Source organism: Panulirus ornatus, chromosome 51 (genome assembly GCF_036320965.1).
Source record: "Panulirus ornatus isolate Po-2019 chromosome 51, ASM3632096v1, whole genome shotgun sequence".
NCBI lineage: Eukaryota > Metazoa > Arthropoda > Malacostraca > Decapoda > Palinuridae > Panulirus > Panulirus ornatus.
In genome coordinates this window covers 5,577,819-5,721,997 of record NC_092274.1, presented here as the reverse complement: position 1 = coordinate 5,721,997, position 144,179 = coordinate 5,577,819, and the positions used below count along the sequence as shown (strand labels likewise).

At 39.0% G+C, this 144,179-nt stretch overlaps 8 protein-coding genes and 1 pseudogene across 25 annotated transcripts; 7 read left to right on the top strand and 2 right to left on the bottom strand.

Moving 5' to 3' along the window:
* Window positions 1-1,366: 1,366 nt before the first annotated feature.
* Window positions 1,367-23,634, top strand: Gale (UDP-galactose 4'-epimerase). 8 transcript variants are annotated; one of them, XM_071691931.1, is made up of 8 exons: window positions 1,367-2,050; window positions 14,446-14,733; window positions 15,000-15,113; window positions 15,342-15,521; window positions 17,215-17,395; window positions 17,770-17,923; window positions 22,382-22,512; window positions 23,481-23,634. In XM_071691931.1, exons 1-8 carry the CDS (start codon window positions 2,030-2,032, stop codon window positions 23,528-23,530), a joined length of 1,119 nt encoding a protein of 372 aa, XP_071548032.1. In that variant the 5' UTR covers window positions 1,367-2,029; the 3' UTR covers window positions 23,531-23,634. The 8 variants fall into 8 exon arrangements, 7 of the variants coding, with proteins under 7 accessions (XP_071548032.1, XP_071548031.1, XP_071548036.1 ...); XM_071691930.1 differs by lacking the exon at window positions 1,367-2,050 and adding an exon at window positions 6,937-7,092; XM_071691935.1 differs by lacking the exon at window positions 1,367-2,050 and adding an exon at window positions 6,959-7,036.
* A 1,127-nt stretch (window positions 23,635-24,761) lies between these two features.
* Window positions 24,762-34,943, bottom strand: LOC139764888 (NAD-dependent protein deacylase Sirt4-like). 4 transcript variants are annotated; one of them, XM_071691943.1, is made up of 7 exons: window positions 34,788-34,930; window positions 33,399-33,639; window positions 32,533-32,932; window positions 31,880-32,084; window positions 29,002-29,144; window positions 27,411-27,592; window positions 24,762-24,980 (listed from the first exon to the last, which is right to left on the bottom strand). In XM_071691943.1, exons 3-7 carry the CDS (start codon window positions 32,791-32,793, stop codon window positions 24,848-24,850), a joined length of 924 nt encoding a protein of 307 aa, XP_071548044.1. In that variant the 5' UTR covers window positions 32,794-32,932; window positions 33,399-33,639; window positions 34,788-34,930; the 3' UTR covers window positions 24,762-24,847. The 4 variants fall into 4 exon arrangements, with proteins under 4 accessions (XP_071548044.1, XP_071548043.1, XP_071548042.1 ...); XM_071691942.1 differs by having other exon boundaries at window positions 33,484-33,639; XM_071691941.1 differs by lacking the exon at window positions 33,399-33,639 and having other exon boundaries at window positions 34,788-34,943.
* A 1,702-nt stretch (window positions 34,944-36,645) lies between these two features.
* LOC139764878 (uncharacterized) lies at window positions 36,646-61,169 on the top strand. The gene is made up of 3 exons (XM_071691923.1): window positions 36,646-37,141; window positions 41,259-42,072; window positions 56,711-61,169. Exons 1-3 carry the CDS (start codon window positions 36,652-36,654, stop codon window positions 57,168-57,170), a joined length of 1,764 nt encoding a protein of 587 aa, XP_071548024.1. The 5' UTR covers window positions 36,646-36,651; the 3' UTR covers window positions 57,171-61,169.
* LOC139764877 (uncharacterized) lies at window positions 60,034-67,509 on the bottom strand. 2 transcript variants are annotated; one of them, XM_071691922.1, is made up of 2 exons: window positions 67,439-67,509; window positions 60,034-64,956 (listed from the first exon to the last, which is right to left on the bottom strand). In XM_071691922.1, exon 2 carries the CDS (start codon window positions 64,264-64,266, stop codon window positions 62,323-62,325), a length of 1,944 nt encoding a protein of 647 aa, XP_071548023.1. In that variant the 5' UTR covers window positions 64,267-64,956; window positions 67,439-67,509; the 3' UTR covers window positions 60,034-62,322. The 2 variants fall into 2 exon arrangements, with proteins under 2 accessions (XP_071548023.1, XP_071548022.1); XM_071691921.1 differs by lacking the exon at window positions 67,439-67,509 and adding an exon at window positions 67,074-67,420.
* Window positions 67,510-68,409: 900 nt separating this feature from the next.
* Window positions 68,410-91,166, top strand: LOC139764893 (uncharacterized). 6 transcript variants are annotated; one of them, XM_071691950.1, is made up of 3 exons: window positions 68,410-68,638; window positions 69,686-69,899; window positions 79,356-81,673. In XM_071691950.1, exon 3 carries the CDS (start codon window positions 80,019-80,021, stop codon window positions 80,826-80,828), a length of 810 nt encoding a protein of 269 aa, XP_071548051.1. In that variant the 5' UTR covers window positions 68,410-68,638; window positions 69,686-69,899; window positions 79,356-80,018; the 3' UTR covers window positions 80,829-81,673. The 6 variants fall into 6 exon arrangements, with proteins under 6 accessions (XP_071548051.1, XP_071548052.1, XP_071548050.1 ...); XM_071691949.1 differs by having other exon boundaries at window positions 68,439-68,525; XM_071691952.1 differs by lacking the exon at window positions 79,356-81,673 and adding an exon at window positions 87,908-91,166 and having other exon boundaries at window positions 68,463-68,525.
* Window positions 69,934-106,627, top strand: LOC139764885 (uncharacterized). The gene is made up of 2 exons (XM_071691937.1): window positions 69,934-72,099; window positions 103,938-106,627. The coding sequence occupies exon 2, from the start codon at window positions 104,778-104,780 to the stop codon at window positions 105,981-105,983; it is 1,206 nt and encodes a 401-aa protein (XP_071548038.1). The 5' UTR covers window positions 69,934-72,099; window positions 103,938-104,777; the 3' UTR covers window positions 105,984-106,627.
* On the top strand, window positions 72,109-75,182 carry LOC139764894 (uncharacterized; annotated as a pseudogene).
* Window positions 106,628-106,781: 154 nt separating the features above from the next.
* Window positions 106,782-141,480, top strand: LOC139764887 (uncharacterized). 2 transcript variants are annotated; one of them, XM_071691939.1, is made up of 5 exons: window positions 106,782-110,841; window positions 112,456-112,636; window positions 115,131-115,186; window positions 122,846-123,026; window positions 135,203-138,753. In XM_071691939.1, the coding sequence occupies exon 5, from the start codon at window positions 136,343-136,345 to the stop codon at window positions 137,462-137,464; it is 1,122 nt and encodes a 373-aa protein (XP_071548040.1). In that variant the 5' UTR covers window positions 106,782-110,841; window positions 112,456-112,636; window positions 115,131-115,186; window positions 122,846-123,026; window positions 135,203-136,342; the 3' UTR covers window positions 137,465-138,753. The 2 variants fall into 2 exon arrangements, with proteins under 2 accessions (XP_071548040.1, XP_071548041.1); XM_071691940.1 differs by lacking the exons at window positions 106,782-110,841; window positions 112,456-112,636; window positions 115,131-115,186; window positions 122,846-123,026 and adding an exon at window positions 128,335-129,254 and having other exon boundaries at window positions 135,203-141,480.
* Window positions 112,643-125,250, top strand: LOC139764895 (uncharacterized). The gene is given in 2 exon segments (XM_071691956.1): window positions 112,643-114,761; window positions 123,668-125,250. Coding segments are annotated over 2 exon segments (2,043 nt in total). The 5' UTR covers window positions 112,643-113,650; the 3' UTR covers window positions 124,600-125,250.
* Window positions 141,481-144,179: the final 2,699 nt, after the last annotated feature.

Sequence of the window (144,179 nt, the reverse complement as noted above, 5' to 3'; positions counted from 1 at the left end):
ACATCACAGTTGTGACTAGCAATCACCAGGTCAAATGGTATAACTGTGACCAGCAATCAACAGGTCGGACAATATAGCTGTGACCTGTTATCATCAAATCAGATGGTATTAAAGTTACCTGTTAACATCAGGTCAGATGGTACACCTGTGACCTATCACCAAGTCATGTGGTATGGCTGTGGTATACTATCAGTAGGCCAAATGGTATACTTGTAATATACTATTACAAAGTCAGATTGTGCATCTGTGATATATCACCAGGTCAGATGGTACACATGTGTATCCACTATCACTAGGTGAGGTGGTACCATGTCACACCCAGCTTAGCATATACAGTGTCCTTATAAAGAGATATACAATGTCTTTGTAAAGAGACATACAATATCGTTATAAGGGAAATGCTAGTGAGAAATTGCTATATTACCATCATTTAATCATGGCTATGCGATCCCTGAGTATGATGGCTATGTTCTTTGACCTGACCCAGAGAGGTCCTGCCACAGATTGTACTGCTGTGCTTGAGGGGTGTACCATCATTGCAAGGTATATATATATATTAGGGAATGGACGAAGGCAAACAAGTATGAATATGTACTTGTGTATATATGTATGTATATGTATGAATATGTGCGTGTGTGAGCGTTAATATGAATATACGAGTGGATGGGCCATTCTTCGTCTTTCCTGGCGCTCCCTCGCTGACGTGGGAAACAGCGATTAAGTGAAATGAATAAATATATTAGGGGAACATTTACACTCAATAATTGTATCCCTTAGTGAAATAAGTATTGGATGTATTGAAGCTTATGCGAATAAATTTGATTTGCTTAGTATAGGAAATATGACATTCATCACTAGCCGAACATGTGTGTAAAGACGAAGAAAAATTTCGGACGAGTTGGAGCTAAATAGTTTAACGGCTGTGTCCCAAACCTCACATGTGACCCCCATCATGAGAGTTGTGTGACCTGATATAGTATCTGAAACAAATCATAACTGATTTAGAATATCAAGCATAATATAGTGTGGTCAGTTCTGAATGATTACGAGTGAGTGATGGTCGCCGGGGAAGGTACAAGCCAGAGACAATTGGAGGATTTGGACACAGGTATCTGAGGTGGGGAAATGTAAACAGTCCCTCCACCGCCGAGTTCGGACTGAAGTGGATGATCTGAGTCGATTATATCTATCATGAGCGGCACCTGGTGATACCATCACAACTCTTACTGTAAACATGATCCATGCAAAGATAATGGAAGGGAAACAGTTCATCAGAACAAAGAAGAGTTGGGGTAAATTCCTTTCTTAAGTTGAAGCCGGAGCCGTAGGACAGTTCGGACGTGGATCAGATGTTTCTTTGACATGTCTTCCAAAATTCGTGTGTCTCCCACAACCCGAGCTTGAAACTTATTTTCTCGTGAAAGTCCAGTGTCAGTTGAAGCGGGCGTTCCAAGTACTGACTTATCTCTACGTTATCTTTCCTCAGACATAAGTGTAGGAGACGTCCAGAGTACATATGATTGGAAAATGCGCCAACTAGGGAGTCCAGTGGCTCCTCAAACAGTGCGAACCCTGACAGCCGAGTCATTTTGGGCAGACAATGGCCTCTGCTTCATCTGGAGAACACTTTCAGCTACTTCCAGCGAGGCTCAGAGCAGCCTAGTGTGTCCTGCAGAGATACAGTGACGTGTTGACGTGGCTGGGGATAATGCAGGGACGTAAATACGAATGTCCCACGGGGATGTGTGTGTGTCTCCCTGTGTAGCTGATGGTGGAAATGGTGCATAACATCGGTCCCACGAAGTTAGAGGAATCCATATTTATGGGACGGTGAGCCGGGGTGACGTGCGTGTGTGTGTACATGGCACATGTGACACCTGATCAGTGTGACCCCCAGCTGGGGGTCAACTACGTAAGATGAGCGTTGTGTGGACGACTAGGGGTCAGTGGAGGCAAGACAGACGACCTGGGGTGGCTGACGACCCTGTCTGCTACTGGTCGTGGCCACCATGACCTCACACTAGTCTTCATGGACGTGGCTACAGCTCAGGTAGGTCAGTGTACACATGACTGTACGTCTCTCATGTATGTAAATACCTGGCTGTTACTACCGGCTTGTACAGCCTAGCCCCAGCCAGCCAGCCAGGCTCTGACCTAGTCTTGTATTCTGGGATATATATATATATATATATATATATATATATATATATATATATATATATATATATATATATATATATATATATATTCTGTTTCCCATTTTAGAAAGTGAAAATACAAAGAGGGGAGGGTTTCTGGCCCCCCGCTCCCGTCCCCTTTAGTCGCCTTCTACGACACGTGAGGAATGCTTGGGAAGTACTCTTTCTCCCCTATCCCCAGCGGATGGAACCATGAAAGCGGAAGTGATCATAGGGTGGGGGAGGGGGCGAAAATTCTGGGAGCCTTGAAGAATGTTTGGAAGTCGAGAACATTATCTCGGAAAGCAAAAATGGGTATGCTTGAAGGAATAGTGGTTCCAACAATATTGTATGGTTGCGAGGCGTGGGCTATGGATAGAGTTGTGCGCAGGAGGATGGATGTGCTGGAAATGAGATGTTTGAGGACAATGTGTGGTGTGAGGTGGTTTGATCGAGTAAGTAATGTAAGGGTAAGAGAGATGTGTGGTAATAAAGAGTGTGGTTGAGAGAGCAGAAGAGGGTGTTTTGAAATGGTTTGGTGACATGGAGAGAATGAGTGAGGAAAGATTGACCAAGAGGATGTATGTGTCAGAGGTGGAGGGAACGAGGAGAAGTGGGAGACCAAATTGGAGGTGGAAAGATGGAGTGAAAAAGATTTTGAGTGATCGGGGCCTGAACATGCAGGAGGGTGAAAGGCGTGCAAGGAATAGAGTGAATTGGATCGATGTGGTATACCGGGGTCGACGTGCTGTCAGTGGATTGAACCAGGGCATGTGAAGCGTCTGGGGTAAACCATGGAAAGTTCTGTGGGGCCTGGATGTGGAAAGGGAGCTGTGGTTTTGGTGCATTATTACATGACAACTAGAGACTGAGTGAACGAATGGGGCCTTTGTTGTCTTTTCCTAGCGCTACCTCGCACACATTAGGGGGGGAGGAGGTTGTTATTCCATGTGTGGCGAGGTGGCGATGGGAATGAATAAAGGCAGACAGTATGAATTATGTACATGTGTATATATGTATATGTCTGTGTGTGTATATATATGTGTGTACATTGAGGTGTATAGGTATGTATATTTGCGTGTGTGGACGTGTATGTATATACATGTCTATGTGGGTGGGTTGGGCCATTCTTTCGTCTGTTTCCTTGCGCTACCTCGCTAACGCGGGAGACAGCGAGAAAGCAAATATATATATATATATATATATATATATATATATATATATATATATATATATATATAATATATATATTATTTTATTTTATTTTCAAACTTCGCCATTTCCCGCATTAGCAAGGTAGCGTTAAGAACAGAGGACTGGGCCTCTGAGGGAATATCCTCACCTGTCCCCCTTCTTTGTTCCTTCTTTTGGAAAGTTAAAAAAAAAAAAGAGGGGAGGATTTCCAGCCCCCGCTCCCTCCCCTTTTAGTCGCCTTCTACGACACGCAGGGAATACGTGGCAAGTATTCTTTCTCCCCTATCCCCAGGGATAATATATATATATATATATATATATATATATATATATATATATATATATATATATATATATATATATTATCCCTGGGTATAGGGGAGAAAGAATACTTGCCACGTATTCCCTGCGTGTCGTAGAAGGCGACTAAAAGGGAAGGGAGCGGGGGGCTGGAAATCCTCCCCTCTCGTTTTTTTTTTTAATTTTCCAAAAGAAGGAACAGAGAAGGGGGCCAGGTGAGGATATTTCCTCAAAGGCCCAGTCCTCTGTTCTTAACGCTACCTCGCTATCGCGGGTAATGGCGAATAGTATGAAAAAAAAAAAAAAAAAAAAATATATATATATATATATATATATATATATATATATATATATATATATATATATATATATATATATATATATATTACAATGAGTATTCGGGGGAAAATGAAACACGATAAGTTCCCAAGTGCACTTTCGTGTTATAATCACATCATCAGGGGAGACAAGAAATATGTCAGTTGATATACATCGAAGAGACGAAGCTAAGACGTCATATATATATATATATATATATATATATATATATATATATATATATATATATATATATATATTAATCATGGCCTTGGATTTGCCAGGAAGAAGCGAGTAATTATAGATATAAATTCCTGGCGTCAGTTGTGGAGCTGCAGCCGACGTGTTCATGTATAATGTTTCGCCACCTGGCAACGTCATGCTTACTAACTGCCACTTGAAGATGTGCCTTTGTAACGATGACACGGGTAGTACTCCCGGTAAACGAGGGTCATAGAACGAGCCACACTGCCTGGTGTATGTGCTGAGGACATATTTTCCCCCATCATCATCATAACAACGTTGTTCATGATGTACCATGACGCCTCTGCTGCTCACGATGTTACCGCTTGAAGCGATAGTTCAGTCTTGTGTACACCTGCAGCGACGGCTTAGTCTTGTGTACACCTGCAGCGATGGCTCAGTCTTGTGTACACCTGCAGCGTTGGCTCAGTCTTGTGTACACCTGCAGCGACGACTCAGTCTTGTGTACACCTGCAGCGTTGGCTCAGTCTTGTTTACACCTGCAGCGTTGGCTCAGTCTTGTGTACACCTGCAGCGATGGCTCAGTCTTGTGTACACCTGCAGCGACGGGTCAGTCTTGTGTAGACCTGCAGCGACGGCTCAGTCTTGTGTACACCTGCAGCGACGGCTCAGTCTTGTGTACACCTGTAGCGATGGCTCAGTCTTGTGTACACCTGCAGCGACGACTCAGTCTTGTGTACACCTGTAGCGATGGCTCAGTCTTGTGTACACCTGCAGCGATGGCTCAGTCTTGTGTACACCTGCAGCGTTGGCTCAGTCTTGTGTACACCTGCAGCGATGGCTCAGTCTTGTGTACACCTGCAGCGACGAGTCAGTCTTGTGTACACCTGCAGCGACGGCTCAGTCTTGTGTACACCTGTAGCGATGGCTCAGTCTTGTGTACACCTGCAGCGACGACTCAGTCTTGTGTACACCTGTAGCGATGGCTCAGTCTTGTGTACACCTGCAGCGACGGCTCAGTCTTGTGTACACCTGCAGCGTTGGCTCAGTCTTGTGTACACCTGCAGCGACGGCTCAGTCTTGTGTACACCTGCAGCGTTGGCTCAGTCTTGTGTACACCTGCAGCGACGGCTCAGTCTTGTGTACACCTGCAGCGACGGGTCAGTCTTGTGTACACCTGCAGCGACGGCTCAGTCTTGTGTACACCTGCAGCGACGAGTCAGTCTTGTGTACACCTGCAGCGACGGGTCAGTCTTGTGTACACCTGCAGTGATGGCTCAGTCTTGTGTACACCTGCAGCGACGAGTCAGTCTTGTGTACACCTGCAGCGACGGCTCTGTCTTGTGTACACCTGCAGTGATGGCTCAGTCTTGTGTACACCTGCAGCGACGGCTCAGTCTTGTGTACACCTGCAGTGATGGCTAAGTCTTGTGTACACGTGCTCACCCCAGATAGGTTGATAGCGGTAATGTGTACAGGGACGGCTCAAACCTGTGTACAGCTGCACGGAGGAGCACCGGTATAGTGAGCAGGTGTAACCTTCCATTTTACTGATAATATAGATAAGGAACAGAGATTACGAACGTCCCTCATCAGATGACCTCATTCAAATCAGGTCCTCTGTCATCTGTCTCTGTGTACATCTTTGTCAACACTGGCGATTTAAATGGCACATGTATCTGTTAAGTCCCTTGTAAAGTTCCCAGCTCTTGTTATGTTGAAATATAGAGAGAATTATGAAAGGGAGAAAGAAAAGACAAGGGAAATTATGTACGAATCTTGGAGGACTTTGGAAGTCCTGTCTTTTAAAAAATGTGGCAGGTCATAGTTGTTGGGAAGGACATGAGAAAGTGGAGTTCCAGAGTTTGGACGTGTAGGGAAAGAACCAGAGTTTGGACGTGTAGGGAAAGAACCAGAGTTTGGACGTGTAGGGAAAGAACCAGAGTTTGGACGTGTAGGGAAAGAACCAGAGTTTGGACGTGTAGGGAAAGAAGCAGGTATCAAAACGGTCCACCCTTGAATTACCGAGGGTAACACAGTAACCATGTGATGCAGCAGCAGCAGCTTGCCGAGTATTATGTGGTCTAGCTAGTGGTGGTGGGGGGCACACTAGCAGCCAGCACTCGGGAGCTGAGACCAAAGGAATACCTATAGAAGAGGGAAAGTGAACCAACATTGCGTCGTAGGGCAAGGGGGGGGGGGGGCAAGTTTGGAAGTTAGCCTGGGACACTTTATAAATCGGACCGCTTTCGACTCGAGCTGGAACCATCCCAAATGTGGGAGCAGGACTCCACACAAGGACGAATCAATCCCTTGTATAAACAGACGAATTGTTTAGAAGAGATGAAGTTTCCACATCTAAACAAGACACCCAGTTTCTTAGAGCCAGACTTGGTCAAACAGTATATTTTATATAACGTCAAAAAGAGAAATATATTGATCTCCCAATAATTACTGGTGTTCATAGTAATGATAGAGATGTGCATGTATGTTTGACAGATGTTTACCTCCGGATGGTGGCGTGTTATGCCCAGTGGAGACAAGTGCAGGTGTTTCCCTAGTGGATGTTAACTTAGGGTATCCCCAGTGGAGACAAGTGTAGGTGTTTCCCTAGTGGATGTTAACTTAGGGTATCCCCAGTGGAGACAAGTGTAGGTGTTTCCCTAGTGGATTGTAAGAAATAATCGCGGTAGAGAGAAAGAGAGAGAGAGAGAGACAGGTGTCTGGGCGACACACCTGTGAAGCGGGTGAGACACGTATGTACTTACACGTGCCAACGACAACCAGCAACCCACCCAGTACACCTGGACACTCTGCCCACTCTCACAACCCTCTCCCAGCAGGTGGGTCATGTGTTGCCTCTCCCAGCAGGTGGGTCGTGTGTTGCCTCTCCCAGCAGGTGGGTCATGTGTTGCCTCTCCCAGCAGGTGGGTCATGTGTTGCCTCTCCCAGCAGGTGGGTCGTGTGTTGCCTCTCCCAGCAGGTGGGTCATGTGTTGCCTCTCCCAGCAGGTGGGTCGTGTGTTGCCTCTCCCAGCAGGTGGGTCATGTGTTGCCTCTCCCAGCAGGTGGGTCATGTGTTGCCTCTCCCAGCAGGTGGGTCGTGTGTTGCCTCTCCCAGCAGGTGGGTCATGTGTTGCCTCTCCCAGCAGGTGGGTCGTGTGTTGCCTCTCCCAGCAGGTGGGTCGTGTGTTGCCTCCCAGCAGGTGGGTCATGTGTTGCCTCCCAGCAGGTGGGTCGTGTGTTGCCTCTCCCAGCAGGTGGGTCATGTGTTGCCTCTCCCAGCAGGTGGGTCATGTGTTGCCTCTCCCAGCAGGTGGGTCGTGTGTTGCCTCTCCCAGCAGGTGGGTCATGTGTTGCCTCTCCCAGCAGGTGGGTCGTGTGTTGCCTCTCCCAGCAGGTGGGTCATGTGTTGCCTCTCCCAGCAGGTGGGTCATGTGTTGCCTCTCCCAGCAGGTGGGTCGTGTGTTGCCTCTCCCCGCAGGTGGGTCATGTGTTGCCTTTCCCAGCAGGTGGGTCGTGTGTTGCCTCTCCCCGCAGGTGGGTCATGTGTTGCCTTTCCCAGCAGGTGGGTCGTGTGTTGCCTCTCCCAGCAGGTGGGTCGTGTGTTGCCTCTCCCAGCAGGTGGGTCATGTGTTGACTCTCCCAGCAGGTGGGTCGTGTGTTGCCTCTCCCAGCAGGTGGGTCATGTGTTGCCTTTCCCAGCAGGTGGGTCGTGTGTTGCCTCTCCCCGCAGGTGGGTCATGTGTTGCCTTTCCCAGCAGGTGGGTCGTGTGTTGCCTCTCCCAGCAGGTGGGTCGTGTGTTGCCTCTCCCAGCAGGTGGGTCATGTGTTGACTCTCCCAGCAGGTGGGTCGTGTGTTGCCTCTCCCAGCAGGTGGGTCATGTGTTGACTCTCCCAGCAGGTGGGTCGTGTGTTGCCTCTCCCAGCACACTCACCAGACCCTCCTTACGTACATTTCATGAAGTTTTGAGACATTACGGACGTACGAATGTCTATGAATAGATAGATGGATAGATGCATAGATAGATAACAGGTATAGTTGATGGGCCCTTGTTTCCGTCTAGCAGCCAACACCCCGAGAAAATAATTACAGTGGCTACGTTGGCTGTGAATCTGCCCAGGCATGTACAAAGGTCGTATCACTCATGTCAAAGCTGCTACGCAAGTGGTTGACTTTGAATATCCTTTTCATTCCTTTAATGCTTACTGCACACTCGGCTATAGGTGTGACCAGTGTCATGTATGGCCAGTGTCATGTAGTGCCCGTGTCATGTCGTGTGGTCTACATAGGAAACCATACGTCACGGAATACTGGAACAGGAAACCATTAGGTCTGTCAGCACCCAACTCATCACCCTAATTGTGTCATTTGCGACAACTTAACGTAAGTTACATGTTCCCGGGATATTCTGGGCACGGTACATTATGCGATACAGTGCTATATGGTGCACTGTGTTGTCTCTTCCACATATGTATGCCCGATGCCGGCTGTAGAAATACATTTTGACAGTTCGTCCTTATATTTAGGAATAGGTAGGTTACCCCTGTAAGTCTCCATAGTCTTCGTTTTCTGTGGTGCACTTGGCACATCCGTTTTCTGTGGTGTATCTGGCACAGGTGCCAGGGAGGGAGGGAGACTCCTGTATTGATTGTCCTCCAGTACGCAGGCTCGACTCCTTCACCATATAGTGCCACCGTCTCTCCCTCCCCTCTCTCTCTCTCTCTCCATCACTCCCACATTTACATGCGTCCTGGACACGTAGATAATGGACGTGAAATGCTTGTGAAGGGTGTCCAGGGCATGGCGTAGAGACTGGAGGTGGTTAACGGATGTGATCCAAGTACAGAGGAGAGGATGAGGTTATGGAGGTGTTGGTTGTGCCACGGTTATGGCGGCGGCCAGGGGAGCCATGTGTGAGGCGCTCGACCACACGGCAGGAGACGTGATCGCGTGCGAGGCGCCAGGTGCCACCGCTGGCGGCGTCTTCACCTGCAGGGGCGGCCGTGTCTCCCCACCCGAGGAAGGAGGTAGGCCAGAGCCCTTGTCTCCCCTCCATTGCAAAGTGTTACTATAACTCTTCCAATGACCACTTAAATGTCTTCAACGAGTACGACAATTTGAACTTTGACGTACGATAGCAATCACATCGGGGGGAAGGGTACGGCGGCAACCTGTTGCGTACGATAATTGTCGTAACGTACGATAACCCCCGCCCTCCCTCCCTCCGCCGCTCGAGTACAATGACCTGACACGAATTATCTAGAACATCCGAACAATTTGTATGTTTTCCTACAAAAATATGTGTGTGCGTGTGTGTAATTAGTAACGTCATCGTGTACACAGTTTCGTTAATTCTTTACGAAAAAAAAAAAAGCTTCAGTGAATACACTGACAAGTGTCGTGAAAATGTACGTAGGTCAGTAAGCACGACGATTCGACCTGACCTCAGAGGTCAAAGGCCAGATTATCGTACCCGTGGGTCGTACTTTCATGCTTAAAGGTGGTACCGTCGTGCTCAAGGGTCGTGCCGTTGTGCTCAAGGGTCGTGCCGTTGTGCTCAAGGGTCGTACCGTCGTGCTAAAGGGTCGTACCGTCGTGCTCAAGGGTCGTACCGTCATGCTCAAGGGTCGTACTGTCATGCTCAAAGGTCGTACTGTCATGCGCAAAGGTCAGGTGCCATCGTGCTCAAAGGTCGTACCGTCGTGCTCAAGGGTCGCACCGTCGTGCTCAAGGGTCGTACCGTCGTGCTCAAGGGTCGTACCGTCATGCTCAAGGGTCACATCGTCGTGCTCAAGGGTCGCACCGTCGTGCTCAAGGGTCGTATACCGTCGTACTCAAGGGTCGTACCGTCGTGCTCAAGGATCGTACCGTCGTGCTTAAGGGTCAGGTACCGTCGGGCTCAAGGGTCGTACCGTCGTGCTCAAGGGTCGTACCGTCGTGCTCAAGGGTCGTACCGTCGTGCTCAAGGGTCGTACCGTCGTGCTAAAGGGTCGTACCGTCGTGCTCAAGGGTCGTACCGTCGTACTCAAGGGTCGTACCGTCGTGCTTAAGGGTCGTACCGTCGTGCTCAAGGCTTGTACCGTCGTGCTCAAGGGTCGTACCGTCGTACTCAAGGGTCGTACCGTCGTGCTTAAGGGTCGCACCGTCGTGCTCAAGGGTCGTACTGTCGTGCTCAAGGGGCGTACCGTCGTGCTCAAGGGTCGTACCGTCGTGCTCAAGGGTCGTATACCGTCGTACTCAAGGGTCGTACCGTCGTGCTCAAGGATCGTACCGTCGTGCTTAAGGGTCAGGTACCGTCGGGCTCAAGGGTCGTACCGTCGTGTTCAAGGGTCGTACCGTCGTGCTCAAGGGTCGTACCGTCGTGCTCAAGGATCGTACCGTCGTGCTTAAGGGTCAGGTACCGTCGGGCTCAAGGGTCGTACCGTCGTGCTCAAGGATCGTACCGTCGTGCTTAAGGGTCAGGTACCGTCGGGCTCAAGGGTCGTACCGTCGTGCTCAAGGGTCGTACTGTCGTGCTCAACGGTCAGGTACCGTCGTGCTTAAGGGTCAGGTACCGTCGGGCTCAAGGGTCGTACCGTCGTGCTCAAGGGTCGTACCGTCGTGCACAAGGGTCAGGTACCGTCGTGCTCAAGGGTCGTACCGTCGTGCTCAAGGGTCGTACCGTGGGCCAAAAAATGTCCACTAGTCAATGGAGTGTTGTTAGTTCTGAAGGTCGAGAAATTTATGCAAACAGGTGTAATGTTTATTTGTGTAAGTTAAAAATAATAAAAATGGGGGTTAGTATGTAATTTCAACAGCAGGTGTCTGGGTGTTGGGCAGACCTTTATCTGGGAAGGCAGGTGTGTGTGTGTGGGGGGGGGGGGGGGAGTGATGACAGGTGTGGCGTTGACAGCGGTAGGACTGGGGGGGGGGGGGTAACGAGGGAGGGAGTCAGATAAGGAGCAAAGGCAGCGACAGATAGTGAAGATGCTATTGTCTCGCTATCATAGTGAAGATGTTTTTGTAACATTGATTCCCTTTGACCCAAAGGTTGTAGAACAGGTGTGGTGGTGGTTCTGTGGATGTACAGCAGGTGTGGTGGTGGTTCTGTGGATGTACAGCAGGTGTGGTGGTGGTTCTGTGGATGTACAGCAGGTGTGGTGGTGGTTCTGTGGATGTACAGCAGGTGTGGTGGTGGTTCTGTGGATGTACAGCAGGTGTGGTGGTGGTTCTGTGGATGTACAGCAGGTGTGGTGGTGGTTCTGTGGATGTACAGCAGGTGTGGTGGTGGTTCTGTGGATGTACAGCAGGTGTGGTGGTGGTCTTGTAGTTGTACAGCAGGTGTGGTGGTAGTCCTGTGGATGTACAGCAGGTGTGGAAGTGGTCTTGTAGTTGTACATCAGATGTGGTGGGGGTTCTGTAGTTGTACAGCAGGTGTGGTGGTGGTTCTGGGGATGTACAGCAGGTGTGGTGGTGGTTCTGTAGTTGTACAGCAGGTGTGGTGGTGGTTCTGGGGATGTACAGCAGATGTGGTGGTGGTTCTGTAGTTGTACAGCAGGTGCGGTGGTGGTTCTGTAGATGTACAGCAGGTGTGGTGGTGGTTCTGTGGATGTACAGCAGGTGTGGTGGTGGTTCTGTGGATGTACAGCAGGTGTGGTGGTGGTTCTGTGGATGTACAGCAGGTGTGGTGGTGGTTCTGTGGATGTACAGCAGGTGTGGTGGTGGTTCTGTGGATGTACAGCAGGTGTGGTGGTGGTTCTGTGGATGTACGGCAGGTGTGGTGGTGGTTCTGTGGATGTACAGCAGATGTGGTGGTGGTCTTGTAGTTGTACAGCAGGTGTGGTGGTAGTCCTGTGGATGTACAGCAGGTGTGGTGGTGGTTCTGTGGATGTACAGCAGGTGTGGTGGTGGTCTTGTAGTTGTACAGCAGGTGTGGTGGTAGTCCTGTGGATGTACAGCAGGTGTGGAAGTGGTCTTGTAGTTGTACAGCAGATGTGGTGGGGGTTCTGTAGTTGTACAGCAGGTGTGGTGGTGGTGGTTCTGGGGATGTACAGCAGGTGTGGTGGTGGTTCTGGGGATGTACAGCAGGTGTGGTGGTGGTTCTGTAGTTGTACAGCGGGTGTGGTGGTGGTTCTGGGGATGTACAGCAGGTGTGGTGGTAGTCCTGTGGATGTACAGCAGGTGTGGAAGTGGTCTTGTAGTTGTACATCAGATGTGGTGGGGGTTCTGTAGTTGTACAGCAGGTGTGGTGGTGGTTCTGGGGATGTACAGCAGGTGTGGTGGTGGTTCTGTAGTTGTACAGCAGGTGTGGTGGTGGTTCTGGGGATGTACAGCAGATGTGGTGATGGTTCTGTAGTTGTACAGCAGGTGCGGTGGTGGTTCTGGGGATGTACAGCAGGTGTGGTGGTGGTTCTGTGGATGTACAGCAGGTGTGGTGGTGGTATTGTATTTGTACAGGCAAGTTGGTGGTTCTGTTACATGCACAAGTGTCACTAACTACAGGAAATGAGAGCTACATGTTGGGTCATTATCAAATGTTACCATCAGGATAAATGATTAAGGTCATGGAAATGTAGAACAACACGGTACTGCAAGATCTTTCCCACCTGCAAGCATACAACTTACGAATAATTTAGGGCTGAACTTCACATAATCCTAACTCCTTAAGGCTTGAAGACTTAAATTGATAATTGAAGACAATGTAATCCTGGCTAAGGCTTAAAGACTTAAGTTAATAATTTAGGACTGAACTTACATAATCCTGACCCCTTAAGACTTGAAGACTTAATGATTTAGGACTGAACTTAATCCTGACTCCTTAAGGCTCGAAAACTGAAGCTAATAATTTAGGAGTGAACTCGACATCATCCTAGCTTCTTTTTAAAGCTTGAAGACTCAAATGGTCATGCTGCTTGTATTTGTGATATTATTATATGTTTAGGTATGTGATCAATGATAATGGTATCTATATGAATGTGATGTCTCTGGATGACTGATATATTTCTGTCTATGAATGTGATATCTCTAGATGAGTAATTTATTATTGATATATTGGAGACAGACTAATTGACTGTCATGTATCAGTTAATGGGACAGTGACTTGCTATAATAGATCAGGTGATGAGATAGTGATACAGTATCATAGATCTGGTGATGGTACAGTGACTCACTATCGTAGATCAGGCGATGCATCAGAGACTCACTATCATGTATCAGGTGATGAGATAGTGACTCACTTTCACTGATCAGGTGATGGGAAAGTGAAACCATATCAGCTCCTCAAACCAATTGTGCATTGCCTATCTTCCTCTCTTGATAAGTACTGGTAACTGTTCTGGTGTGCCAGACAGTCCATCGACTGACAGTGTGGTACATGGGTGTTCCCTCTCGTTTGGAGGGCTACAGATGTTTTCTAGATATCTAGAGTGATACAGAGATGTTCTCTGTTACTGTTTTGGAGCACAGTGTTCTCATGCTCTGTCAAGCAACAAGTATGTTCTCAGTTGCTTAGGTGAAGGACAGAGGTATTCTCTGTTGCTTTGGAGAAGCACAGGGATATTTTCTGTTGCCTTGGACAGGTGTGCAGTTGCTTCCTAATGGTTTAGAGAGATCCAAGAGTGTTCTCTATTGCTTAAAAGATATGAAGGTCTTCTTTATTGCTTTGGAGAGATGCAGAGGTGTTCTCTCTTGCTTTAGAGACAAACGGGGTGTCCTCTATTGCTTTAGAAATTATATTTATTGCTTTGAAGTGGACCAGAGGTGTTCTGTGCATATTTTTGAGGAGAGACAATGGTGGTACATACTGTTGTGGAAGTAAAGAGGATTTGTATATAAAGAGGTGGTAGAAAGTTATGCACTTTATCATCATGAGGTACTATCAGATTCTGTTCAGTTGTAAGGGGCCAAGAGGTGCACTGTGTGGTTGAAGGGCCATGAGGTTTCATGTTTGGGGGCAAGAAAATACCCTGTATGTTTGTTAGGAGGCAAGAGGTGCTCATGTATGGTTGTAAGGGGAAGAGGTCCCTGTATGGTTAAGGGGAAAGGTGTCCCTGTATGGTGTAAGGGGAAGAGATTTCCCTGTATGATTATAAGGGGGAAGATATATCCCTATATGATTGCAAGGGAGCAAAAGATGTCTCTGTGGTTGGGAGGGTGCAAGATATATCCCTGAACGGTTAAGGGGCTAGACATGTACCATAAGGTTGTGAGGTGGCATGAGGTGATGTTAATCACTAAGGCATTGTACTATATCTCCTCCATTATTTTACAGGTTAAGTGTTTGTGGTTTGTAGCAAGGCAGCATCCTGGTCCGATGGGTCGTGTGGTGCTGGTGACAGGTGGTGCAGGGTTTGTGGGCTCTCACACAGTGGTTGAACTGTTGGAGGCTGGCCACCATGTGGTTGTGGTGGACAACTGCATCAACAGTACCAAGGGTAGTGACCCCCAGGAGCTGCCTCCCGCCCTTGCCCGTGTCCAAACTATTACAGGCAAGACCCTCCGAGCCTTCTATATGGTCTCCCTCCTTGACCGTCCAGGACTCACCAAGGTCTTTGCAAAGGTGAGTATTGGTGGCTGTATGTGTCTCTTTCTACATAGTGGTAGATGCTTATGAATATAAAGTGCTCCGTGATGTTTGCAGTGACATTTGGTGTCTACTGTTGGTAGACACTGATGGTGATATTTTGTCTGCAGATGGTGACTTCTGGCTACTAAATACTGTTGGTTGATGGAAGTGACTGGTTGTAGCCATATGTGGCTGGAAGTGAATCTAGACTTCTTGTATTAACTGCTGGTGATTAATGTATCCCCCACTTCCTCTACCAGCATCAGGTGGATTTGGTGATACACTTTGCTGCTCTCAAGGCTGTTGGGGAGTCAGTGGAGAAACCTCTTGACTATTATATCAATAACGTGACAGGAACCCTCAACCTGCTGGAGGTGAGTCTGGCCGTTACCAGCATCTTATAATTCTTACCATTAGTTCCTGTGATTTTAAATGCCATTACCAGCATCTTATAATTACTTCCTTTAGTTCCTTTGATTTTAAACTGGTTCTTAGAAGTGCTTGAACACTCATCTAACACTGTTTAACCTGCTAATTACCTGTCTGTCAGACAGATAATGGAGTGCCACAGAACTTGTTTTGATCATGTCTTCCCTGGCCAGGTGATGGGTGAGGCTGGTGTCAAGCGGCTGGTTTATTCATCATCTGCCACAGTGTATGGTGTGCCCCAATACCTGCCCACAGATGAGCTCCACCCTACAGGTGTGGGCATCACAAACCCTTATGGTCAGACCAAGTATGTATGTGAGCAGATCATGAAAGACCTCGCTACAGCCGACAAGGTAGGTCATTGTTTATCGTTAAGATTTAGTATGTACATATGTGTGTTAACATATTGCTTCAAGTTCATGTGTGTAAGTTTTACTGATGAGTGTGCAATTACCTACCTGTACTGTACATGGAGGAGTTTTACACATGTGGGGTCCCATCTTTCAAACATTCTCTGCTATCATACAACTTCTTAAATCTATATATGCTGTCTGCATTAACCATGTCCTTGGTCATTCTATTCCAGTCATCCAATACTTTTATACTATAAAAGTCTTTCTTTACATCCTTTTTAACAAGTTTCTTAATTTCATCTTATGTCTTCTGCTTGCTCTATCCCTATATCCCTCGAAAAACTTCACTGACATCATCAGTGTTTATAAACTTAAAGGTAGAGACCAGATCACCCCTTACTCTTCTCTTTGAGTGTGGGTAAATTTGAAGCCTCCAGCCTTTCCCTGCAACTTAGCTTTTTTTATTCTGGTTCCATCTTTGCTGTCCTGTGCACTTTCTCTAATTTCTTTAGGTGTGCTGACTAAACCTAAGGTTCTTCTAGTTCGGGCTTTATGTAGGATATGAATAGCTTGTAAAATATTTCACCCTCCTGTATGTTCAGGCCCCGATTGATCAAAATCTTTTTCACTCCATCCTTCCACCTCCAATTTGGTCTCCCGCTTCTCCTCATTCCCTCTACCTCTGACACATATATCCTCTTGGTCAACCTTTCCTCACTCATTCTATATGTCAAAACCATTTCAACAGACCCTCTTCTGCTCTCTAAACCACACTCTTTTGATTTCCACACATATCTCTTACCCTTTCATTACTTACTCGATCAAACCACCTCACACCACATATTATCCTGAAACATTTCATTTCCATCACATCCACCCTCCTCTGTACAACTCTATCTATAGCCCATGCCTTGCAGCCATATAATATTGTTGGAACTACTATTCTTAAGTTAAACTAATGTTTTTTTTTTACCTGATAACCCAGTTGTGGGCCAGTCAGGCCTCCTGTTGTGTGTCATTCTCATGTAAACTCATGTAAAGCATATTTTGATTTTTTTAACAATTTTTTGTCAATGTATAAGTATTTCAACACTGATCAGTAAATGTAATGTCTCCTTATCACCCTTTGGATGTGTTCCCTATCCATTTACTAATTTTGACCATTCAAGTGAGTCTTCCTCTTATGCTTAAATCACCATAATTATACCTTCATTTTTCTAATAACACTTGCACATGAAACTGACTGAATATTTTTTTTTAAATACATCATTCCTTCCTCTGTTATTCCTAATCTTCAGATATCCTTCTCTGAAATATGCACGTCTACCAGTTTGGCTAGTCTCACTTCCGCATCACCCATTATGCCTGGTTTGGTTCCCTTCTGTCTGTAAACCCCAGTTCTTTTACATATGTTTACTTCTGGTCTTTTAGCATTAAAGATGGAGTACTTTCAGATTTTTATTTTACTCTTTCTACATCTTGCCTGTTGAATTAACTTTAGTCATATTTCATGTAATCTCTTTTAAACTAAATACAATTTAGAAGCCGATATGCCTGAGGTAGACAACGCTACTGAGCTAAGGAACAAGATTCTTATAGGAGTGGGGGGTCATAAACTTGATTGAGGAACGGGAACATTACAAGGGCTGTGGATGGAGCTACTGAATCTGACTAAGAAGCAGACACTTTACAGGAATGGCGTGTGGTACTACTCAGGTACTTCAACCCAGTAGGGGCCCATGAATCCGGCAAAATTGGGGAGAATCCCAGTGGCCCACCTAACAACCTGGTCCCCTACATCGCCCAGGTTGCTGTGGGCAAGCGGGAGGCCCTCAGTGTTTTTGGTGATGACTACGACACTCCAGATGGTACAGGTGTGTTTCCCCTTGCAGGAGAGGCAGGCGACAGGTTTATCACTGGGTTTATGGTGACAAGTGTGGCATTCAATAGTGTTGGTGACAGACATAGCACTAACTGGTGTTGGTGACAAGTGTGGCACTACAGTTACATTGTGTTGGTGAGGGAAGTGGTGTAGATCAGGTGTTTGGTGATAAATGTGGTATTAATCATATGCTGCTTAGAGAAATGGCCTTAAATCAATGTTGGGGAGTAGTGGCACTAACCAGGTGTTGGTATAAGTGACACTAATAATGTGTCAGAAAAGTGGCTATAACCAAGTGTTGGAAACAACTGTCACACTAACAATGTGTTGGTGATATTAGTGGAACTAACTGGGTGTTGGTGACAGGTGTGCGGGACTACATACACGTGATGGATCTGGCAAGTGGACATGTAGCGGCACTGGACAAGATCTTCAGTGAAGACTTCCGGAGTGCCATAGCCTACAACTTGGGCACAGGGCAGGGAGTGTCTGTCCTACAGATGATAGATGCCTTCAAAAGGTCTGTCTTACTGTCTGTGGCATATTTGTATAACAGCCTGGGCACTGAGGGGTTGAAGTTGTTTGTCCTGTAGATAACAGAGGCCTTCACCAGGTCCTTTCAGCTCTTCATCTGTCTGTCTCTTGATATGTGTCAGTGCTTGTCTTTGGACTACATAATTAATGTCCTGTATTGCTTATCAGTTGTGTCCCTTTGTGAATCACTTTTTCTTCATCCCATGCACAGGAGGAGGGATATTATTTTGTATGCATCTCTCCATGGACATGTGGATACAAAGTTTCAAATGTATGTGTGTGATAATACTGCCCAAATGCAAGTTCTTGTGTATGTATTTACACTTGTGAATATGTACAGTTGTATATAGTTTATCATGTTCACTGAAGACATGCAAGACCATTTCAACCACGATAAGAGAGTATCATACCCAGCAAGCGCATAATGTGAGGTTGTGGAAGACCATATCATCTAAGATGATAGGGAGAAGTAGTTAAAGTAAATGTATGCATGCATGAAAGTTGTGTGGGACATAACATTAGATGAGAGATGTGGAATAATGGTGCTGTGCTGAAGATGAGGTGGTTAGAATAGTGGGTGACTTTGATGATATGAGTTGGAGGAGAGTGCTGAAAGTACAAGATTCTAATTTTTGTATTACTTTGAACCATGAAATCTGGAATTTGTGGATGAGTTTAGGTATTTTGGAATGAGATTCAGTAAGGTAAAGTTTAAATTAAGAGTAGTCTTGCAAGGGAGAAATACTGGATGCACACTGAAAGCTTTGGTGAATCAAAAGAATGTACATGTGGTGCATGCAAGACATTTACAAGAAGGGGTACATGTTCCAGCTCTAACGGCTAGATGTAAGTAAATCTGAAGTGTTAGGAACCTGATCCAATTCATATAACTGGAAACAATTATGACAGTCCTCATCCAGCATGATGAATAATTTGTATCATCAGATTTCAAACATAACAATTTACTAGCAATAATATGAACCAAAAATGACTGTGAAGCTTTTTCTCATGTGGAAAACTTTTCAAAAATTGAAAAATAATACCCTGAAAACTCTCATTACCTTGACTATTTATCTTTTATGCTTTAAAATGGTAACCAAGGATGAAAATTTTAATAAATTAAAATGTTTGTTTGGTATTGCAGTGGAATTCATTAAAAAAGGGGGTGACTGTGTTGTTGACTAGTAGGTAAGGATAATTAATGTATGTATGACTCATGGTGAGGTACCTGAGGATTGGCAGAATGCATGCATAGTGCCATTGTACAAAGGCAAAGGCGATAAAGGTGAGTGTTCAAGTTACAGAGTTTGTTGAGTATTCCTGGTAAATTATATGGGAGGGTATTGATTGAGAGGGTGAAGGCATGTACAGAGCATCAGATTGGGGAAGAGCAGTGTGGTTTCAGAAGTGGTAGAGGATGTGTGGATCAGGTGTTTGCTTTGAAGAATGTATGTGAGAAATACTTAGAAAAACAAATGGATTTGTATGTAGCATTTATGGATCTGGAGAAGGTATATGAGAGAGTTGATAGAGATGCTCTGTGGAAGGTATTAAGAGTATATGGTGTGGGAGGCAAGTTGCTAGAAGCAGTGAAATGTTTTTATCGAGGATGTAAGGCATGTGTACAAGTAGGAAGAGAAGAAAGTGATTGGTTCTCAGTGAATGTTGGTTTGTGGCAGGGGTGTGTGATGTCTCCATGGTTGTTTAATTTGTTTATGGATGGGGTTGTTAGGGAGGTGAATGCAAGAGTTTTGGAGAGAGGGGCAAGTATGCAGTCTGTTGTGGATGAGAGGGCTTGGGAAGTGAGTAAGTTGTTGTTCACTGATGATACAGTACTGGTGGCTGATTTGGGTGAGAAACTGCAGAAGCTGGTGACTGAGTTTGGTAAAGTGTGTGAAAGAAGAAAGTTGAGAGTAAATGTGAATAAGAGCAAGGTTATTAGGTACAGTAGGGTTGAGGGACACGTCAACTGGGAGGTAAGTTTGAATGGAGAAAAACTGGAGGAAAAGAAGTTTTTTAGATATCTGGGAGTGAATTTAGCAGCGGATGGAATAATGGAAGTGGAAGTGAGTCACAGGGTGGGGGAGGAGGACGAAGGTTCTGGGAGCGTTGAAGAGTGTGTGGAAGGCAAGAACATTATCTCAGAAAGCAAAAATGGGTATATTTGAAGGCATAGTGGTTCCAACAATGTTATATGGTTGCTTGGCATGGGCTATAGATAGGATTGTGCAAAGGAGGGTGGATGTGTTGGAAATGAGATGTTTGAGGACAATATGTGGTGTGATGTGGTTTGATCAAGTAAGTAATGAAAGGGTAAGAGAGATTTGTGGTAATAAAAAGAGTGTGGTTGAGAAAGCAGAAGAGGGTGTACTGAAATGGTTTGGTCACTTGGAAGATTGACAAAGAGGATATATGTGTCAGAGAAGGAGGGAACGAGGAGAATTGGGAGACCAAATTGGAGGTGGAGGGATGGAGTGAAAAAGATTTTGAGCAATCGGGGCCTGAACATGCAGGAGGGTGAATGGCATGCAAGGAATAAAGTGAATTGGAATGATGTGGTATACCGGGGTCAACGTGCTGTCAGTGGATTGAACCAGGGCATGTGAAGCGTCTGGGGTAAACCATGGGAAGTTTTATGGGGCCTGGATGTGGAAAGGGAGCTGTGGTTTCAGAGCATTATATATGACAGCTAGAGACTGAGTGTGAATGAATGTGGCTTTTGTTGTGTTTTCCTAGCGCTACCTCGCACGCATGCGGGGAGAAGGGGTTGTCATTTCATGTGTGGCGGGGTGGCAACGGGAATGAATAAAGGCAGCAAGTATGAATTATGTACATGTGTATATATGTATATGTCTGTGTATGTATATATGTGTATACGTTGAAATGTATAGGTATGTATATGTGTGTGTATGGACATGTATGTATATACATGTGTATGTGGGTGGGTTGGGCTACTCTTTCATCTGTTTCCTTGCGCTACCTTGCTAACGTGGGAGACAGCGACAAAGTATAATAAATAAATAAATAAATAAGACTAAAGTTATGTGAAGAACAGCATCTAGGATAAGATTAGAAAGAAATTCTGATTTAGCAGAAACTCTGGTTAAAGACCAACATAAAGTTCAGGTTATATTAGGAGGGGATCCTTTTGTGTTAAAATTGGTAAAAAAAAAAAAATATGAAGTCAAAGCTGACATCATGTTCTAATCATTTCTACCTCTGTTTTGATAAAACTTATCATATCATTAGTAGCCTATAAAGGTTTTGTTCATCACTAAGAAAGCATGGGAAAAATTCTACCTTCACTAACCGTAAAACCACTTTTGATTAGAAGCACATGGCCCTCCAACTGAAGGTTGTGTGTACAAAGTAACCCCATGGAAAATATGTAGTTTGTAGGAAAACCTAAGTTATGACATGTATCAGCTGGTGAAGCTGTTAAACTCATACAAAATAATAGGTACTACCGATGAAGACCCTTAATGGTAATATCTGTTTGTAGCAATTATAGCAAAAACAAGAATCCCATAAATCTCAGTACGTATGCCCGAAGGTATGCATGGTATAAACAGTATCTTACCACCTTTTGTGGGAAACAACATGACACTATGGTAGCCTACTTTCATGATACTGTGATGTATCAATTGCTTCTACCATTTCCCAAAATAAATGTTGTATTGATTTCATATTTCAATGGAAGTTATTATAAATTGGTCATTTCAGAATTCACAGAACCCATCCAGGAAGATACATTTTTTACCATGTATACACAAGGTAAAAAAAAATCCATACAATGCTTCTTGGTATATCAACCTAATTCATATATAGCAATAGTAATAGTATATAGTAATATATATAGTATATAGTAATAGTAATTAATTATGGCCTCCCCTCTCGTTTTTTTTTTTTTTGATTTTCCAAAAGAGGGAACAGAGAACGAGGCCAGGTGAGGATATTCCCTCAGAGGCCCAGTCCTCTGTTCTTAACGCTACCTTGCTAACGCGGGAAATGGCGAATAGTATGAAAGAAAGAGAAGTAATTATTTTTATCCATTTCCTTTACCTTGCCTTGGTGAGGAAGTGTCAGAAGCATATAAAAAATGGTTTCATTAGCAAAAATCCACCCTCTGGCTGTCATGTATAATGTACTGAATCCAGTATATTATACTGAGGGAGCAAATGTTTTATGAAGTCCATACAACAATTGAGGTTCAGGCCACAACAATAGTAGGGAGTGAGCCACAACATTTACAGTTGTCTGCCATAACACTAACAGGTGTGGCCCAGAACACTATGTAGATATTGGCTGTAGCTGCAACAGGTGTGGTGTGGGATGTAAAAGAATGTGTGGGCAACAGCAGTAATAATTATGGGACAAAATATAATAGGTAATGACCAAAACAGAATCAGGTGTTAGCTACATCAGTAACAAATGTTTCTTGTAGGGCCAGCGGCAGGGACATACCATACAAAGTGGTAGGACGCCGAAATGGAGATGTAGCGACAATAGTGGCATCATGTACACTGGCTGAGCAGGAGCTAGGGTGGCGGGCCACCCGCAACCTCCAACAAATGTGTAAGTCAGCATTTATCCTCCTTGACTCTCATAACCTTGTTACCTTTAAACCCTACTGCCCTTCCTTCCTGTAGATAATTGTTCTTGTTCCCATCTAAACCTATCCTGAACATATTAAACCTTGTTTGCTTAATGTGCATTACAGTTTTACAAAAAAAAATTCATATCTGCATAAGTATGACATCTACACTATGGTGACATATACTAAAAGTAACACCTGCCTAGCAGTACACTTTCCTGAGTGATTTCATGTTGACTAGGAACACTTGCTAATCACTGTTATTCCCACCAGTAACATTCTGCACCAATAATAATTGCAAACCAGTACTTCTTGTACACTAGAAAGACTTTTCCACCAGTAACATTACTTCCTGTCAACCAGTTACACTAGCATCAGTCATACTTATTTGCCAGCAAAACATCTAGTTGGCATCACCTTTTCAGAAGTAACAGTTCTTCACCAGAAGCATCTGTTCCTTAGAAACACCTGCTCACCGGTATAACAACTGCTTCCCAGTGACAGGTACCAAGCAGAAACCTACCTACCAATAGAAATCCTACCTTGCAGTATTACTTTCCCAAAACTATCACATGCCTTACAGTAAAACCTATCCATCACAATCATCTGCAACTAATGGCACTTTCCCATCAGCAACACTCAAATACACTGGTACTATTTGTCCTGTTATAAACCTTACAGTAAAACCCACTTATTTTAACATCTAGTCACCAAGGATTTGCTTCCAGTCACACCAACCCGTAAGTGTGCTCAGCAGCCAGACGGTAACCATTATCACTTCTTTGTTTTTGTAACACTAGCCAGTCAGTAACACCTCCCAAATATCTCCTCCCAGTCACACTTTTCCTCTTGTAACATTTGCTTGCTTAAATTAGTCACTTAGGCATAACACTTGCCTTTTAATGAGACAAGCTAATCATTAACAACTGTACTAAATCATCATCTACAGGTATCGACACTTGGAGGTGGCAGAGTCAAAACCCAGATGGATTCATGTAGACGTGGATGATGATAATGCCGTGGCTGGTTTTTTACAGCTGTCCACAGTTGTTCCATCATGATTAATGGACTGTTGTTAACACTAAAGAGTCTATGGTTACGAATACTTCCTTTTATTCTCCCTTGTGTACCTACTAGTAATACTAGAACTACACGTGTGCCAATGGACTATCTATTCTACAATACAATTGAAGCCTGCAGGTTTGAAACGCTGATGCAATTGACCCCTGACTTGCATGATAGTGGATAATTAATTCCTTACTGTTCATACTGTATTACGAAGATTTGGGTTATGAAATCACTCAAGTTCTTCCTGTGTTCTTACAATGTGTGTTTTTAAATCCTTAAAGTTCTTGGTGTGTTAATGAAATGTGGGCCATTACATCCACAGAGTTCTTATGCTTAGTGAAATGTGGATCATTAAAACTATTGAGATATTACTGTGTTAATGACATGAGGGGTCATTTAACTCTTACAGCTCTTGCTGTGTTAGTGAAATGAAGGTTATAAAATCCATAATGTTCTTATGTCAGTGAAATACGGATCAATAAATGAACAAAATTTTAATAATGTTAGTGAAATGTCATAAATCCATAGATGTTAGTGAAACAAGGGTAGTTAAATCTATAGACTAATGTGTTAGTAAAATGTGGGTCATTAAATTAATACCACTTTTGCTTTCTTTGTAAAATGTAAGTCACATCCCTAGTTTTCTTTCTGTGTTAGTGACATGTAGGTCATTAAGTCCCTATCGGTCTTCCTGTGTTAATGAAAATTGGGTCATTAAATCTAGAGTTCTTGCTGTTAGTGAAATGTGGGTCATTAAATTCACAGCGTTCTTAGTCTGTCAGTAAAATAAGGGTCATTAAATCCATACATTCTTGCTTTTAGTGAAATGTTGGCAACTAAATTGGAGATAGAAAGAAGGAGTGAAAAAGATTTTGAGCAATCAGGACCTGAACATACAGGAGGGTGAGGGGCGTGTAGGGAATAGAATGAATTGGAACAATGTGGTATACTGGGGTCAACATGCTGTCAACGGACTGAAATATATGCAACAACTGACCAAAGCTATCTGTATGAAAGATGCGTGTTGTAAAGGGCACACACTCAAAGTCACTTCAAATTTATGATATTTATTAGACATTTTGTACTCGGATTTAAATAAAGGAAATAACATATAACAAAGTGTGAAGATAACAGACCAATTAATTGTATATATATATATATATATATATATATATATATATATATATATATATATATATATATATATATATATCCATCCTAAGAATATATTAAAGTACTTAACTTGTATCAAACGATAATCTGAGGTAGAACTTCTCCACAGCGAGCACCAACACGAAGAAAAAAATGTTTCTCAGCACGTGTCAGCCCAATATTTATTGCGCAGATCCTTATCCCAGACTCTGCTGCCTGAAGAATAAATCTGTCAAAAGAAAAACTCACTCTTGAATTCGTAAATGCTTTTCCAAATCTCTTCTTTCTCAGTTTTATTAAACCTCTATATTTCAAAGCCTGGCCATGATGAGGACTTTTGTCCATGACTGGAGCATTTAAAAAAAAAAAAATTCCTTGGATTCTCTGCTCTCTTAAATCTCTTCTTTCCACATACACCCAACAACATTTTAAAGGTAGTACATTTACTCGCATCCCAATGAACAAATGAGTCGTGCATTTTCATCTTTCTTACAGTAAATCTGGCATTATACACCCTCGATGCCATTTGTACTATAAAGGACATCTCAGAAATGCTCCTTTTCTTTCATACTTGTTCACCATTACCAACATTGGCAAGTTAGCACCAGAAATAGACAAAAAAAATAAAAGGACTTAATTGCTCACATCTATTCTCTACCTGTTTTGTGTAATGCACCAAACCTACAGCCTCCTATCCACAACCATGCCCCACACTTTCTGTGATTTTCCCCTGCTGCTTCACATGCCTTGGTTTAATCCACTGACTACTTTGCCTCCTGTATATCACATCACTTCACTTCATTGTATCCTACACATGAGCCTTGCACCCTCCTGCATTTTCAGGCCCCAAGCACTCAAAATGTTATTCACTCCATCTTTCCATTTCCAATTCAGTCTTTGAAATCCCCATGGTAGAGGATCTCGCTTGCGGGTGAGAGGATATCACACTCACAGAGTTTAGATAGTTGAAGAAGGATATGAAATTTGTAGAATCTGGAAAGCAATAGGCAAAACAGAAGAAAAGTGTGGAAGTAGGGAGACAGACTTTGAGCCAAATAACATTAAAGTTTGAAGACTCAGTGTATTTGAGGCATGCAACAGGTGTGCTGATGTTGGGGTAAACACAAACACCACCTCTGAACCAGAATCATGAGTGGAGGTTTCAGTTGGATGTGAAAATGGGACTAGTGAGAACATCATTAGACAACTGTGTCTCAGAAAGAAGTAAGATGTTAGGAGAAGTACTAGACAGATGGTGTTCAACTGAGGATAGGAAACTAGAGAGACCACAAATGTTGGTATAGTGAATAAAAAAAGAAAAGTCTAACACCATGGAAAAGGTTACGAGAGGGGCTGGTATTAATACTGCCAGAACCCTCCGTCTCACTGGCAAAAGAGTTGGGCAGAAACCCGGAGACTCTAAGCACCCCATTATGCCGGGGACTTGGGGCTATAGATCTCACAGACTCTGTCATGATGGTACAAGTGTTTAAGTGGACAGGAATTGGCAAAAGTACTTGTGAGGAAATAAAAGTATAAGTTGAACATCCCTAATTTGAAAATCTGAAATCCGAAAAGCTCCAAAATCCAAAACTTTTTGAGCAGCGACATGACGGAGAGCAAAAATGGGCATGTTTGAAGGTTTAGTAGTTCCAACAATGTTATATGGTTATGAGGCATGGGTTATAGATAAGGTTGTACAGAGGAGGGCGGATGTGTTGGAAATGAAATGTTTGAAGACAATATGTGATGAAGTGGTTTCATCAAGTATGTAATGGAATGGTAAGAGAGATGTGTGGAAATAAAGAGAGAGTGGCCGAGAAAGCAGAAGAGGGTTTGTTGAAATGGTTTGGACATATGGAGAGAATGAGTGAGGAAAGGTAGACAAAGAGGATATATGTGTCAGAGGCAAAAGGAACAAGAAGCAGGAGACCAAATTGGAGGTGGAAGGATGGAGTGAAAAAGATTTTGAGCAATCGGAGCCTGAACATTATATTATTTTATTTTATTTTGCTTTGTCGCTGTCTCCCGCGTTAGCGAGGTAGCGCAAGGAAACAGACGAATGAAATGGCCCAACCCACCCACATACACATGTATATACATACACGTGCACACACGCACATATACATACCTATATATCTCAACGTATACATATATATACACACACAGACATATACATATATACTAATGTACATAATTCATAGTCTGCCTTTATTCATTCCCATCGCCACCCCGCCACACATGAAATAACAACCCCCTCCCCCTCATGTGCGCGAGGTATATATATTGCAAGAGATCACACTAGTGCACGTGATTTAGTAAATGCTGATCAGTTCCCATGCGCACTTTCGTGTAATGATGACATCATTGGGGGATATACAAGAAAGAGATATAGAAGAATCAGTTGATACACAAGGAAGAGATATAGCTAGGACGCCATTGGTAAACAAGCCTTACCCGAAAGGTTACCATTTGGGTAACGCTTGTGTCAAATATTGCTGAAGATGGGAAAAAACTGCAATTTAAGATTGAAAAATCTATCATAAAGCTAGAAGAGACAGAGAAGAGTTTACTTATATAATTTAGAGTAAAAAAAAGCTTATAAGATGACATATAAGTATTCCTAAAAGTAATGGAAAGATATTCCATCAAAACATACCTGTAACCAGAATACACATACAACGAAGATCCAATCACTAACATGCCATCACAGGTGGCCAACTCCTCTCGAACACTTTCTACACGATGTCTTGGCACATTATCACCAAAGAACACTATATCAGGTTTCATGAAGCCTCCACACTTCTCACAAGATGGCACATGAAAATTATTTACTTCCTCCTGTAAAAAGTGTTGAAAAAATATAAAATATACATACATAGATCCTCATCAAAATATACACATCTAAATCCTCATCAAATTATTCATACCTTCATCATCAAAATATGCACACCTATATCCTCATCAAAATATACATACCTAAATCTTCAAAATATTCATACTTAGATCCTCATTAGAGCAGAAGAAAACGTAGTTTTTCTCAAACATTTTTGTCACCAAATACATCCTTTTCAATAGCCACGTACAAAATACATGCTTAAGAATTTTGGAAGCTGGTGTGGCTATGAAATTAGTTTGATGAATATTGGTTAAGATACATCTATGATAAAGATGTCAGTAACACAGACAATCAAGATGTTGATTAACAAGTATACAAAAAGTTTTGTAGAAGAGGACCCTGGACATTAAAAATAGTGATCAAAGTAAATGTTGGAATAACAAGATGGTATTGAGTTGTGAAGGAAATGGGATAGGATTCATGGAAAATTAGCTTCAAGTGAATTTTTTATTTTCTTTTTTTTTGATGTTGGAGACTCCAGGCTAAATGTAGAAAGGTTAATAAAAGGGAAAAAGAACAGACAAGGGAAAGTATTTGTGAATTATGCAGGAAGTGAAAACCTATCTTTTAAAATGTGCCTGGTCATATCTATAAGGAAAAACATGAGGGTGTAGAGTGTTTGAGGTGTAAGAATAGAAACAGTTATCAAACAGTTCATCTTTGAGTTGCCATCAGTCACACATTAATCATGCAATGCAGCAGCTTGTGAAGTATTACATAGTCTAGCTAGTGGTGGGGGCAAATAAGTAAGAAAGAAGTATACATACACACACACACACACATCTTTTTTCTCATAGATGTTCATCATTTCCCGCATAAGCAAGGTAGCACCAAAAACCCAAAAACATGACAGAGCCTTAGAGGGGAAAATCTTCACCTGGCTTTTTGCTCTATTCTTTCACATGGAAAGTAAAACTACAAAGCTGCCTCTTACAAACACTAGAACACTTTCCACTGGCACCAGATTTTCTGCTCATGGTCTTAAGATTACAAGGTATAACACATACAGTACACTGGAGCACAGAGCACCTGCAATGTATAAGCACCTCATTGCTCACAAAATGGGCAGGAGGAAGTCACTGGCAAAGATGCTTCATAAAATCATGGCATACTAAAGAGAGCACTCTCACCCAGCTGACATGGAGGTTTAGGTTACATAGATCCTCTCTATTTCTACTGGAAAGCAATGCTAATGCAAAACTATTTGATAGATAATAATTAATTTCCCAAATAAACTGATGAATTACGAGAAAAATGATGTGGAGTAGCAATTTACAGCAGGTACCCTCTGTAGACAAATAGACAGATAATCAGACTGGAATGTTAAACAACAGACAAACAAAGAAATTACCTGAGAGAGCTCAACATCTCCATCAGGTCGTATTTCCAATGAATGTGCCAACATGTGCTGATTGCTTTCTCTCAGTCTGGTCTGAAAGTTGTGACGGGCCACCATCTGGCCGCAACACATACACTTCACATTGAATGCTGTTCCTGTTGGCAAAATAGACGCTTTCAAGATATATCTATCTATCTATCATCATTAACTATGATGTCAATTCCACAGGGCAGAACATGGACATATAGCCTGTAATATCACTCATCCACATCCTGAACCGATACTCAGTGTCTTAAAGTAAAAAACGGACTTTCCACTTATAAAACTACTTGTTTCTTACATTTTCATGATGCATAACTTACAGGTAAAACTGCCATCATCCAAAGAACAGCAGTGTATTTATCAAACCAGCCCTCAGGCATTAAGTGTCATAAAGAGGCTTTCCTTAGCCAAATGATCTTCACGAAACACATTTTAGTACTACACTAAGATTTTTCCTTATTTGGATTATGTATGACCATGATGCATGCTGAAATTGATCATCAGATCAAACTAAACTGAGCAATGTATGAGTCATTCTTACATTCAACAAATGGATGAGACAAAAATTGCTGCCACTAGCCAGTCTGAATAAACTATACACCAGATTAACAGGCATCAGACTATTACAATCTTTCCACCTTATGCTAGATATGAGAGAAATTTTCACAACCTGTTTTATAAGGTGGTAACATACAGTTCCAACATTTAATATACTCATATAAATTATTGAATAAATGAAGGCTGTTCCTTGTTGTTTCCTATGGATCAAGCAGGGGACTCGAAACTTCATAATTCCCTAGTGCATAAATTACTGAATAAATGAAGGCTGGTCCTTGTTGTTTCCTATGGATCAAGCAGGGGACTCGAAACTTCATAATTCCCTAGTACATAACTCATGGGAAAGGTAAGAGCTAGAGACCTGAAGTCCCTCCTATGGGAAAAGCAGGAGACCAAAATTCTTTCAGTCCTTCCCATGGGACGGGCAGGGAACTAAATCTTATAGATACTCCCATGGGACAGGAATAATGTAAACCCAACAGTCCTTCCCATGGGAAAGAGAAGAGGGATAATGACCCTACATTCCCTCCCATGGGACAGTCACAAGACTACAAATCCTACACCACCTCCTATGGGAGAGGCATGGGGCCATCAAACTAATGATATCTTCCATGGGACAGGTATGAAACTAGGTACTGTATAGTTTCCTTTAAATCTGATTTAACCTCCCCTATTCCTGACCACTAATAAATATCTTCCATTCTTGCCTTGAATATTCTGATCTTTCAGATCCGAACCTCTTACTCAATGACACCAATAAACTTTTTTCATTACCTTGATACAGTATATCTTCTTAAGTCTCTTTAATATAAAGAAAAGACACATTTACAATGTATCATCATGGAAGAAATGTACAATGATATAGGTATGGATAGGATATATAGATAGGATTCTGTGCGACTCACCCTCCTGTATACTGGGGGACAGTAAATTGCACACATGCAAAAAAAAGAAAATAGGAGGGCGTGACACACAACAAAACTTGGTATAAGGAACTGGCAGAATACCTGCTAAAGTAAAGTCATGTGATATGTGCTATTATGAGTGTTTTTATGGAACATTCTAAATAACAATCATCCTCAGCAAGAAACATCCAACTAAATAAAAATGTTCTAACAATCACTTTGAGGGTTTGCACACACCCCTTTTCTATAATTCATGAAAAGGCATGAAGGATTATTCAATCAGCTGTTCACTGATAACACAGCACTGGTGGATGTTTCGAGTGAGAAACAGCAAAAGTTGGTGACAGTGTCTGGAAGTGTGTGAAAAGAGGTTATCAAATTAAGCAGGGTTAATGGACGGTTACCTTAGTTGGGGTGCAAGTCTTAATGGAGAAATATTGGAGAAAGTGAAGTGTTTTAGGTATCTGGAAGTGGCCATGGCAGAGAATGGAAGCAGAAGTGTGTCATACGGTGGGTGGAGGGGCAAAGGTTCTGGGAATACTTAAGAATGTGTGGAAGGGAAAAAATAAGTATGTTTGAAGGTATAGTAGTCCCAACAATATAATATGGATGTGAAGCATGGGGTACAGATGAAAATGTGTGGAGGAGGGTGGATGTGTTGGAAATACAATGTTTGAAGACAATATGTGGTGTGAGGTGGTTTGATATAGCAAGAAATAAAAGGATAAGAGAGAAGCATGGTAATGAAAAAGAGTGTGGCTGAGAGAGCTGAAGAAGGTGTACTGAAATAGCTTGGACATCTGGAGAGAATGAGTGAGGAAAGGTTAATAAAGAGGATTTAAGTGGCAGAAGTGGAGGGAATAAGAATGGTGAGACCAAATTGGAGATGGATGGAGTAAAACAATTTTGAGTGATTGGGGTCTGAACATACAGAAGGGTGAAAGTGAATTGGAATGATGTGGTATACTGGGGTCACTGTGCTGTCAGTTGACTGAACCAGGGCATGTGAAGTGGCCGAGTAAACCATGGAAAGGTCTGTGGAGCCTGGTTGTCAACAGGGAGCTGTGGTTTCAGTGCACTGCACATGACAGCTAGAGAATGAATGAGTGAATTTGGCCTTTCTTCAGCTGTTCCTGACACTACTTCACCAACGAGGAAAATGGAAATCAAGTATGAAAGATAGAAACATTTGAATTACTTTAAGACTCAAGCAAACTGAAAAGGTCTAATAGATGGACAAATATATAAGTAGACTACTTCTTTGAAAGGTCACAAAAGGTGAGTCATTTAGAATATTTCAAAAATCTTAACCTCCAGTAACGCAACCTTGATATCTGTGATATCCAAAATTCTCAATTCTTAACAATATGTTATCCATGACATACCATGAAGTTCATAAATATTGTGGTTTCCAGCCTTGTGATGCAGCCGGTCGACATTTTGTGTCACCACACACTGAACTTTTCCTTTTCTCTCCCATTCAGCTAAAGTCCTGTGAGCTATATTTGGTTTGAAGGATGAGAAACGTGGCCACCCTATGAAATTTCTTGCCCAGTAGCTCTGACGAACTTTTGGTGATTCCATGAAGCTCTAAAAAATAAAGAGACAAAAAATCAGAACCAAAAAATGCTATACTCTTATGGCAGGTTCATCCAACAAAGCACTACAGGAGTCCCAAAGAAGAGGATCCTGAGACAAGAAGATACGTTGAGACCACACAGCATGTATATCAATTATGAAAACTGATTTCTTTGCAGTTTTTCTTAGCTTAATAACTCAAGAACAATGCATGATACGCACTTCATACTTCCACCACAAGTATCCTGTAAAAATGACGTGCATCATCATGCTAATGGGTGAGAAAATTCATAAGTGTTGCTATACTTTTATTTCTAGTTTTACCCTAAGATAAAAAAGAAAAATGGAACTTAAATTGTTAAAGGATTTTTCCTGTGGGGTTTTGGTATATAAAATTTTTTAGATGCATATAATTTACTAATTTACAAGAATGACAGGCACTTTCAACAGTACAACTTACCTTAAATTGCACTGGCCTTTTGCTGCTGGTGGCATATAAACCTACTTTTTCTGACCGATAGTCTGGAATACCACTTTCCGTTGAGATGCCTGCTCCAGTTAGCACGAATAACTTCCTACTTTTATCTATAAAATCTTGCATTCGATTCAATGCCAAATCCTGACAAGGTCTATGCTCTGGCACAAACAAGTACTGGGCACACCATCTTTTCATAAATCCTTGTTGTTGGAGCACAACCAGAAGTTTTAGTCTCCTCAACATTTTATTTTGGCAAAATGAAGTTCAATTTTTTTGCAATACTAAATCTGTACGTCATTAGAGTCAACACCTAATAACAAGAGGTAATCACTGGTATTTTCATTTGGCCCACAACTAATTCAGTCAGCACCATCACACTTGCCTGGAAATGTACGATAGAATTTTAATTCCAAAAGGAAAAAATCTCGGGCAGAGAATTAGAACATTCAAATTAACGCCAATAATCTTAAAAAGATTTTCGAACACATATAACAGAAGAGGTAAAATGTGCAAAGAACACTAAGGGAGAGAACCCCTGAGGTACAACCTACTTATATGGCAACCTTGTATTCCTTCATATCACAACATATTCTAAATTAACCAAGGGATTACTAAGTTGGGACATCAATTGCACATCTCCTAAGTCTAAGCTAAATTAGCTTAGGCTACTGGTCTCACTACTTTAGGACTGGAATAACATTTGCCTCCATCCACTCACTTGGCATTATACCTTCCTCTAGCAACACAATTAACAATTCAACACACTCACACACACATAACTCAAATGTATGTCATCCAAAATATTTGCACTGGCATTTACTTGATGCACATAGGCATCAGAAGCTTACAAAATTCACTATAATCCGTTTCTTAGTCTGTGGTATCCATTGCTGGGTTTACAGCTGTGTATTATGGTCTGAAATACATGCCAACCTTTCCTAAAGATTAGCTTGGCACGAGTCTTGAGTTCAGTGGGACTGCTACTCCCTACACTTCACAATTCCCACATAGTATCTTGTCCTGGCATGTGTTTCAGGTTCAGTGGGCCTGCTTCTCCCGACACCTCACATCAGTAATAACTATTCTTAACTGCAAACGACAAACTTCGGTTCATAATAGGATAATTTGGTATATACAGTGATATTTTGAGAATATAGAATATTAAACAATCTTTACAAACAAATGGGTATAAATTTATTCTAAAACAAAAACAGCATCACAAGTCGATAACTACCACAATCATTTACACACACAACAACACCATGAATCGCAACAGACTAGATTCATAATAATGATGTCATAAGATTTATCATTTGGAGTATTAAATATTACAGGTCAATCCCTTATATGTAAATGCATTCAAAAAATAAATCATATGCCCAAAATCAGAATCACAAATTGACCATTGCCATAAGCGTATATGCACTAGTGTTAAAATAGTTCACATCTCTATGAAGTTTCTGAAATGGTGACGCTGTTATCAGATTTACTATTTGAAGTATACAGTACCATAAATGAATCATTTATGAACAAGTATAGCTCAAAAAATGCAAGAGCAAAAACAGCATTATAACTGAGAGGAAACAGCATCATAAATTGATAATAATCATAAAAATGTATCCACTAGCACTCATAAGCTTCTCATGTATCTACTAATCTACCAATCTATGTATCCACTAGCACTCATAAGCTTCTCATGTATCTACTAATCTACCAATGTATGTATACACTAGCACTCATAAACTTCTCATGTATCTACTAATCTACCAATGTATGTATACACTAGCACTCATAAGCTTCTCATGTATCTACTAATCTACCAATCTATCTATCTATATCTCTGACAACCGTTCCCTTTGGAAACTCCCTCAAGGCGCTGGCCACAGTTCTGCTTCTTAGCCTTTAAAGGCCAATGGCAAAAGGTAACTGCAGTGCAGTGTTTCCAGAGGATACAAGATCAAGTTCCTACCATCTACTCCATCTAACTACTCATACCTAATGATCCTGCTTAATGTTCCTACCTACTACTTCTACCAATGCGTCTACCTCATGATCGTACATACTACTTCATAAAGTGGATAATTACCTTAAGCTGTTGACCTACATATGTCTAGGACTCCGGTTAAGAGGTGAAAATATCATTACTCTTCCTATATACATTTGCTATATTGGTTAACATATTCCTTTCGCCTTCTTCTAACTTTCATGTGCACCTTACTTTAAGTTTATTTACTTACAATTACTTTACATCCGTACGTCCGTATTTCTAAAGGTTTGTAATCAGTTGTTGACAACAACTACATAACCAATCCCTAAGTTCAGTATGAGGTTAGGTTAGGTTAGGTAATTCATCTCATATGTATGACGATTTGACCTTACAATCTTGTTGAGGTCATATTGTGCTGAAAGATCGTGAACATTTCCTTAAATAAACATGGCGTCGTATAATCAAAGTATTGTTTGCTTTCTTTATTTGTAAAGTTTACATGAAATTTAGTACCAGATTCCCAGCCTTGGTAGGAACTACTGGCAATAGGATTTAGCTCTCTTTAAAAACTTTAGGGCAATGTAAACCCATTTTCCCTTGAATATTAACTTCAAATATACTTTTAATATTTTATTTTCTCTAGATTCGGATTAATTCTTTAGATAAGACTTTATTCCATGATCATATATAGAAAATGTTCTTCAGTGTAGGATCTGTAATGATTAAGGAGAACAAAGTGGAACAAATGTGTATGGAAGAACAAAAGTTATTACCCCAACATTCTTCTTGTACAAACATCTTATATTAGCGTCTTCAGCGAATAATATAAATACTGTATATCACTCACGAAAATCATCCTCGACAAGAGATGACTTATAGATGGATATAAAATTTGGTATAAACCTCCCTGAAATACTCACCAAAGGTTCCCTTATCATGTTCCTCATTAAACTTAAATGGACAATGGCATGTTCGCATGTTGTGTTGTAATGGACAGACCCAATTTAAGGTCAATCGGGCTTGGCCAAGTGAAAGTATCAGTCCCTGGCAGGGAACCTACGAATGCGGAACACATTATCCCACACATGACTTTTCCATCTCCAGTGGATGAAAGACGCCAACACATGTCACATTGGCCAATTATCTCCACTGTGCTGCATCACATGAACAGGGCAGTTAGGAGGAGGACGAGGGAACGACCATTTACCTGGAGTATATTTGCTCCCCTGATTAAAAAAAAAAAAGATGGAGGAAACATATACTGATACACACATGTCGAAATTAAACCAGTATGTCAATATCTGGGAGGAATGTAATCGTAGTAAGCACAGTTCATATGTAGGACAACTTCCATAAGTTTGTGTTCAAAGACTGGCAAAGATGAGATTACTTTGTGGTCACAAAACAAGGTCATTATATTTCATGGAAAGGATCCTACAAGAACCAGTATAAAATTATCTTGAAGTTGGAAGTGTTGCCAGCAAACTTGCCACATTATTAACAGGATCTTGTTCTGTATCACGAACTAATGTTCTCAGATATGAACTAGACATGAAACACAAGGTTGAAGAGAAATGAAAATATGGAAATGGAATAATCATATTCATAAATCGTCGGGAGAAAATGGAAGGTAAAATTCTAGGTTCCGTCAACATCTTAACTCAAGCATTGATGCTGGCTTCCATTATACCAATCTTGATAAGTAAAACTTATTCCCTTTGTCTCTATATGAACTCCATCTTAACAATTTGGTCTGGGGAATTATTATCCTAATATCAACATTTCTCATTCTATCAGGTACACTTTGTGAGAATCTATTTTTTGCCATTAAGTGCTAGGAAGAAAAGAATATTTGGCCTCTGCTGTGCATGACTGTCATGCTGGGGTAGGTTACTAAACCACCTTTTAACGAGCCAATTTGCATCTAAATCAGACATTAGAAATAAATAAACATTATCTATAAATGCGATGGAAAATTAACCCATATTTCTCATTTCTTCCCATACGTCTCATCTCTCATACCACTTTACTATCCTTCGTTAATCCATACTGTAAATAATGTTACATAGCAAATTGAAGACTTTGATATCATGGTGACTGTGCAGAGTGGCCATATGGACCCGGCGGCATTATCTTGCCATCATGGTGACATCCAGTTCTCCGGGGTGAGGAACAGTAGTGACATCCAGCTCTCCGGGGTGAGGGACAGTAGTGACATCCAGTACTCCGGGGTGAGGGACAGTAGTGACATCCAGTTCTCCGGGGTGAGGAACAGTAGTGCCATCCAGCTCTCCGGGGTGAGGGACAGTAGTGCCATCCAGCTCTCCGGGGTGAGGAACAGTAGTGCCATCCAGCTCTCCGGGGTGAGGGACAGTAGTGCCATCCAGTTCTCCGGGGTGAGGGACAGTAGTGACATCCAGCTCTCCGGGGTGAGGGACAGTAGTGACATCCAGTACTCCGGGGTGAGGAACAGTAGTGACATCCAGCTCTCCGGGGTGAGGGACAGTAGTGCCATCCAGCTCTCCGGGGTGAGGAACAGTAGTGCCATCCAGCTCTCCGGGGTGAGGGACAGTAGTGCCATCGTTGTGACGTCGTCTTTCAAGAGTAAGTTCATCATCACGTAGGACAGAAAATCCTCATAGATTACTTGGTCTGTTTGCTAAGCATTGTGTCAGACGCGAACACGGGATAAATTCGCCCATTTTTATTCGATTAGGAAACAAAATTGCGGCTATTTATGAATAACTTTCATGTATACTAGACAAAACTGCTGCTATTTATGAATAACTTTCATGTATACTAGACAAAACTGCTGCTATTTATGAATAACTTTCATGTATACTAGACAAAACTGCTGCTATTTATGAATAACTTTCATGTATACTAGACAAAACTGCTGCTATTTATGAATAACTTTCATGTATACTAGACAAAACTGCTGCTATTTATGAATAACTTTCATGTATACTAGACAAAACTGCTGCTATTTATGAATAACTTTCATGTATACTAGACAAAACTGCTGCTATTTATGAATAACTTTCATGTATACTAGACAAAACTGCTGCTATTTATGAATAACTTTCATGTATACTAGACAAAACTGCTGCTATTCATGTATAACTTTCATGTATACTAGACAAAACTGCGGCTATTTATGAATAACTTTCATGTATACTAGACAAAACTGCTGCTATTTATGATTAACTTTCATGTATACTAGACAAATCTGCGGCTATTTATGAATAACTTTCATGTATACTAGACAAAACTGCTGCTATTTATGAATAACTTTCATGTATACTAGATAAAACTGCGGCTATTTATGAATAACTCATGTATACTAGATAAAACTGCGGCGATTTATGAATAACTCATGTATACTAGATAAAACTGCGGCTATTTGTGAATAACTCATGTATACTACATAAAACTGCGGCGATTTATGAATAACTTTCATGTATACTAGATAAAACTGCGGCTATTTATGAATAACTCATGTATACTACACAAAACTGCGACTATTTATGAATAACTTTCATGTATACTAGACAAAACTGCTGCTATTTATGAATAACTTTCATGTATACTAGACAAAACTGCTGCTATTTATGAATAACTTTCATGTATACTAGACAAAACTGCTGCTATTTATGAATAACTTTCATGTATACTAGACAAAACTGCTGCTATTTATGAATAACTTTCATGTATACTAGACAAAACTGCTGCTATTTATGAATAACTTTCATGTATACTAGACAAAACTGCTGCTATTTATGAATAACTTTCATGTATACTAGACAAAACTGCTGCTATTTATGAATAACTTTCATGTATACTAGACAAAACTGCTGCTATTTATGAATAACTTTCATGTATACTAGACAAAACTGCTGCTATTTATGAATAACTTTCATGTATACTAGACAAAACTGCTGCTATTTATGAATAACTTTCATGTATACTAGACAAAACTGCTGCTATTCATGTATAACTTTCATGTATACTAGACAAAACTGCGGCTATTTATGAATAACTTTCATGTATACTAGACAAAACTGCTGCTATTTATGATTAACTTTCATGTATACTAGACAAATCTGCGGCTATTTATGAATAACTTTCATGTATACTAGACAAAACTGCTGCTATTTATGAATAACTTTCATGTATACTAGATAAAACTGCGGCTATTTATGAATAACTCATGTATACTAGATAAAACTGCGGCGATTTATGAATAACTCATGTATACTAGATAAAACTGCGGCTATTTGTGAATAACTCATGTATACTACATAAAACTGCGGCGATTTATGAATAACTTTCATGTATACTAGATAAAACTGCGGCTATTTATGAATAACTCATGTATACTACACAAAACTGCGACTATTTATGAATAACTTTCATGTATACTAGAGACAAAACTGCAGCTATTTATGAATAACTTTCATGTATACTAGAGACAAAACTGCAGCTATTTATGAATAACTCATGTATACTAGAGACAAAACTGCAGCTATTTATGAATAACTTTCATGTATACTAGAGACAAAACTGCAGCTATTTATGAATAACTTTCATGTATACTAGAGACAAAACTGCGGCTATTTATGAATAACTTTCATGTATACTAGAGACAAAACTGCAGCTATTCATGAATAACATGTAAACTAGAAAAAATGTGGCTATTTATGAATAACTCATTTATATATACCTCTGATAAGTCATGTGTTGAACTGATAAATGTACAAGTGAAAGAAATGCTAACTTTCTCCATTTTCAGAAACAGTTTGTAATGTGTAGTTTGTCGTTAATTTCAGTTGACAACGATCTTCATCAAGCCACAGATGGAATTAGGGAGTAAATGTGCAGATATGTTATCATTAATATACAGTAAAACACACAATACCATGATTTAAGAATTTTGCTCATGCGTGGTTGCTATTCAAATGCAGAGTAGATACACTTTGACGAAAATTGAGGACTTACACAATAGTAATTTTCAGACACAAAATAGAATTAAAAGAAATCTTGTCAGCAATGTAAATTTGGTCCGACATGTAATGAAGACTTGTTAGTATTAAGATAATCTCAACAGCAAATTAACACTCAATCTTTTATGTAGATTGGTCAACAGTAAGATAATAACATCATCACAATCGACGTATGTCATATCGATTTCGACCCCAAGCACACCCAACTCCACCATCAACATGCCCTCTGGGGTAGGTGACCCTTAACATGCTTTCTAGGGAGGTGACCTTCAGTGCTGTCTGGGGAGGTGACCTTTAATACTCTCTGGGGAGGTGACCTTTACTACTCTCTGGGGAAGTGACCTTTAATGCTCTCTGGGGAAGTGACCTTTAATGCTCTTTGGGGAGGTGACCTTTAATGCTCTCTGGGGAAGTGACCTTTAATGCTCTCTGGGGAGGTGACCTTTAATGCTCTCTGGGGAGGTGACCTTTAATGCTCTCTGGGGAAGTGACCTTTAATGCTCTCTGGGGAGGTGACCTTTAATGCTCTCTGGGGAGGTGACCTTTAATGCTCTCTGGGGAGGTGACCTTCAGTGCTCTCTGGGGAGGTGACCTTCATTGCTCTCTGGGGAGGTGACCTTTAATGCTTTCTAGGGAGATGACCTTCAATGCTCTCTGGGGAAGTGACCTTTAATGCTTTCTAGGGAGGTGACCTTCAATGCTCTCTGGGGAGGTGATCCACAAGTTCTCTGGGGAATGTGACCCACAACAAGCTCTCTGGGAAGGTGACCTTTAATGCTCTCTGGGGAGGTGACCCTCATCACGCTCTCTGGGTAGGTGACCCTCAACATGCTCTCTGGGGAATGTGACCCGCAACAAGCTCTCTGGGGAATGTGACCCACAACAAGCTCTCTGGGGAATGTGACCCACAACAAGCTCTCTGGGGAATGTGACCCACAACAAGCTCTCTGGGGAATGTGACCCACAACAAGCTCTCTGGGGAATGTGACCCACAACACACTCTCTGGGGAATGTGACCCTCAACACACTCTCTGGGGAAAGTGGGAGTACCTGGTGAAACAGCGAGGTACAAGAGCTTTGTTTGTTTTCTAGTATTCCGGTTTCAAGTCTTATTTTGAAAAAAAAAAATATTATCTAATACATAACTGTAATTTTCTCTGCATTAATTGCTCCATTTTCTCCTTAAAAAGTGAATGGTGAAGTTAAGAAATTTGTTTACCCCCATCATGTCATTGGCAAACTCAAATTTCAACATAAACTAAATTGTAAACCTGAAAATGTGTTGTATTTAACATCCTTATGAGTAATGGATTATGAAAAAGTAACTTATATGTTACCAACAGTGTCTCACTTTGAATGTGATGTGTGTAATCTTTGCTTTGAGCAACGGTGACATAATTGTGTAGATCTTTGTTTTGAACAAGTGATGTCAGTGTAGATCTTTTCTTTGAGAAATGGTGAAGCTATTGTGCAGATATTTGCTTCGAATGATGCTGATGTCAGAGTAGATCTTTGTTTTGAACGAGTGATGTCAGTATGTACATCTTTGCTTTGAATGATGGTGACATCAAGTGACATCAGTGTGTAGATCTTTGCTTTGAGTGACAGTGGTGTGTGTAGATGCATCTTAGTGGTTCTTAATATATCTCAGAGTTCATCAAATATGCATGATGTAGTTCTCAAGCAACTTTTAAAACATCAATTTTTTCCCCTTGCAGTGGCAAGCACTGAGATGGAAACACTGGATCCCAAATGCCTCATCACTGATGCTCATGTATGCGCGACCCTAGCCAGAGACAAGGGTAGCCAAGCTTGCCTAGCCTCCTGGACTGTAGAGGACTTCACCAAGAAAGGTGACAATTATGCCACAGTTGTCACCAGTGTCAGCGTCAAGTACTATATAGAAGGAGAAGAACACAAGGAGTCCTATGTGGTCAAGCTTAACCTTCAATGCACCTTCAACAGTTCGGCGTCCTTCGGTTCAATAATGTTTAAGAAAGAAGCTGAATTTTTGGAGAGGATTAAACCTCGACTATCATCCGAGTTGGAGGCTGTGGGCCAGAGTAAGTTGAGAATGGCAAAATGTTATCACACATGTTTAGAAACCATGAAGGAACTGATCTTCCTGGAAGACCTCCGCCAATGTGGGTTTCAAATGTGTGACCGCATGAAGGGACTGGATGTGGCCCACACTAATCTTGTCCTGCAGGAGTTAGCCAGACTACATGCCTCCTCACTCCTCCTGAAAGCCAAAGACCCAAACCAAAACCTGGCTGACAGATTTGACTACCTTAAGCAAGAGGTTTATTTTGAGTCAAGTCTTGCAAGGAATATGATGAACCAGATGACTAAGCATTCTATTCAACAGGCTACAGGCTTGCTCTGTAATAGGGAAGGTTTTGAAGTAGTTGAACAATGGCTCACTAAGCACAAAGACAATCCTATTACTATCTTCGAAAAACATCTTATCAGCAAACCTCAGTTTGAAGTCATTTGTCATGGTGACTGCTGGAACAACAACTTACTCTTTAGGTTAGCGAGAGTTAAGGTTATTAAAGTTGTCCCAGACATTTATCCTAGTTCTTCCACAGCTCATTACCATGGTTTCTTATCAGCTTTCATCTTCAAAAGCAAGAACCTGATGGCCATCTTTAATACTCTGCATTCCATTCAAACATCATTTGTCCATTCAATCCCGTGTCGTATTATTGAACTACAGATGCTAAACTTTTAATCTGTTGATGCTCCAAGCTTACAGATACTAAATACATTAATAAAATTGCATCCTATATCTTGAATCAACAATTTATTCACTTTAGGATCATGGGCACCCACAGAAATATTTTTAATGGAAGGGAAAACATGTCTGTATAATGTAGGATACCAAATTTTTATAGTGTAAATCAATGGGGTAAGGGAATATGTTGTTAAAAAAAAGACAAATTTTCTATGTTCATACATATTTGATAAAGCTCTTTGTGTGACTAGGATATACATCATGTGTAAAATATAAAGGGAAGGGAAGTACTCGCTCCTTCTTGCCTTTCCTGTTGGTGCTCATGTTTAGAAGTGTGAAGACAAAGATGACACATGTACTAAGAATATGTATCATATTTATTATCATACCCGATTGCCACCTCCCGTGTCAGCGAGGTAGTAACAGGAAACAGATGAAGAATGACACATCCACTCATATACACATACACAGTGTGTGTGTCCACATGTTCGTATATTTGAGTATGGTGTATCTCTGTGTATGGTGTGCCTTGGTGTAAGGTGTGGTTGCTACCGGCAACCGTGTTAATTGTCCTAGCAATTATGTTTTGAACCAGATTTTGACCAGTCCTCTAGCACCCAAACCCTTGTCAACGGCGTCAGGTCAAGGCGTGGGGGTCAGCTGTGGGGTATGTCATCCCGTACGTCCGCTGCTGTCATGGACAAAGGGAGCAAAGAAGTTTGAATATGTGGGCCGGACCTTAGGCCTCCTTCAGCCAATCACGTCAAGATAAGGGCGTGACAATCAGTCTTTTGACCTATCAAGGGCAATTGTGTCATTCTGACCTATCGTCGCTATAGGTGGCGGGTCGAGGCGTGGCTAGCTGTCCCTGCCTTGCTGGTCCTTCAGATAAAAGGCTCAGACGATCGTGTGAGAGTTGATTCCTTCAGCAGTCCCGAGCCCAGCAAGGTAATGTAGGCTTTCCCTGTCTCGAACCCCGTAGCCACCGCTGCCCTAGGTTGTAAGATGTTTACTGTGTCACGTCAGGTTTAGGTAAGTGTAACGATGATGGTTACTGTGTCACGTCAGGTTTAGGTAAGTGTAACAATGATGTTTACTGTGTCACGTCAGGTCTAACTAAAATGCTATCGAACAAAGCGTCAAAGGAAAGAGATCTGGTTTGAAATCTTATCTGGAATGTTAACTCATGTTCAATGTTAACTCGTGTTCAATGTTTAACTCATGTTCAGTGTTAACGTAAATGATTCGTGCCTGATTTATGTGTTCACCTTGTACATTTGAATTCTTTCATTATTAGTAATTCTAACCCCGGTGTTTGTTGTAATCCCATAACGTTAAGATAGCGTTATCCTGAGTTGTGCAATATAACAAATCTAACGTCCTTGCAAAGACAAGGATCAGTGTGGTATTTGTAACATATATATGTTACTGCCGACCTTGCCCCAATAAGTACTGAGTTCGTAACAATATATATATATATATATATATATATATATATATATATATATATATATATATATATAGAAGAAAGTTAAGAGTAAATGTGAATAAGAACAAGGTTATTAGGTACAGTAGGGTTGAGGGTCAAGTCAATTGGGAGGTAAGTTTGAATGGAGAAAAACTGGAGGAAGTAAAGTGTTTTAGATATCTGGGAGTGGATCTGGCAGCGGATGGAACCATGGAAGCAGAAGTGAATCATAGGGTGGGGGAGGGGGCGAAAATTCTGGGAGCCTTGAAGAATGTTTGGAAGTCGAGAACATTATCTCGGAAAGCAAAAATGGGTATGTTTGAAGGAATAGTGGATCCAACAATGTTGTATGGTTGCGAGGCGTGGGCTATGGATAGAGTTGTGCGCAGGAGGATGGATGTGCTGGAAATGAGATGTTTGAGGACAATATGTGGTGTGAGGTGGTTTGATCGAGTAAGTAATGTAAGGGTAAGAGAGATGTGTGGAAATAAAAAGAGTGTGGTTGAGAGAGCAGAAGAGGGTGTTTTGAAATGGTTTGGTGACATGGAGAGAATGAGTGAGGAAAGATTGACCAAGAGGATATATGTGTCAGAGGTGTAGGGAACGAGGAGAAGTGGGAGACCAAATTGGAGGTGGAAAGATGGAGTGAAAAAGATTTTGAGTGATCAGGGCCTGAACATGCAGGAGGGTGAAAGGCGTGCAAGGAATAGAGTGAATTGGAACGATGTGGTATACCGGGGTCGACGTGCTGTCAATGGATTGAACCAGGGCATGTGAAGCGTCTGGGGTAAACGATGGAAAGTTGTGTGGGGCCTGGATGTGGAAAGGGAGCTGTGGTTTCGGTGCATTATTACATGAGAGCTAGAGACTGAGTGTGAATGAATGGGGCCTTTGATGTCTTTTCCTAGCGTTACCTCGCACACATGAGGGGGGAGGGGGTTGTTATTCCATGTGTGGCGAGGTGGCGATGGGAACAAATAAAGGCAGACAGTATGAATTATGTACATGTGAATATATGTATATGTCTGTGTGTGTATATATATGTGTACATTGAGATGTATAGGTATGTATATTTGCGTGTGTGGACGTGTATGTATATACATGTGTATGTGGGCGGGTTGGGCCATTCTTTCGTCTGTTTCCTTGCGCTACCTCGCTAACGCGGGAGACAGCGACAAGGCAAAATGAATAAAATAAAAAATTTTTTTTTTTTCCATACTATTTGCCATTTCCCGCATTAGCGAGGTAGCGTTAAGAACAGAGGACTGGGCCTTTGTGGGAATATCCTCACATGGCCCTCTTCTCTGTTCCTTCTTTTGGAGAGAGAAAAAAAAAAGAAATATATATATATATATATATATATATATATATATATATATATATATATATATATATATATATATATTTTTATTATACCTTGTCGCCGTCTCCCGCGTCTGCGAGGTAGCGCAAGGAAACAGACGAAAGAAATGGCCCAACCCCCCCCCATACACATGTATATACATACGTCCACACACGCAAATATACACACCTACACAGCTTTCCATGGTTTACCCCAGACGCTTCACATGCCTTGATTCAATCCACTGACAGCACGTCAACCCCGGTATACCACATCGCTCCAATTCACTCTATTCCTTGCCCTCCTTTCACCCTCCTGCATGTTCAGGCCTCGATCACACAAAATCTTTTTCACTCCATCTTTCCACCTCCAATTTGGTCTCCCTCTTCTCCTCGTTCCCTCCACCTCCGACACATATATCCTCTTGGTCAATCTTTCCTCACTCATTCTCTCCATGTGCCCAAACCACTTCAAAACACCCTCTTCTGCTCTCTCAACCACGCTCTTTTTATTTCCACACATCTCTCTTACCCTTACGTTACTCACTCGATCAAACCACCTCACACCACACATTGTCCTCAAACATCTCATTTCCAGCACATCCATCCTCCTGCGCACTACTCTATCCATAGCCCACGCCTCGCAACCATACAACATTGTTGGAACCACTATTCCTTCAAACATACCCATTTTTGCTTTCCGAGATAATGTTCTCGACTTCCACACATTCTTCAAGGCCCCCAGAATTTTCGCCCCCTCCCCCACCCTATGATCCACTTCCGCTTCCATGGTTCCATCTGCTGCCAGATCCACTCCCAGATATCTAAAACACTTCACTTCCTCCAGTTTTTCTCCATTCAAACTCACCTCCCAATTGACTTGACCCTCAACCCTACTGTACCTAATAACCTTGCTCTTATTCACATTTACTCTTAACTTTCTTCTTCCACACACTTTACCAAACTCAGTCACCAGCTTCTGCAGTTTCTCACATGAATCAGCCACCAGCGCTGTATCATCAGCGAACAACAACTGACTCACTTCCCAAGCTCTCTCATCCCCAACAGACTTCATACTTGCCCCTCTCTCCAAAACTCTTGCATTCACCTCCCTAACAACCCCATCCATAAACAAATTAAGCAACCATGGAGACATCACACACCCCTGCCGCAAACCTACATTCACTGAGAACCAATCACTTTCCTCTCTTCCTACACGTACACATGCCTTACCTCCTCGATAAAAACTTTTCACTGCTTCTAACAACTTTCCTCCCACACCATATATTCTTAATACCTTCCACAGAGCATCTCTATCAACTCTATCATATGCCTTCTCCAGATCCATAAATGCTACATACAAATCCATTTGCTTTTCTAAGTATTTCTCACATACATTCTTCAAAGCAAACAACTGATCCACACATCCTCTACCACTTCTGAAACCACACTGCTCTTCCCCAATCTGATGCTCTGTACATGCCTTCACCCTCTCAATCAATACCCTCCCATATAATTTACCAGGAATACTAAACAAACTTATACCTCTGTAATTTGAGCACTCACTCTTTATCCCCTTTGCCTTTGTACAATGGCACTATGCACGCATTCCGCCAATCCTCAGGCACCTCACCATGAGTCATACATACATTAAATAACCTTACCAACCAGTCAACAATACAGTCACCCCCTTTTTTAATAAATTCCACTGCAATACCATCCAAACCTGCTGCCTTGCCGGCTTTCATCTTCCGCAAAGCTTTCACTACCTCTTCTCTGTTTACCAAATCATTTTCCCTAACCCTCTCACTTTGCACACCACCTCGACCAAAACACCCTATATCTGCCACTCTATCATCAAACACATTCAACAAACCTTCAAAATACTCACTCCATCTCCTCACATCACCACTACTTGTTATCACCTCCCCATTTGCACCCTTCACTGAAGTTCCCATTTGCTCCCTTGTCTTACGCACTTTATTTACCTCCTTCCAGAACATCTTTTTATTCTTCCTAAAATTTAATGATACTCTCTCACCCCAACTCTCATTTGCCCTTTTTTTCACCTCTTGCACCTTTCTCTTGACCTCCTGTCTCTTTCTTTTATACATCTCCCACTCAATTGCATTTTTTCCCTGCAAAAATCGTCCAAATGCCTCTCTCTTCTCTTTCACTAATACTCTTACTTCTTCATCCCACCACTCACTACCCTTTCTAATCAACCCACCTCCCACTCTTCTCATGCCACAAGCATCTTTTGCGCAATCCATCACTGATTCTCTAAATACATCCCATTCCTCCCCCACTCAAATTACAGAGGTATAAGTTTGTTGAGTATTCCTGGTAAATTATATGGGAGGGTATTGATTGAGAGGGTGAAGGCATGTACGGAGCATCAGATTGGGGAGCAGTGTGGTTGCAGAAGTGGTAGAGGATGTGTGGATCAGGTGTTTGCTTTGAAGAATGTATGTGAGAAATACTTAGAAAAGCAAATGGATTTGTATGTAGCATTTATGGATCTGGAGAAGGCATATGATAGAGTTGATAGAGATGCTCTGTGGAAGGTATTAAGAATATATGGTGTGGGAGGCAAGTTGTTAGAAGCAGTGAAAAGTTTTTATCGAGGATGTAAGGCATGTGTACGTGTAGGAAGAGAGGAAAGTGATTGGTTCTCAGTGAATGTAGGTTTGCGGCAGGGGTGTGTGATGTCTCCATGGTTGTTTAATTTGTTTATGGATGGGGTTGTTAGGGAGGTAAATGCAAGAGTTTTCGAAAGAGGGGCAAGTATGAAGTCTGTTGGGGATGAGAGAGCTTGGGAAGTGAGTAAGTTGTTCTTCGCTGATGATACAGCGCTGGTGGCTGATTCATGTGAGAAACTGCAGAAGCTGGTGACTGTGTTTGGTAAAGTGTGTGAACGAAGAAAGTTAAGAGTAAATGTGAATAAGAGCAAGGTTATTAGGTACAGTAGGGTTGAGGGTCAAGTCAATTGGGAGGTAAGTTTGAATGGAGAAAAACTGGAGGAAGTAAAGTGTTTTAGATATCTGGAAGTGGATCTGGCAGCGGATGGAACCATGGAAGCGGAAGTGGATCATAGGGTGGGGGAGGGGGCGAAAATCCTGGGAGCCTTGAAGAATGTGTGGAAGTCGAGAACATTATCTCGGAAAGCAAAAATGGGTATGTTTGAAGGAATAGTGGTTCCAACAATGTTGTATGGTTGCGAGGCGTGGGCTATGGATAGAGTTGTGCGCAGGAGGATGGATGTGCTGGAAATGAGATGTTTGAGGACAATGTGTGGTGTGAGGTGGTTTGATCGAGTAAGTAACGTATGGGTAAGAGAGATGTGTGGAAATAAAAAGAGCGTGGTTGAGAGAGCAGAAGAGGGTGTTTTGAAATGGTTTGGGCACATGGAGAGAATGAGTGAGGAAAGATTGACCAAGAGGATATATGTGTCGGAGGTGGAGGGAACGAGGAGAAGAGGGAGACCAAATTGGAGGTGGAAAGATGGAGTGAAAAAGATTTTGTGTGATCGGGGCCTGAACATGCAGGAGGATGAAAGGAGGGCAAGGAATAGAGTGAATTGGATCGATGTGGTATACCGGGGTTGACGTGCTGTCAGTGGATTGAATCAGGGCATGTGAAGCGTCTGGGGTAAACCATGGAAAGCTGTGTAGGTATGTATATTTGCGTGTGTGGACGTATGTATATACATGTGTATGGGGGTGGGTTGGGCCATTTCTTTCGTCTGTTTCCTTGCGCTACTTCGCAAACGCGGGAGACTGACAAAGCAAAAAAATATATATATATATATATATATATATATATATATATATATATATATATATATATATATATATATATATATATATTTTTTTTTTTTTTGCTTTGTCGCTGTCTCCCACGTTTGCGAGGTAGCGCAAGGAAACAGACGAAAGAAATGGCCCAACCCACCCCCATACACATGTATATATATACATCCACACACGCAAATATACATACCTACACAGCTTTCCATGGTTTACCCCAGACGCTTCACATGCCCCGATTCAATTCACTGACAGCACGTCAACCCCGGTATACCACATCGCTCCAATTCACTCTATTCCTTGCCCTCCTTTCACCCTCCTGCATGTTCAGGCCCCAATCACACAAAATCTTTTTCACTCCATCTTTCCACCTCCAATTTGGTCTCCCTCTTCTCCTCGTTCCCTCCACCTCCGACACATATATCCTCTTGGTCAATCTTTCCTCACTCATTCTCTCCATGTGCCCAAACCATTTCAAAACACCCTCTTCAGCTCTCTCAACCACGCTCTTTTTATTTCCACACATCTCTCTTACCCTTACGTTACTTACTCGATCAAACCACCTCACACCACACATTGTCCTCAAACATCTCATTTCCAGCACATCCATCCTCCTGCGCACAACTCTATCCATAGCCCACGCCTCGCAACCATACAACATTGTTGGAACCACTATTCCTTCAAACATACCCATTTTTGCTTTCCGAGATAATGTTCTCGACTTCCACACATTCTTCAAGGCTCCCAGAATTTTCGCCCCCTCCCCCACCCTATGATCCACTTCCGCTTCCATGGTTCCATCCGCTGCCAGATCCACTCCCAGATATCTAAAACACTTCACTTCCTCCAGTTTTTCTCCATTCAAACTCACCTCCCAATTGACTTGACCCTCAACCCTACTGTACCTAATAACCTTGCTCTTATTCACATTTACTCTTAACTTTCTTCTTTCACACACTTTACCAAACTCAGTGACCAGCTTCTGCAGTTTCTCACATGAATCAGCCACCAGCGCTGTATCATCAGCGAACAACAACTGACTCGCTTCCCAAGCTCTCTCATCCCCAACAGACTTCATACTTGCCCCTCTTTCCAAAACTCTTGCATTCACCTCCCTAACAACCCCATCCATAAACAAATTAAACAACCATGAAGACATCATACACCCCTGCCGCAAACCTACATTCACTGAGAACCAATCACTTTCCTCTCTTCCTACACGTACACATGCCTTACATCCTCGATAAAAACTTTTCACTGCTTCTAACAACTTGCCTCCCACACCATATATTCTTAATACCTTCCACAGAGCATCTCTATCAACTCTATCATATGCCTTCTCCAGATCCATAAATGCTACATACAAATCCATTTGCTTTTCTAAGTATTTCTCATATACATTCTTCAAAGCAAACATCTGATCCACACATCCTCTACCACTTCTGAAACCACACTGCTCTTCCCCAATCTGATGCTCTGTACATGCCTTCACCCTCTCAATCAATACCCTCCCATATAATTTACCAGGAATACTCAACAAACTTATACCTCTGTAATTTGAGCACTCACTCTTATCCCCTTTGCCTTTGTACAATGGCACTATGCACGCATTCCGCCAATCCTCAGGCACCTCGCCGTGAGTCATACATACATTAAATAACCTTACCAACCAGTCAACAATACAGTCACCCCCTTTTTTAATAAATTCCACTGCAATACCATCCAAACCTGCTGCCTTGCCGGCTTTCATCTTCCGCAAAGCTTTTACTACCTCTTCTCTGTTTACCAAATCATTTTCCCCAAACCCTCTCAATTTGCACACCACCTCGACCAAAACACCCTATATCTGCCACTCTATCATCAAACACATTCAACAAACCTTCAAAATACTCACTCCATCTCCTTCTCACATCACCAATACTTGTTATCACCTCCCCATATATATATATAAGCTATTTTTTTATTCTTTTTCAATCATACTTTGTCGCTGTCTCCCATGTTAGCGAGGTAGCACAAGGAAACAGACAAAAGAATGGCCCAACCCACTACATACACATGTATATATATAAACGCCAACACACCTATACATTTTTTCATATACATACATATATATATACATATACATATACATACATTTCCCTGGGGATAGGGGAGAAAGAATACTTCCCACGTATTCCCTGCGTGTCGTAGAAGGCGACTAAAAGGGGAGGGAGCGGGGGGCTGGAAATCCTCCCCTCTCAATTTTTTTTAATTTTCCAAAAGAAGGAACAGAGAAGGGGGCCACATGAGGATATTCCCTCAATGGCCCAGTCCTCAGTTCTTAACGCTACCTCGCTAACGCGGGAAATGGCGAATAGTTTGGAAAAAAAAACAAAAAAAAAACATATATATACACACATATACACTTGTACATATTCATACTTGCCACCTTCATCCACTCCCACCGCCACCCCACTACACATGAAATGGCATCCCCCTCCCCCCCATGCACGCACAAGGTAGCTCTAGGAAAAGAAAACAAAAGGCCACATTTGTTCACACTCATTCTCTAGCTGTCATGTGTAATACACAGAAACCACAGCTCCCTTTCCACATCCAGACCCAACAAAACTTTCCATGGTTTACCCCAGACACTTCACATGACCTGGTTTAATCCACTGATAGCACATCAACCTTGGTATACCACATCGTTCCAATTCACTCTATTCCTTGCACGCCTCTCACCCTCCTTGTATGTTCAGGCCCCGATTGCTCAAAATCTTTTTCAACCAATCTCTCTTACCCTTTCATTATTTACTCGATCAAACCACCTCACAGCACATACTGTCCTCAAACATTTCATTTCCAACACATCCACCCCCCTCCGTACAACCCTATCTATAGCCCATGCCTTTATACCATATAATATTGTTGAAATGAAGCTCAAGGGTAAAGGGGAAGAATGGTTTGGAAAAGTCTTGGGAGTAAAGTCAGGGGTTGGTGAGAGGACAAGAGCTAAGGAAGGAGTAGCACTACTGAATCAGGAGCTGTGGGAGGTGAGTAATGTGGCAGTTGAGGGTATAATTGGTGTACTTGGGGTATTCAGTGTTATGAATGGAAATAGTGAAGAGCTTGTGGATTCATGTGCTGAAAAAAGACTGGTGATTGGGAATACTTGGTTTAAATAGAGAGATACACATAAGTATTATGTATTTATTTCATTTTTTATACTTTGTCGCTGTCTCCCGCGTTTGCGAGGTAGCGCAAGGAAACAGACGAAAGAAATGGCCCAACCCCCCCCCATACACATGTATATACATACGTCCACACACGCAAATAAACATACCTACACAGCTTTCCATGGTTCACCCCAGACGCCTCACATGCCTTGATTCAATCCACTGACAGCACGTCAACCCCGGTATACCACATCGCTCCAATTCACTCTATTCCTTGCCCTCCTTTCACCCTCCTGCATGTTCAGGCCCCGATCACACAAAATCTTTTTCACTCCATCTTTCCACCTCCAATTTGGTCTCCCTCTTCTCCTCGTTCCCTCCACCTCCGACACATATATCCTCTTGGTCAATCTTTCCTCACTCATCCTCTCCATGTGCCCAAACCACTTCAAAACACCCTCTTCTGCTCTCTCAACCACGCTCTTTTTATTTCCACACATCTCTCTTACCCTCACGTTACTCACTCGATCAAACCACCTCACACCACACATTGTCCTCAAACATCTCATTTCCAGCACATCCATCCTCCTGCGCACAACTCTATCCATAGCCCACGCCTCGCAACCATACAACATTGTTGGAACCACTATTCCTTCAAACATACCCATTTTTGCTTTCTGAGATAATGTTCTCGACTTCCACACATTCTTCAAGGCCCCCAGAATTTTCGCCCCCTCCCCCACCCTATGATCCACTTCCGCTTCCATGGTTCCATCCGCTGCCAGATCCACTCCCAGATATCTAAAACACTTCACTTCCTCCAGTTTTTCTCCATTCAAACTCACCTCCCAATTGACTTGACCCTCAACCCTACTGTACCTAATAACCTTGCTCTTATTCACATTTACTCTTAACTTTCTTCTTCCACACACTTTACCAAACTCAGTCACCAGCTTCTGCAGTTTCTCACATGAATCAGCCACCAGCGCTGTATCATCAGCGAACAACAACTGACTCACTTCCCAAGCTCTCTCATCCCCAACAGACTTCATACTTGCCCCTCTTTCCAAAACTCTTGCATTTACCTCCCTAACAACCCCATCCATAAACAAATTAAACAACCATGGAGACATCACACACCCCTGCCGCAAACCTACATTCACTGAGAACCAATCACTTTCCTCTCTTCCTACACGTACACATGCCTTACATCCTCGATAAAAACTTTTCACTGCTTCTAACAACTTGCCTCCCACACCATATATTCTTAATACCTTCCACAGAGCATCTCTATCAACTCTATCATATGCCTTCTCCAGATCCATAAATGCTACATACAAATCCATTTGCTTTTCTAAGTATTTCTCACATACATTCTTCAAAGCAAACACCTGATCCACACATCCTCTACCACTTCTGAAACCACACTGCTCTTCCCCAATCTGATGCTCTGTACATGCCTTCACCCTCTCAATCAATACCCTCCCATATAATTTACCAGGAATACTCAACAAACTTATACCTCTGTAATTTGAGCACTCACTCTTATCCCCTTTGCCTTTGTACAATGGCACTATGCACGCATTCCGCCAATCCTCAGGCACCTCACCATGAGTCATACATACATTAAATAACCTTACCAACCAGTCAACAATACAGTCACCCCCTTTTTTAATAAATTCCACTGCAATACCATCCAAACCTGCTGCCTTGCCGGCTTTCATCTTCCGCAAAGCTTTCACTACCTCTTCTCTGTTTACCAAATCATTTTCCCCAACCCTCTCACTTTGCACACCATCTCGACCAAAACACCCTATATCTGCCACTCTATCATCAAACACATTCAACAAATCTTCAAAATACTCACTCCATCTCCTTCTCACATCACCACTACTTGTTATCACCTCCCCATTTGCGCCCTTCACTGAAGTTCCCATTTGCTCCCTTGTCTTACGCACTTTATTTACCTCCTTCCAGAACATCTTTTTATTCTCCCTAAAATTTAATGATACTCTCTCACCCCAACTCTCATCCGCCCTCTTTTTCACCTCTTGCACCTTTCTCTTGACCTCCTGTCTCTTTCTTTTATACATCTCCCACTCATTTGCATTTTTTCCCTGCAAAAATCGTCCAAATGCCTCTCTCTTCTCTTTCACTAACACTCTTACTTCTTCATCCCACCACTCACTACCCTTTCTAATCAACCCACCTCCCACTCTTCTCATGCCACAAGCATCCTTTGCGCAATCCATCACTGATTCCCTAAATACATCCCATTCCTCCCCCACTCCCCTTACTTCCATTGTTCTCACCTTTTTCCATTCTGTACTCAGTCTCTCCTGGTACTTCCTCACACAGGTCTCCTTCTCAAGCTCACTCACTCTCACCACCCTCTTCACCCCAACATTCACTCTTCTTTTCTGAAAACCCATACAAATCTTCACCTTAGCCTCCACAAGATAATGATCAGACATCCCTCCAGTTGCACCTCTCAGCACATTAACATCCAAAAGTCTCTCTTTCGCACGCCTGTCAATTAACACGTAATCCAATAACGCTCTCTGGCCATCTCTCCTACTTACATAAGTATACTTATGTATATCTCGCTTTTTAAACCAGGTATTCCCAATCATCAGTCCTTTTTCAGCACATAAATCTACAAGCTCTTCACCATTTCCATTTACAACACTGAACACCCCATGTATACCAATTATTCCCTCAACTGCCACATTACTCACCTTTGCATTCAAATCACCCATCACTATAACCCGGTCTCGTGCATCAAAACCACCAACACACTCATTCAGCTGCTCCCAAAACACTTGCCTCTCTTGATCTTTCTTCTCATGCCCAGGTGCATATGCACCAATAATCACCCACCTCTCTCCATCAACTTTCAGTTTTACCCATATTAATCGAGAATTTACTTTCTTACACTCTATCACATACTCCCACAACTCCTGTTTCAGGAGTATTGCTACTCCTTCCCTTGCTCTTGTCCTCTCACTAACCCCTGACTTTACTCCCCAGACATTCCCAAACCACTCTTCCCCTTTACCCTTGAGCTTCGTTTCACTCAGAGCCAAAACATCCAGGTTCCTTTCCTCAAACATACTACCTATCTCTCCTTTTTTCACATCTTGGTTACATCCACACACATTTAGGCACCCCACTCTGAGCCTTCAAGGAGGATGAGCACTCCCCGCGTGACTCCTTCTTCTGTTTCCCATTTTAGAAAGTTAATACAAGGAGGGGAGGATTTCTGGCCCCCCGCTCCCGTCCCCTCTAGTCGCTTTCTACGACACGCGAGGAATACGTGGGAAGTATTCTTTCACCCCTATCCCCAGGGATATTATACATATATATACATATACACATACACACACATACACATACATACGCACATATACACACCCACACACATACATATATACATATGAAAAATGTAAGAAACAATTTAGAAAACTGAAACTTCTAGCTTGAAATGAATGAAAAAAATGAATGTCACATAATGGTTCAACCTCTGGCTATGGAAAAAAGGAAATGTATAATTTATTTACACAAACGTCAATAGCAGTTCTCATCAATTCAACCACTGTACCAACAAGCTTCAATGTCTAAGCCACACTTTTCTCCAATTTCACTATTTTCCTTCACATTTTCAATTGTGTCTGAAGGTTCTACTTCAAGAGTGATTGTTTTTCCAGTAAGGGTCTTCACATCTTGGTTACATCCACACACATTTAGGCACCCCACTTATGTATAATGTATAATGTATATGTCTGTATATGTACATGTATATGTATGTGAATGTATATGTACGTGTATGGGCGTTTATGGATATATATGTGTATATGAGTGGATGGGCCATTCTTCCTCTGTTTCCTGGTGCCACCTCACTGATGCGGGAAACAGCGATCAAGTGTAATACATAAATAAATTAATGTATATGTACGTGTATATGCATGTATGTACATATGTGTGTATATGAGAGGATGGGTCTTTCTTCATCTCTTTCCTGGCACTACCTCATGTGGTAAACAGTGATCAAGTATAATAAATAAATGAATATATAATGACCTTGCATACCTTTTAAATATGAGTCTGCATGGTGACATCAGAAAAGCTAACATCTGCTAGAAGGTATGATGGATGGGAAGAACGACAAGTTTCCACATTCACATACAAATATACTTAACATATTACATGGATTGAAAGACAGCACTTTACAGAGATTAGTCAGGTGTACAGACATCTTCACCGAGGATCAGGTCTTTACTCTGATAGCATTTTCACGATAAGAATAATATTGTAATTAAAATGAAATGGCCTTCTATCAGAGTTTGCTACACAGGGAAACTAATCTCTAAAATCCTAAGCAAGGCTGAAAGCCACTCTAAGAAACTCACAATACTCCATCATGAAGACCAAAGCAACACACTGACTCATAAGAGCATGAATTACCAACACAAAGTTTCATCATGAGTACCACAGCAACACACTGGCTGACAAGATTATGAGTTAGCATCACTGACCCCAAAAAATACTTGGCTAATATAATTACATTACAATTTTGTACAAGGGTTACCAAAAACAGCATATTTACGTAGAAATGCTATCGAGTATCAGAGAAATATACTTCATTCATATATATTTCTAGGTACAATGCCGAGGGTGACCCCACTGAGGTGATGCTGGTGGATCTCCAGATGTGTCGTCTTTCCTCACTAGCCAATGATCTTGCACATCTTTTATATACGAGTCTGCATGGTGACATCAGAAAAGCTAACATAGGAAATTTCCTAGCCACCTACTACAATGCCTTCAGCAAAGTTATGGAGGCAGGCGAGGCAACATTACCATTCACCCTACAGGAGCTTCATCAAGAGTACAAGGACAAGCAAGACTATGGATTAATGTTGGGAGTCATGTCATTAAATATCATTCTGGCAGAGGATCATGAGATTCTTGATTTGAGTAATCTTAAAGAAGGAGATTTACCAGAGCGTATGGAGGAGTGTTATGCAAAAGGAAGGGACAAATTTAAGCTTAAACCAGATTTTAAATCTCGCTTTCTTGCCTTGTTTAATGATATGGTTGAACATGGCACTGTCAATTAATTGTGTAGATGTTGTTGAAGTTAATATAAGCAAACAATCTATTAGCATCAATGATTACTACTCAAATATGTTGCATACAATTTTCAGAAGTCACAAATTTTACAAATTCAATCCTTCCATACTGTGTATAAACTTTTCTTTAACTCTCACCCTCATATTCCTTCAGTCTATCCTTCCACCTCAGGGATGGACTTTTTTCTCTCATATTCCACATATCTCATATTGCTCTTCATCATTACAATATATTTTGAGTCACACCCTCAAAAAGCCCCAACATATCCTCTAAGAAGTACCAGTATACCCTTTACACCCCAACACACATTTTAACAGGTCTTACCACAAAATATAATTAGCTTCATTGCAATCTCTCATACATTCCATCATGTCTTTTGATAAACCTCAGAACATCCAGTAACAAGCCACACCACATCCTCTAACAAACTTCACCATGTCGTCTGATAAGCCTCACTACACATATCATGCCACACCACATCCGCATCCTCTAACAAACCTTACCACACAAAACATGCTACACCATATCCCTTGATGAGCCTCACCACATCTAACACGTCACACTGCATCCTCTAACAAGCCTCAACACACCAAACAACCCACACTATATCCTTTGGCAAGCTTCACCACACCTAACAGGCCACCCTACATCCTCTTACAACCCCCTAACATGCTTATGAATTTACACTCTTTACATTCGTAGCTTCCTTGAAAGTATCAGTAACACATTCATTAATAATCTTTTCTTCTTGGGTTAATTTCTCTGGACATGTGGTTGGTTACAGGTTGAGGAGAACATCATCTGGAACAGTAATATCGAAATTAGGAATAACTACCATGACAATGAGCAAAAGCTGCATCCCTCCATTCTCAGTACCATGGGATTAACGAGGTGGCACATCATGTCATCTGACTTTTAAGACTATCATCCTGCCGGACATAAAATATTCCCACCATAAGCAAGTACAGATGCTCCTCTACTTACACTGGTACAATTTTTTACTTTACAATGGTGTGATATTCAACACTTTATTACAAAATAGGCATTGTGTTAGATGATTTGTCCCACTGTAAGCTAATGTAAGTGTTCTGAGAACTTTTAAGGTAGGCTAGGCTTAGCTATGATGTTCAGTAGGTTAGGTGTACAGAATTAAATGTACATATCAAATGTATTTTCAACTTACAATGGGTTTATCGGAATGCAACCCCATCGTAAGTCACGAAGCATCTGTATAGAATTTGCTATTCAAATGAAACGTGATGCATACAAAACATTTTAAATGTTTTTTCTTTTTTTACTGTATGATGTGTAAGGTTCTGTATGTTGTATGGCAATGGAGCAACTAGAGTTATAGTGGGATACTCAGCTTGATCATGTTATGGATTAGTTTTTCCAAGTCTGAAAAATGAGAGACATGATGCAGAGCAGTAGGAGGGAGAGCTGAGTGGTTTAGAGGGTTTCATATTGGTACTACAGTGTCCACAAAAGACACTGTCTGCCATCCTTACCCAATAAATTTTCAAGGAATATCCAAGGTTTAGGTTTATTGTGGGTAAAAAGCATATAATACTCTCATGTGAAATCATCATACATCTGAATGCAGAGAGTTGTGTTTCTAACAGTGAGAGCACCAAAATCCTGCCTCTGTGTACTTCAGGCTATCTTGAGGGAAGGACATTTTTTCTGTACTCTTTCTGGCTGCCACTTCATTTTGGGAATTTTGACTCTAGGAACTGTAGTTCTTTCACCTGTGCTTTAAGATGACTGGCTCTTATATTTCTATAGAGGAGTAAACCTGAATTCTTGCCTGGAGGCAAGAAAATGTGGGTACACATTAGACTTCTAGATGCACTCAGAATGCACGATCAGGTGGCTAACTACAGCCACAACTCTATTCCCTCACCTCATTCACGAGATCAAGACCCACTGGACCTGAAACACTAAAGTACTTCATTAACCTTGTCAGTTTCATACTCAAATGTCTGCAGATGATAATCAAGGCCAAAGGAGAAGTGACAAAGTACTAAAATGTAAGTGTGGCATGGCCTTTGAAAATTTATGGGGACGCAGACAAGATGTTTGTGGATATCATATGTTGGCAAGCTTCCAGATGTTGGGGACTTTGTTCTGTAGCCAGGAGTGATTGAAGAAGGCTGTAAGTGCTTTGAGTGCATTTGGGCTAAAGAGTTTTATAAGGAATTTTCATATGCTGTCAGTACTTGTTCTATGAGAGCTTTTTTAAGGTTTTAATTATATTACATGTGTCATTGGGAGTGAAGGTTGGGTGGACTTTCTCATGGTTTTTCTGTTCAAGGGCATGGTTGATTTGTGGCTCATTTTTGAGTCATTTCATGACTATGTATGCTCTTTGGCAAGGGCAATGCTGGTGCTGGGTTGGTGCAAAAGTGGGAAGAGCAAAGTGGGGGCTGGGTTGGTGCAGAGGGTATTGGAAGAGCGATGTAGGGGCTAGATTAATGCACAATGCATGAATTTCCCTTATTATGCAACACCGTTGGGTTTTGCAGGTCATTGTGTTGAGGAAGGAGTAACCTAACCTAACCTAACCTAACCTAACCTAACCTAACCTAACCTAACCTTTCAGTGATTTGGTTAATGGTTTTGCCTATGCTAATTTCTTTGTTCCATGAGGTCTGCAACATGTAGAGAAATTTGGGTTATATTTCTTTCTAAGTCCTTGTGTGTTCATTTTTGCACACAGGCAGATTAGAGAGGTATGAGTGTATTAAGTGAATTCATGTAAAACAAGAAATACCCAAAATACCCGAGCTATAGCATGATGACCTAAAGAAGAGGCCCATGGTACAGAAGACTGTTATACAAAACTAAGAAGGAAGTAGATGCTTTAATCATGAAAATTTTAACTTTAAACTTCTATTACAACAAAACTCTCTTAGAATCTAGTTTATTTACAAACTTGTGGCTGTCCTTATCCGGAGAGTAAATGATCCCAAGCAGACAGGTGAAATGGTGAGTTACCATACATTTCCTAGTTCAACCTTAAAGTGAATTCAAGTAATTATTACACACAAGCACAGTAACATATAGTATTCATATGCAAACAGTTATTCATCTCAAATAACTACACATTCAAATCTAATTAAATAATTTTGTGAAAGGTCTCAGAAAAGGACAACTGTATTTTCCTGTGTTACATGTACTGCAAATTACACACCATTATGAATATGGAAAAAAATTACATGTCATATATTCCCATGTAATTATGATGTCACATGGCTGTATCTTTGGAAAACATGGTATTCAATGATGTTACAATTGTTATAGCAACAGTGATGAACCAATAATGTAAATAACAAAAAAGTAAATATCTAGTCAACATAATTATACACAAAAGATCACAGACATTATGTAAAAAAAGAGATGAAGGGAAGGAAAGTGCAAATTATATAAGGTTCAATTCAAGGAGGTATGGATGTGTAACTTCAACAAACAAATGTATGGATATACAAAGTTTAACTTAAAATGATATAGATACATAAGGTTCAAGATATGAAGCTACTGATTTATGGGGTTCAACTTAAGAACGTATGGATGCATAAGGTTCAACACATGAAGGTATGGATATATGAATTGTGCATGATGGTTAATTTCTCATTATAAGGAAAAAGGAATATTCATAGATCAATAACACAGTCAACCCTTCATTCCACTGATGTTTCTTTATCTGAATTCACCAAAATGTGGAAGACCAGCCATAAAGATACAACTCATTTGGACTTTGAATTATCTATAAATGGCAGTGCAAATTTACCTACACTGCTCCAAAATCCTTCACCTGGCTTAAAGATGTGTGAAACTCAGTTTCAAAAACTTAAAATTTTACAAAATTCATAGCAATATCAGACTTTTCACCTTTTGTAAAGAGAAATTTAGTTATAGCAATGTTACTCTGAGACTTCAAACTTTAAAATTTGTAACATCTATATCAAATGAAAATTATTCATATTTCTATGCTTTTTAATCAACTCCTGGCTTTCAACAGTCAGATCCAGCTTGTACCAGAACATGGTTTTCAATACTCAGATCCTGTCTCCCAGCAGCAAGACCCAAGAAAGCCAAAACTTTCGGCCTGGAGCCTCTTGTAGACTCGATAGTTATTGAACTGGATTAGATATCAAAAAATTCATTGGAATCTTTGGAGTGTCTCTAGCTTGAAAGAAAAATCTTGGATCACACAGCTACTGAGGGGTTTCATACAGGTCTCAATTTGTACTTGAAAGTATGGATTCTATCTTCTGAGCATGAAATTACAGAAAGATTACTGCTTGCCTCACATCTCAACTCTGTATACGTAATGCGCACCTTAGTCAACTTTTTTTCATATTACACAGTTTCCTACATCTCTGGCATAAAAATTTCTTGTATAGTTCAGTTTCATTTTAGGTAATATTCAAACTTTCAAGCTTCCAGTCTTAAGGTTAATGTTCTGCCATTTCCCAAGAGTCAGGCATCAAAAGATATTCTTATGATACATGCAAATCCTCATGCTCATGTGGATTCCTATTTCCTGAAACAGTCTTTACATTCCCAGGGTCTCCTCAATCACCAGTGTTTTTTCCTATTAAGACAGGGGGAACCTTGCATAGTTCAACTGCTTCCTTTTTAATATATCTTAATGCATGAATGTTCTATTTAGCTTGAGGTAAATGTATGCATTCTAGTCTGACAGTGCATTTAGTGCTCTTTTGCTATTACTGGCTTTGCCTTGCTTTCACCTCATATCTGTATATTTTTCTTGTCCAAGGGCCACATTAGGTAATGATACCTGGAGTAAACTGTACAAGTAGATAATGATGTCAGCAGAGAAGAGCTTCACCAGCCTGTTTAGTTATCTAAATAATATGCAACCAACACTGTGAGGCTGGAAATCTCCCTCAAGGATTCATTGTGGGGCAAGATAATGGTATAGCTGTTCTTTATGACAGTTATGGATGTTTCCAGAAGCACATAAACTGAAACCTTCGGCAGTATAAATTTGCTTTGGTTCAAAGAGAGCTGTCAAAAACTTTCTTTGAGTCTACTTACATTTTCGTACAACTTCATAGCTCCCCTCTGCATTTCTACAAAATGATCTTATTAAAGGACGGTCAACTCTTTTTTTCAAATACTCCCATATTCAAATTTTTCTTCTCCAGTATGAGTAAGTTTATGTTTGTTAAGGCTTGTAATATGTGTGAACAGTTTCCCACATTCCTCACAAAGAAACATTTTCTCACCAGCATGAATATTCATATGGGTTTTCAGGCCAATTCGCCTTAAGAATCTCTTCCCACACTCAACACACTCAAACTTTTTCTCACCAATGTGAATATTAATATGAGTTCTTAGATCATTCTTTCTAATGAATCTTTTTCCACAATCTTCACACTCATACTTCCTCCTACCTGTGTGAATGAGTTCATGAATATTAAGACTTCTCTTCATATTGAACAATTTCCCACACTCCTCACATTCAAAGCTTTTCATACCCATGTGAATCAGCTTATGTCTATTAAGGTAACTCTTCAAAGAAAATAATTTGCCACATTCTGCACATTCAAACTTTTTTTCACCTGTATGAATAAGCTTATGTGTGTTAAGGATGTCCTTTTGCATGAAATGTTTCCCACATTCTTCACATTCAAACCGTTTTTCACCTGTGTGAATGAGTGTATGCCTGCTAAGGTGACCCTTTTTAGTAAATAATTTCCCACATACTTCACATTCAAACTTTTTTTCACCAGTATGAATAAGCATATGGCTGGTAAGGTTTCCTTTTTGAGCCAATAGTTTCCCACATTCCTCACACTCAAATTTTTTCTCACCCGAGTGAATTAACTTATGCTTGTGAAGGTGGCTCTTCCTATAAAACATTCTTCCACATTCCTCACATTCAAACTTTTTCTCACCTGAATGAATAATTTTATGTCTGTAAAGGTTGGTCCTGTGACTGAATAGTTTTCCACATTCTTCACACTGAAACTTTCTTTCTCTTGAGTGTAAAATCTGATGTTCAAGGGGGTTCCCCCAAGGAAGCAGATTCCCAGATTCCTCATATTTAAACTTTTTGTTACCCAAGTGGAGAAGCTTATGCCTGTTGAGGTTACCTTTATGAAAGAACAGTTTTCCACATTCCTCGCATTCGAATTTCTCACCCAAGTGAATAAGCTTATGGCTCTTAAGGTTTCCTTTATGAGTGAAAAGTTTTCCACATTCTTCACATTCAAACTTTTCACCCGAGTGAACAAGTTTATGTCTGTTAAGTTGGCACTTCTCCAGGAAGAATTTCCCACATTCCTCACACTCAAACTTTTTCTCTCCTAAGTGAATAAGCTTATGCCTCTTGAGGTGGCTATTATGAGCAAACATTTTCATACATTCATCACATTCAAAATTTTTCTCACCAGAGTGAATGAGTTTATGCCTGTTCAGGTGGCTCTTTTCAGTAAACAGTTTCCCACATTCCTCACATTCAAACTTTTTCTCACCTGAATGGGTAAGCTTATGCCTATTAAGCTGGCACTTCCGAGTGAACAGTTTCCGACATTCTCCACATTCAAACTTTTTCTCATCCAAATGAATAAGTTTATGCCTATTGAAGCAGTACTTTTGAGTGAAGACTTTCCCACATTCCTCACATTCAAATTTTGTCTCACTTGAATGAATAAACTTGTGTCTGTTAAGATTGCTCCTATGATTGAAGAGTTTTCCACATTCTTCACATTTAAACCTCTTTAAATCAGAAAGAATGAGCTCATGACTGTTAAGATGGCTGTTCTGTGTAAACAGTTTTCCACATTCCTTAAGTTCAAACTTCTGTTCACCTGAGTTAATCAGATCATGATTGTCAAGTATGCCATTTCCAATGAACAATTTATCACATTCTTCATATTCAAACTTTTTCTCACCTAAGTGAACAAGCTTATGACTGTTAAGGTGGCTCTTTTCAAAGAACAGTTTTCCACATGCTTCACACTTGAACTCTTCACCTATATGAATATTAACATGACTTTTCAGGTCATCAATATTCCCTGCAAAACTTTCTGTATACTCACATTCATACATTCTTTCCCCCTTTGTGAATAAGCTTGTGTATTACAAAAGTGTCCCACTGAATTTATAGTTTCTCACTTTCAATTTCCTTTCTTTACCTGCATAAATAAACTTACATCTGAAATAATTCTTTTATGTGAATAGTCTTTCATACTCACACTCAGTCTTTTATAATCTATGAATTACTTGTGACTGTGCAATTCTGCCCATGAATGCATCAAATGCAACTCAATATTATCAGCTGTCACCTACAATACTCACAAGTCAATCAAGTACTGTACTCCAGGTAGAAGCACAATCAACTGTTTACAAATGGAAAAACACGTAGTTATTCAATTCTAATTCATGCACAATACTTCCATGTAAATATCTCTTCTTTACCCTCTAAATATACAAAGAAATGTGTCTAATGATACTATTATCATAAATAAATTATGAAAGATTTCAAGTTCTCTTCCTGGGAAAGCTAAACCACTGAGCAAGTACTCTAAGGAACAGCCTCTCCTGATCTACTAAGGAAAACTAATCTTAAATCTTGTAAGTTGTGCCCAGGAGAAAGGATGAAGCTTATTCTAGAGAAGATAGATGAGGAATGTCCTCAGTCTTGTCTGGAGGGTTAATATTTCATAACATATCCAGCTCTTGACAACTGGACATTAGCTGTTTGTGCTCCTGTTTCTGTCAAGTACATCACTTCTGTATCTGGAACAACATATGAAATTAAACTTGCATCTTTCTATACTTTTATGTATCATATAAGCATGAATATAAGCAACTATGAGTGTCAACTGCCTTTACTAATCTACTTGTGTTAAGATATAATCAAAAGTGTAATCTCACCCAATTTAATCAAAGTCAAGTTATTTCATGCATCTGACAACTGGAAACTGAAGTATTAGGCATATTTCAATGACCTATCCAATAAAAACTACAGATTACAAAGTCCTCAAGCATTATCACAATACATGCCCCTGATATATTTGCACATCAAACATCTATGATGCACTCCCATTACACAGCTCTAACATACTCACACACATACCCTAAATGGACACCCACAATACATAACCCTAATGTTCTTGATGCTCTCCCACATGACACAGGCCTACTTCATTTCAGTACAGAAGATAATTGTATTGCCTAATTTCCTGCCATGAGTTAAATTCAGTATAAAAAAATACAAACTTTTGATACTATAATATGTATACAATAAAAATTTGAACATCCCATCTTTCAGCACTCCTGATTTATACCATCTGAAATCATAAATTCTAACTACTATGCAAACTAACATTACTGCATGCCCTATATTCTAATCTGTCCATCACACCACAGAGGTTAGCAATGTTATTCTTGACTTATTATACCTACAAGAATGAGTCTACAAAGAGACTGATGGATGCCACTGTGACAACGTTACATCCTGCATACACTACGTGTACTTGTATGATATGAAACAGGATTGATACATTCCCACATCACACTCCTTAGGCTTTGTAAGCCACAGAGGTCTGATGCATTGACATTATTGCTTCTAGTAACTTACCTACAATGGATTCCATTTCTTTCACTTAAAAATCCCAACATAAACTTTTTAAGTATTCTAAGAAGTTTTATTTTCTATGTAATTTGAGAATTCATTCCATCTTGCTTGATAAAACAAATATATTAATGTTTTAGCCCACTCATCCTTTGGCTATACAATTTTCTGTGTAACCCTAAGTACTCTTGTACCAAATGATATGGTTTCACCTCTATAATTTCATCTCCCTAAAAACTTGCATCAACTAAATTTTCTCTGAAGTTTATTCTCATTTACATAGGATGAACGAAATACAAGGATGCATCTTTAGTGTGAAATAACTATACAAAATTAATATCCTCAACTTCATGTGTTGGAAAAAGGGTAGGGTTTTTGACATAATTTCTTTTTAAAGTTTTCCAAAAACAATCCCTCCATCTTCAACAAGCTTCATAATTTCTCACCAACATCCCACCATCCGAGTGTTAAACACACACCCTGTAATGACTTTGTCTTACTTTAGTCTTCACTGACTTTTCATGGATTTTTCTGCAGCCTTACTTTCTTCATACTCTACTTTTATAATTACTTTTTTTGGAGTTACTCTCATAGAAACACATCCTTTTACACCTTCGAAATAAATAAACCATGCACAAGCCAATGTGAATAATCATACAATGTCATGTAATGCACGTCAAAATTATACCAGTTAACAAAAGGAAAACGTTTTTAAATTGTCAAAATGTAGAAAATCAATATCCAAACATAGGCTACATCCTCTTTACTATAACCACAGAAGGGCTGCATCTTTATAAAAATATCTTTTCAGTTTTATATCTTTCATGAAAGATCTTCATGTACTCTATATCAGATCATATAAGCCTAGAACACCAACTTTCACATCCTGCACCTCTTCATACATTTCCTTTTATCACAGAGAGAAGAAAATCAATCAATTAATTATTTTACGACAGGCCTTCAATACTGTGGTAAGTCAGTACCACACAACCTTGCATTGACAGCAGCATAAACCAGCTGGAAATACATGTTTAGTAAAATCTAAAGAAACTATCAAATGCTCAGTAAAGTCTGAAGAAACAAATATCATTTCATAATAATTTTGTTATATTAGTTTTGACCCTTTGGACCATGATGGTTCAACCCTAGAGCAAAACGGTTTGACCCTACGGTTCATCTGTCGTACTCATGGGGAGACAATTACAGTGGGTAATGTCAGAGAGAACATCAAGTACAACATCATAAAATAACATGTTTTGATCACAAATATCATGCATACTTTTTTGTTCCAGTAAAGAGGTGGTGGGGGACTGGTTCCTGCTGAGGAGATGTGAACAAGATATCCCATTTGGTATATACCCAGCTGGTGTATCTTATCTTCTGGTCAGCCTATTTTGGTGTAAATCACAGTCAAGTGTCACTTTTCTCCCGTCTTGGTCCCTTCCCGATGACAGATATGAACCCCCAAATATTTCCAACTCCACCTCGACCGTCGAGATGATGGAGTGGTTGCCATGGACGCTTCTCATACATATTATTAGAGAAAGTTTCTCTCTCTCGCTTAATGTGGTTTAATTCTTGTTTAGGACAGGAGGCAGATTACCCTCGAACATTGTATGGGCTGCGGGGTTGCCTGTTAATTACCTGGTGGTGCCTACATCGAAACTGCTGCTTTTCATACATAATTAAAAGGAAAGTTGTGGCCCAGTGTTGCCATGGTCTGGAAACGTCCTTACCTCTCCCTCTCTGCTCTCCCTTCATTACCAGCACCAAACCCATAATCCTACACCTCCAACAATGTTATGTCAATTTTCATTCAAGAGTCCATACCCATTTCTTTCGGTTCCATTAACAGTACCCCTCTATTCCCTAAGATCACCCACTACAATAATTACATTAACTATGTCTTATTGTAATATTTTAGTAAGTTACCCATACATGGTTCACTGTACAAAGTATACTTTATGTTGTATTTATGAACATGTGGCATATATTATGAAATATGTGGTGTGAGGTGGTTTAAGTAATGTAAGGGTAAGAGAGATGTGTGGAAATAAAAAGAGTGTGGTTGAGAGAGCAGAAGAGGGTGTGTTGAAGTGGTTTGGGCACATGGAGAGAATGAGTGAGGAAAGATTGACCAAGAGGATATATGTGTCGGAGGTGGAGGGAAAGAGAAGTGGGAGACCAAATTGGAGGTGGAAAGATGGAGTGAAAAAGATTTTGAGTGATCGGGGCCTGAACATGCAAGGAATAGAGTGAATTGGAACGATGTGGTATACCGGGGTCGACGTGCTGTCACTGGATTTAACCAGGTCATGTGGAGAGTTTGGGTTAAACCATGGAAATGTTTGTGGGGCCTGGATGTGGATAGAGAGCTGTGTGCCATTCTTTGTCTGTTTCGTGGCGCTACTTCGCTGACGCGGGAACCAGCGATTTAGTATAATGAATATAAATAAAATGTATCTTAATTGGTAACTGTAAACTGAAACATTTGTCTCACTCTTTAACATATAACTGATACATGAAAATAATCTAACTATACACAAATCATTTAGAATATCTAAAACTCAACATTATCAATGTATTATTATTCCTGAACAAGGAAAATGTAGTACTTTCCTTCTGTGGGTTGGCAACATTGTCGTGTTTGTTTACCAAAACAGCTGACATAACATAAACAAACCAGCCGCTCGCCCCGGCACAACAAGATAATCACGACGGATTTATTTCGGTACGGTGACAGTTTAGGGCCACCACAGACACTACTTATGGATCTGAATAAAGACGTTTATAATGGCAGTGTGTGCTTAATATGAGAACCTGGTGGTGGAGCTCTGTGATGTGGTAATGTATCAGGGTCGTGAGATGTTATGGTACGATCAAAGTTCTTTAATGTGAGAATACATCATGTACCAGGATATATTAATAGGGCTGTGCGATGTAGGAATTATCAGGGCTGTGTAATGTAGGAAGGTATCAGGGTTGTGAATATATAGGAAAGTATCAGGGCTGTGTATTGTAGGAATGTATGAGGGCTGTACAATATAGGAAAGTATCAGGGCTGTGTATCGTAGAAATGTGTCAGGGCTGTCCAATATAGTAAAGTGTCAGGGCTGTGTATTGTAAGAATGTATCAGCGCTGTACAATATAGGAAAGTATCAGGGCTATGTATTGTAGGAATGTATGAGGGGATGTGCAAGGCAGGAATGTATCAGGGCTGTACAATATAGGAAAGTATCAGGGCTGTGTATCGTAGAAATGTGTCAGGGCTGTCCAATATAGTAAAGTGTCAGGGCTGTTTATTGTAAGAATGTATCAGGGCTGTACAATATAGGAAAGTATCAGGGCTGTGTATTGTAGGAATGTATGAGGGGATGTGCAATGCAGGAATGTGTCAGGGCTGTGCAATATAGGAAAGTTTCAGGGCTGTGTATTGCAGAAATGTATCAGGGCTGTGCAGTGTAACAAAGTATTAGGGCTGTGCAATGTACAAATGTATCAGGGTTGTGCAATGTAGGAAAGTATCAAGGCTGTTTGTACATATGATTTTATTAGGATTGTTTATATGTAGGACTGTATCAGGCCTGTGTAATGCAGGAATATGTCAGTGTTGTTTGATATAATGTATTAAGGCTGTGTAATGTGTGAAAATATTTATTAATTTTCTCTTAGACAAAGCATTATGAGATATATTTCAGACTGCATCATTCAGTTGCTAGGTTCATGAAATCATTCATAATTTCAAAGAGCTATGGTGACATTATACCTGTTGATCTGTGCCACTGATTCAGATATTAAGCCAAACCACACATATATAATTGATTCAATTTGTTGATGTATAATTTTATCTTTTTTAAAGAGAGCATGTTTAATGACCTCTGCTTTTCCAGATAAAGAAGTGTTCTCATCATGCCAATCCTTAAAAGAAGCAGGAACACCATGAATCCAGCTGGCAAGAGCTCGATATATTTTGAAATATCAGTTCTCTCGATGAGACTAAGCACATACCGTATGATAAACCTTAAAATCAGAAATCAACATTTCTCCTGAGCACGGCATAGAGGAATCAAAATCAGGGGCTTTGATTAATCAAAACAAACTAGTGTAAGATTACTTGCTCTTTGGTTCATAGTTGTTTACCTTCATTCATTCCTGGCACCATCCCACCCCACAGGAAACAGCATCACAACTCAGTGCATCAATGAGGTAGCGCCAGGAAAACAGACAAAAAAGGCCATATTCATTCACACTCAGTCTCTAGCTGTCATGTGTAATGCACCGAAACCACAGCTCCCTATCCACATCCAAGCCCTCCAGACCTCTCAATGGTTTACCACAGATGTTTCACATGCCCTGATTCAGTCCACTGAAAGCTTGTCGGCATTCTTTTTATTACCACATATCTCTCTTACTCTTTCATTACTTATTCGATCAAACCACCTCAAACATTTCATTTCCAACACATCCACCCTCCTCTATATCCTATATAGCCCATGCCCCTAAACCATATAATATTGTTGGAACTACTATTCCTTTAAACATACCCATTTTCACTCTCTCAGATAACGCTCTCTCTTTCCACACATTTTTCATCGCTACCAGAACTTTCGCCCCCCTCCCCCACCCTGTGGTCCATTTCCACTTCCATGGCTCCATTCACTGCTTAGTCCACTCCCAGATATCTCAAATACTTCACTTCTAATTTTTCTCTATTCATACTTACATCCCACCTAACTTTTCCTCAACCCTACTGTACCTAATAACCTTGCTCTTATTCTCATTTACTCTCAGCTTTTTCCTTTCACACACTTTTTCAAACTCGGTCACCAGCTTCTGCAGTTTCTCACGATTCAGCCACCAGCGCTGTATCACGAACAATTGACTCACTTCCACAACAGACTGCATACTTGACCCTCTCTCCAAAACTCTTGCATTTACCTTCTTAACAACCCCATCCATAAACAAATTAAACAACCATGGAGACGTCACACACCTCTGTCGCCAACCAACATTCACGAGAACCAATCACTTTCCTCTCTTCCTACACGTACACATGCCTTACATCCTCGATAAAAACTTTTTACTGCTTCTATCAACTTACCTCACACCATATACTCTTGAGAACTTCCACCAAGCATCTCTATCCACCTTATCATACGCCTTCTCCAGATCCATGTTTTTCTAAGTATTTCTCATATTCTCACATTTCTGTAAAGAATACACCTGATCCACACATCCTCTACCACTCCTGAAACCACACTGCTCTTCCCCAATCTGATGCTCTGTACATGTCTTCACCCTCTCAATCAATACCCTCCCATATAATTTACCAGGAATACTCAACAAACTTATACCTCTGTAATTTGAGCACTCACTCTTATCCCCTTTGCCTTTGTACAATGGCACTATGCACGCATTCCGCCAATCCTCAGGCACCTCACCATGCCAGTCGTATTGCCACATGTCTTCTCATTTGAGCACGTGTCATTGTTGCTATGGTGTTCAACACAGGTGGAACTTCAATTAAAATTATTTTCATGCGAGACAGACCGACATGAAATATGGACGGTGGAAAATAATTCTTACAAGTTATGATCTTTTTCTTGCCAAAGTTGGCATTCAGTACCTGTTTCTAATTTGAAATAGACTATTTTTTTTTTTACTTTGCACTTAAACAGCTGTTTATCTTAATAGAGATAGACTAAAGGTCCCTGGTAAACAATGGCTCTATATCTACATAACCATCACATATATAAACAAATACATTCACTGAAAAAAATACATGACATCCTCGAAAGATTTTCAATATTTAGAAATCAATTTTAGAGTCAAAACTGTCAAGTGGAAGTTACTTAATGGATTGAAATTGGAGTTTGTTTATGGATTAAAATTGGAGTTCCTTTATGGAAATACCTACTTGACTTTTCTTGACATTTACCACCGTCTCTTCCTCCCTGGTCACAAAACTAGGCAATAAATTTGATCAACCTAAAATAGAACTAGAATATGACATAGAATTAGAGAGGGAAAGTTTTAGCCCAGCGTTGTCTTGGAGGGCAACTGTCAACATAAACGGGCGGGCCGGCGCCAAATGTGTGACATGTTACCCTGGTTGCTTAGTGGATTTAGTTTATATTTGGCTTAATGTCGGAGGTCAAGAGCATTAGTGCAGCTGTCATATTGAGGGAAAATAAGAATGGAAAAGCAGGATGAAGCTCTTGTGTTGGTTGGACCATTTCTGAACGTCCCCGGTCGTGTAATATAATACCGGTAGTTCAGAGCAGTTAAAAGAAATTTGTCTCAGGTGATTAATTAGTGAATTAATTACTTTCATGTCTGCTTTTTATAAAGAAAATTCAGTTTATCCTTTATATTGAAAGTATTTTTGGATTTTAATTGATGTTGAGTGTTGGTGTCGTCTGTAGATGATTTAGTAACAGTCTCGTGCATGATTTTGAGTCATATTTTATGGAAATATATCAAATTAAGCTGATGTAGTTAGGATTATGATAATCAGGGAAATTTTAGGATTAATTGAATGTTAAATTTGGTAATACACTAAATGACATGGAACATTGTATGTGAAAATGTTTATCTGGTCTCCCGTCCTTGCCAGTATGTCTCGTAGGAATATGCTAATATTAAATTTGTCTGCTATTAGGGACCATATGGTATGGCTGCTACTAGCGAGGATGGATGCCGGTATGAAAATCATTGAAAGTTTATTCAATATGCTATATGTCTGTTGCCAGCTGTGCTGTGATCAGTTTCCGGTGTGACTGGTTTATTTCTGCTATGATACTAAATATGAAGATAAATCTCAACTGCTAAGGAGGTTTTCATAAGTTCTAAGAATTGTTTTGCATGTGTATTGCCCACTTTTTTCCTTGACCACCACTTTCACCCTGATATTGATAACCCCTTTGAATAAACACCTTTATTTGCATTGTGTATTAGAATGTAATGCTTAGAATTATGTTCTGTAATTTTTATTCTATTTTTTGAACATTTCCTAACAAAATTATGTATTATCTAAAGGTACTTATGATAAGAAGTATATTACTTTATTCAGAACAGCAATGTGAGGAGAGATGCTTTGCCTTTTTTCTCACTTCCTCTAAGATTATTATTTTGTAGGTCTGTCTCTTATCATAGCATTTCTCTTCACACATATACCATATCAGAGCTGTGTAACGGGGAATTTATTAGAACTGTGAAGTATTGGTTAGAATTAGGGCAGAATGATTGGGAATTTGTCAGGGCTATGTGATGAAGGTATCAGGTCTATGTGATATTTCGACATGATCATACATCATTCATTTTGAGATGTAACCCAGACTGGAGCTCATGAAGTTTGCAGTTTTAATCCAGTTTGTCTAGGTAATGAGATTGATTGATAATTAGCGTAAGTACAGAGGTGTAGCCAAATGATACATCTGTGCCTTCTAACATTATGATTTTATGATATCCATTGGCTGCAGAAGACCTTGTTCACATTCCCATAAATTTTCAAAGGCAATGTCATACCTACATTTTTGTACATTGTCATCTGTTCTTTGGCCTTGATTACCATCTACAGATGCCTGGGCATGGAATTGGCAAGGTTCTCGAAATATTCTAGATCCATGTTTTGTGTCCATAGGGTCTTGATCTCCTAAATGGGGCAAGGCACTGATGAAGTATTGCAGGAAGCAGCCATTCTGAGCTCCCGGTGCACCAAGCAAGTTCACATGTACCCACATTTTCATGCTTCCAGGCAAGAATTTGGGCTTTCTCGTTTGAAGGAAGGTAAAAGCAAACCATCTTGGTTGGCTACCAAAAGCAAAATTCCCAAAATGAAGGGCAACCAAGAAGAATAAAGAAAGAACTTCCTTCCATAGATATAGCCTGAGGCATATTGCTGGTGCTCACACCATTAGAAACATTAGTATCAGCAACTGGATGTACGGTGATTTCATCCTGAGAGTGTCATATGCTTGAACTCACGATAAACCTTAGCCTTTGGAAATATATGGGGGCAGATAGTGTTTTTTGTGGACACTGTAGATGACCATAGAAAGATCTTGTTTAATAGTATCTGTTGTTTTAGATTCAAAATGGAAGTTTCTTTATACATGTCCTAGACTGAAGTAGAAGCAGATGTTCCAAGTGTTCAGTTTCAAAAGCTGGATTTAGCTTGAGGTAATGATGCTTTCTTTGAAATTAGCTTCAGTATTTCATCTGAACACAGCACACAAGAGTTAAGATCACTGATTTTTGCTACTTCGAAAAAGCTGAAGCTAAGAACATTGGCTCTGCAGTTTAATCTTCCCAGGGATTGAACTTTGACCCATTCCTCATAACTTGAGTACATACTGCTAAAGCACGTATTTTTATATCTTAGAAAAGGTGAATGAACCTTGATACTTTACTGTAAAAAACACATAATGTGTTATCTTTGACACAATTGATCCATTAGGTATAGCTTTAAGATGAACATTATTGTATAGTACACTGTTACGAGAAAAACCTTGTATATAAAGAGTGTGGAAGAATTTATATTACATTGAACCACCTCTGAAGATGAGGTAATTTACACTGGTGAGAAAATATATTTGAGAACTTTTTCCTTTAGGCAAATTGAAAATGCACAAACACATTCACAGAGTTAATAAATTGTTTGAGTGTGAGGAATGTAAGAAAAGATTCACCGGGGAGGGTAACCTAACAAGACATGTTAATACACATACAGGTGAAAAGAAGTTTGAGTGTGAAGAATGTAGGAAACTTTTCAGTTCATCAGAGGAGCAACCTAGACACACATAAGCTTATTCACTCAGGTGACAGGAAGTTTGAATGTAAGGAATGTGGGAAGTTATTCTCTTATAAGAGCCATCTTTACACACATAGACTTATTCACACTGGTGAAAAAAGGTTTGAATGTGATGAATGTGAGAAACCGTTCACTCAGAAGGGCAGTCTGAACATGCATAAGCTTATTCATACACCTGAAAAAAGTATGAATGCGCAGAATGTGGAAAACTGTTTACTTTGAAGAGCAGCTTAAACTCACGTAAGATTACCCACACAAGTGAGAGAAAATTTGAATTTGAGGAGTGTGGAAAAAGATTCATGCTAAAGAGTACCCTTAATGTCCATCAACTAACTCACACAGGTAGGAAGAAGTATGAATGCGGAGAGTGCGGTAAACGATTTATCACAAAGAGTGACTTGAAAAGGCATATTAATATTCATACGGGGTAAAAAAATTTGAATTTGTGGAATGTGGAAAATTATTCATAGCGAAGAACAATCTTAACATGCATAAGCATACTCACACAGATAGTAAATTTGAGTGCAAGAAATGTTGGAAGCTATTCACACGAAAACACAATCTTAAAATGCTTAAATGTATTCACACTAGTTATACGAAGCCATAAAATATCAGGTACTAGTCAGTCAGAAGGGAGACTTTTATAGCCATAAACTTATCCACACATGTTAGAAAATGTTTCAGTATGAGAAGTGCAGGACATGTTATCTTCAAAAGAGTAGCCTGAATATGCATAAACATATTAATATAGGTGAGGTGGGAGTATGAATGTTGGTGTTGATGGAAATAGTGCACTTAAAAGACCAGTCATACGTATTTTCATTTCAAGTGAAAATAAAGATACAGTAATGTATATTTGATGATTGAAAGAATATATTTTTGTTCTTTTGTTGAGTATTTATCATCTTGGTGATACAAATTACTGTTCCATGAGTATTGGTGTAATCATTAGAACATTAAACTGTGCCTTTTGCAACAGTATCTGTATCTATATGACTTTTACATTTATCCAATGATTCTTGTGGTACACTTTCTATGTATGGTTCATCCTCTGTAAGGCAGAATTGGATTTTCTATGAAACTGATCACCATTTTGGGTGAATTTTTAAGTGTCGTTTGACTAACATTGTACATGTGAATGTTTTGATATAAATGTGTCATGTGATTATTAAATGAGTTCAGCTTATGCTGGAATTAGTGTCATATTTCACCACTTCCTATGTTTACTTAGGATCTTTTGCCATTAAGATAAAGACATAAGTTTGTAAGCATTTCTCTGTATTGAATACAGAATTTTGCTGCAGACATTTTTTAGTTTAAGCATTTCCATCATTTTTAGGCTTGTAAAAAGATTTGCAGTACACTTTTCAAGATTTTCAGATCATCATATACTGTTGTATATATACAGTAACTCCTCACTATAAGACCATTAGTGACACTGGTATGTGATATAGAAAGGCTTTTGATCATGGTATGTTTGTAATTTCTGCTGTATTGACATCAACCCAACCAATGGTATGATAGGGTCTAAAATTTCATTATCAGCCCAAAGTTTTCTGTTTTCTTTCTGTGTCATTGTTTTTTTTACACCTTTCTCATTCTTCTTGTTTTCTTACTTCAGTGAATTTTTTTTTTATCTGTAATTACCTATTTGGAATGTACCTGGAGGAAGCTATGCACTCATGAGGCCCCATCTCTTAAACATTCTCTACTATCTTACAGCTTCTTTGATTTATGTATGCTTTCTACATAAACAATGTCCTCAGTCATTTTATTCTAATCATACACCACTCTTTTATGAAGGTACTAATTTATGTCTTTTTAACAAGAGTTTCTGGTTTAATTTTATGCAGTCCTCTCGTTGCTCTATCCCTACATCTCTCGAAGAACTGTTCACTGTCTAAATCATTGCTCTTGTTTTAAAAACTTAAAGGTTGTGATCAGGTTACCTCTTCTCTCTTCCAAGCTGAGCAAATTTGAAGCCTTTGCCCTCTTCCTGTAACTCAGCTGTCTTACTTCTGAAACCATCTTTTATTGCCATCCTCTGGACCTTCTTTCTTAGCTCTGTGCTTCTTTAGGTGCAGTGACTAAACTTGAGAAGCATATTCTGGTTCTGGCCTTAAGTAGGATGTGAACAGGCTGTTAGATATTTCCTCATGCATATACTTTAAAGCTAATCTAATATTTGCCAGGAGACGTTTTGTCTCCTTAAATGTACTCCTAATGTGGGACTCTGGCAAGAGGTTGGGGGATGATGATGACTCTCAAGTCGTACTTATACACAGAATCCTTAATCTTATATCCTGCTTTATGATAATCATAATCAGGCTTTTCACTTTCACTTGAATGCTGGGGGCTTGAATATGCAAAATTATGAGACGCTACATAGGATAGAGTAAATCTGAATGATGGTGTATACAATGGCAACTTGCCATCAGTAGGCTAAACCAGGGTTATTGATAGGAGGCTCTGGTTTTGATGTATTATATATGATAGCTAAAGAGTAGATGTGAATAAATGAGACTTTTCTTTGTTCCTGGTGCAGCCTTTTTACATGATTATGGTGAACTAGCATGAAAAAATATTTATTCTTTATGTATGGGCAACTAGGGAAGGTTTGGTTAGGTTTTCATAGGTTCTGTTGATTTCTTATTGATATTTTACCTACTTTTACATTATCTACACGTTCTCTCTGATATACAAAACCTATATATCTGTAACTTTGGAGATTATGATGTAATGCTCCAAATTATGGCCTACAACCCTTATCATATTCTCTGAAAACTACATGAATGTTATAGAACAAAATCACTCGAGTATCCAAAACTGATTTTAGTGCATGAGTAAACTGGTTATTAACTGATAATCATCTAATTTTCTTTGTTCATCTTATTGGTAGAATTATCAGTGTTTCCTGTCAAAGAAAAGACTGCAATTAATGAGAAAAATTTTGATAGGACATAAAATTGAAGTTACAGTATTGATTCTTCAAATTAAAATGAGGTGTAATCCAGCTTAAGTCATATGGGTAAAGCTACTTTTAAATTTTATTGTTCATCTAGTGTTCTTGTGCTGTCACCCTTTCTACAACTGTAGTATTCTGCTGCACATACAAAAGGGATTTAGATATGTGTTTTGATTTCTGGTTATTTGGTTGTTTACTTCTTTTTTTTTATTCTTGCCTCTGGGACTTATGAAATTTAGTTTTATGGCAATTGTAGTGTACTGATATTAGTGAAAATCATGTAAATGGGTTCATTAGTTTGAGAAATGCTGTCCTAGTGACAGTGCTCACAGTAGGTAAATAGGTATTTTTTTTTTTTTTTTCAGGAGTGATACTTTCTTTTCATTTTTTAGGTAGTGTTTCAAAATGACAACTGTAGTCTAAGAAACTAAACCTGAATTTACCTTAGTTAAGGTGTTTGCTATGTAGAATAGAGCTCTACATGTAATCCATTCGTAGGGCTGTTGTTGATTTCAGTGCCTTATTATTACTACTTCAAAATGATTACCTTATCATGTGTTTGAGCCAAACAGTACTTAATACAGTTACAACAAAGTAATAGAGGTAGTTGTGTGCATTGAATTTGATGTGTGGGAAATATGTGGTATGTATAAGAAATGGCGGGGTAGTGATATTTTGGCCTAGGAGATAACTGCTGGAAATTATATGTTGGTATATATTTTTTTCATGGATGTCTCTGAAATAGGCTGTTTACATGGCTTTTGTTTACATTTACAAGGACAGACATCTGACACAGTTTCCTCTGGAGGTCAGGAAACCACTGGGTTGACTAATGTAAGAGTTGATGATACACTTCTAGATATCAACAAGACCTATGAAAACTTCATCTGTTTTTTGTAGCAACTAAGATTTATCTCATTTTTTTGTATTGAAAAATTTGTGGATGCTATGATTTTGTAATTACCAGTTTGTGCATTATGGGGAGGGAGTTTTACCCTTGTAGGACCCCATCTCTTGAAAATTCAAACCCATTTCTTGCATTCACATCCAATTGCTGGGAAATTTCTTCATGCATGTACACTTAGTAAGACATCCCATTGCCCAAACATTTTAGTGCACATGCTTCATCATGCCGCAGGATGAAGTAGATTATGATATCATTGTCTCTTTCAAGTATAACTTGAAAATGATGATATATCTCAGCTGCTAGGGGAAGGTAGGTGAGGTTTTTATGGGGTCTGTTCATTTCTAAAAGTGTATCAGTTATTTCATTAACTGATATCACTTTTTGCAAATTAAGACAATCAGTACTCCTGTTCCAGATATGGATGATAATGAATAAGTACAACTTTTATGTTATAGAAATAATCTGTGACCTCATGCATAATATAAATTGGCTTGAGGTAAGTGAATACAGTGGTTATCTTCATTGTTTTAGAGAATTTTAAATTTGTATACCCAAATAATTCTCAAGACAGGTCAATAAGGGAACAGGAATTGCTTTGCACCATATATGTATTGCCTCCTTTGAGGATTCTCCGTTTGGAAAATAGTTATGTCATGTGCTGTAAACAGTTCCCTTTCTTGTCCACATAATAAGTTTATGAGGTGATTTTCTTTGATTTTAATCAAAGATGTTGAGGTTCCAAATTTTATAAATCCTCAATGACACAAGGTTGACGAGGAATCCAGACCAAATATGTGTGAAGCTAACATTTCTGATTATATAGTGAAGATGACCATAGAAAGATCCTGTTTAATAGTACAGTATCTGTTGTTCTAGATGGATAATGGAAGTCTCACCATATATGTCCTTGACTGAAGCAGATGTAGACACCATATGTCCAGTGATCAAGAGTTAGAAAATTTTGAGGTGATAATTCTTCAGAAGGGACTGAGCTCACATGTGATGGTGTTCTCGTGTAATTTGCTACAACGTGTCTTCTGAACACAACAAACAAGATTCAAGATCACTGGTTTTTGCTAATTGGAAAAAGCTGTTGTTGAGACCAGTTGTTCTGCAATTCAATCTTCCCAGGGATGGGACTTTGACCCTCTCCTCATACACTCTTTTTATTGCTTTTGGAACCAATTTTAATTCTTAGTTCGTTGAGAAAAAAAACGATATGTTCAGATTGTTGTGCATGAACTTATAATCACTCAAGAACATATTTCTTTATCTTTGAAAAAGGTACTTGTGACTAAACACAGCAAACATGACTCTTAAGTACAGCTGGAAGTATTTAGTTGTTTGACATATAACTAATCCATCAGATACAGCTTTGATATGAACATTACTGTGCACAATTACATGAAGAACCTTGCAACTGAAGAGTATGGAAGAATACTAATGATAATGACCCACTCCAGAAGACAAGCTAATTTGCATATATGGGAAAAGAATATTCTGAATTAGAAATTATTCACCTAGAAGAACAAGTTTAATATGCTCAAACATATTCACATGGGTGATAAGTTCTTTGAATGTGAAGAATGTAAGAAATTATTTATTAGGAAGGGTGACCTGACTAGACATGTTAATATTCATACAGGTGAAAAGAAATTTGAATGTGAAGAATGTAGGAAACTCTTCAGTCAAAAGAGCAACCTAGATACACATAAGCTTATTCACTCGGGTAAGAGGAAGTTTGAATGTAAGGAATGTGGGAAACCATTTTCTCATAAGAGCCACCTTAACACACACAAACTTATTCACACTGGTGAAAAAAAGTTTGAATGTGATGAATGTGGAAAATTGTTCACTCAGAAGGGCAACCTTAACACACATAAGCTTATTCATATGTCAGAAAAAAAGTTTGAATGTGCAGAATGTGGAAAGCTATTCACTTGGAAAAGCAACCTAAATGAACATAAGGTTACACACACAAAGGAGAAAAAATATGAATGTGAGGAGTGTGGAAAACGATTTACTGTGAAAAGTAGCCTTAATGTTCATCAATTTATTCACAGTGGTAGGAAGAAGTATGAATGTGGAGAGTGTGGGAAAAGATTTATTACAAAGAGTGATATGAAAAGGCATATTAGTATTCACACAGGCAAAAAAACTTTTGAATGTGAGGAATGTGGAAAATTATTTATAGCAAAGAACAACCTTAACATGCATCAAGTTATTCACACAAATAAGAAATTAGAATGTGAAGAATGTGGCAAGCTATTCACTCGGAAAAGCAACCTTGCAAGGCATAAGTGTATTCATACAGGTTATAAAAGAGGCTTAGATATAAGACACTACTGAATCAGAAGGGTGACGTTTATGGACGTAAAATTTCAGTGCGAGAAATGCAGGATATGTTACCCTCAAAGGAGTATCCCCAACAGGCATAAATTTTTTCATACTGGTGAAAAAGGGATTTGAATGTGAGAGTTTATGGAAACAGTGAACAAAGATGACTAGTTACTCAAGAAGCCCATCCATACATATACTCATTTAATGAAAAACAGAAGTATTACAGCACATTCAGTGATGTATGGACAGATGGAGAAGGAGAAAAGGATCCTAGGTTAATTATGAATAAATTGAATGAATATACTGAATGCATACATAATGTAGTAACACATCAATGTCTTGTTGTCTTAGGAAACGTTATGTAATGTATGAAAATTTTGTATGTTATATTTTGTTGGCTGATTGTTTCCCGTCTTAGTGATACAAATTATTGTTCCGTGAGAGTTGATGAAATGAGTTGAGCATTAAACATGTGAGGTTACATCATATAATCTCATTCTACTTGACACTCATCTTGAGCCATTGATTTTCATGTATACTTCTTGTGTAGTTTTCCTAATGCAAGAAAAACTGTCTCATGAAATTGTTAATCATGTTCATTAAATTTGTATCAGTGGGTAATTAACAATATACTTGCGCTTACATTACCTTTTTTATGTAATTATTACATAAGTTCTACTTATGCAGTAGTGAAGAATCCTGTGTGACCACTTTTTGATTGCCTGGGTTTTTTTGCTAATGAGACAGACACTGTGAAGTTTATAAATAAAGTAGAATATTTGAATCATATTATTGTATTAAATGTTTAGCAGTGTCTTTATTAAAATATTATTACCTTTCTTAGTTTTGTAAAACGATTTTCAGTATCCTTCTTGTTTTTCAAGTCTTAGCGTACTGGAGCAGACGTTCTGTATTTGCTTGGTCCAGACGAACGTATAATACACTGTTTATAGTATTTTTGAACTTTAAACAAATGATGACACATCCATATGATTTTAAGAGAGTTTGCTGACTATAATGTTTTCTTTGGAGTTTCTTTTGTGCTGATGCTGCAGCTTCAGCATTGGTCTGACAGATTCTCAGAATTTGGGAACAAGCAATGCAAAATTTACTTTTTACAAAATGTCATTATTTTTCTTGTGACTTTCTCCCCCTGCTTTCCTGTTTTGGTTGGCACATACTTGTCAATACAACCTTCCTTATTTTCAAATATACTCCAGATGCTTCGTATGCCCTGGTTCAGTCCATTGACTGCATGTCTTTGTCATTCTTTCCTCACTCATTCTTTCCATATGTTCAGAACATTTCAACACACCCTCTTCTCTCTCAACCACACTCTTTTCATTTCCACACATCTGTCTTACCCTTTCATTACTTACTAGATCCAACCACCTCACCCCACATATTGTCCTCAAACATTTCATTTCCACCACATCCACCCTCCGTACATCCCTATCTATAGCCCATGCCTCACAACCATATAACATTGTTGGAATTATTATTCCTTCAAACATATCCATTTTTTGCTCTGAGATAATGTTCTCTCCTTCCACACATTCTTCATTGTTCCCATAGCATTAGGGCCTCTGTGATATAGCTTCTGAGTGCAATAGATGATTCTTTATGTGATGTTTTATCATTTTTATTTTATAATTCATATACTTTTTAACCTTGAATTGAGCTTCTAGCCATAATTTCAATTTGTATCATGTATACAATTTGACAATAAAGACAACTTATCTTATCATATCCAACTTAGAAAAAATATATATATATCCCTGGGATAGGGGAGAAAGAATACTGCCCACGTGATCCCTGCATGTCGTATAATGCAACAATAAGGGGTGGGAGCTGGGGGCTGGAAATCCTTCTCTCCTGTTTTTCTTTTCCAAATGAAGGAACAGAGACACAGGTCAAGTGAGGATTTTTCACTCTAAGGCTCAGTTATCTTTTTTAGATGCTACCTTTCTGTGGTAAATGCTGAATATTTATGAAAAAATATGTGTATGTGTGTGTGCAAATATGAGTTTTGTGAGGTCAGCTACTAGTGGGGAGAAGTTTGGATTATATTGCTGTATCTTATATTGCACGATTATTTTTTTAGACCATTCTGGTTTGTATTTGTAATCAAATCTTTACTTCTATTCTGTTTTGTTGGAAGTTCATATTGTTAAATCTATTGCCATCTTCAGTTAATACCTCAGGTATTTTCATCATTTTGTAGATTATGTGCTATGATTATTTTGTGATATTATTCTTGTTTTATTCATTTTTGTGTCTGAGAATCATACCACATCTTTTGAAAAGTTAAAGATTTAGTGCGTTATAACTTACAATTTATTGTTTACCTGAATTAGTTATTTGCTTTTCTTTGCTGATCTATTGTAATTTGATTTGCATTTTGATCTTTTCCTCGGGTCAAATCTTTAATGACATTCCTGTCTATTCTGTTTTAATGGAAATTCATATTTAATCTGTTGACATCTTAAGTTGCTGTCTCAGGTATTTTCATCATTTTTGAAATTATATGCTATGATTATTTTGTGATATTATAATCTAATATGCTTGTTTTATTAATTTTTGTGTCTGAGATGATACCATATCTTTTGAAGAGTTGAAAATTAGTGTGTTCTAACAAACAGATTATTGTTTATCTGAATAGGTTATTTACTTTTCTTTGTTAATCTATTGTGATTTGATTTGCATTTTGATCTCTTCCCAGGATAGGGGAGAAAGAATTCTACCTCTGTATTCCGTGTGTGCCATAGAAGGCGACTAAAGGTGATGGGAGTGGGGGAGCTAGAAACCTCCATCTTGTATTTCAGTTTCTAAAAGATAGGACAGGAGTCAAGCAGGGACTTGTCATCCTCCTTGAAGGATCAGGCTTGGGTGTCTGAGTGTGTGCGGATGTAACAAAGCTGAGAAAAAAGGAGAAATAGGTAGTAAGTTTGAGGAAAGAAACCTGGATACTCTGCTCTTGCTGAAACAAAGCTCCAAGGTAAAGGGAAAGAATGGTTAGAAAATGTCGTAGGAGTAAAGTTAGTGGTTGGTGAGAGGACAAGAACTAAGGAAGGAGTAGCAATACTGCTGAAGCAGTAGTTGTGGGAGTGCGTGATAGAATGTAAGGAAGTAAATTCTAGGCTGATGTGAGTAAAAGTGGAAGTGATGGTAAGATATAGGTGATTATACTGCTTATGCAGCTCGCCATAAAAAGAAAGATCATAAAAGGCAAGTGTTTTGGGAGCAGCTGGATGTGTCAACAGTTTTGAGAGTAGAGACTGGTTATTAAGAGGGTGATTTGAATCCGAAGGTGAGTAATTTGGCAGTTGAAGATATAATTGGAGGGCATGGGGTATTCAGTATTATGAATTAAAGTAGTGAATAGCTTGTGGAGTTGTGTGCAGCAAAAGGACTGGTGATTAGGAAAACATGGTTTAAAAAGAGGGGGATAAATAAGTACATATATTTGAACAGGACAGATGGTCAGCAGGCTTTATTGGATTAGATGATATTTGAAAGATGTGTAAAAGAGGAACTTTAGATGTAAATATGCTGAGATGGGCAGCTTGTGAGATGTCTGATTACTATCTTGTGGAAGTTAGGGGTTTTCAGAATAGAGAAACATTATCTCTGTGAAGAGAGTGGTGAGAGTAAGTGAACTTGCAAAACAGACGTGTGTGAAGAAATACCATGAGAGGTTAAGTGTAGAATGGCAAAAGGTGAGAGTAAAAGAAGCACGAGGAGTGGATGAGGAATGGGAGATATTGACTGGGGATGTATAAGAGGAAGGTACATGCATTGACAAAGAGGCCAAATGAGAACTGATGGTGAGTGAGTATCAGTAAACTCTAGAGATTAATAGTTGATCGCCGTTTCCCTCGTCTGCGAGGTAGCGCTAGGAAACAGACGATGGCCCATCCACTCACACACACACATATATATGTGTGTATGTGAGGGGGTATGTCACTCTTCGTCTGTTTCCTGACGCTATCTCGCTGACGCGGAAAACGGTGATCAATTATGACAGTAAAAAGATAGGTAATTACATACACCCTCTTGTGTAATTCAAGATCAGAGTATGACATCTGTGATAATCACATGGATCAAAGCGTCTTTGGTAAGCCACTAACAATATTTAGTCATGAATTCAAGAATTGTATTCCACTTTGCATCATTCCAGCACCATGTATCATTTGGTGTCTCCGTCGCTGTGGCGGGAATTCAAAATATCAGCCCATGTTACAGCTAAGCAAGGCCTAGCCTATATGGTCTTAAACAGTACTCCTTAATACTTGAAGATCGTAAGACTTTTCGATCGCTGATTTTAACTACACGTTGACCGCCATCATGATCATGTCAGTTCATATATGCAAAGTTTAAGTGACCAACGAACCACCACCTCTGTGGGATGATAATATTTCGAGCCATGTATGTGTCAGAACCATTAAAAGGTTAAAGATCACTTATTTTTTTCCCCCATGAGAAAGTTAAACGAATGCCTCAAAAGCCACTTTCTATGATATATGGCTGCAGATTGTCTTACTTGGTAGGAATTAAATACCAATGATACTTTTTGTAACTATATCAGCCAAGGCGCTCTTCTACGGGGCTCTTGGAACATGAAAATGGTGTGAACGCCATTGAGAATGAAATTTTCTTTAAAGATACGGTGTCGCATCTCGCTCATGGTCGATGATATAACCTGGCTCAAGGTGACTTTCCCCGAGGCGTAACCACGCGAGGTAGGCCAACTCCCTGACGCTTTCCACACACTATAACGTAAGGACCCTCCCGATATTTTGGAGTATATTTAGCTTTTTAAAAAGAATTAGCTCTCCTATTAATCCTCTGTGATGTAGGATTGTCAAGTAGAAGGAAGACGATACCCAGATTTGACGTATGTAGTGAGAAAGCGTTGGTCCCGTGTTGTGTTTACCTGAACAGCTGACATAATATAAACAAACCTGTTCGTCATCCAGCTGACGGACTTGACCTCAGGGGTATTTAATTGATCCTCTTGTAGTCTTGTACACATTGACCTCACCGTACATGTTTGGAACACTAGATTAAGTCGTGTTTGCCTCATGTATGGTATGTTGTATACCGCCATCTGGTGGATACTCTCGTTTTTATACACAAAGGAATATTATCTCTATTAAATCCCTTATGTACCCTGTAGCGTTCAGACAGGCAAGTTACCTTTCTTCTTATATATAAAAAAAAGGGTATTATACATAAGGTCATCAGTTAGTTTAGCGTTATTTAACACTTTCCCCAACTTCATAACCCTCCTTGACATTAAATGATACAGAAGTGGAAAATCTCCAACTTACATCCGTAATTTTATACGGAATAATAATAATGATAATAATAATAATAATAATAATAATAATAATAATAATGATAATAATAATAATGATGAAACAACCTAAGAGGAGTCAAAATGATTGTAGATATACACCTACACGTAATTTACGTTCCTTAAAGTTTTCACTGTAGACATAGTGAAACTGGGTGTAATGAAACCATTTCTATGAGTTCATGAATATCATTACTGTGTTTTCAGTGCTTAATCAAACTTGATTATTTATTTCACATTTATTTGAGCCAGATAATACCCAAATCAGTAATGAAGGAACAATGATAGTTTTATGCATTGATGAAAGTGGGAAATGTCAATGTTTGTTAGAAATGGCAGTGTAGTCACCTTTAGTCTCTATTGTTATTGTCTGTGGATATATTTACCGGGTAATGAGTAGCTTATGTAAGTTTTATTTTTTCACCTGTTTTTATAGTTGTTTATGAGGCTACTGTGTATTCCTACAGTGACATACTTGAAATACCGCCACTCTTAAAGATCAAGGAAACTTTGATGCTAACTGATGTAGAATTTGGTGAAACTCTTTTAGAGTGAAATATACCATACCTTATTTTCTCTTGGGGAGTGAGAGTGACCTTATTTTTTATTTCATCTAAAAGAGATGTAAGTTGTTGCTGGGAGGTTTGTGAGTTTCTGTGCATAGCAGCACATCCCATATATTGTAGGCATTTCAGTAATGTCAAAAATTAAGGTAAATTTCAACAAGTTGGGGAACATGGGAGAGTTTCTTGCAAGGTTTCTCGATTCGTAGAAATGTTTTATCTGTGTTTATGTTAATGTACTTTATGTTTTTCAAACAAATGGGAAACAACTTTTTTTTGTGTATGTGCATGTATGTATTTGTGTATATATAAGTGGATGGGTCTTTTTTCATCTGTTTCTAGGCGCTGCCTGGCTAATGTGGGAAACGGTGAACAGGTATTCTCTCCATATGTCCATACCATTTCAGTAGACCCTCTTCTGCTCTCTCAACCACTCTATTTTTATTACCACACATCTTTTTCATTACTTACATGATCAAACCACCTCACAGCACATATTGTCCTCAAACATTTTATTTCCAACACTTCCACCCTCCTCTGTACAACCCTATCTATACCCCATGACTTGCAATCATATGATATTGAATAAACTACTATTCCTTCAAGCATACTCATTATTGGTCACGATAAAACATTCTCTCTTTCCACATATTCTTCATTGCTCCCAGAACCTTTGCCCCCTCCCCAACCCTATGACTCACTTCCACTTCCATGGTTTCATTTGCTGCTAAGTCCACTCCCAGATATGTAAAGCACTTCACTTTCTCAGTTTTTCTCTCCAAACTCACATCCCAACTAGTCCCTCAACCCTGCTGAACCTAATAACCTTCCTCTCAGTCACATTTACTCTCAACTTTCTCCTTTCATACTCACACATAGTTTGGACATATGGAGAGAATGAATGAGGAAAGATTGAATATGCTGAAGTTTAAAATTTATTGATCCATAGCCCAGCTTTTAAAGTTGTAGGAAAGCCACATATCTGTGGATTCATACATTTCCAAATATGTGATATAGATAAGTGAAGAAAGATCTTGTTTAATAGTACAGTTTTTGTTGTTCTTGATTCAGTGGAACTTTCATTGTAAATGTCATTAACTGAAGCAGAAACACCAAATGTCCGGTAATTAAGAGGTGAATATATTTTATGGTACTGATTTTTTCAGAAGGGACTGAGCACAAATGTGATGGTGGTCTCTTGGAATTAGCTGCAACAGTTCTTTGAGCACAACATGCAAGAGTCAAGATCACTGCCCTTTGCTAATTAGAAAAAGGTGGTATTAAGAAGAGTTGCCCTGCAGTTTAACCTTCCCAGGGGTGGATTGTAAACTCTTTTTTCATATGCCTTTTTAAGTGTTAATGGAAACACGGCTTTTTGGTATTTAGATTTACATTAGAAGTACTGTGCATATTTTTTTCTTCAAAAAAGTTTATCCTTACTCTTTTACCATGATAATCATATATTGCACTAACAGCTAAAGATAGTCAGCTTTACCATAAGGTACTATCAATAGGAAGTGAGGTATTTTTTACACCTAACTAATCCATTATATACAGCCTTGGTATAAACATTATTGAACATTCTTACAATAAATGTATTTAATGTGAATAGTATGGAAGAAAGTTTATTGGAATGAACCATCTCAGTAGACAAGCTGATTTACACTGGTGAGAAAAACTATGGATGACAAAGTGTTCATTCAGACTGGGATACTTGAAATATATGAAGATATTCACAGAGGTGAAAATTTGTTTCAGTGTGAGGAATGGAAGAAAAGATTCATATGGAATGGTAACCTAATTCGTGTAGGTGAAAAGAAGTTTGAATGTGAAGAATGTAGGAAACTTTTCAAGCGTAAGAGTGATCTGAACAAGCATAAACTTATTCATTCTGGTGAAAGAAAGTTTGCATGTGAGGAATGTGGGAAACTGTTTTCTTTTAAAAGCAACCTTAATACGCATAAACTTATTCACACTGGTGAAAAAAAGTTTGAATGTGAGGTATGTGGGAAATTATTCACCCAGAAGGGCAACCTTAACAAGCATAAGCTTATGCATACTCTGGAAAAAAAGTTTGAATGTGAAGAATGTGGAAAACTGTTCACTTGGAAGAACAACCTTGATGACCATAAGGTTACTCACACAAATGAGAAAAAGTTTGAATGTCAGGAATGTGGAAAACGTTTCACACTGAAGAGGACCCGTAATGTCCATCAACTTATTCACACAGGTAGGAAGAAGTATGAATGTGGAGAGTGCGGGAAAAAATTTATTATGAAGAGTGACTTGAAAAGGCATATCAATATCCATACTGGAGAGAAAAAGAAATTGAATGTGAAGAATGTGGATCATTATTCATTGTTGAGAACAACTAAACCTCCATAGACTTTCTCACACAAAAGAAATTTGAGGGTAAATTATGTAGAAGCTGTCCGCTCAGAAGGCAATGTAAAAGGCACAGGTATAGTCATGTTATAAAAATTTTAAATGTATGATGCTACTGACTCAGAAGGATGACTTTCATAACCATAAGGGTTGTAGGAAAGTGTGCACTCAGAAGAGGAATGCCAGTATTTCTATTCATGTACGTATGAAATAAAGATTAGATGTTGCCATGTACATAATGATGTATAGGCTCGGGTATACATAATGGAGGAAAATGTTCATAATCTGTTGTCTTAGGAAATACTACATACTATATGAAAAACCTCTGTGTTTTGTTTTTTGGTTGAAAAAACATATATTGACTAAGTGGTACAAATAATTGGTGTAATCAGTGGAACATTAAATTGTATAATGCTGCTAGGTGGTATCACATCTAATTTTCTTTTATCTGTTTGATACATATATATCCACTTATTTTCTTAGAGTACATAGTATGTGTTGTTCTCTTAGTTATGCTGTTCTGCATAAGTAAAACTTGTTGGCTTTTACATGAAGCCATTTATAATGTTGATTAAAGGTGTTTAAGAAGTAGGTAACTAACATTATTTCTGTGAATACTTTTCACTAAACTTCTATTGTAATTATTACACAAGTTCATCTTAAGTTGGAAGTGGAAATCATATATTATCACTATTTTTACATGGGATCTTTTACTGATGAGACAGAGACACTGTAGTAAAGTTTCTAGATACAAAACGATCTGTGAAACATCTTTATATTAAATGTTTGGGAGTGAACTTTTTTTTTATTATATCATGTCTACCATTTTTAATCTTGCAAGATTATCAGTCCCCTCCTTGTTCTTCTGATCATTTTGTGCTGTAGCAGAAGTAATGCAGTTATTTGGCATATACTAGCATTTAATACACTTTATATTATTCTAGAACATAATACCATCATTGCTTTCATTTCAAAGCTTGGTCTGTTTTTATGTTCCATCAGCCCAATGTCTTTTCAAAGAAAAAAAGGAATTGACCCTTTGAATAAACTCAGCTTAATGTTGAAATACATTCATAGAAAAAATAAAACTTCATCATGATCATCATTCCTACATTATTTTACATTACTGTTTGCCATGATAATTGTCTTATTTCTTCCCATATTGCTGTATGCTTATGTTGCAGCTGCTAGTTACATAGATACAACTTGCAGCCACCAGATGTGAGCTCTGTCAAGAGTCCATTTGCTATGGTGTTTGTATGGTAACTGAAAGGTGTGAAATTTATATGGGTGAACTATTCCTGCTGGTGATATAAGGTACCTATAGTTTTGCCTTGGTGTTTGTAGGGTGGCTGACATCTGTGAAATTTCTGTGGGTAAATTTTTACTGTTTATGGTATATTGTTCCTATAGTAGATACAAAATAAGGTGGGAAATATTAGTATGTATCTCGTACAGGTGCAGGACCCTGGTCCCAAGTGTACCTTTTATGAGTGTAGGAGTTTTTGTATAATTCTATTGTATTTTAAGTCTCAGCTGTGTTGACATCACATCTGGGGCAACTGTCTAACTGATTTTCATATTTCAGCAATATCCCAAGGCTCCCATATTTTGCATATCATTGGTTTTCTTATGCCTTTATTTTTCATCCTCTTTGGATATGTATTTTCAGTTCAATATATCCTTCCTTACTTTCCCATGTTCATGTATCTGAGTTTATGCAAGTGGGAATTTCATGATGAGTTTGACAAGGGAGCTGATGTAAATCATTATCTCAGTGGCCCTTATTGTTACTATTCCCATTCATATGGGGAGGATCAAGTAAATACAATGTTGTGTCGTTTGTGATAATTTGGCAGTATTTTAGTTTTAAATCCATGAACTGGCAAAAGGAAGTGATGTCCACTTCTCTACAGTAACTCTTTACCTTACGACCCTTTGTGGTAAAGGGAGAAATTTTATTAAAGGTTGTGAGCCCTTAAAGAACTTAGGCATCCCATGTTAAATGTTGGAATGATTGAATAATTTTGCAGTCTTAAAGTTTGTTTTTGAATTATCCAATAACCACATATAATTACTTACCCAAAGGTAGAACACAGAAGGAGCCAAGCAAGGAATTTTTCCTATGAGGCTCAATTGTTTCTTCTAGGTTTATAGTACTAGAGTGGAAAATGACAAACTGGTTTGAATGAAGTATTATCATTCCATCGGATCTTCAGCAGACCAGTTATTATTGGCTTACTGAAACAATATAGTATACATGAGGCGTGCTGTCAGTGGACTATGCTGGGCATATGAAAGGGTGGGGGAAAATCATGGAAAGGTCTGTGAAGCCTGGTTGTGGATGTGGGGCTGCTGTTTTGGTGCATTGCACATGACAGGTTGAGAATGGATGTAAGTGAATGCGGCCTTACTTCATCTATTCTTGATATTACATTGCTAATGCAGGAAATGGCAGCCAAATATAAAAGAAAGAAAAAGAATATTTCTTTTTTACATCCTGGGTATTTGGGAATGTTAGGTGAGATTTTCACAGGTTCTGTTGATTTTGAGAAGGAGTTTTATCTACTTTTACATTAATTAATCATGTTTTCCTGATTTACATAACCTTACTATTATTACCTTATAGAACATCAAAGAATGAAATGTAATACCCCAAATCATTCTCTGTAACTCCTTTCCTTGCTGCACATTTTAAAAGAATCATGAAGTATTTCTGAAGAAAAGTTGTTGAGGTTATTGAGAAATATTTGGATAGGAGATAGAAAAGAGTTACAGTTTTGACTTTTCATATTTGAATGAGAAATAGTCCAGGGTAAGTAATGTGGAGGGAATTACTTAATGTGGTTTTTCATCAATATCTCCAACTGCAGCATTCCTCTGCACAAGATGCTTTCTTATTTTATTTTCAAGTTGTTCAATTGTTTACCTTTTCTATAAATCCATTAATGTTTATTATAGGTAGTCATGAAATTTAGTGACATCATGAACGAAAGGTATCAACCTCAATGAATATGGGATCATTACAGGTAATAGAGTGCTGTTTCGTCAACAGTCAATCACATTAAAGAATGTTTGGCTTTGTGTAATGTGGAAATGCATCAGGGCTTTGTAATGCTTCAAGGCTATGTAATGTGCATGATAATAAGAAGGCTTTGTAATATAGGAGGTTATGGCTGTGTGATGTGGTTATGTATCAGGCCTGTGTAATATCTGTAGATATTCTTTCTTCATTATTAATATTATTGTTATTAGTCATTTATTTTTTCTTACATATTCACCATTTCCCACATTAGCAAGGTAGTGTTAAGAAACAGAGGACAGCCTTAGAGGGAAATTTTTCACTTGGCTCCCTTCTCTGTTCCTTCTTTTGGAAATGTTAAAACTGGAGGGAAAGATTTTTAACCTCCTGCTCACATTATTAATCATTATTAAAATCATTATTATTATCATTATTATTATTATTATTATTATTATTATTATCCCTGGGGATAGGGGATTAAGAATACTTCCCACGTATTCCCTGCGTGTCGTAGAAGGCGACTAAAAGGGGAGGGAGTAAACCATGGAAAGCTGTGTAGGTATGTATATTTGCGTGTGTGGACGTGTGTATGTACATGTGTATGGGGGGGGGGGGTTGGGCCATTTCTTTCGTCTGTTTCCTTGCGCTACCTCGCAAACGCGGGAGACAGCGACAAAGTATTAAAAAAAAAAAAAAAAAATTATTATTATTATTATTATTATTATTATTATTATTATTATTATAGACAGAGCATTTTGAGGTATGTAACAGAATACAGACAAAGCGAATTTTTGTTTTAATCAAATCTGTTGAGGTTGCAAGTTTTTTTTATACCCTTGGCACAAACTATTTCTGTATTTCTCATTTTGATTTTATTTTTAATATTCTTAATTGCTTGATGTAGATAACCAAAGAAAGATCATGTTTTAGGTCAAATTGGAAGTTTCATCATACATATCCTTGACTAAAGCAGAATCGGAAACACCAAATGCCCAATGATCAAGTGTTAGATATATTTTGAGGTATTAATTCTTCAGAAGTGACTGAGCTCATATGTGATGGAGTTCCCATGAAAACTGCTTCAACATTTCCTCTGAGCACTGCTTTTTGCTGATTGGAAAAAGTTGATGTTCAGAACAGATGCTCCACAGTTGAATATTTTTGGGGATGGATCTTTGATCCTTTTTTTTTTTTGCTCTTTTTAGGATTTATGAAAACACAAAACTTTGATGTTTAGTTGATTGATTTTTTTTTTTGGAGTACCGTACATGAATGTAGAAATACTGAAGTACATATTTTTACTTTACTGAAAAGTTAATTATACTTAACCCTTTACTATGATTATAACATAATGCACTGGTGACTAAAGACTGAGCTTGACTTTGAGGTACAACTGATAGTGTTATATTTGACACATTAATTGATCCATCAGATACAGCCTTAAGATAAACATGATTGTCGTCAGTTACAAGAAAAACCTTTTCTACGAAGAGTATGGACAAATATTTGATAGAATAATCCAACCCAGAAGATAAGCTAATTTTGCATGGGTGAAAAAAATTAGGAAAGAGAAATTGTTCACTTAAGATTCACAGAAACATTCACAAAGGAAATAAATTGTTTAAATGTGAGGAATGAAAAGATTTATTATGAAGGGTGTCCTAATAAGACATTCTGATACATACACATTTGAAAAAAACTTGAATATGAAGAATGTAGGAAAATTTTTGATCATAAAAACAACTGGACAGGCATAAACTTATTCACTCAGGTGAGAGGAAGTTTGAATGTGATTAATGTGAGAAACTGTTTGATCATAAGAGCCACTTTGATACACACAGACTTATTTACACTGGTGAGAAAGATTTTGAATGTTAGGAATGTGGGGAAACTGATCATTCAGAAGAGCAACCTCAACAGCATAATTTTATTCATACGTTTGAAAAAAAGTTTGCATATGCAGATTGTGGAAAAGTATTTACTTGGAAGAGCAATCTAAACATGCATAAGGCTACTCACATGATTTAGACAAAGTTTGAATGGGAGGAATATGTAAAAAAAGATTTACAATGAAGAATAGCTTTAAAATCCATTAACTTATTCACAAAGGTAGAAAGCACCAGGAATGGATGAAGGCAAGCAAGTATGAATATGTACATGTGTATATGTGTATGTATATGTATGTATATGTGCATGTATGGGCATTTATGTATGTATGTATATATATATTTTCTTTTTCTTTCATACTATTCACCATTTCCCGTGTTAGTGAGGTAGCGTTAAGAACAGAGGACTGGGCCTTTAAGGGAATATCCTCACCTGGCTCCCTTCTCTGTTCCTTCTTTTGGAAAATTAAAAAAAAATGAGAGGGGAGGATTTCCAGCCCCTCCGCTTCCTTCCCTTATAGTCGCCTTCTATGACACACAGGGAGTACGTGGGAAGTATTCTTTCTCCCCTATCCCCAGGGAATATATATATATATATATATATATATATATATATATATATATATATATATATATATATATATATATATATATATATATATGAGTCAGTTGTTGTTCACTGATGATACAGCGCTGGTGGCTGATTCATGTGAGAAACTGCAGAAGCTGGTGACTGAGTTTGGTAAAGTGTGTGAAAGAAGAAAGTTAAGAGTAAATGTGAATAAGAGCAAGGTTATTAGGTACAGTAGGGTTGAGGGTCAAGTCAATTGGGAGGTGAGTTTGAATGGAGAAAAACTGGAGGAAGTGAAGTGTTTTAGATATCTGGGAGTGGATCTGGCAGCGGATGGAACCATGGAAGCGGAAGTGGATCATAGGGTGGGGGAGGGGGCGAAAATTCTGGGAGCCTTGAAGAATGTGTGGAAGTCGAGAACATTATCTCAGAAAGCAAAAATGGGTATGTTTGGTTCCAACAATGTTGTATGGTTGCGAGGCGTGGGCTATGGATAGAGTTGTGCGCAGGAGGATGGATGTGCTGGAAATGAGATGTTTGAGGACAATGTGTGGTGTGAGGTGGTTTGATCGAGTAAGTAATGTAAGGGTAAGAGAGATGTGTGGAAATAAAAAGAGCGTGGTTGAGAGAGCAGAAGAGGGTGTTTTGAAATGGTTCGGGCACATGGAGAGAATGAGTGAGGAAAGATTGACCAAGAGAATATATGTGTCAGAGGTGGAGGGAACGAGGAGAAGAGGGAGACCAAATTGGAGGTGGAAAGATGGAGTGAAAAAGATTTTGTGTGATCGGAGCCTGAACATGCAGGAGGGTGAAAGGAGGGCAAGGAATAGAGTGAATTGGAGCGATGTGGTATACCGGGGTTGACGTGCTGTCAGTGGATTGAATCAAGGCATGTGAAGCATCTGGGGTAAACCATGGAAAGTTGTGTAGGTATGTATATTTGCGTGTGTGGACGTATGTATATACATGTGTATGGGGGTGGGTTGGGCCATTTCTTTCGTCTGTTTCCTTGCGCTACCTCGCAAACGCGGGAGACAGCGACAAAGCAAAAAAAAAATATATATATATATATATATATATATATATATATATATATATATGGTTCTCAGTGAATGTAGGTTTGCGGCAGGGGTGTGTGATGTCTCCATGGTTGTTTAATTTGTTTATGGATGGGGTTGTTAGGGAGGTGAATGCAAGAGTTTTGGAAAGAGGGGCAAGTATGAAGTCTGTTGTGGATGAGAGAGCTTGGGAAGTGAGTCAGTTGTTGTTCGCTGATGATACAGCGCTGGTGGCTGATTCATGTGAGAAACTGCAGAAGCTGGTGACTGAGTTTGGTAAAGTGTGTGAAAGAAGAAAGTTAAGAGTAAATGTGAATAAGAGCAAGGTTATTAGGTACAGTAGGGTTGAGGGTCAAGTCAATTGGGAGGTAAGTTTGAATGGAGATAAACTGGAGGAAGTAAAGTGTTTTAGATATCTGGGAGTGGATCTGGCAGCAGATGGAACCATGGAAGCGGAAGTGAATCGTAGGGTGGGGGAGGGGGCGAAAATCCTGGGAGCCTTGAAGAATGTGTGGAAGTCGAGAACATTATCTCGGAAAGCAAAAATGGGTATGTTTGAAGGAATAGTGGTTCCAACAATGTTGTATGGTTGCAAGGCATGGGCTATGGATAGAGTTGTGCGCAGGAGGGTGGATGTGCTAGAAATGAGATGTTTGAGGACAATGTGTGGTGTGAGGTGGTTTGATCGAGTAAGTAATGTAAGGGTAAGAGAGATGTGTGGAAATAAAAAGAGCATGGTTGAGAGAGCAGAAGAGGGTGTTTTGAAATGGTTTGGGCACATGGAGAGAATGAGTGAGGAAAGATTAACCAAGAGGATATATGTGTCGGAGGTGGAGGGAACGAGGAGAAGTGGGAGACCAAATTGGAGGTGGAAAGATGGAGTGAAAAAGATTTTGTGTGATCGGGGCCTGAACATGCAGGAGGGTGAAAGGCGGGCAAGGAATAGAGTGAATTGGATCGATGTGGTATACTGGGGTTGACGTGCTGTCAGTGGATTGAATCAGGGCATGTGAAGCGTCTGGGGTAAACCATGGAAAGTTGTGTGGGGCCTGGATGTGGAAAGGGAGCTGTGGTTTCGGGCATTATTGCATGACAGCTAGAGACTGAGTGTGGACGAATGGGGCCTTTGTTGTCTTTTCCTAGCGCTACCTCACACACATGAGGGGGGGAGGGGGGTGGTATTCCATGTGTGGCGAGGTGGCGATGGGAATGGATAAAGGCTGACAGTGTGAATTGTGTGCGTGGGTATATATGTATTTGTCTGTGTGTGTATATATATGGGTACATTGAGATGTATAGGTATGTATATTTGCGTGTGTGGACGTGTGTGTATATACATGTGTATGGGGGTGGGTTGGGCCATTTCTTTTGTCTGTTTCCTTGTGCTACCTCACAAACGCGGGAGACAGCGACAAAGCAAATAAATAAAATATATATACTTATATACAACACTGCTTCCCCTTTTCAAAGAAAGAAATCATGGTTGCTACAAATTTTAAATAGAACTTAGTTTTACATTTGGCATGGAAGAGAACAGAACATATGAAGAAATTTAACCTCCTAACTGAACAGTTTTAAAATGCCTGTTTACAGTTCAGATAATCAGAGGTTAATTCTATTACATGCTTCTTAACTGTTTGATCTTCTAGGAATATTCCATCCATCAAGTTTTACAGGAGTTTTACTTGTACTCTGAGACATATCACCACTACAGTCAGTTGACACTGTGAGTGGATGCTGGGGAACATCCCTTTGACCTCATCATGTTAACAATTATCCACAACTGTATCACGTTTATCATCATGTGAATGAATGATGTGATCTACATGGACATATTTTACAGAGTTACCACATTTCACTAAATATGTCTTAGATCCACATACTTTATCGATGACGCCTGTTATCCATTCTCCATGTATGGTACATAAGAACATAACAAGTGAGGTCACTGCAAGAGGCCTACTGGCCCATGCTAGGCAGGTCCTGAATCTGTCTACCCTACAACCAACCACCTGAATCCATAAACACATCGAACCTTCATTTACAACTATCTAAAGACCTAGCATCCACTACTGTACTTGGCAACTTGTTTCATAAATCTACTACCCTATTCCTGAACCAATATTTACCCACATCTGACCTGAATCTATTTTTTTCTAATTTAAATCCATTATTCCTTGTCCTATCTGATGGTGACATTCTAAGAACTTTACTCATGTTACCTTTATTAATGCCCTTCACCCACTGAAAAACTTCAATCATATCCCCACTAGCCGTCTTACTCTTAAGTTAATATAAATTCAGTTTTTTTTTTTTAACCTTTCTTCATAAGTGAGGTTTCTAATTCCAGGGATAATTTTTGTCATTTGCCTTTGTACTCTCTCTAAACAATCTATATCATCTCCATAGTATGGAGCCCAAAACTGTACTGCATAATCCAAATGTGGTCTCACCAATGCAAGATAAAGTTGTGATAATAATCTAGGATTTTTATTGCTACAGTCCTATTAATGAACCTAACATCCTGTTTGCCTTATTATACTAATACATTTTTTCCATGGCTTAAGATCCTTGTTCACTAGTGCTCCTAAATCTCTTTCACATTCTGTTTTACCAATAGTAATATTGTCCAGTTTGTAATTAGTGTTCCTGTCTTTACCCACACCAAGTGTTTTACATTTATCTATGTTGAATTCCATTTTCCATGTACCCACCCATTCTGATAATCTATTTAAGTGCCTCTTCAAATTCAGTGAATTTTCATCCAAGTCAATTATGGCCCCTATTTTTGTACCATCAGCAAGTTTACTTAAGTTGCTGGTTATTTCCATATCCAAATCATTAATATATATAACAAACAAGAGCGGCCCATGACTGACCCCTGCAGAACACCACTGGCTACAGTGCCCCCATCAGATGTAACTCCATTGATGCATTCCATCTGTTTTCTGTTAGTGAGCCATGCCCTAATCCAAATAAATACACAACCCCCAATGCCGTGTGCCACTATTTTTCTAAACAGATGCTAATGAGGTGCTCTGACAAAAGCCTTACTTAAGTCTAAGTATATAATGTAATTCTTACCCCGGTCAACAGTTTCAAATACATTATTAAAGGAGAGAAGGTTACTGAGACATGTCTTCTCTTTGTAAACATATGTTGAGATCGCCTAATGAGATCATGATTCTCCAAGTGTTCCTGTATTTTGTCCACTATAATTGATTCAAGAGATTTCCCCACAATAAATGTCAAGTTGATAGGATGATAATTAGAGGCAAAGAATCAATACCTTTTCTTAAAAATGGGAACATCTGCTGTCTTCCATTGCTTAGTAACTGCACCTAACTCCAGAGACTGTTTAAACGATATAAAAGCTGAACACTTACTTCCTTCTTACATTCTTTTAAGACCTTTGCATGAATACCATCTGGCCCAGGATTCTTGTTTACCTTTAATTGTTCTATTTGTTTCAAAATATCAAAGTAATTTCATATTGCATAGCTTCCCACTTTCATCCCCCTGTAAATTTGCTCTGGGACTGGAATGTTTGTATTCTCTTCCTGTGTAAATATTGATATGAAGCGATTGTTTAAAACTTCACACACTTTAATCTTATCAACTAATCTATAAGAATGCGATTTGATACTCTGGCAATCGTAGCATCTTGAATTTCTGAACTCACAATTAAGCTTTCATGTTACCAAGGAATCTCTCATTTTAAATCTGCATGTGTTCCTTGTTTAGTGGCATAGTATTTCCTTCAAGCTACAGTGACTTTACAAAAGTGAAATCAGAGGTGTTCATTAACTTAATCTGTATTTTATTTTATAATTCAGATCTATCACAAACCTGTCTCTTTGAGTTTGGTTCATGAACTGTCCAAAATTACAGTGAATGAATAACTTATCAAAAGCAACTGATTCATCTTCCTCTCTATCTCTTGTGCCAAATTTGTAACTTTCAGCAATCTCAAGTGGAGCAGCAGGATCAAAATGTTGCTTCAGAGTCGTAATAATTTGAATCAGCGCAGAATCTTTGGGGTTTGGCCAGTGCGGGCAAATCTGATTAGGGTAGAATAAACATTAGCTCCAACATGTCAAAAAAAAAATTGCTTTCTTTTTCTATTCAATGGCCTCCTACTTCTTCTTTTTCATCTTCTTCTGAGCATCAGCATCATCATCCATTAATTCATTTGCCAGGGAGTAGATGACTCTTCTCTAGCAATATGATGTGAAGGTCTCCCTGTCTGGATCATCCCCCCCTCCCCACTTGTCCTATGTATCCACTGTCTCCAGCCAGTGTTGCCCTGTTCACTAACAGTTCTCCACATTTAGAATAAAGCTTTGGCGTTCAGTGGTCGATATTTGCCCTTCAAGGACGTCACCAATACCATGTATAGTTCATCCTGGTCGCCAGTGTAACGTCTTACGTAATTTAATGGGAGAAAGGGAAGCCATGCACAAACTCTAGCCCAGGTAGTTTATTTCTCACGTTCTCGTACTCTGAGCCTCATACATTATAATTATACAAGATTAAACATAACTTGGGTAAGAATAACAACTAATAATGTATACATATAAATCATTAGTATATACACATGTATATATAATTCGCTTCCTGAGGAATACAGTTGACTAACTTATTAATAACGAATAAATCTTTTGTAGTTTATTATCATTTTTTAAGTATTTTATTATTAGTTTTGGGTTATGGAGGAGGAGCAGCTGGCTCTTCCTACATCAACTTGTTTACATCAACAGCTGATCAAAACATAAACAATGTCGCAGCTTGGACAGTAGCAGGTTTATTTCGTGTTTAGTTTCGTAGAGGTGCTGATTAATGGCGATTATAAAGAAGGGTAATTAAAATTTGGACGGAGTAAGAGAAGACAACGGTCTTAGGGGGCAATTAAGACAAGAGATAAGCGACCAAAATGCTGTTGTATCACCCAATAGTTTCATCACGGAGGCAATTCACCTGTCACATCAGTGTATGTATACAGCATTATCCTCCTCCTGTTTTTGGAATAGTTTTCAGGAATAATAAGTTAATGACAAAGTATTTTTTTAACATCGTGTTTATATTTAAGCTTAGAGGAGCTAACTTGAATGAGTCGAGGTGTATCGGCTGTCATTACAGCATCAGTAGGGATCCCGCATGTTTAGGATGAGCTAGTGTTATTTCGGTGATAAAACGGCAAAGTTGAAGATTATGGTAAAGTTCAAGTAGAAATACAGAAATAATAAAGGAAAATATACTTATGAACTTCTCATATCACTAATGCTAAGTATAAGGAATTTATGGATAGGTGTTTCATCCTAATCTATGTTATTTCTATGGTGCCCCTAAACTACACAATAGGTGAGTATTGCAAACATATTAACTGTGATGTCTCCAGAAACTTTTTATGAATAGTTAGGTTTAATGTGAATAAAATCAAGGCTTTATTACCGGGAACTTAATCTCTTTTTGTATGATAAATAAAATGATCAGGGAATTGTGGGACTAAGTAGTTTTGAAGCATATGGAACCCTTGTATAGATGAACAAGATGTTTGAACATTTTGCTTAACTTTGCTTGGCAGACTAAATTTACAATATTGTCAGTGTTATTTGAAACTAAATGATTGTTATTGTCTTATATTAACATTTTAAATTTTCCATTGCACATTCTTTACCATATAGTGAACACATGGTCATATCCCAGTGAACTTTTATCACATGATAGTATAGTTGGAATGTTTCAACAATAACATTGAATATCAACATAAATCTTAGCAGTTGGGGGAAGTTAGTGAGGGTTTGATAGGTTCTGTTTGATTCCTATAAATGTTATGCCATGTTTTGTATGAATTAACTCAAATTTTTCCCTGATCATCATTGCCTTTCCCACTATCAAACCTATTTACTTTTGTAGGATGAAGACAACTCCTAGTCATGTTCCACAGTTTTAATTAATTTTTCACAATAAATCATACTAATCTTTAAGAAGTCTTATAAGATTTCACAGTTGATAAGGTAGCAATACTAAGCTGCAAGTTATTCTTATTGCTTAATGCCCATCATATGGGTGGGACATTTATGCATTCGTTATGATGAGGATTTTGACAGTTTGTTTTATGCGAAATAAGCAAGGTCAGATTGATTTCGCATCTGTTAACTTGAGTTAGATTATACTAAGAAGTTATTGAAAGACTCAAGAACCAGGCCTAGTCTTACTTTTTTAGCACAAAAGATTGTTTTAATTGTACAATCATTCTTGATAAAGCTTCATTAATGAATATGGGGTGATCCCTTTTAGAATGTAAACACCTGCTAAGCTAATATTTCTGCAGATAGAAAATACTATAAACACTAGGTTAACAACACTATCAAAGCAAACCCAGTTACTTTTTGTGTAATTTTAGGACTTTTCAGTCATATTTCCTCTTCAAATTTAAGTCATGGAAACCAGCTGAACATTTTTATTCCAGTGCAGGTTCTCGGACTATTTAAATCTTCTCTCATCTCGATGCTTGTAGTATCCTCATTTACCGTACAATCAGACTTAAGCATCTCATGATCAGTTTCTCCCAGTTGGTATATCCAATGTAATATTACAAATAACCATTCTAGTATGTGTGAAGATAAGATTTAGTTTTTTTTTTTTTTTTGCCGCTGTCTCCCGCGTTTGCGAGGTAGCGCAAGGAAACAGACGAAAGAAATGGCCCAACCCACCCCCATACACATGTATATACATATGTCCACACACGCAAGTATACATACCTACACAGCTTTCCATGGTTTACCCCAGACGCTTCACATGCCCTGATTCAATCCACTGACAGCACTTCAACCCCAGTATACCACATCGATCCAATTCACTCTATTCCTTGCCCTCCTTTCACCCTCCTGCATGTTCAGGCCCCGATCACACAAAATCAAAAATTTTTCACTCCATTTTTCCACCTCCAATTTGGTCTCCCACTTCTCCTCGTTCCCTCCACCTCCGACACATATATCCTCTTGGTCAATCTTTCCCCACTCATTCTCTCCATGTTCCCAAACCATTTCAAAACACCCTCTTCTGCTCTCTCAACCATGCTCTTTTTATTCCCACACATCTCTCTTACCTTACGTTACTTACTCGATCAAACCACCTCACACCACACATTGTCCTCAAACATCTCATTTCCAGCACATCAATCCTCCTGCGCACAACTCTATCCATAGCCCATGCCTCACAACCATACAACATTGTTGGAACCACTATTCCTTCAAACATACCCATTTTTGCTTTCCGAGATAATGTTCTCGACTTCCACACATTCTTCAAGGCTCCCAGGATTTTCGCCCCCTCCCCCACCCTATGATCCACTTCTGCTTCCATGGTTCCATCCGCTGCCAGATCCACTCCCAGATATCTAAAACACTTTACTTCCTCCAGTTTTTCTCCATTCAAACTTACCTCCCAATTGACTTGACCCTCAACCCTACTGTACCTAATAACCTTGCTCTTATTCACATTTACTCTTAACTTTCTTCTTTCACACACTTTACAAAACTCAGTCACCAGCTTCTGCAGTTTCTCACATGAATCAGCCACCAGCGCTGTATCATCAGCGAACAACAACTGACTCACTTCCCAAGCTCTCTCATCCCCAACAGACTTCATACTTGCCCCTCTTTCCAAAACTCTTGCATTTACCTCCCTAACAACCCCATCCATAAACAAATTAAACAACCATGGAGACATCACACACCCCTGCCGCAAACCTACATTCACTGAGAACCAATCACTTTCCTCTCTTCCTACACGTACACATGCCTTACATCCTCGATAAAAACTTTTCACTGCTTCTAACAACTTGCCTCCCACACCATATATTCTTAATACCTTCCACAGAGCATCTCTATCAACTCTATCATAAGCCTTCTCCAGATCCATAAATGCTACATACAAATCCATTTGCTTTTCTAAGTATTTCTCACATACATTCTTCAAAGCAAACACCTGGTCCACACATCCTCTACCACTTCTGAAACCACACTGCTCTTCCCCAATCTGATGCTCTGTACATGCCTTCACCCTCTCAATCAATACCCTCCCATATAATTTACCAGGAATACTCAACAAACTTATACCTCTGTAATTTGAGCACTCACTCTTATCCCCTTTGCCTTTAGTTATAATGATGTATTGTTCCCTCTGATCCTAGTATGTCCCTTGATGTGATGGGGTGTGTATTTGCCAAACTATTGAAATGTGCATGTTTAATGTTATCTGCTTTTCCAGATATAGAAATGAGGTCTCTCCTTACAAAGGCCAAGACCAAAGCAGCAGGAACATCAACAAATGTCTGGGTTTCAAGAGCTGGACACATTTTGAAACATTAACTTGTCAGATCAAGAGTGAATTCACAACATTTAATGCTGCTTCAAAATATATTCAGACTTGTTTTTTTTCAGTAAGAGTATATGAATCAAACAAGCTGTTATAGATAACATTTAATGTTTAGTGCTCTTGCCATAAGGATGGAACTTAGATTCTTTTTGAGATGTTATTAATAATCATTCAAAATTATTTTGTAGAAGATAGGAATTAAATATTATCATGAAAAATACTGCACAGAAACTTGAAGTACCAGAAGTACATGTAGCTACAATAATAGAAAGTTAATTACACTTACTTGTTTACTGTAGTATCTTCAACATTCATCATGGTACCATACTTAACTGCAAACTGTAGCATCTTTCACTTGTGATAATGACTTGAGCATTCATTGCAGTATCTCATGACCATTCTCTGCAGTACGTCTTGCATAATATTTTAGTGATTTGCCCATTCATTACGTTATCTTATTTCATAACAGAACCTCATGTAGTGAATAAGTCATTAAGCTTCTCATTGCATTATTTCTTTAAAACATTCAATGCAGTATCTTTCACATGATATGCTAGTGATGTAAGTACTCTGCATTATCTTTTTCATGATGCACTAGTGACTTAACCAGCCTTTGCGGCATCTTGCAAATGACTTGCTTGTGATTGTAGATAAACCTGATTGTAGGGTACAAGAACTCACAGTATTTAGTTTTAATTGACTTGTAAGTATTCTACTCTAGTCAGTATTAAGATGGACGTTATTGAATACAGTCATGAGAAAGGCTTAAAGTGTATGGAGTGTGGAGTAATGTGTTTTAACACAAACCACCTTAAAAAACATCATCTTATTCTCACAAGTGAGAAAAAATTCAGTTGTGAGGAATGTGGGAAACTGTTCAGTCACAAAGGCAATCTTACAAAGCATAAGCTTATTCATACAGGTGAGAAAAAGTTTGAATGTGAAGAATGTGGGAAACTATTTACATTGAAGGGAACTCTTACCAAGCATAAGCTTATTCACACTGGTGAGAAAAATTATGAATGTGAAGAATGCGGAAAAAAGTTCAGTCAGAATGGCCATCTTCGTGTGCATAAGCTTATTCACTCTGGTGAAAAAAAGTTTGAATGTGAGGTATGTGGTAAGTCGTTTGCCATGAAGGGAAGGCTTGACAAGCACAAGCTTATTCACACAGGTGAGAGAAATTTTGAGTGTGAGGAATGTGGCAAAAGGTTCTCCCAAAAGAACCATGTTGATAAGCATAAGCTTACTCACACAGGGGAAAAAAAGTTTGAGTGTAAGGAATGTGGGAAAAAGTTCTCTCAAAAGAGTCATGTTGATGAGCATACACTTACTCATACAGGAGTGAAAAAGTTTGAGTGTGAAGAATGTGGGAGATTATTTGGTTTGAAAGGTCACCTGACAGCACATAAGCTTATTCATACGGATGAGAGAAAATTTGAATGTGAGGAGTGTGGAAGAAGATTCCTCAGAAAGATTTACCTGAAAAGCCATATGAACATTCACACAGGTGAACACAAATTTGAGTGTGAGGAATGTGGAAAATTGTTCACTCGAAAGGAAAGTTTGAAGATGCATGAGGTTATTCACACAGGTGTGAAGTGTTATGTATGTGGGGTGTGTGGAAAAAAATTAATTAGAAAGAGTGACCTGAAAGCTCACATTAGAGTTCATACTGGTGAGAAAAACTTCAAGTGTGAGGAATGTGGGAGAATGTTTGCACAGAAGAGCCACCTTAATGTACATAAGGTTATCCATACTGGTGAGAAAAAGTTTGAATGTGAGGAATGTGGGAAACAGCTTACTCAGAAAGCTAATCTTAAGAAGCACAAGCTTCTTCACACAGGTGAAAAGCAATTTGAATGTGAAGTGTGTGGAAAAAGATTCATTAGGAGGGATTACTTGAAAAGTCATCTTATTACTCATATAGGTCAGTAAAAGCTTGAGCATGAAGTGTGGGAGATTGCTTTCTTGGAAGGGCAGCCTTCATACTTATGAAGTCTTGGAATATGTTGAAAAGTATTGAAGAATATTCACTCTGATGTGCAGTCTCCATATACATAAATGTACGCCTCAAGGTAGGAAAGAATTATAGAGACTAGCAGGAACTATTGACCCAAAAGATCAACTTTATCGCTCATACTACTCTTCATGCAAGTGAAAAAAGATTGAGGAATGAATAGACTGACTTTTTAGGAAGCGTAGGTTTACACCTCACTATGACATTTACTCAAGTAAGATGTGTATGAATGAAGAATGTTGACTATTCACATGAAGGAAGTATAAGAAAATCTTCTTTTGGTATATCTTGATGCTTGAAAAAGGTTGACAGTAAAAATATCTGTTCAATGCACTTGAAAGAGGCTTCATGGTAAATATTCATATCAGCATACATTTTGCAAAAATAATTCAGAATGCTTGAAATCGAATCTGAGTATCTCCTTCCCAACCTCGAGGTTACACTTGATGACGTAAAAAATCATCTCTTACATATTAGAAGAGAACTACATGAAAAATTAGAGAGGAGGAGAGAATAATTTCTGTAATGAAAGAATGTTGTGGAATAGATGACAGGGCAAGAAGCAGCAGTTGCTTTGCTCTATGTCTCAAAATTTGTAAGGCCCACACCTTCTGGAAATATTCATAGCAACCTCAGGGAAGAACTGCCTCAACTGGACTATAGTCCATATGAATCCACTAAGATAGATGTTTTCAACTGTTTATATGCCAAGTACCCTTTAACAGTCACTAGAATGTCTTGCATATGCGTTGGGTTTAACAGTGACTTTTCAACTGGCGTTTAACAAAACAGTGGAAGTATATTAAAGTGGGTCTTCCATTATTATATTGCAATTTTTTGCAAGCAGTAATGTGAAAACATATTTTATAGCACTTTTACTGTGAGTGCAGTTTTGTTACATACACCCTACTTCAATTGATTATGAATGGGTAGGTATTGAAGGATGATTTTACTTCAAAACCTTAAATCGGTGTTTTATCACATCTTAATTCATTTCCAGAGTTGAAGGTTAAAATATTTTGATTACACAAGAGATTTTTGTGGACATTGCAAGTTGAACTGTATCGCTTTTCTTTTCATGTATACTAAAAGCCTAAGAATTCCAGAATAACTGGTTACATCCAATTAAATTTTCATCCGATTTGTTATGTGTGAAGTAGATAACAGAATGCAGTTCAATCTGTTACTTAATTTTTAATTTGCTGTGGATCATTTTTAATGTTTCATATTGATTTAGCAATTAAACAAGATTGGTTCCAAATAGAAATGTGAAAATGCAAAACAGTGACATTGAATTTGTCTAAGAGAACAAACTGCTAAAGTAGAGAACTTAAGCAGGTTTAAGTCTGCTTCAGAGATGTGATTTGCATTGTGCTCTTGACAGAAAGCAAAGTATGGTAAAGGAAGGAATGAGAAAACAGTATCAGTCACTGAGGTGCCTCTGTTATAAATCATACATATGTCTTGAGAGAAATAGACAAAAGAATCTGAATAGTGTTTAGATTATCACACTCATAAGAGAGGCAACTCTGCTGCTGAATAAGAACTTTAACAGGTTTGTTGAAACCATCTCAGAGAGTGGCTGTTTGCCAGAGTTACAGATTAAATTAGTACGAGGAGTTGTATTAGGGGAGAATCCAGAAAACTAACTTTTATACAAAAAAGGTTGAAACAACAGGAGGAATGTATGTGTAAAATTGAAAATGAATAATTGAGGATATTTATGGTAACATAAAAATAGTCGAAGCTTTGAAGGTGTGTACAATCTCATGAATATGCTATGATGTGGTATTTTTTACCTTTTGCTTAAAATGCAGAGAACTAAATCAGGATATCTCCATAGCATTAGGAAACCATACCTACATTACTGTATCCTCTTATTAGGAAATACTTTTTGTTATAGTGGCTTGAACAACTTAATAGGGAAGATTAGTAAGAAAATTATAATTGGTAAGATAAATTATTTTCAACTGATTTGCCAGACATCATTCGCACCTCTTTTTATGGATAAGTTAAAAAAGGAAAAAGAGTATAATACTAAGACTTATCATTCAAATCCTATAAAGAATATCAGGTGAATAAGGGATAATTCATTTCATCAATCGAAGCTGTATGTGTTATATACTTTATTGTAAGCCAAGCCTTCCGCTTGAATTTCACACATTACATGTCCATACATTTATAAGTTAATCCTTTCATAGTTTATCCCTTGGCCTGATTTCCTCAGCTGTTATTTCTGATGTATTATTGACATCAAATGCAATGAAGGTCCATTTAAATGTTTTTTTGAGAGGGTTGTTTGTATGCTGAGTATATTGAGCTGTCTTTATGTACTAATGTTATATTTGTGACCTTGTTTCTTGTGTTGTATTGACTGTGCAGTATATCATCAAACCATGCCGTCAGTAGTACTGCTGTGTGTCTTCATATTTGAATGTGTAAATATTTGAACATTCTATCTCTACTTTTCATGCTGTATTTATCAATAAGTAGTTCACATTGTTTGTATCTTGAAAAATATTCCTCCTTCATTTTGGAAATCATATCATGTCCATTAAATTAATTTTAGATTAGCTGATTTATATGCATGAATAGTATTTATTGATAATTTTTGATGATGTACTTATTTGAATTCACTGTAAGCTTTAATTTCAAATCAATGCAACTTTTCATGACTTCATTTGCCTTTGTAGACTTTTATGCAGTGAAGTTAGGCATGTTTTATGTGAAATTGTGTGAAATATTGTTGACATTCACAAATAAATCAGTAGCTAAGAACTGTTGCTATAACCTGTGGAAGTAATGCTTTCTTAAAGTATTTCCATTTTTAGTGATTTTTGAAGATGGCTTCAGTCATATATAAAGTCTTTCTTAATTTTTCTTTTTTGTTAGATTTCTAAAAACAAACAAATGTTATGATAAATTGCATATATATATAGTTTAGAAATGTAGAGTTTAAGAGATTTAAATATTATATGCATACACTTTTCTAAAATGTAGTTATATGTTTATTTGTAAATTTTGCTACAATTTGGTCCATATCGTAGCATACAAAAAGATTTTGATATCCAGAGAAAAATCCATAACAAGATATGCTTCAGTAGTCCATCACTTCCCTGCCACTGATAGTAGTGTAGTATTGAAACTGCAGTAAACCAGCAAGAAGGGTCCACATTAAACTATATGTCATGCACCTGGTCTTCCACCCTCTCAAGAGTGAATATGATAAGGCTACAAACCACTGAAAATAGAATAGTCAGAACAATCACTGAATGATTAGTAACCACAGGAACTTAGCACCTACACAATGAAACAAGGATCCTCCCAGTCCACTCCAATCTGAACAATCTTGCACTCAGTACTGTACAGCAGCACTTGTCCCTTCCCACTCAAACCACTCTAAAGGACCACAACCCCTGAGTAGAAATAGAAAGTTAACTCCTGCCTCACACTTCAGCAATCTCTTTCCACCAAGCCCCTTCCCCCAACTCAATAATTATAACACTGACAAACCACATATATGAAAGTAACTCAACAAGCAGTAAATAATCTGGCAATTCATTTTTAAACTTCACCCATCCCAACCATACATATACCGATCAGATGCCGCACTTCCTCGATAAACCTGAGACACCTTCTCTCTCTCTCTCTCTCTCTCTCTCTCTCTCGTTAATATATTAAGGTAGGCTCTAAGGGAAAAGCCACAGGGTTGGGAGATGATCAGAGGTATTTTGAAATTACAAATCGCATATTATATAACTTGATATACAAAAGTCGTGTGGTATGGCATTAACGGATCCCTTTTGGTAATTTTCGTGCCCAGTTATTGCATTTCACATCTTTCATAGTGCATCACGCCAGTGACGTTATGAACTTAACCCCCTTCCTCTTCTCCTGCGAGCTCCCTTAGCGCTCCCGGTGGCATCAACCTCAACTACAAGAGCCAATGACCTTCAAACTCTTCCCAACACACATACATTTTTTAAAGCAGTAGCAATTTCCAGCATTTGTTGGAGCTAACGCAATTAGTTTATGTACTGACGCTAAATAACCTGTTTGTTGTTTGATGCTAACGACCAGTTTCATACCATAACCTAACAAGTTACCAATATATGTTTGGACCGTTCAGACTTTATTTAATTACTATTATTCTCCTTAGAATTCTATGTGAGAAGAATTATTTTTATTACTACTACTAGGTAATAAAACTATACAATTTCTTCAATATTTTTCATTCTCTGAATTGTGTAGTTTACTTTCCAATTGAATATGAATTTCCCTAAAGCCCGAGTTTCTTACAAGAACACTGAGCAATAATGTGATAACTACTGTTAAGGAGAAGAAGTTGACAGGCTTGATTTTCGTACATAATAACGGGATAAATTTGTTCTTGAATAACGTATTTTGATTATATTTTGATAATAGAAAATTATATTTGAGATATTTTTTATGTATTGTTTATTTATTAATGAAGTAACAATGCATAGATGTGATTTTGTTGTTTTTCATATGAAAAGGGAAGGTTGGTTCCTGAGTTGTGTTTACCTGAACAGCTGACCTAACATAAACAAACCAGACGCTCACACCAGAAGTAGAGAATTGACTGAAATATACCAAAATTCTATGTATCCTCATAGGGATTGCATGGCTGCTTGCTGTGTCGTGTGTTTGTTGATATTCGACATCACATTGATGGAGCATATTCATTAATTTGATAGGTCTACGTTGAAAACAGTACTGTACATTAAGATGATTCATGAATGTTTGCGAGGTTAGGTAAGGCTACCATAGGTTCTTTTCATTTTTTACTTATGCATTATTTATTCTGTTGATTAACTCTTTAGCAAGGTAATTAGGTTCAGTGGGGTTGAAGGACAAGTTAATTGGGATGTAAGTTTAAATGAAGAAAGATTAGAGGAAGTCGAGTTTTTTTTTAGATATCTGGGAGTGCACTTAGCAGCGGATGGAACCATGGAAGCAGAAGTGTGTCACAGGGTGGATGAGGGGATGAAGGTTCTGGGAGCGTTGAAGAATGTGTGGAAGGCGAGAACGTTATCTCGGAGAGCAAAAATGGGTATATTTGAAAGAATAGTGGTTCCAACAATGTTATATTTTTGCGAGGCATGGACTAGAGATAGGGTTGTGGAGAGGAGGGTGGATGTGTTGGAAATGAGATGTTTGAGGACAATGTGTGGTGTGAGGTGGTTTGATCAAGTAAGTAATGAAACGGTAAGAAAAATGTGTGGAAATAAAAAGTGTGTGGTTGAGAGAGCAGAAGAGGGTGTATTGAAATCATTTAGACACATGGAGAGAATGAGTGAGGAAAGAATGATAAAAAGGTTTTATGTGTCAGAGGTCGAGGGAACAAGGAGAAGCAGGAGATCTAATTGGAGGTGGAAGGATGGAGTGAAGATTTTGAGCGATCGAGCCCAAACATACAGGAGGGTGAGAGGCATGCAAGGAATAGAGTGAATTGGAATGATGTGGTATACTGGGGTCGCTGTACTGTCAATGGACTGAACCAGGGCATGTGAAGCATCTTGGGTAAACCTTGGAAAGATCTGTAGGGCCTGGATGTGGATAGGGAGCTGTGGTTTCCGTGCATTACACATGTCAGCTAGAGACTGGGTGTGAACGAATGTGGCCTTTTTGTCTGTTTTCCAAGGTGCTACCTCGCTGAAGCAGGGGTTAGTGATGCTGTTTCCTGTGGGGTGGGGTAGCGCCAGGAATGGATGAAGGCAAGCAAGCAGGAATATGTACTTGTGCATATATGTATATGTCTGTGTGTGTGCATGCATATGTGCGTATGTGGGTGTTTATGTTTATATGTGTATATGAATGGTTGAACCATTCTTCGTCTGTTTCCTGGTGCTACCTAGCTGGCTCGGGAAACAGCAACTATGTATAATAGAATAAATAGATATGATGTAGAAACTCACAAATACATGTATGTGTGTGTGTGTGTGTGTGTGTGGTTGCTGGAGTGATGAGGATGTATATTATTTGACAGGTGAAGATTGTATATGGTTCGGAAAATATATGGTGATGTGGTGACAATAACTGGTTTTTCTTTTTAGAAAATTAAGGATGATGAAAGTGATTGCAAAAAATACATGGAAATATGTCACTAAGAGAGTTGCTTGTGCGTTAGGAGCATTTGTGAGAATGACATGTGTGTAGTTTTATATGTTCAACAAAAGAACATCATAAAGAGTGGCTTGTACTTAAGCCTTTATGCTTTTGTATTAAATTTTGATAAAATGTTTTGTGATTATCCATTTTATTGATGCTCAGCTGAAGTTTGAATATATCCTTAGTTACAGACATTACATATAATTGTATCGATACTTATGGAAATGTGCATGTTTAGTACAGTATCTACTCTTCCAGACAGAGATGAAGTCCCACCATAACAAGCCTGTGACTAAAGTAGCAGTAACATCACTAAATGTCCAGGTAGCAAGAGCTGGAAATGTGTTGAAATATTCACTGTAGACGAGACTGTACCCAGATCTCCTGGTGCTACTTTGAAATATTGTCAAACTTCATTTTTTACCATACATTACACAAGGTAAATCCTCCAATTTATTGTCAAAAAAATGTTAGTAATTAAATGTGTTCATCAGTTCAGCTGTCCTAGATCTAGCTCTTCCAGGTGCAGCTGTTCCTGGTTTGGAATGTATATTCTTTCCTGTTGTGAAATTTGATACTTATACTTTTTGATGAGCATTCAAAAACTTTTATTTAGAGGATATAGATGAAATATTCATGTATGAGAAGTACATTGCATAAATCTTATGAGATTATATATTTACATGAGAAAAATACTTATTATAAACCTAAGATGAAATATTGACATGAAAATACTTTGCATAAATCTGATACAAGATGAAATAATCCCATGTGAGAAACACTTTGCATAGATTTAATGGGACAAAATATTCACATGTGAGAATTAATTTCTATCTATATATATATATAAAGATATTTACTTTCTTAGATGCATACACTTCATCATTCACTGCAGTATCTTTGAGTTGTTCATTGCACTGGATTAATGAATCGGTTGTTACAGTATTTTTAACTGTTTCCCAAAGTATCTTTTATAACCATTCACTGTAGTTTGTATTTCAATCATTGCCTGTGGTATTTCTCTCATGTAATGACTTGAGTATTCACTGCTTTATTGTCCAGCCATTCTCCTCAGTATCTATTACATGATATGTCACTGCATTGTGTCTGTTTTTACAATGGTATCTTACATGATGTGCAAGTCATTTATGCATCTTTAGCATTACCTCTTAATCAGTGATAACAATATCTTTCAAATGATGTGCATATCACTTAACAAGTCATCATGATATGTCTCATAAGCATTTCCTGCAGTATCTTTCGTTTGATACGTTAGTTGTGTACTTACAACAGTATCTGTCTTATGTTGTATTGATGACTTGACCATTCTCTGCCACATCTTTTAAGTGTTGTTGTTGAGAAAGGGTAATAAATAATATCTTGACAGAGAAGAACAACAGGTTGTGGCATTTTATTTATTTGATGCAATCAGTCCATAATAAGCAGTCTGAAAATGGATAGTATTGTACATAGTCATGAAAAGGAATTAGAGTGTGTTGAGTGTGGAAGAATGTGTGTTAATAAGGACCACCTGAAAAAACATCAGCTTATTCTCACAAGTAAGAAACAGTTTGCTCGTGAGGAATGTGGAAAACTGTTCAGTTACAAAGGCAATCTTAAGAATCATATGCCTGTTCACACTGATGAAAAAAAGTATGAATGTAAAGAATGTGGGAAAGTCTTCACAGAGAAAGGAATTCTTATAAAGCATAAGCTTATTCACAAAGGTGAGAAAATGTTTGAATGTGAAGAATGTGGGAAACTATTTACAGTGAAGGGAAGCCTTACCATGCATAAGCTTATTCACACAGGTGAGAAAAACTATGAATGTGAAGAATGTGGGAAAAAGTACAGTCACAAAGGTTATCTTCGTGTGCATAAGCTTATTCACTCTGGTGTAAAAAAGTTTGAATGTGAGGTATGTGGTAAATTGTTTGTTTTAAAGGGAACACTTAACAAACACAAGCTTGTTCACACAGGTGAAAGAAATTTTGAGTGTGAGGAATGTGGAAGATTATTTGGTTTGAAATCTGGCCTGTCAGCACATAAGCTTACTCACACGGATGAGAGAAAATTTGAATGTGAGGAATGTGGAAAAAGATTCTTCAGAAAAATTTATCTGAAATACCACATGAATGTTCACACAGGTGAACACAGGTTTGAGTGTAAAGAATGTGGAAAAATGTTCAATCGTAAGGAAAATATGAGGAAGCATGAGGTTATTCACACAGGTGTGAGATGTTATGTATGTGGGGTGTGTGGAAAAAAATGTCTTAGGAAGGGTGTACTGAAAGAACACATTAGAGTTCATACTGGCGAGAAAACCTTCAAGTGTGAGGAATGTGGCAGAATGTTTGGTCAGAAGAGCCACCTTAATTTACATAAGATTATCCATACTGGTGAGAAAAACTTCAAGTGTGAGGAATGTGGGAGAATGTTTGGTCAGAAGAGCAACCTTAATGTACATAAGGTTCTCCATACTGGTGAGAAGTTTGGATGTGAGGAATGTGGGAAACAGTTTACTAACAAATGCAATCTTAAGAAGCACAAGCTTCTTCACACAGGTAAAAAGTAATTTGAATGTGAAGCGTATGGAAAAAGATTCATTAATAGAGATTATTTGAAAAATCATCTTATTACTCATATAGGTCAATAAAAGCTCTATGTGTTATATACTTAATTGTAAGCAGAGCCTTCCACTAGGATTTTGCATATTACATGTCCATACATTCTTATGTTAATTTTTTTCATGGTTCTTCCCATGACCAAATTTCCTCAGCCTGTATTTCTGATGTATCATTGACAACATATGCATTGAAGGTTCATTTTGTTGTTTTTTGGTAGGGTTGTTTATCTGCTGAGTATATTAAGCTGTCTTTATTTACTAAATTAATGTTATATTTGTGACCTTGTTTCTTGTATTGACTGTGCAGTATGTCATCAAACCATGCCGTCAATAGTACTCCCGTATGTCTTCATATCTGAATGTGTAAGTATTGGAACATCCTTTCTCTACTTTTCATGCTGTATTTATCAATAAGTAGTTCACATTGTCTGTATCTTGAAAAGTATTCTTCATCCATTTTGTAAAATCATATCATGTTCATTAAATTAATTTCATATAAGCTGATGTATATCTATGAATAGTATATATTGATAATTTTTTGATGATGTACTTATTTGAATTCACTGTAAGCTTTAATTTCAAATCGGTGCAACATTTCATGACTTCATTTGCCTTTGTAGAAACTTTTATGGAGTGGAGTTAGGCATGTTTTATTTGAAATTGTGTGAGATAATGTTGACATTCACAAATGAATCATTAGCTAAGAATAACTGTTGCTATAAACTGTAGAAGTAATGCTTTCTTGAAGTATTTATATTTTTAGTGATTTTTGAAGATGTCTTCCATCATATCTTAAGTCTGTCTATTTCCTGTGTGGCAGGGTGTCGACAGGAATGGATAAAGGCAAGCAAGTATGAATGTGTAAATGTGTATGCATGTAATGTCTGCATATGTGTACGTATATATTGATATGTATATGTGCATATGTGGGTGTTCATGTATATATATGTATATATGAATGGATGGGCCATTCTTCATCTGTTTCCTGGGGGCTACAGGAATATACACATGTATATACATACACGTCCACACACGCGCATATACATACCTATACATTTCAATGTATACATATATATACATACACAGACATGTACATATATACACATGTACATAATTCATACTTGCTGCCTTTATTCATTCCCATCACCACCCAGCCATACAAGAAATGACACCTGCCATTCTGACATGCGACCAATGTACGTCCATTTCGAGATCCAACCGATTTGTCAGAGCAGAACTCAGAGTGAGTAACGTAAGGGTAAGAGAGATGTGTGGAAATAAAAAGAGCGTGGTTGAGAGAGCAGAAGAGGGTGTTTTGAAGTGGTTTGGGCACATGGAGAGAATGAGTGAGGAAAGATTGACCAAGAGGATATATGTGTCGGAGGTGGAGGGAACGAGGAGAAGAGGGAGACCAAATTGGAGGTGGAAGGATGGAGTGAAAAAGATTTTGTGTGATCGGGGCCTGAACATGCAGGAGGGTGAAAGGAGGGCAAGGAATAGAGTGAATTGGAGCGATGTGGTATACCGGGGTTGACGTGCTGTCAGTGGATTGAATCAAGGCATGTGAAGCGTCTGGGGTAAACCATGGAAAGCTGTGTAGGTATGTATATTTGCGTGTGTGGACGTATGTATATACATGTGTATGGGGGGGGGTTGGGCCATTTCTTTCATCTGTTTCCTTGCGCTACCTCGCAAACGCAGGAGACAGCGACAAAGTATAATAAATAATAGAATATAATAATATATATATATATATATATATATATATATATATATTGTCCCTGGGGATAGGGGAGAAAGAATACTTCCCACGTATTCCCTGCGTGTCGTAGAAGGCGACTAAAAGGGAAGGGAGCGGGGGGCTGGAAATCCTCCCCTCTCGTTTTTTTTTTTTTTTTTTTTTTTTTTCAAAAGAGGGAACAGAGAAGAGGGCCAGGTGAGGATATTCCCTCAAAGGCCCAGTCCTCTGTTCTTAACGCTACCTCGCTATCGCGGGAAATGGCGAATAGTTGAAAAAAAAAAAAAAAATAATGTCTGATCATTATCTTGTGGAGGCTAAGGTGAAGATTTGTATGGGTTTTCAGAAAAGAAGAGTGAATGTTGGGGTGAAGAGGGTGGTGAGAGTAAGTGAGCTTGGGAAGGAGACCTGTGTGAGGAAGTACCAGGAGAGACTGAGTACAGAATGGAAAAAGGTGAGAACAATGGAAGTAAGGGGAGTGGGGGAGGAATGGGATGTATTTAGGGAATCAGTGATGGATTGCGCAAAAGATGCTTGCGGCATGAGAAGAGTGGGAGGTGGGTTGATTAGAAAGGGTAGTGAGTGGTGGGATGAAGAAGTAAGAGTATTAGTGAAAGAGAAGAGAGAGGCATTTGGACGATTTTTGCAGGGAAAAAATGCAATTGAGTGGGAGATGTATAAAAGAAAGAGACAGGAGGTCAAGAGAAAGGTGCAAGAGGTGAAAAAAAGGGCAAATGAGAGTTGGGGTGAGAGAGTATCATTAAATTTTAGGGAGAATAAAAAGATGTTCTGGAAGGAGGTAAATAAAGTGCGTAAGACAAGGGAGCAAATGGGAACTTCAGTGAAGGGCGCAAATGGGGAGGTGATAACAAGTAGTGGTGATGTGAGAAGGAGATGGAGTGAGTATTTTGAAGGTTTGTTGAATGTGTTTGATGATAGAGTGGCAGATATAGGGTGTTTTGGTCGAGGTGGTGTGCAAAGTGAGAGGGTTAGGGAAAATGATTTGGTAAACAGAGAAGAGGTAGTGAAAGCTTTGCGGAAGATGAAAGCCGGCAAGGCAGCAGGTTTGGATAGTATTGCAGTGGAATTTATTAAAAAAGGGGGTGACTGTATTGTTGACTGGTTGGTAAGGTTATTTAATGTATGTATGACTCAGGGTGAGGTGCCTGAGGATTGGCGGAATGCGTGCATAGTGCCATTGTACAAAGGCAAAGGGGATAAGAGTGAGTGCTCAAATTACAGAGGTATAAGTTTGTTGAGTATTCCTGGTAAATTATATGGGAGGGTATTGATTGAGAGGGTGAAGGCATGTACAGAGCATCAGATTGGGGAAGAGCAGTGTGGTTTCAGAAGTGGTAGAGGATGTGTGGATCAGGTGTTTGCTTTGAAGAATGTATGTGAGAAATTCTTAGAAAAGCAAATGGATATGTATGTAGCATTTATGGATCTGGAGAAGGCATATGATAGAGTTGATAGAGATGCTCTGTGGAAGGTATTAAGAATATATGGTGTGGGAGGAAAGTTGTTAGAAGGAGTGAAAAGTTTTTATCGAGGATGTAAGGCATGTGTACGTGTAGGAAGAGAGGAAAGTGATTGGTTCTCAGTGAATGTAGGTTTGCGACAGGGGTGTGTGATGTCTCCATGGTTGTTTAATTTGTTTATGGATGGGGTTGTTAGGGAGGTAAATGCAAGAGTTTTGGAAAGAGGGGCAAGTATGAAGTCTGTTGGGGATGAGAGAGCTTGGGAAGTGAGTCAGTTGTTGTTCGCTGATGATACAGCGCTGGTGGCTGATTCATGTGAGAAACTGCAGAAGCTGGTGACTGAGTTTGGTAAAGTGTGTGGAAGAAGAAAGTTAAGAGTAAATGTGAATAAGAGCAAGGTTATTAGGTACAGTAGGGTTGAGGGTCAAGTCAATTGGGAGGTGAGTTTGAATGGAGAAAAACTGGAGGAAGTGAAGTGTTTTAGATATCTGGGAGTGGATCTGGCAGCGGATGGATCCATGGAAGCGGAAGTGGATCATAGGGTGGGGGAGGGGGCGAAAATTCTGGGGGCCTTGAAGAATGTGTGGAAGTCGAGAACATTATCTCGGAAAGCAAAAATGGGTATGTTTGAAGGAATAGTGGTTCCAACAATGTTGTATGGTTGCGAGGCATGGGCTATGGATAGAGTTGTGCGCAGGAGGATGGAGGTGCTGGAAATGAGATGTTTGAGGACAATGTGTGGTGTGAGGTGGTTTGATCGAGTGAGTAACGTAAGGGTAAGAGAGATGTGTGGAAATAAAAAGAGCGTGGTTGAGAGAGCAGAAGAGGGTGTTTTGAAGTGGTTTGGACACATGGAGAGAATGAGTGAGGAAAAATTGACCAAGAGGATATATGTGTCGGAGGTGGAGGGAACGAGGAGAAGAGGGAGACCAAATTGGAGGTGGAAAGATGGAGTGAAAAAGATTTTGTGTGATCGGGGCCTGAACATGCAGGAGGGTGAAAGGAGGGCAAGGAATAGAGTGAATTGGAGCGATGTGGTATACCGGGGTTGACGTGCTGTCAGTGGACTGAATCAAGGCATGTGAAGCGTCTGGGGTAAACCATGGAAAGCTGTGTAGGTATGTATATTTGCGTGTGTGGACGTATGTATATACATGTGTATGGGGCGGGGTTGGGCCATTTCTTTCGTCTGTTTCCTTGCGCTACCTCGCAAACGCGGGAGACAGCGACAAAGTATAAAAAAAAAAAAATATATATATATATATATATATATATATATATATATATATATATATATATATTTCTTTTTTCTTTCAAACTATTCGCCATTTCCCGCATTAGCAAGGTAGCGTTAAGAACAGAGCACTGGGCCTCTGAGGGAGTATCCACACCTGGCCCCCTTCTCTGTTCCTTCTTTTGGAAAAACAAACAAACAAGAGGGGTGGATTTCCAGCCCCCCGCTCCCTCCCCTTTTATACATATATATGTATATGCAGTAAAAGCTTTACGGAAGATGAAAGCCGGCAAGGCAGCAGGTTTGGATGGTATTGCAGTGGAATCCATTAAAAAAAGGGGTGACTGTATTGTTGAGTGGTTAGTAAGGTTATTTAATGTATATATGACTCATGTTTGGTAAAGTGTGTGAAAGAAGAAAGTTAAGAGTAAATGTGAATAAGAGCAAGGTTATTAGGTACAGTAGGGTTGAGGGTCAAGTCAGTTGGGAGGTGAGTTTGAATGGAGAAAAACTGGAGGAAGTGAAGTGTTTTAGATATCTGGGAGTGGATCTGGCAGCAGATGGAACCATGGAAGCAGAAGTGGATCATAGGGTGGGGGAGGGGGCGAAAATTCTGGGAGCCTTGAAGAATGTGTGGAAGTCGAGAACATTATCTCGGAAAGCAAAAATGGGTATGTTTGAAGGAATAGTGGTTCCAACAATGTTGTATGGTTGCGAGGCGTGGGCTATGGATAGAGTTGTGCGCAGGAGGATGGATGTGCTGGAAATGAGATGTTTGAGGACAATGTGTGGTGTGAGGTGGTTTGATCGAGTAAGTAACGTAAGGGTAAGAGAGATGTGTGGAAATAAAAAGAGCATGGTTGAGAGAGCAGAAGAGGGTGTTTTGAAATGGTTTGGGCACATGGAGAGAATGAGTGAGGAAAGATTGACCAAGAGGATATATGTGTCGGAGGTGGAGGGAACGAGGAGAAGAGGGAGACCAAATTGGATGTGGAAAGATGGAGTGAAAAAGATTTTGTGTGATTGGGGCCTGAACATGCAGGAGGGTGAAAGGAGGGCAAGGAATAGAGTGAATTGGAGCGATGTGGTATACCGGGGTTGACGTGCTGTCAGTGGATTGAATCAAGGCATGTGAAGCGTCTGGGGTAAACCATGGAAAGCTGTGTAGGTATGTATATTTGCATGTGTGGACGTATGTATATACATGTGTATGGGGGTGGGTTGGGCCATTTCTTTCGTCTGTTTCCTTGCGCTACCTCGCAAACGCGGGAGACAGCGACAAAAAAAAAAAAAAAATGACTCATGGTGAGGTGCCTGAGGATTGGCGGAATGCGTGCATAGTGCCATTGTACAAAGGCAAAGGGGATAAGAGTGAGTGCTCAAATTTCAGAGGTATAAGTTTGTTGAGTATTTGTTGAGTACTTGAGTATTATATGGGAGGGTATTGATTGAGAGGGTGAAGGCATGTACAGAGCATCAGATTGGGGAAGAGCAGTGTGGTTTCAGAAGTGGTAGAGGATGTGTGGATCAGGTGTTTGCTTTGAAGAATGTATGTGAGAAATACTTAGAAAAGCAAATGGATATGTATGTAGCATTTATGGATCTGGAGAAGGCATATGATAGAGTTGATAGAGATGCTCTGTGGAAGGTATTAAGAATATATGGTGTGGGAGGCAAGTTGTTAGAAGCAGTGAAAAGTTTTTATCGAGGATGTAAGGCATGTGTACGTGTAGGAAGAGAGGAAAGTGATTGGTTCTCAGTGAATGTAGGTTTGCGGCAGGGGTGTGTGATGTCTCCATGGTTGTTTAATTTGTTTATGGATGGGGTTGTTAGGGAGGTGAATGCAAGAGTTTGGTAAAGAGGGGCAAGTATGAAGTCTGTTGTGGATGAGAGAGCTTGGGAAGTGAGTCAGTTGTTGTTCACTGATGATACAGCGCTGGTGGCTGATTCATGTGAGACACTGCAGTAGCTGGTGACTGAGTTTGGTAAAGTGTGTGAAAGAAAGTTAAGACTTGAGGGTCAAGTCAATTGGGAGGTAAGTTTGAATGAAGAAAAACTGGAGGAAGTAAAGTGTTTTAGATATCTGGGAGTGGATCTGGCAGCGGATGAAACCATGGAAGCGGAAGTGAATCATAGGGTGGCGAAAATCCTGGGAGCCTTGAAGAATGTGTGGAAGTCGAGAACATTATCTCGGAAAGCAAAAATGGGTATGTTTGAAGGAATAGTGGTTCCAACAATGTTGTATGGTTGCGAGGCATGGGCTATGGATAGAGTTGTGCGCAGGAGGGTGGATGTGCTGGAAATGAGATGTTTGAGGACAATGTGTGGTGTGAGGTGGTTTGATCGAGTAAGTAATGTAAGGGTAAGAGAGATGTGTGGAAATAAAAAGAGTGTGGTTGAGAGAGCAGAAGAGGGTGTTTTGAAATGGTTTGGGCACATGGAGAGAATGAGTGAGGAAAGATTGACTAAGAGGATATATGTGTCGGAGGTGGAGGGAACGAGGAGAAGTGGGAGACCAAATTGGAGGTGGAAAGATGGAGTGAAAAAGATTTTGAGTGATCGGGGCCTGAACATGCAGGAGGGTGAAAGGCGGGCAAGGAATAGAGTGAATTGGATCGACGTGGTATACCGGGGTTGACGTGCTGTCAGTGGATTGAATCAGGGCATGTGAAGCATCTGGGGGTAAACCATGGAAAGTTGTGTGGGGCCTGGATGTGGAAAGGGAGCTGTAGTTTCGGGCATTATTGCATGACAGCTAGAGACTGAGTGTGAACGAATGGGGCCTTTGTTGTCTTTTCTTAGCGCTAGCTCGCACACATGAGGGGGGAGGGGGATGGTATTCCATGTGTGGCGAGGTGGCAATGGGAATGAATAAAGGCAGACAGTGTGAATTGTGTGCATGGGTATATATGTATGTGTCTGTGTGTGTATATATATGTGTACATTGAGATGTATAGGTATGTATATTTGCGTGTGTGGACGTGTATGTATATACATGTGTATGGGGGTGGGTTGGGCCATTTCTTTCATCTGTTTCCTTGCGCTACCTCGCAAACGCGGGAGACAGCGACAAAGCAAAATAAATAAATAAAATGTATATGCAGATGTGTGTGTCTGTGTATGGTTGCTGTAGTGATGTGAAGGATATATGTTATTTGATAGGTATGAAGATTGTATGTTGTTGTTCAGCAAACATATAGATACTTGTGGTGACAATAACATTAGCTTTTCTTTGTTAGAGAAGTAAAAAGGATGAAAGTGATTGCAAGAAATACATGGAAATATGCCACCAAGAAAGTTGCTTGTGTGTTAGGAGCATTTGTGAGAATGACATGTATGTAATTTTATATGTTCAATAAAAGAACATCATAAATAGTGGCTTGTATTTCAGCCTTCATGCTTTTGTGTTGAATTTTGAGAAAATGTTTTGTGATTACCAATTTTATTGATGTTCAGCTTAAGTTTAAATTTTAAGCATAAAATCATGTATCCATAGTTATGGACGTTACATATTATACAGATACTTATGGACATGTGCATGTTTAGTACAGTATCATCTATTCTTCCAGATAGAGATGAAGTCCCACCATAACAAGCCTGTGACCAAAGTAGCAGTAACATCACTAAATGTCCAGGTAGCAAGAGCTGGGAACTTGTTGAAATATTCACTGTAAACGAGATTGTACTCAGATCTCTTGGTGCTACTTTGAAATATTGTCAAACTTTATTTTTCACCATTCATTACATGAGGTAAATCTCTTATGTAATATGTCAATGCATTATGTCTCTTTTTACAATGGTAACTTAACATGATGTGCAAGTCATTTAAGCATCTTTAACATTATCATTATCTTTAAAATGATGTGCATGTCATTTACAAAATTTTCATGGTATCTAATGGTAACCATTTACTGCTGTATCTTTCATGTGATGTGCTAGTGATGTAGTTAAAACAGTATTTCTCTGATATTATATTGATGACTTGACCATTCTCTGCCACATCTTTTAAATAAGTTGTTGTTGAGAAAAGTTAATAAATAGTATCTTGACTGAAGAACGACTGGTTGTGGTAGTTTGTTTTATTTGATGCAATCAGTTCATCAAAAGCAGTCTTAAGATGGATATTATTGTACATAGTCATGAAAAGGGATTAGAGTGTGTGGAGTGTGGAAGAATGTGTGGTAACAAGGACCACCTGAAAAAACATCAGCTTATTCTCACAAGTAAGAAACAGTTTGCTTGTGAGGAATGTGGAAAACTGTTCAGTTACAAAGGCAATCTTAACAAGCATAAGCATATTCACACAGGTGAGAAAAAGTATGAATGTAGAGAATGTGGGAAAGTATTCACAGAGAAGGGAATTCTTACAAAGCATAAGCTTGTTCACAAAGGTGAGAAAAAGTTTGAATGTGAAGAATGTGGGAAACTATTTACAGTGAAGGGAAGCCTTACCGTGCATAAGCTTATTCACACAGGCGAGAAAAACTATGAATGTGACGAATGTGGGAAAAAGTTCAGTCAGAATGGTTATCTTCGTGTGCATAAGCGTATTCACTCTGGTGAAAAAAAGTTTGAATGTGAGGTATGTGGTAAATCGTTTGTTTTTAAGAAAACACTAAATAAACACAAGCTTGTCCACACAGGTGAAAGAAATTTTGAGTGTGAGGAATGTGGGAGATTATTTGGTTTGAAATCTGGCCTGACAGCACATAAGCTTACTCACACGGATGAGAGAAAATTTGAATGTGAGGAATGTGGAAGAAGATTCTTCAGAAAAATTTACCTTAAATACCATATGAACGTTCACACAGGTGAACACAGGTTTGAGTGTGATGAATGTGGAAAGTTGTTCATTCGGAAGGAAAATTTGAAGGAGCATGAGGTCATTCACACAGGTGTGAGATGTTATGTATGTGGGGTGTGTGGAAAAAAATTTATTAGAAAGAGTGCCCTGAAAGATCACATTAGAGTCCATACTGGTGAGAAAAACTTCAAGTGTGAGGAATGTGGGAGTATGTTTGCTCAGAAGAGCCACCTTAATGTACATAAGATTATCCATACTGGTGAGAAAAACTTCAGGTGTGAGGAATGTGGGAGAATGTTTCGCCAGAAGAGCAACCTTAATGTACATAAGGTTCTCCATACTGGTGAGAAAAAGTTTGAATGTGAGGAATGTGGGAAACAGTTTGCTCACAAATGTAATCTTAAGAAGCACAAGCTTCTTCATGCAGGTGAAAAGTAATTTGAATGTGAAGTGTATGGAAAAAGATTCATTAATAGAGATTATTTGAAAAATCATCTTAATACTCATATAGGTCAGTAAAAGCTGTATGTGTTATATACTTAATTGTAAGCAGAGCCTTCCCCTAGAATTTTGCATATTACATGTCCATACATCCATATGTTAATCATTTCACTGTTTCCCATGGCCAAATTTCTTCATCTGTTATTTCTGGTGCATTATTGACATCAAATGCATTGAAAGTTCATTTGAATGTTTTCTGGTAGGACTGTTTATATGCTGAGTATATTGAGCTGTCTTTATGTACTGAAGTAATGTTATCTTTGTGACCTTGTTTCTTGTATTGACCATGCTGTTAGTAGTACTGCCTCTGTCTTCATATCTGAATATGTAAATATTGGAACATTCTAGCTCTACTTTTCATGCTGTATTTATCAGTAAGTAGTTCACATTCTTTGTATTTAGAAAAATAATCTTCCTCCATTTTGTAAGTCATCTCATGTCCATTAAATTCATTTTAGATAAGCTGATGTATATGCAGGAATAGCATATATTGATAATTTTTGATGATGTACTTATTTGAATTCACTGTAAGCTTTAATTTCAAATCAGTGCAACATTTCATGATTTCATTTGCCACTGTAGAAAGTTTCATGCAGTGAAGTTAGGCATGTTTCATTTGAAATTGTGTGAAATATTGTTGACATTTACAAATAAATCAGTAGCTAAGAACTGTTGCTATAACCTGTGGAAGTAATGCTTTCTTAAAGTATTTTCATTTTTAGTGATTTTTGAAGATGGCGACAGTCATATATAAAGTCTGTTTTAGATATATGGGGGTGGACTTAGCAGCGAATGGAACCATGGAAGTGAGTCATAGGGTGGGGGAGGGGGCAAAGGTCTTTGTGCACTGCAGAATGTGTGGAAAGAGAGAACGTTATCTTGGAGAGTGAAAATGGGTATGTTTGAAAGAATAGTAGTTCCAATAAAATTATATGGTTGTGAGGGATGGGCTCTAGATAGGATTGTACGGAGGTGGGTGGATGTGTCAAAAATGAAATGTTTGAGGATGATATGCGGTGTAAGGTGGTTTGATCAAGTAAGTACTGAAAGGGTATGGTAATAAAAAGAGTGTGGTTGAGAGTCCAGAAGAGTATGTGTTGAAATGGTTTGGACATATGGAGAGAATGAGTGAAGAAAGGGTGACAGAGAGGATATATATGTTAGAGATGTAAGGAAGAAGCGCGGGACCAAATTGGAGGTGGAAGGATGGAGTGAAAAAGATTTTGAGCGATTAGGGCCTGAATATAAAGGAGGGTGAGAGGTGTGCAAGGAATATAAATAAATAAATATAGCGAGGGGCTAGAAATCCTCCCCTCTCGTTTTTTTTTTAAATTTCCAAAAGAAGGAACAGAGAAGGGGGCCAGGTGAGGATATTCCCTCAAAGGCCCAGTCCTCTGTTCTTAACGCTACTTCGCTATTGCGGGTAATGGCGAATAGTATGAAAGAAAAGAAAGAATATATATATCCCTGGGGATATGGAAGAAAGAATACTTCCCACATATTCCATGCATATTGCAGAAGGCGACTAAAAGGGGAGGGAGTGGGGGATGGAAATCTTCCCCTCTCATTTGTAAGGAATAGAGAAGGGGGCTAAGTGAGGATATTCCCTCAAAGGCTCAGTCCTCTGTTCTTCACACTACCTCGCTAATGCGGGAAATGGCGAGGTAGCACAAGGAAACAGACGAAAGAAATGGCCCAACCCACCCCCATACACATACACATGTATATACATACACGTCCACACACGCAAATATACATACCTATACATCTCAATGTACACATATATATACACACACAGACACATACATATATACCCATGCACACAATTCACACTGTCTGCCTTTATTCATTCCCATCGCCACCTCGCCACACATGGAATACCATCCCCCTCCCCCCTCATGTGTGCGAGGTAGCGCTAGGAAAAGACAACAAAGGCCCCATTTGTTCACACTCAGTCTCTAGCTGTCGCAATAATGCCCGAAACCACAGCTCCCTTTCCACATCCAGGCCCCACACTACTTTCCATGGTTTACCCCAGACGCTTCACATGCCCTGATTCAATCCACTGACAGCACGTCAACCCCGGTATACCACATCGATCCAATTCACTCTATTCCTTGCCCTCCTTTCACCCTCCTACATGTTCAGGCCCTGATCACACAAAATCTTTTTCACTCCATCTTTCCACCTCCAATTTGGTCTCCCACTTCTCGTTCCCTCCACCTCCGACACATATATCCTCTTGGTCAATCTTTCCTCACTCATTCTCTCCAAGTGCCCAAACCATTTCAAAACACCCTCTTCTGCTCTCTCAACCATGCTCTTTTTATTTCCACACATCTCTTTTACCATTGCGTTACTTACTCGATCAAACCACCTCACACCACACATTGTCCTCAAACATCTCATTTCCAGCACATATACCCTCCTGCGCACAACTCTATCCATAGCTCACACCTCGCAACCATACAACATTGTTGGAACCACTATTCCTTCAAACATACCCATTTTTGCTTTCCGAGATAATGTTCTCAACTTCCACACATTCTTCAAGGCTCCCAGGATTTTCGCCCCCTCCCCCACCCTATGATCCACTTCCGCTTCCATGATTCCATCCGCTGCCAGATCCACTCCCAGATATCTAAAACACTTTACTTCCTCCAGTTTTTCTCCATTCAAACTTACCTCCCAATTGACTTGACCCTCAACCCTACTGTACCTAATAACCTTGCTCTTATTCACATTTACTCTTAACTTTCTTCTTTCACACACTTTACCAAACTCAGTCACCAGCTTCTGCAGTTTCTCACATGAATCAGCCACCAGCGCTGTATCATCAGCGAACAACAACTGACTCACTTCCCAAGCTCTCTCATCCACAACAGACTTCATACTTGCCCCTCTTTCCAAAACTCTTGCATTCACCTCCCTAACAACCCCATCCATAAACAAATTAAACAACCATGGAGACATCACACACCCCTGCCGCAAACCTACATTCACTGAGAACCAATCACTTTCCTCTCTTCCTACATGTACACATGCCTTACACCCTCGATAAAAACTTTTCACTGCTTCTAACAACTTTCCTCCCACACCATATATTCTTAATACCTTCCACAGAGCATCTCTATCAACTCTATCATATGCCTTCTCCAGATCCATAAATGCTACATACAAATCCATTTGCTTTTCTAAGTATTTCTCACATACATTCTTCAAAGCAAACACCTGATCCACACATCCTCTACCACTTCTGAAACCACACTGCTCTTCCCCAATCTGATGCTCTGTACATGCCTTCACCCTCTCAATCAATACCCTCCCATATAATTTACCAGGAATACTCAACAAACTTATACCTCTGAAATTTGAGCACTCACTCTTATCCCCTTTGCCTTTGTACAATGGCACTATGCACGCATTCCGCCAATCCTCAGGCACCTCACCATGAGTCATACATACATTAAATAACCTTACCAACCAGTCAATAATACAGTCACCCCCTTTTTTAATAAATTCCACTGCAATACCATCCCCTGCTGCCTTGCCGGCTTTCATCTTCTGCAAAGCTTTTACTACCTCTTCTCTGTTTACCAAATCATTTTCCCTAACCGTCTCACTTTGCACACCACCTCGACCAAAACACCCTATATCTGCCACTCTATCATCAAACATTATATATATATATATATATATATATATATATATATATATATATATATATATATATATATATATATTCGATGTTTCGAGCGACAATGAGGTAGCGCTAAGGAACAGACGAAGAATGGCGAGGTGTATCGCCCACCAACTCTCTTACCCACTTTCCTTCTTTTTCACAACTTTACCTTCACCTGTCCTACCTCTCCGTTTCTTAATTACTTTTCTTTAAAAAAATTATAGTGTCACACATTTCAGCCTCGATACACGGATCATTCGTATAGTTTCATCAGACCCTAGTCCAGAGGACCACCTGAAATTAATTAAGTACCATGGAACGAAGATGACCATAGACCACATGTCTGTTATTCTCTTTGGATTCCTATGTGGGAAGCATCATATTTAATGCTACTATTAATGTAACTATATATTACCTCAATATTTTTCACTTTTTTCTTTTAATTACGTGGTCTATTTTTCATCAAAATATGAATTTTCCTAATACCTGATTTTCTCCCAAGAAGATTGAGCAATTATGTGCTAACTACTGTTAAGGAGAAAAAGTTGACAGGATTGATTTTCATACATAATAACGGGATAAATTTGGTTCTAGAATAACGTAGTTTAATTATATTTTGAAAATAGAAAATTATATTTGAGATACTTTTTATGTATTGTTTATTTGTTAAACAAGTAATAATGCGTAGATGTGATTTTGATTTTTTTTTCATATGAAAAGGGAAGGTTGGTTCCTGAGTTGTGTTTACCTGAACAGCTGACCTAACATAAACAAACCAGACGCTCACACCAGAAGTAGAGAATTGGCAGACTTCAAGCTATAGTTTATGTATATAGATATGTATGTAGCTTGATGTGGCAAGTTGAGGGCAGCAGTGGAACTGTGACATAGACAGGACAAGAGTGAGATGGAAGGATGACGAGCCGTTGTGATGGCCATGAGTAAGACCATCGCTCTACATCCCACGACCATAAACATGTGAAACATATCGGTAAAGATTCACTTCCTTGTCTTATAAATAGACGTGATGATGATAATGATGGTAATTGCCTGGCAAAAGTCTTCATTGCTCTATCTTTCAATTTTGATTGTTCTCTGCTTGTGTAGTGCTGTTAATTATTTGCAGTTAGAATTTGGAGCATTATATCTTTAATATCATCACTATATAAGGCTATTTATGTGATTCATATCGGAAAATGAGTGGTTGATTAATGTCAAAGTATGTAATACACTTTTGAAATACGAGCAGGAGCTATGAAAACCTCACTTTGTAGCCGAGTTGATTGCTGAAATATACCAAAATTTTATGTATCTCCTCCTAGGGGTTGCATGGCTGCTGTGTTGTCGTTTTTTTGACATTCGGCACCACATTGGTGGTGCAAATTCATTAATTTGATTGGGTTACTTTGAGAACGGTACTGTACATTAAGATGATTCATGAATGTTTGCGAGGTTAGGTAAGGCTACCATAGGTTTTTTTCATTTTTTTACTTATGCATTATGTATTCTATTAACTCTTTAGTTTCCCTGATATATTACTTTCACCGTATTTATTGTTTTTCAGTATGAAAGTAGTCATTTCCCAAAGTTAGCTTTGATGTGGAGGGAAAACAGACTTTTACTATGGCAAATATAATGTGTTAAGGCATGTTGTTCATTTATTTTACCATAATTGAATAAGTTTTCGTATTCACATTCTACAATCTTGACACTTTTCCATAATTACCTCATATCAGTCATTCATTTTATTCTACCTGTTGTCACACCAATATTTCAGTCGTAAGGCCTCATGACAGCATTCACATGTCGTTGTTGCATACATAGAAAGTTAAAACTCTTAAAAGTCCTTTTTTATGTTATGTCATTTGTAAATCCATGTATGCTGCAAATGACATTCTCTTACCGTGGCTTTCACAACTTCTTTCAGTGCAAAAATCTGATACATCACTATCTTTAACTTCAATCTTGATCGTAATCTTTCATAGTTCACGAATTCTTTATACAGTGGTCTGTGTCTCTTTTTTCATATACTTAACCTCTGAAACGGAAAATTTACTCGTTTACATCGTTCTGTAATTTTTACCCTAATTCAATATTACTTTTTTCTAATGTTAACTTAGGCAGCATGGGCAACTTAATGACTTAATCAAGGTCATCCATTTTATGCTGTATGTATATAGTTTTATTGACTTATGATTACCTCAGGACCAATTATGTGAAAGAATCCTTGTGTTATACAGGACCTTTCTAAAGGATTGTGCATCCTAAGGCTGCACTACTTGCAGTAGTGCAGCCTTTGGAGTGAAAAGTTCTTTGATGAGACTATTCTCCCATTGATACAGCCTCACCAAAAGTGATTCTCCCCTTGCTGTATATTTATTTATTTTATCAAACTTGATTGCCATTTCCCACATCAACAAGTTAGTGCCAGGAAACATGAAGACCCATCCATTCATATACACACATATATACATACACCCTCATACACGTACATATACATGTCAGCATATTCACATATACATACACACACAGCCATGTACATATATATACACACGTACATATTTGTACTCGCTTGCCTTCATTCATTCCCCACACCACAGGAAACAGCACTGCCACCCCCTTCATCAGCAAGGTAGCACCAGGAAAACAGACAAAAGGCCATGTTCATTTACACTCAGTCTCTAGCTGTCATGTGTAATGCACTGAAACCACAACTCCCTATCCAAGTTTAGGTCCCCACAGACCTTTCCATGGTTTACCCCAGATGTTTCACATACCCTGATTCACTCCGTTGACGGCATGTTGATCCTGGTATACTACATTGTTCCAATTCACTCTATTCCTTGCATACTTCTTGCCCTCCTGTATGGTCAGGCCTCGATCGCTCAAAATCTTTTCACTCCATCCTTCCTCCTCTAATTTGATCTCCCATTTCTCCTTGTTCCCTCCACCTCTGGCAATTTTTCCTCACTCATTCTCTCCTTATGTCCAAACCATTTCAACACATCCTCTTCTGCTCTCTCAACCACACTCTTTTAATTTCCACACATCTTTCTTACCCTTTCGTTGCTTACTCAATCAAACAACCTCGCATCACATATTGTCCTTGTACATTTCATTTCCAACACATCCATCCTCTTCCGTACAACCCTATCTATAGCCCATGCCTTGCAACCATATAATATTGTTGGAACTACTATTCCTTCAAACATACCCATTTTTGCTCTTTGAGATAATGTTCTCTCCTTCCACACATTCTTCATTGTTCCCATAACCTTCGACCCCTCCCCCATCCTGTGACTCATTTCTACTTCCATGGTTCCATTTGCTGCTAAGTCCACTCCCAGATATCTAAAACGCTTCACTTCCTCCAGTTTTTCTCCACTCAAACTTACATCCGGATTAACTTGTCTCTCAACTCTACTGAACCTAATAACCTTGCTCTTATTCGCATTTACTCTCCGCTTTCTCCTTTCACACACTTTTCCAAACTCAGTCACAAACCTCTGCAGTTTCTTACACGAATCAGCCACTAGAGCTGTATCATAAGCGAACAACAACTGACTCACTTTTCAGACCCTTTCATCCACATCAGATGGCATACTCGCCCTTCTCTCCAAAACTCTTGCATTTACCTCCCTAATCACCCCATCCATAAACAAAGTAAACAACCATGGGGACATCATACACCCCTGCTGCAAACTGACATTCACTGGGAACCAATCACTTTCCTCTCTTCCTACTCGTACACATACCTTACATCCTTGGTAAAAAGTTTTCACTGCTTCTAGCAACTTACCTCCTACACCATATAATCTTAAAACCTTCCACAAAGCATCTCTATCAACCCTATCATATATATCATATATATATTTATATATATATATATATATATATATATATATATATATATATATATATATATATATATATATATATATGAATAAAGGCAGCGAGTATGAATTATGTACATGTGTATATATGTATATGTCTGTATGTGTATATATATGTATATGTTGAAATTTATAGGTATCTATATGTGCGTGTGTGGACGTGTGTGTGTATATACATGTGTGTGTGGGTGGGTTGGGACTTTCTTTCGCCTGTTTCCTTGCGCTACCTCACAAACACGGAAGACATTAACAAAGTGTAATGATTTTTTTTTTTTTTTGCCGCTGTCTCCCGCGTTTGCGAGGTAGCGCAAGGAAACAGACGAAAGAAATGGCCCAACCCACCCCCATACACATGTATATACATACACGTCCACACACGCAAATATACATACCTACACAGCTTTCCATGTTTACCCCAGACGCTTCACATGCCCTGATTCAATCCACTGACAGCACGTCAACCCCGGTATACCACATCAATCCAATTCACTCTATTCCTTGCCCTCCTTTCACGTGAACCTCCTGCATGTTCAGGCCCCGATCACACAAAATCTTTTTCACTCCATCTTTCCACCTCCAATTTGGTCTCCCACTTCTCCTCGTTCCCTCCACCTCCGACACATATATCCTGTTGGTCAATCTTTCCTCACTCATTCTCTCCATGTGCCCAAACCATTTCAAAACACCCTCTTCTGCTCTCTCAACCACGCTCTTTTTATTTCCACACATCTCTCTTACCCTTACGTTACTTACTCGATCAAACCACCTCACACTACACATTGCCCTCAAACATCTCATTTCCAGCACATCCACCCTCCTGCGCACAACTCTATCCATAGCCCACGCCTCGCAACCATACAACATTGTTGGAACCACTATTCCTTCAAACATACCCATTTTTGCTTTCCAAAGTAATGTTCTCGACTTCCACACATTCTTCAAGGCTCCCAGGATTTTCGCCCCCTCCCCCGCCCTATGATCCACTTCCGCTTCCATGGTTCCATCCACTGCCAGATCCACTCCCAGATATCTAAAACACTTTACTTCCTCCAGTTTTTCTCCATTCAAACTTACCTCCCAATTGACTTGACCCTCAACCCTACTGTACCTAATAACCTTGCTCTTATTCACATTTACTCTTAACTTTCTTCTTCCACACACTTTACCAAACTCAGTCACCAGCTTCTGCAGTTTCTCACATGAATCAGCCACCAGCGCTGTATCATCAGCGAACAACAACTGACTCACTTCCCAAGCTCTCTCATCCCCAACAGACTTAATACTTGCCCCTCTTTCCAAAACTCTTGCATTCACCTCCCTAACAACCCCATCCATAAACAAATTAAACAACCATGGAGACATCACACACCCCTGCCGCAAACCTACATTCACTGAGAACCAATCACTTTCCTCTCTTCCTACACGTACACATGCCTTACATCCTCGATAAAAACTTTTCACTGCTTCTAACAACTTGCCTCCCACACCATATATTCTTAATACCTTCCACAGAGCATCTGTATCAACTCTATCATATACCTTCTCCAGATCCATAAATGCTACATACATATCCATTTGCTTTTCTAAGTATTTCTCACATACATTCTTCAAAGCAAACACCTGATCCACACATCCTCTACCACTTCTGAAACCACACTGCTCTTCCCCAATCTGATGCTCTGTACATGCCTTCACCCTCTCAATCAATACCCTCCCATATAATTTACCAGGAATACTCAACAAACTTATACCTCTGTAATTTGAGCACTCACTCTTATCCCCTTTGCCTTTGTACAATGGCACTATGCACGCATTCTGCCAATCCTCAGGCACCTCACCGTGAGTCATACATACATTAAATAACCTTACCAACCAGTCAACAATACAGTCACCCCCTTTTTTAATAAATTCCACTGCAATACCATCCAAACCTGCTGCCTTGCCAGCTTTCATCTTCCGCAAAGCTTTTACTACCTCTTCTCTGTTTACCAAATCATTTTCCATAATCCTCTCACTTTGCACACCACCTCGACCAAAACACCCTATATCTGCCACTCTATCATCAAACACATTCAACAAACCTTCAAAATACTCACTCCATCTCCTTCTCACATCACCACTACTATATTATATTATTTCTTTCTTTCATACTATTCGCCATTTCCCGCATTAGCGAGGTAGCGTTAAGAACAGAGGACTGGGCCTTTGAGGGAATATCCTCACCTGGCCCCCTTCTCTGCTCCTTTTGGAAAATAAAAAAAAAGAGAGGGGAGGATTTCCAGCCCCCCGCTCCCTTCCCTTTTAGTCGCCTTCTACGACATGCAGGGAATACGTGGGAAGTATTCTTTCTCCCCTCTCCCAAGGGATATATATATATATATATATATATATTTTTTTTTTTCCTACATATTCACATTTCTTGCATTAGTGAGGTAGTGTTAAGAACAGAGGACTGAACCTTGGAGGGAATATCCTCACTTGGCCCCCTTCTCTGTTCCCTCTTTTGGAAAATTCAAGAAACTGGAGGGGAGGATTTCCAGCCCCCTGTTCCCTCCCCTTTTAGTTGCCTTTTATGACATGCAGGGAATGCATGTGTATGGTTGCTGAAGTGATGTGAAGGATGTATATTATTTGAAAGATATGAAGACTGTATATGGTTGTTCAGAAAATATATGGATACTTGTGGTGATGATAACAGTATCTTTCCTCATTAGAAAAGTAAAGAGGATGAAAGTGATTGCAAAAAATACATGGAAATAAGTCACCAAGAAAGTTGATTAAGTGTGTATTAGGAGCAATTGTGAGAATGACGTGTGTAGTTTTATATGTTTAATAAAAGATCATCATAAGGAATAGCTTGTATTTAACCCTTCATACTTTTGTGTTAAATTCTGAGAAAATGTTTTGTGATTACCCGTTTTATTGATGTTCAGCTTGAGTTTATATAGTATGCCAAAAATCATATATCCACAGTTATGGATGTTACATATTATGTAGATACTTTTGGACATGTGCATGTTTAGTACAGTATCATCTACTCTTCCAGATAGAGATGTAGTCCCACCATAACAAGCCTGTGACCAAAGTAGCAGTAACATCACTGAATGTCCAGGTAGCAAGAGCTGGAAACGTGTTGAAATATTTGCTGTAGATGAGACTGTACTCAGTTCTGGTGCTACTTTGAAATATTGTCAAACTTCATTTTTTACCATACATTACATAAGGTAAATCCACCAATTTATTGGCACAAAAAAAACGTTGATAATTACATGTGTTCATTAGTTCAGCTCTTCTGGGTGTTGCTGTCCCAGGCGCGGCTGACCCTGGTGTGGAACATAGAACATTCTTTCCTGTCGTGACTTAAGTGACATATATATATTTTGATGACATTTATATTTTTTGATGAGCATTCAAAAGCTCTACTTAGAGGATAGAGATGAAATATTCACACATGAGAAATACACTGCATAAATCTTATAAGAAATAAAATGTATACATGAGAGAAATATTTAGTATACACCTGATAAAATAAAATATTTGCATGTGAGAATTACTTTGCGTAGTATATATGATACAAAAACATGTTTATTTTCTCAGGGAAATACACTTCATCATTCACTGCAGTATCTTTGAGTCATTCATTGCACTAATTTGATAAATCAGTTATTGCAATATTTTTAACTATTTACCAAAGTATCTTTCATAACCATTTACTGCAGTTTGTATTTCAACCATTGACTGCAGTATTTCTCTCATGATAATGACTTGAGGATTCACAGCTTTATCGTCCAGCCATTCTCCCCAATGTCTCTTACATGATATGTCACTGAGTTGTGTCTCTTTTTACAATGGTGTCTTTAATGATGTGATAGTCATTTAAGCATCTTTAGCATTGTCTCTTAATCAGTGATAATAGTATTTTTAAAATGATGTGCATGTCATTTAACAATTCATTGTGGTATCTCTCATGACCATTTACTGCTGTATCTTTCACGAGATGTGCTAGTGATATACTCACTGCAGTATCTCTCTTATGTTGTGCTGATGATTTGACCATTCTCTGCCACATCTTTTGAATAAGTTATTGGTGAGAAAAGGTAATATTTCATATCTTACCTGTGAAGAACAACAGATTGTGGTATTTTGTTTTATTTGATGTAATCAGTCTATTATAAACAGGCTTAAGATGGATGTTATTGTATATAGTCATGAAAAGGGATTAGAGTGTGTGGAATGTGGAAGAATGTGTGGTAACAAGGACCACCTGAAAAAACATCAGCTTATTCTCACAAGTAAGAAACAGTTTGCTTGTGAGGAATGTGGAAAACTGTTCAATCTCAAAGGCAATCTTACCAAGCATATGCCTGTACACACAGGTGAGAAAAAGTATGAATGTAAAGAATGTGGGAAATTCTTCACTAAGAAGGGAATTCTTACAAAGCATAGGCTTATTCATACAGGTGATAAGAAATTTGAATGTGAAGAATGTGGGAAAAAGTTCATTCAGAAGAGCCACCTTCAAGCACATAAGCTTATTCATACTGGTGAAAAAAAATATGAGTGTGAGGAATGTGGCAAGTCATTTACTGTGAAGGGAAGGCTTCACAAACATAAGCTAACTCACACAGGCGAGAAAAAGTATGAATGTGGGGAATGTGGAAAAAGGTTCCTTCAAAAGATCCATGTCGATGCTCATAAACTTATTCATACGGGTGAAAAAAATTTTGAATGTGAAGAGTGTGGGAAGTTATTTGCTTTGAAAGGTCACCTTAAAGTGCATAAGCTTATTCATACAGATGAGAGAAAGTTTGAATGTGGGGAATGTGGGAAAAGATTTCGTAGGAAGAATGACCTGAAAAGCCATATAAATATTCATACAGGCGAAGAAAGGTTTGCATGTGAGGAATGTGGGAAGCTGTTCACTCGAAAGGAAAGCTTAAGGATGCATGAGGTTATTCACACAGGTGAGAAATGCTATATATGTGAAGTATGTGGGAAAAGAATGATCAGAAAGGGTGATCTGAAAACCCACATTAGTATTCATACCGGTGAGAAAAAATATGAATGTGAGGAATGTGGGAGAAGGTTTGCTCAGAAGAGCAACCTTAACATACATAAGCTTATCCATACAGGGGTGAAAAAGTTTGGATGTGAGGAATGTGGGAAACTGTTTACTCGGAAAGACAATCTTAAGAAGCATAGGTTTATTCACTTCGGTGAGAAACAGTTTGAATGTGAAATGTGTGGGAAAAGATTTATAAGAAGGGATTATTTGAAAAGCCATACTAATATTCACATAGGTAAGTAAAAGTTTGCATGCGAGGAGTTTGGAAAATCACTCTCTTGGAAGTGTTAGAAACTTCCATTTGGTGGAATGCTTTAGGTTCATGAATTTGTTTGTACTTATAGAAAAAATATTTGAGAAACTTAAGGAGAATATTTGACTAAAATAACTCATTACATCATTCATATGACTGTTCAAGTATATGTTGTAAAAGATTAGGGATATTGGAAAAAGATTTATTAGGTAGGATGACCTTTAAAACCAATTTAATATTCCAGGAGTAGGAATAGTTTTGAATGTAATGAATTATATTGAATACTCAGAGGAACTATTTCAAATATTAAGAATGTTTTTTATAGTGATGGACATGGCACAGGCAAAACATGCTCCATCCAAAGACCATCTTGAGTGAAAGATATGAAGAGTGTAGATATTGACTTCTAAAAGTAGAAAGGGTGTGCAAAGAAGGAAAGACATAAGGAGGGAGTGCTTTCCAAATCTTAGCTTTCATGAGAAGAAGGAGGTATTATAACAATCACTTTTTGAGGGACTGGTCTCCACAGAGAAACTGAGAAGCAGCAGCCGGATGCTTACCTTTGAAAGAGATTAAAATATAGAAGATATGATCAGGATCTTAGAGGAGGTTCATCAACTCCATGAATATATAAACATATGCACATATACATACATATACATATCAACATTTATGCATATGCAGACATATACATACATATACATATACATATTCATACTTGCTTGCCCTCATCCACTCCTGTCACTACCCCCACCCCTCAGGTAACAGCACTTCTATCCCCTGCTTCAGTGAGGTAGCACCAGAAAAACAGACAAAAATTAAAGGCCACATTTGTTCCCACTCAGTCTCTAGCTGTCCTGTGTAATGCACCAAAACCACAGCTCCCTATCCACATCCAGGCCCCACAGACGTTTCCATAGTTTACCCCAGACGTTTCACAAACCCTGTTTCAGTCCATTAACAGCACGCCAACCCTGGTATACCATATCATTCCAATTCACTCTGTTCCTTGCATACCTCTCATGCTCCTTTATGTTCAGGCCTTGATCACTCAAAATCTTTTTCAATCCATCCTTCCATCTCCAATTTCGTCTCCTGCTTCTCTTTGTTCCCTCCGCCTCTAACACATATATCCTATTTGTCAACCTTTCCTAACTCATTCTCTCCATATGTCCAAACCATTTCAACACATCCTAATCTGCTCTCTCAACCACACTCTTTTTATTAACACACATGTCTCTTACCCTTTCATTACTTACTCAATTAAACCACCTCACACTACATATTGTCCTGAAACTTCATTTCCAACACATCCACCCTCCTCTGTACAACCCTGTCTATAGCCCATGCCTCACAACCATATAACATTGTTGGAACCACTATTCCTTTAAGCACCCATTTTTGCTCTCCAAGATAATGTTCTCTTCTTCCACACATTTTTGAACACTCCCAGAACCTTCGCCCCCTCCCCCACCCTTACTCTGATGTCCTTGAGAGCATTCATTTGCTAGTGCCATTTCAGCTAAGATATAGAAAAAGAAAATCATACTAAAGAAATGACACATTGAGATATAGCCGGCAATCCAAATGCCTCAGAATCCCCAACTTTTCCTCCAAGGTCCTCTTCTTCCCGAAAGCGTGATCCTCACTTGGGTGCTTTTCACTCATTTTATGTTGTAGTTTTGGGTTATATGTGATGTTACAATGTAAGAATGTGGGTTGTAAGTCCAACGTACTTATATACATTGGGCCGTCTGCTGTAGGGACACTGACGCTTGTTAGGGATCTATCACTAATAATGATCATTCACTGTTGCTTAAAATTGTACTGACTTTGAATTTTTTTTTCATGTTTGTTTTAATTACAAGAGTTCATTCATATGTTCACAATCAACATGCAGTGTTGTGTGGCACTTGCACTTACTTCCCAGGAAATGTCCACTCATGCAAGCTTCAGTCTAAGGTAAAAGTAGGAATATGGGATGAAAATCCAGAAAGATGGCTTGCTACCTTTTAGAATGATTAGAATAGAGTGGGAATTTACATGCAACATTGGAAATCATGAGTAATGGAGGAAAAAACCATAGTGTGCATTACAGAAACTGGTACTATGATGGAACGTGAGGAGTGGGAGAAACAATTTTCATATTCTATTTTGTGATTGTATGCAAGAGTACATTCCTCCGTGCAGTTGAGACTTCTGTGCAAACCTGAATCTGCAGTGTGTTATTATATATCTGTAGTACAAGTTTCATAGATCTTGGACAGTATTTCTCCATAGCATTAAGAAAGCATTCCTACGTTGTTTTATAACTTTTTGGGGAATATCATCTCTTGCAGTGACATGCACAACTTTAAGGTAATTTTGATGACATTTTTTCAGCATGACATGAATAAACTATTCATAGCTAACTTAAGAGATGTTATTTGCACTCCTGTATGTATTTTAGAAAGAGCAAGACTTTTATCCAAATTATGAAGTCAAACAAGGAAGGGGAAGTGGGTGAGGGATGACTTACTTTATCAGTCCATGTTGTATATGTTTTATTGTCATCATTTATTGTCTTCACTTATTCTTTTGTTTTTCCAGATGTATAACTTATATAAGTTGCAATAGATTATTATTTTTTAGTATTTTTAAGTGATGTAAGTTACATGTGTTGAATACATAAACTTGTTTTTTAATGAATATCTTATGTCTATTAGTAACTTAGATTATTATTATTTCTTCATTGTTATTATACTGTCTGCCATATGACATTAAACATGGCTTTTATTAGTTGTACTTCCATTTGGCTGTATTTCTGAATGTGTAAATAGTTGCAGACTTAATCTTTACTTATTCTCTTCATGCAATATTTATTAGTGTGTAGATTACATTTTATGTATCCTAAGAAATAATGTTAACTTATTTTGTGATGGAATTACTTCACTTCCCCAAAAGCTTTAAGCAGGAATCACTGCCACGTCATGATTTCATACCTTTGTAGTAACCGGTGACTACAGAATTAGTCATATGTTACTGAAATTTTTGTCAGTTTTTGTTGCCATTCATGAAGAAATCAGAATCTACAAGGAATTGTTATTATTGTAACAAAATAGAAAAAATGCTTTCGTAAATGTAAGTATTTCCATATTTGTTGGTTTTGATAGTTTCTTTTCATGTCTTTGTTTTTCTAGTTATAATATGGCTTTGAATACTGGATTTTTAAAACCAGACAAGTATCCTGATGAACTGTTTGTATAGTATTTAGGTATGATGTATTATATATATTATTAGGTATGATATATTTTATATTATTAGGTAAGGTATGATATATTTTATTATAGTATATATTATTAGGTATGATATATTTTATTATAGTATATATTATTAGGCATGATATATAGTATTGAGGTATGATAAGAATTTTACTGTGTTTTAGACAGTATTACATTTATTCGAGAATTTTGCCATGTTAGAGCCCATTGAGAAGTCTAACAAAGATTTTGATGTCCCAGCTTTTTCTTCAAGATTTTAGTCTTTTTATTTCATATGTGTTTATCTTTTCCTCTTTTGCTCTCCTTTTTTCAGCTTCTTCATATCTTGCTTTAATGTAGAGGCTGTCCTCAGTCTTCTCATCCGTATTTACTTCCCAGTGTGAACATCTAACAATTACTTTTTATACTTGATAATCAAATCAACATACAGAATCCTTTGACATATGTTGATGTAGTGTTGGGTTTTAAAACCAGAAAAGTTGAAGGTGTAAAGATGGTTGGTAACTAAAAAGGTTGTAGATGACTCTGCATGCACCACACGCCTGTGATTAAAGATAAACGAGAAATTTTAACAATAGTTCCTATATCAAAGACTGTGAGTCTTGCATGAATAGAATATGAGGACCCTGTCATTAGCTCCTGGCAAGTAGTTGAGTGATTTTCCTATCATACGTGCTATTTTTAATATATTTGATGAGCGTGTCATTTACAAAATTGTATGGGTCTATTAAATACAAGAATGATAATATTGATTTTACTTGTCAACACATTAGTATATGAAGTGCTGTCTTTCTTCTCTTGCCATTATGAAATCACAGATTACCTAAGTGATATACAAATTTCATTATGGAAAAGTAAAATCAACTCTATTAACCCTCATGACAGAGGAACTAGTTGTTAATACATGAAAAAAAAATTTCTAATTTTATATATACAAATTCCCAAGTAGTCATTTTAGTGTTCTCTTTTTTATAGTTAACAGTTATGTATTAATTCAAACTTTGCCTTTTTTTGATACTTGGTAACCATTGATACCATCTAGTCTTGTATGCTAAAGTTCTCTTCTGATACCCAAGTGCAAAATCTGGTATGTAAAACTTCTTTCTTTAGATCTTCCTCACCTGTAAGGTATCTTATTTAACAGTATCAGACATCTACTTGGCCAACTAATTATTGTACAGGTACTAACTTATGTTGCACCTTTTACACTTAGAATGTCTTAAAGTCTGTTTTTGTCTGCTGCAGTCATGCAGTCATACTTACCCACAATTCTTATTCAACTGCTTTTCCCTTTCATTTTTTTGTCTCGATCCTGATCCCTTTCAAATGTTCATTTTGAAATTTTTTGGAATCATTATTTCAATGTTATTCTCCCAGTTTTCTCTGGAGTATCTTTTGCTTCTTACTTACTCTGCTTCCTAACCATATATGGAAAGGTATTACTTCCTCCAAAATTATCCACAAAAATTCTCACTCCACTATTATAAACTTCATCATCTCTTATCAACATCCTACAATCTTTGTCACACACTTTTATTCCTCTTGTAGACCTTTCAGCCTTTACTGCTATCCTGTGATAAATTGAAAATCTTAGAATTTTTACGTTTTTTTTTTTTTTTTTTTTTTTTTTATACTTTGTCGCTGTCTCCCGCGTTTGCGAGGTAGCGCAAGGAAACAGACGAAAGAAATGGCCCAACCCCCCCCCCCCATACACATGTACATACACACGTCCACACACGCAAATATACATACCTACACAGCTTTCCATGGTTTACCCCAGACGCTTCACATGCCTTGCTTCAATCCACTGACAGCACGTCAACCCCTGTACACCACATGACTCCAATTCACTCTATTTCTTGCCCTCCTTTCACCCTCCTGCATGTTCAGGCCCCGATCACACAAAATCTTTTTCACTCCATCTTTCCACCTCCAATTTGGTCTCCCTCTTCTCCTCGTTCCCTCCACCTCCGACACATATATCCTCTTGGTCAATCTCTCCTCACTCATTCTCTCCATGTGCCCAAACCATTTCAAAACACCCTCTTCTGCTCTCTCAACCACGCTCTTTTTATTTCCACACATCTCTCTTACCCTTACGTTACTTACTCGCTCAAACCACCTCACACCACACATTGTCCTCAAACATCTCATTTCCAGCACATCCATCCTCCTGCGCACATCTCTATCCATAGCCCACGCCTCGCAACCATACAGCATTGTTGGTACCACTATTCCCTCAAACATACCCATTTTTGCTTTCCGAGATAATGTTCTCGACTTCCACACATTTTTCAAGGCTCCCAAAATTTTCGCCCCCTCCCCCACCCTATGCTCCACTTCCGCTTCCATGGTTCCATCCGCTGACAGATCCACTCCCAGATATCTAAAACACTTCACTTCCTCCAGTTTTTCTCCATTTAAACTCACCTCCCAATTGACTTGACCCTCACCCCTACTGTACCTAATAACCTTGCTCTTATTCACATTTACTCTCAACTTTCTTCTTCCACACACTTTACCAAACTCAGTCACCATCTTCTGCAGTTTCTCACATGAATCAGCCACCAGCGCTGTATCATCAGCGAACAACAATTGACTCACTTCCCAAGCTCTCTCATCCCCAACAGACTTCATACTTGCCCCTCTTTCCAGGACTCTTGCATTTACCTCCTTTACAACCCCATCCATAAACAAATTAAACAACCATGGAGACATCACACACCCCTGCCGCAAACCTACATTCACTGAGAACCAATCACTTTCCTCTCTTCCTACACGTACACATGCCTTACATCCTCGATAAAAACTTTTCACTGCTTCTAACAACTTGCCTCCCACACCATATATTCTTAATACCTTCCACAGAGCATCTCTATCAACTCTATCATATGCCTTCTCCAGATCCATAAATGCTACATACAAATCCCTTTGCTTTTCTAAGTATTTCTCACATACATTCTTCAAAGCAAACACCTGATCCACACATCCTCTACCACTTCTGAAACCGCACTGCTCTTCCCCAATCTGATGCTCTGTACATGCCTTCACCCTCTCAATCAATACCCTCCCATACAATTTACCAGGAATACTCAACAAACTTATACCTCTGTAATTTGAGCACTCACTCTTATCCCCTTTGCCTTTGTACAATGGCACTATGCACGCATTCCGCCAATCCTCAGGCACCTCACCATGAGTCATACATACATTAAATAACCTTACCAACCAGTCAACAATACAGTCACCCCCTTTCTTAATAAATTCCACTGCAATACCATCCAAACCTGCTGCCTTGCCGGCTTTCATCTTCCGCAAAGCTTTTACTACCTCTTCTCTGTTTACCAAATCATTTTCCCTAACCCTCTCACTTTGCACACCACCTCGACCAAAACACCCTATATCTGCCACTCTGTCATCAGACACATTCAACAAACCTTCAAAA

Excerpts from the sequence above, each read along its gene's own strand:
- Gale (XM_071691930.1), top strand. The coding sequence starts at position 6,952 with ATGTACTTACACGTGCCAACGACAACCAGCAACCCACCCAGTACACCT. Across the intron at positions 14,734-14,999 it reads TCACCAAGGTCTTTGCAAAG|CATCAGGTGGATTTGGTGAT; the intron begins GTGAGTATTGGT and ends TTCCTCTACCAG. Across the intron at positions 17,924-22,381 it reads ATGATAGATGCCTTCAAAAG|GGCCAGCGGCAGGGACATAC; the intron begins GTCTGTCTTACT and ends TGTTTCTTGTAG.
- LOC139764888 (XM_071691941.1), bottom strand. The coding sequence starts at position 32,793 with ATGTTGAGGAGACTAAAACTTCTGGTTGTGCTCCAACAACAAGGATTT. Across the intron at positions 32,085-32,532 it reads AAAGGCCAGTGCAATTTAAG|AGCTTCATGGAATCACCAAA; the intron begins GTAAGTTGTACT and ends TTTATTTTTTAG. Across the intron at positions 29,145-31,879 it reads CAATATTTATGAACTTCATG|GAACAGCATTCAATGTGAAG; the intron begins GTATGTCATGGA and ends TTTTGCCAACAG.
- LOC139764878 (XM_071691923.1), top strand. The coding sequence starts at position 36,652 with ATGGACCCGGCGGCATTATCTTGCCATCATGGTGACATCCAGTTCTCC. Across the intron at positions 37,142-41,258 it reads TGTGACGTCGTCTTTCAAGA|TGGCAAGCACTGAGATGGAA; the intron begins GTAAGTTCATCA and ends TTCCCCTTGCAG. Across the intron at positions 42,073-56,710 it reads AACAACAACTTACTCTTTAG|GTACAATGCCGAGGGTGACC; the intron begins GTTAGCGAGAGT and ends ATATATTTCTAG.
- LOC139764877 (XM_071691922.1), bottom strand. The coding sequence starts at position 64,266 with ATGTATGAATGTGAGTATACAGAAAGTTTTGCAGGGAATATTGATGAC.
- LOC139764893 (XM_071691950.1), top strand. The coding sequence starts at position 80,019 with ATGCTCAAACATATTCACATGGGTGATAAGTTCTTTGAATGTGAAGAA.
- LOC139764885 (XM_071691937.1), top strand. The coding sequence starts at position 104,778 with ATGGACGTTATTGAATACAGTCATGAGAAAGGCTTAAAGTGTATGGAG.
- LOC139764887 (XM_071691940.1), top strand. The coding sequence starts at position 136,343 with ATGGATGTTATTGTATATAGTCATGAAAAGGGATTAGAGTGTGTGGAA.